Genomic DNA, 144,179 nt, shown 5'->3' on the forward strand with positions numbered 1-144,179 from the left:
ACCTGACCAGTGTTGTACATAGAGCATGAACATGCTACCTGACCAGTGCTTTACATAGAGCATGAACATGCTACCTGACCAGTGCTTTACATAGAGCATGAACATGCTACCTAACCAGTGCTTTACATAGAGCATGAACATGCTACCTGACCAGTGCTTTACATAAAACATGAACATGCTACCTGGCCAGTGCTTTATATAGAGCATTAAAATGCTACCTAACCAGTGCTTTACATAGAGCATGAACATGCTACCTGACCTGTGCTTTATATAGAGCATGAATATGCTACCTTACCTGTGCTTTACAAAGAGCATGAACATGCTACCTAACCAGAGCTTTACATAGAACATGAACAGGCTACCGGGCCAGTGTTTTACATAGAGCATGAACATGCTACCTGACCTGTGCTTTACATAAAGCATGAACATGCTACCTAACCATTGCTTTACATAGTCCATGAATATACCAACTGACCAGTGCTTTACTTAGAGAATGACTATGCCAACACCAACTGACCAGTGCTTTGCATAGAGCATGTATATGCCAACTAACCAGTGCTTTACATAGACCATGAATGTGCCAACTAACCAATGCTTTACATAGACCATAAATATGCCAACTGACCAATGTTTTACATAGCGCATGAATATGCTACCTGACCAGATCTTTACATAGAGCATGAATATGCTACCTAACCAGTGTTTTATATAGACCAGGATTATATGCCAACTGACCAGTTCTTTACATAGAGCATGGATATGCTACCTGACCAGTGCTTTACATAGAGCATGAACATGCTACCTGACCAGAGCTTTACATAGAGCATGAACATGCTACCGAACCAGTGCTTTACATTGAGCATGAACATGATACCTGACCAGTGTTTACATAGAACATGAACATGTTACCTGACCAGTGCTTTACATAGAGCAGGAATATGCTACCTGACCAGTGCTTTACATAGAACACGAACATGCTACCTGGCCAGTGCTTTACAAAGAGCATGAATATGCCAACTGACCAGTGCTTTACATAGTGCATGGACATGCTACCTGACCAGCGCTTTACATAGATCATAAACTTGCTACCTGACCAGTGTTTTACATAGAGCATGAATATGCCAATTGAGCAGTGCTTTACATAGAGCATGAACATGCTAACTGACCAATGCTTTACATAGACCATGAATATCCTAACTGACCAGTGCTTTACATAGAGCTTAAACATGCTACCTGACCAGTGTTGTTCATAGAGCATGAACATGCTACCTGACCAGTGCTTTACATAGAGCATGAACATGCTACCTGACCAGTGCTTTACATAGAGCATGAACATGCTACCTGACCAGTGCTTTACATAGAGCATGAACATGCTACCTGACCAGTGCTTTACATAGAGCATGAACATGCTACCTGACCAGTGCTTTACATAGAGCATGAACATGCTACCTGATCAATGATTTACATAGAGCATGAACATGCTAATTGACCAGTGCTTTACATAGAGCATGAATATGCTACCTGGCCAGTGCTTTACATAGAGCATGAATATGCCAACTGACCAGTGCTTTACATAGCGCATGAACATGCTACCTGATCAATGCTTTACATAGAGCATTAACATGCTACCTGACCAGTGCTTTACATAGAGCATTAACTTGCTACCTGAACAGTGCTTTACATAGAGCATTAATATGCCAACTGACCAGTGCTTTACATAGAGCATGAATATGCTACCTGGCCAGTGCTTTACATAGAGCATGAATATGCCAACTGACCAGTGCTTTACATAGCGCATGAACATGCTACCTGATCAATGCTTTACATGGAGCATTAACATGCTACCTGACCAGTGCTTTACATAGAGCATTAACTTGCTACCTGAACAGTGCTTTACATAGAGCATTAATATGCCAACTGACCAGTGCTTTACATAGAGCATGAACATGCTAACTGACCAGTGCATTACATAGAGCTTGAATATGCTACCTTACCAGTGTTGTACATATAGCATGAACATGCTACCTGACCTGTGCTTTACATAGAGCATAAACATGCTACCTGACTTGTGCTTTACATAGAGCATGAACATGCTACCTGACCAGTGCTTTACATAGAGCATGAACATGCTACCTGACCAGAGCTTTACATAGAGCATGAACATGCTACCGAACCAGTGCTTTACATTGAGCATGAACATGATACCTGACCAGTGTTTACATAGAACATGAACATGTTACCTGACCAGTGCTTTACATAGAGCAGGAATATGCTACCTGACCAGTGCTTTACATAGAACACGAACATGCTACCTGGCCAGTGCTTTACAAAGAGCATGAATATGCCAACTGACCAGTGCTTTACATAGTGCATGGACATGCTACCTGACCAGCGCTTTACATAGATCATAAACTTGCTACCTGACCAGTGTTTTACATAGAGCATGAATATGCCAATTGAGCAGTGCTTTACATAGAGCATGAACATGCTAACTGACCAATGCTTTACATAGACCATGAATATCCTAACTGACCAGTGCTTTACATAGAGCTTAAACATGCTACCTGACCAGTGTTGTTCATAGAGCATGAACATGCTACCTGACCAGTGCTTTACATAGAGCATGAACATGCTACCTGACCAGTGCTTTACATAGAGCATGAACATGCTACCTGACCAGTGCTTTACATAGAGCATGAACATGCTACCTGACCAGTGCTTTACATAGAGCATGAACATGCTACCTGACCAGTGCTTTACATAGAGCATGAACATGCTACCTGATCAATGATTTACATAGAGCATGAACATGCTAATTGACCAGTGTTTTACATAGAGCATGAATATGCTACCTGGCCAGTGCTTTACATAGAGCATGAATATGCCAACTGACCAGTGCTTTACATAGCGCATGAACATGCTACCTGATCAATGCTTTACATAGAGCATTAACATGCTACCTGACCAGTGCTTTACATAGAGCATTAACTTGCTACCTGAACAGTGCTTTACATAGAGCATTAATATGCCAACTGACCAGTGCTTTACATAGAGCATGAATATGCTACCTGGCCAGTGCTTTACATAGAGCATGAATATGCCAACTGACCAGTGCTTTACATAGCGCATGAACATGCTACCTGATCAATGCTTTACATGGAGCATTAACATGCTACCTGACCAGTGCTTTACATAGAGCATTAACTTGCTATCTGAACAGTGCTTTACATAGAGCATTAATATGCCAACTGACCAGTGTTGTACATATAGCATGAACATGCTACCTGACCTGTGCTTTACATAGAGCATAAACATGCTACCTGACTTGTGCTTTACATAGAGCATGAACATGCTACCTGACCTGTGCTTTACATAGAGCATAAACAAGCTACCTCAACAGTGCTTTACATAGAGCATGAACATGCTACCTAAGCAGTGCTTTACATAGAGCATGAACATGCTACCTAACCAGTGCTTTACACAGAGCATGAACATGCTACCTCAACAATGCTTTACATAGAGCATGGATATGCCAACTGAACAGTGCTTTACACAGAGCATGAACATGCTACCTGACCAGAGCTTTACATAGAACATGAACAGGCTACCGGGCCAGTGCTTTACATAGAGCATGAACATGCCACCTGAACAGTGCTTTACACAGAGCATGAACATGCTACCTGACCAGAGCTTTACATAGAACATGAACAGGCTACCGGGCCAGTGCTTTACATAGAGCATGAACATGCCACCTGACCAGTGCTTTACAAAGAGCATGGACATGCTACCTAACCAGTGCTTTACATAGAGCATTAACATGCTACCTAACCAGTGCTTTACATAGAGCATGAACATGCTACCTGACTAGTGTTTACATAGAACATGAACATGCTACCTGACCAGTGCTTTACATAGAACATGAACATGCCAACTGACCAGTGCTTTACATAGAGCATGAATATGCTATCTGGCCAGTGCTTTACATAGAACATGAACATGCTACCTGGCCAGTGCTTTACATAGAGCATGAATATGCTAACTGACCAGTGCTTTACATAGAGCATGAACATGCCAACTGACCAGTGCGTTACATAAAGCATGAACATGCTTCCTAACCATTGCTTTACATAGAGCATGAACATGCTACCTGACCAGTGTTTACATAGAACATGAACATGCTACCTGACCAGTGCTTTACATAGAGCATTAACTTGCTACCTGACCAGTGCTTTACATAGAGCATTAACTTGCTACCTGACCAGTGCTTTACATAGAGCATGCACATGCTACCTGACCAGTGCTTTACATAGAATGTGAACATGCTACCTGACCATTGCTTTACATAGTGCATGGACATGCTACCTGACCAGTGTTGTACATAGAGAATGAACATGCTACCTGACTTGTGTATTACATAGAGCATAAACATGCTACCTGACCAATGCTTTACATAGAACATGAACATGCTACTTAACCCGTGCTTTACATAGAGCATGAACATACTACCTAACCAGTGCTTTACACAGAGCATGAACATGCTACCTGACCAGAGCTTTACATAGAACATGAACAGGCTACCGGGCCAGTGCTTTACATAGAGCATGAACATGCCACCTGACCAGTGCTTTACAAAGAGCATGGACATGCTACCTAACCAGTGCTTTACATAGAGCATTAACATGCTACCTAACCAGTGCTTTACATAGAGCATGAACATGCTACCTGACTAGTGTTTACATAGAACATGAACATGCTACCTGACCAGTGCTTTACATAGAACATGAACATGCCAACTGACCAGTGCTTTACATAGAGCATGAATATGCTATCTGGCCAGTGCTTTACATAGAACATGAACATGCTACCTGGCCAGTGCTTTACATAGAGCATGAATATGCTAACTGACCAGTGCTTTACATAGAGCATGAACATGCCAACTGACCAGTGCGTTACATAAAGCATGAACATGCTTCCTAACCATTGCTTTACATAGAGCATGAACATGCTACCTGACCAGTGTTTACATAGAACATGAACATGCTACCTGACCAGTGCTTTACATAGAGCATTAACTTGCTACCTGACCAGTGCTTTACATAGAGCATTAACTTGCTACCTGACCAGTGCTTTACATAGAGCATGCACATGCTACCTGACCAGTGCTTTACATAGAATGTGAACATGCTACCTGACCATTGCTTTACATAGCGCATGGACATGCTACCTGACCAGTGTTGTACATAGAGAATGAACATGCTACCTGACTTGTGTATTACATAGAGCATAAACATGCTACCTGACCAATGCTTTACATAGAACATGAACATGCTACTTAACCCGTGCTTTACATAGAGCATGAACATACTACCTAACCAGTGCTTTACACAGAGCATGAACATGCTACCTGACCAGTGCTTTACATAGAACATTAACATGCTACCTAACCCGTGCTTTACATAGAGCATGAGCATACTACCTAACCAGTGCTTTACACAAAGCATGAACATGCTACCTGACCAGTGCTTTACATAGAACATGAATATGCCAACTGACCAGTTTTTTAGACAGAGCATGAACATGCTACTTGACCTGAGCTTTACATAGAATATGAACAGACTACCCGGCCAGTGCTTTACATAGAGCATGAACATGCTACCTGACCTGTGCTTTACAAAGAGCATGAACATGCTACCTGACCTGTGCTTTACACAGAGCATGAACATGCTACCTAACCAGTGCTTTACATAGAGAATGAACATGCTACCTGACCAGTGCTTTACATAGAACCAAACATGCTACCTTGCCAGTGCTTTACAAAGAGCATGAATATGCCAACTGACCAGTGCTTTACATAGTGCATGAAGATGCTACCTGATCAATGCTTTACATAGAGCATTAACATGCTACCTGACCAGTGCTTTACATAGAGCATTAACATGCTACTTGATCAATGCTTTACATAGAGCATGAATATGCTACCTGACCCGTGTTTTACATAGAGCATGAATATGCCAACTAACCAGTGCTTTACATAGAGCATGAACATGCTACTTGACCAGTGCTTTACATAGAGCATGAACATACTACCTGACCAGTGCTTTACGTAGAGCATGAACATGCTACCTGACCAGTGCTTTACATAGAGCATGAATATGCCAACTGACCAGTGCTTTACACAGAGCATGAACATGCTACCTGGCCAGTGCTTTTACATAGAACATGAACATGCTACCTGGCCAGTGCTTTACATAGAGCATTAATATGCTACTTTACCTGTTCTTTACAAAGAGCATGAGCATGCTACCTGACTAGTGCTTTACATAGAGCATGAACATGCTACCTGACCAGAGCTTTACATAGAGCATGAACATTCTACCTGACCAGTGCTTTACATAGAGCATGAACATTCTACCTGACCAGTGCTTTACATAGAGCATTAACATGCTACTTGACCAGTGCTTTACATAGAGCATGAATATGCCAACTGACCAGTGTTTTACATAGAGCATGAACATGCTACCTAACCAGTGCTTTACATAGAGCATGAACTTGCTACCTGACCAGTTCTTTACATAGAGCATGAACATACTACCTAACAAGTGCTTTATTTAGAGCATGATCATTCTACCTGACTAGTGCTTTACATAGAACATGAACATGCTACCTGACTAGTGCTTTACATAGAGCATGAATATGCCAACTTACCAGTGCTTTACATAGAGCATGAGCATGCTACCTGATCAATGCTTTACATAGGACATTAACATGCTACTTGACCAGTGCTTTACAAAGAGCATTACCATGCTACCTTACCAGTGCTTTACATAGAGCATGAATATGCTACTGGACCAGTGCTTTACATAGAGCATGAACATGCTACCTGACCAGTGCTTTACATAGAGCATGAATATGCCAATGACCAGTGCTTTACATAGAGCATGAATATGCCAACTGACCTGTGCTTTACATAGAGCATGAATATGCTACCTGACCAGTGCTTTACATAGAGCATGAATATGCCAACTGGCCAGTGCTTTACATAGAGCATGAACATGTTAACTTACAAGTGCTTTACATAATGCATGAACATGCTATCTGACCAGTTCTTTTCATAAAGCATGAACATGCCAACTGACCAGTGCTTTACATAGAGCATAAACATGCCAACTGACCAGAGCTTTACATAAAGTATGAACATGCTTCCTTACAAGTGCTTTACATAATGCATGAACATGCTATCTGACCAGTGCTTTGCCTAGAGCATGAATATGCCAACTGACCAGTGCTTTACATAAAGCATGAACTTGCCAACTGACCAGAGCTTTACATAGAACATGAATATGCCAACTGAACAGTGCTTTACATAGAGCATGAACATGCTACCTGACCAGTGCTTTACATAGAGCATGAATATGCCAACTGACCAGAGCTTTACATAGAGCATGAATATACCAACTGAACAGTTCTTTATATAGAGCGTGATCATGCTACCTGACCAATACTATACATAGAGCATGGGGAGAGGGAATGGGAGCAGATTTTTTTTTTTTTACAAACTGAGAGTAGTACAATGTTGATAAAGTGGACACCCCCAGTTGTAACTCCTGAATATTTGGGGCAAAATTACATATAAGGTGTCGCCCGCAAAAGCCGGAATGCAAGGTACCATTTAAATATGGGGTACCTTGCATTCCTATTGGGTGATTTGGAACTTCAAATTTAAATTAGCCAATAGGATGAGAGCTACTGAAATCCTTTTGACTGTTCAAATAGAAATGAAAAGTACCCCATATTTAAATGCGGACCTTGAATTCAATCCTCAGTGTACGGCGGTGATCATACGAAGAGGATCTCCATGCTCGATGGCTCCGCGGTCGCCGATCTTCTTTGCCGCACTCATCTCATCTCTGGCTTGGTCCTGGATGAAGATAGAAGACATTATCATGATGGAAAAAGATATCGCCGCTTGGAAGAAGACTTCACCTCTTGGAAGAACACTCTTTCCGCCGACCTTAAGGAACGTGAGTACCTATTTGGAGGTTAGATTTAGTTTTTTTTTGTTGTTGTTTTTTTTAGAATAGAGCTTTTGGGCACTGTAAAAGAGCTGAATGACCATACAAATGCCCCTTTAGTGGCAATTGGTAGCTTAGGTTTTTTGGTGTTAGATTTTTTTTTTTTTGGAGGGGGTTTGGTGGGTGGGGGGTTTACTGTTAGGGGGGGACTTTTTTTAATGCAAAAGAGCTGTTTAACTTAGGGCAATACCCTACAAAAAGCCATTTTAATGGCTATTGGTAGTTTAGTATTAGATTGGGGGTGTTTTTATTTTGTTTTGTTTTTTATTTTCATAGGGAATAGGTTTAATTTTTTTTATTTTTGATAATTTGTTTTATTATTTTCTGTAATGTTAGACTTTTATATTTTTTGTAATTTTAGATTATTTTAATTTAATTTTAGGGTTTTTTTTTTTTAAGTACTGTTAGGATTTTTTATTTTAATGGAATTTAGTATTTTATTACTTTATGTAATTTGGGGTTAATTTAGGGGGTGTTAGGTTAGGAAGCTTAGTAATTAAATTAGGTTTATTGCAATGTGGGGGTTTATGGGGTTAATAGATTAATTAGGTTTATTGCGAAATGGGGGTTTGGCGGTTTAGGGGATAATAGATTAATTTGGTTTATTGCAATGTGGGGGTTGGCGGTTTATGGGTTAATAGATTAATTTGGTTTATTGCAATGTGGGGGTTTGGCGGTTTAGGGGTTAATACATTTATTATTAGCTCTGATTTTGAGGTGATGGCCGATATAGGTGATTTTATGTGTCTGCTTTATTTTTGGGAGGCGGGTAAGACTTTTATGGGAGATTTTATGTATTTTTTTATTTTCTTAGGCACCAGACAGTTTCTAAAGTGCCGTAAGTCACTGGCGACTGCAGAAATTTGTATTTACGCACATTTCTGGACTTCGCTAGTTTATCCGACTCGGCACTTTATGAACTGCCGGCGTGGTTTATGTGATTCCCCGATGTGCAAGGTGAAATTATGGACAATGCGGGTTTCAACAGATACGCTGAAGCCTGTGCCTTATATGTAATCTTGCCCTTGAGATTTAGGTTTCTAGGCTACTTTTTGCCACTCCAAAATTTTATGGTCTAGAACCTTCGCGCATGCAGCATTCTGGCCACAAATAGCAACATTTTGTAATATCATCCAGAAACTTAACATTAATTCAACATGACCATTAAAAATATGTATTACACACTAAAAGGGACATTACAGTTATAACATTTCTAAACAATTAAAAAGAAACTGAAAAAGCACAGAAAAGAAATGATGTGAAATAATTTAAACACTCTTTTTTTAACAAGGTTTGTATAAATGTTACTGGCTACCTTTGTTTTGCCAGTTAGGGAGGGATGTCAATGAGCTTTGCTTTAAGCCAATCAATTACTATTTAGCATGTTTCAGGGTCAAGTAAACTTTCCAATGCAGAAGTATGATTAAAGTACTCAGCTTCCCTGGGAAGTAATGTCATAAGCTCGATTTCAGAGGTAATTTATAGCAAAATAAATCATTTAAACATTAGAACGTAATGTCCCTGCAGTAGCCATATCTATGCAAACTTCATACTATCAGTCCAATATCCCTCCAGATCCTCTGTAATTTGCTTTCCCTTCTTCAGGTTACTGGATCTGTCACCTCAACACATGCAATGCACTATCTTTCTTGATAGAATATGCACACATTAAGGGTGAGTTTCTAAAGGCAGTGTAGGGCACAATTGGGCCTGGAGCAAAGCTAAGGGTTAAAGCCGTAGGGAGAGATAGGAGAAGAGGGCTGGCTAGGGAGGTTAGTTGCAACAATGTTGCATGCAAGGGAGGGGCCCACTACTCACCTTAAAAGTGGGGATCATCAGCTTCCTGGCCCTCTTCTTCCTGGAATCCGGTGCAGACCAGTTCTTTCTGTTATTGTTCAGGGTAATTCTTAATTTCTTTGAACAATGCAGCGATCCAGACGATCCAAACTCCCTCCTCAACGCTTCCACGAGTTGGTGTTTGAGAAACCTGGATCTGGAAAACAGAAAAAACAGATAAGTACACTGGATGACATTGAAGAGCTAGATGACATAATTCCACCTACACAATATACTACTGAGACTAGGCCTAGTACTAGTATAGCACAGACAAACATTATGAGTCACACAGTTAGCAGGTTAGATATCCATGCAGCAGGTGAAGGGGTGGAAGGAGACGATTCAGCCTATGCCTCGGTGGCAATGGCTAGGCCGGATGAGCAATCCGCCTGTCTCCAAGCAACTGGCCCTCAGGCTAGGCCTCAGGCTTCCAGTCTCCCTTCGGCAGCTTCACAATTACCGGTTGAGGCCTATGTTGGAACTGAAATTACCCCTGTAGCTAGGCCCAGGTTAGAAAGGGGCTCAACATGCGGGGCAAGTACAGACACTGAGGCAGATTTAACTGTTGCACGGGGCCCCCCTTTAGTGACCCCCGTTTTGCCTACTATGGCAGATGGGCCTGAATCTGTGGCCTCGGCGCTGGCGCAGCATGCCCTCTCAATAGATGGGCCCGCTTCTGTGGTGGTTTCGCTTGCGCAACAAGCCCCTGTTCTGCCACTATTAGCCCCCCAGCCTGTCTCCACACCTCAGCAATGCTTACCTGAAGCAGCGGTATCCTCCCTCATGTCCGCGATTCCTCCATCGGCGGTGTCTTCCATCCTGGCGTCTTTAGTTGCGGCGATGTCCCCGGCGGGTATGCAGGCTCCTCCGTCGGGTCCTCCAGGTTCTCCGGCGGGTCCTCTGGTCCAGCTCCACGCGACGTCGGTGTCCGGTCCTCCAAACCAGGCCGCGGGTCCTCAGGGTCCAATGGTAAGTGCGCAACCGGAAGTTCCGGTCACGCGCCCATCCACTTCCGGTTCCGGTTTCAGCGTCGGGACTTCGAGGGGACGGTCGCATCATCTGCAGCTCCGGGAAGGTGAGCATCATGAGAAGATGTCGGCCGTGGGTGGGTTATGGGGCCGAAGGGGTCCTCAAGTTCGGCAACGGAAGGCGCCATCTCGCATTAATACCAGGTTGCAATTTACTGGCAGCAGGGCTCAGGATTCAATTAGCGGGGTCATGCATAGAGGCCTTAAAAGTAGGAGGGGGGTTTCAACGAGAGCTAATAGGTTGAACCCCTTAGGTAGGGGCATATTAGCGAGAACCAGGGCGATAGATTATCAATCAGAATTCAATCCAGGAGGGCTAATAAGTGCGATTGAACCGCAGGGTCAGCACGCCCAGGCTCAGGGACAAGTTAATGTGGCACGCCAACATAACGCTCAGAGTCAGGTTATTGCGGCGCAGCAACATAACGCGCAGGGGCAAGTTAATGTTGCAGTTCAGCACAATAGGTTAGATTCTCAGCAAATTAGGGCAGATTCTCAGCTAGGTAGTGCGCCATCACACCACATGAATGTACGCGCTGTTGCGCAGTTAGGGATTTCTAGTGTGAATGCACAGGCTGATCCTTTGAGTCACAATATGAATGCACGCGCTGTGGCTCAGTTGGGGAATTCTAGTGTGAATGCACAAGCTGATCCTATGAGTGTTTCGAATGTGAGGGTACGAAGTACTACAAATGATGCTTTGAATGTGTTACCAACATCACGGTCACATGAAATAAGGGACAATCCTGCTTCATTAGTTCAGTTACAAGGTAGCAACGTGAATGTGGGGCATGAAAGGGCAAATGAAATAGGGCAGGCAGGCTTACATGCAAATACTAGGTCAGGCTTGGACTCTATTAACCCCCCCTTTGCAGGTGTCCGTAGTGCTCGCGACCTGTTTTCTTTTTTACAGAACGCATCGCAAGGGGATCTGAGCATGGAAGCAAACCAGGTTGATAGGCCTTCGGCTTCGGCTGTTATTCCACAGGAGCAGGCGGATGCACAGCAGCGTGAGAGCACGGCTAATTCCTTGCAGCGAGACAACGGGGCGGTTCCTGGTCCTTCCACCTCCGGTATGGAGCATCAGGACGGCGCAGTGGCCATTCCTGGTAAGCCCTTTACATTTACACATGACCGACATGACCAGGTTGACTCATCCCTTTCAGAATCTGAGTGTGACAGTGACACTTCACTTGGGCTAAGGGGTAAGGGTCAAAAGCGCATGTTTGCTATGGTAAAGAAAATGTGGCAGGTAATGCAGTCAGGCGCAGTTGGCAGCATGGCGCAGGCGCAGCTTGCGATAGGTTCCCCAGAAGCTTTGCAAAGCACCACTATCGTGGGGGACAAGCGTCCGCCTATTAACTTAATCTCGGAAAGGAAAGTGGCCTTACACGGCGATTCCTTCCCATCTTATACTCCCTCATTGCATGGTCATTTGAAACCAAGGACAATTAGAAAAATACAGCAGGGCAAATATGTGAATATATTTGAATTATCTGCTGAAGCTTGTAGGCAGCGAGAGAAGAGCGCGGACGGTACTGGACCTAAAAGGTTTAAGCGTCCTGAAACTTTTGAGGAGTGGCTAATTTGCTTTAGAGTTTTCTCCTCTTGCTACCTGGAGAAATACCCGAGCCAATGCCACGCTATCCTTAAATACACTGATAATATCCATTGGATTCAGAGGAAGTTTGCTGAGGGGGCTTGGAGAGATTATGATGCTGAGTTTAGGCAAAAGATGGCGGGCAATCCTGTGCTCACCTTTGATACAACTGACTCGCATCTTTGGCAACGCCTCGGCCCGCAGGGGTCACCCTCCTCCTCCATCCCCTCTAGCAATCAGTCCTTTCGTGCTTCCAAAACGAAGCGCAGAGGTGGTACCTGCTGGGCATTTCAAGATAATAAATGCGACAGAGGTAATTCATGTGCGTTCAGGCACGTATGCCGATACTGTGCCGGATCACACTCCGGGAGCGAGTGTGCCAGAAAGAAGGATTCAGCATCCGGTAGAGCACAGAACAAGCTCTCTCTTGTTGCTAAAGGCCCCAACACCGGTGAAGGTGCACGCCCTTGAGCCATGGCTTAGGGTGTACCCAGATTCGCGCGCAGCGTCTTCGATTTTTCAAGGCTTTACGGACGGTTTTCGTATACCTGTGACAAAAGCCATTAAAGGTTCCAGAGGCTATCGTAACCTCAAATCAGCTTACCAACACCCTTCGGTTGTTAGGGACAAGCTGGATAAGGAGATAGAGAGCAAAGAGAGAGAGCGCCTGATGGTGTAATATCGTCAAGATCAAGCAAGGTACAGGTATAAAAAATCTCTGCCAAATGGATACTCACAAAGAGCTTGGCACTCGCAAGTAGTGCATGTAGGCGGGCTGACCTTTATACAGTAGTCAGTACACTGAATCTATGGTGGTCATATCAGAAATCTGTAGTGATAGAAACAGAAAACACAGAAGACCAATAGTGCAATATCGTCTGAAACCGAAATGGACACAGCATAGGATACAGGGTCAGCAAGGTGTATACTCACAATGGAGTTGGCACTCCCAAGTAGTGCATTAAGGCAGGCTGACCTTCATACAGCAGTCAGCGCGCTGATGGTTAATAGCTGTAGTTGGTGGCTGTAGCTGTTATCGGTCTAGGCTTGTCCTCTGCTCACTGGCGTGTGTGTTGAATATTCAGCTATAGCTGGGCTGTTAGCTGTAGAAAGTGGATCCTCAAGGTATGCTGTGAACACACCCAAATAAGCACCTGCGACACGTCACAGGCCTCAGGAAACACGGTGCATATAAAATAGTAAGCCACTAGAAATGAGTGACTGAAAAGTATTTTTAAAAGAAAATAAATTTGAAAAAAGGAAGTCAGCGGACAAACTGTTAAGTAAAAATAATAAAAAGGGTTTTTATTTAAGAGCTATAACAACGCGTTTCTCGGCCGATAAAAGCTCACTGGCCGTTTCATCAGGTAAGTGTATAGGTATAGCGGGAAAACCACATTTAAAAATACATAGGAAGGTCACGATTGGTTAATACATCCACCAATAACTGACCCAACATATCGTTACATTTAAAATACAATATTTCGCTGACTTCCTAACAAAATAATTTCGTTACATATAATAAGAAAAAAGAAAAATAGTGTATACATGGAAACAATGTTAAAAAATGTGATTTAAAAACCACGGACAAAAAACATTTTGTTCTTTAGCTGAATGATGAGCAACTCGTTATTATCCTGTCTTAGAGATGGTCAAAAAATTGTAGGGACAAATGAGGCCACATAAACCATAGAAAATGAACATCCAATTTGTAATTCTACTGCTTTGATAGTATATTAAAAAAATACCAGTTTTGGTAGAGTCTTAAATGTCATGTACTGATGTAAGTCGTTGTATTAAGAATGACCATAATAAGTGTGTTATGTGAGATAGAATTCTTGTACCTCTCATACATGGTACAATACAACTGATTCTATGGGGCCCATTTATCAAAGGGCTTGCGGACCTGATCCGACACTGCGGATCAGGTCCGCAAGACCTCGCTAAATGCGGAGAGCAATACGCTCTCCACATTTAACATTGCACCAGCAGCTCACAAGAGCTGCTGGTGCAACGCCGCCCCCTGCTGACTCGCGGCCAATCGGCCGCCAGCAGGGAGCTGTCAATCAACCCGATCGTATTCGATCGGGTTGATTTCCGGCGGTTCCTGTCCGCCTGCTCAGAGCAGGCGGACAGGGTTATGAAGCAGCGGTCTTTAGACCGCTGCTTCATAACTTGTGTTTCTGGCGAGTCTGAAGACTCGCCAGAAACACGGCCCTTCAAGCTCCATACGGAGCTTGATAAATGGGCCTGCTAGTGTTATTGAAAATAAAAAAATGGTATATATTTATTGTGTTTAATTTGAAAACATCACATTGCAGAGAAAAATATATAATATATTATGCCTGTGTAGAATATGCAGATAATAGTGTAGGTAATTTAATAAAATTATGTTTATTAGTTAAATGCTGCCAAATCCAAGTTAGAATTAAGCCCTGAAGGCCACAGAGTATTCAACTTGTGAATCCAAAAGGTTTCACGTTGTCTTAATTTAATAATTCTGTTGTAATCTGTTGAAGGGGGTATATAGTCTATGGGATAAAATTTGAAAATTTCAGGATTGCCCTGATGATTGTTCAGGCAATGTTCTGGTATACTATGTTTGATTTTTTTCTTTTTGCAATTTTTGCAATTGCATAGATGTTCCCCCCACCTAGTTCTTGCTTTTCTTGAGGTACGACCCACGTACTGGGCCCCACATATACATTCAAGGACATAAATTACAAAGATGGAATTGCAATTTAAGAATTTTTTGATAGGAAAAATTTCCCCAGTTATTTTTGAGGTAAAATTTTTCATACCAGATGGTATGTATTTGCAAGTATTACAGCCTCTTTTTCCACATTTGTAGACTCCTATATGACTAAGAAAATTTGTGTTATTATTGGAATTTTTGTTGCAAAAAATGTGTTTCACTTTTTTACTGGGAGCTAGCTTACTCCTCAGAGTAGGAGCCCTAGTGTATACGATTTTTGGATAACTATCTACTAAATTTTTTAAAATGGGGTCTCTGAGTATTATTGGCCAATGTTTGTTAAGAATATGTCTTATCTGTTTATAATTGTTATTGTATTGGGTGATAAACAATGGTTTTGCTGAAAAATTATCATTCTCTCTTTTTTTGTTATGAGTCTTATTTTTGTTAAGTAAAATATCCCTATCTAGAAATCTAGCCTTGTCTCTACAGGTTGTCAAAAGGTCATTAGGATAACCTTTGTCAAGGAACCTTTGATAGATGATTTCACTCTGCAGATCAAAGGATTCTAGCGATGAACAATTACGTCGAATTCTTTCGAATTGACTGTAGGGGATGTTTGATAACCAGTTTATGTGATGATTACTTTTGAAATTTAAATAACTATTGCTGTCTACTTTCTTGAAAAATGTTTTTGAACAAAGATTTCCTAACTGGTCCCAACTTAGTGTCAAATCTAAAAAGTCTATTGTCTGCTTATTTATATCAGCAGTGAATGACAAACCAAAATCATTTTGGTTAAGGGAAGCAGCAAACAGTGTTGCTGAGGGAAGGTCACCTCGCCATAGGAAAATCAGGTCGTCTATGTAGCGACCATAGAACACCAGACTCGCCCCAGCTGAGGAATTATAGATGTAAATATCCTCAAAAATGCCCATAAAAATGTTGGCAAAGCTAGGGGCGAATCTGGTGCCCATGGCCGTACCCTTGGTTTGTAGGTAAAATAAATCCTGAAACATAAAATAATTATGTTGTAAAATGAATCTAATACATTCAATAATATATTCTTTTTGAAAGTAGGGCATATAGTGATCTTCATTTAGTTTTAGCATGATTGTCTGTAAGCCTAATTCGTGAGATATGTTAGAATAGAGAGAGCTAACGTCACAGGTTATCCATATTAAGTCGCCATTATTTTTGAGGTCCTTAATTTTATTGAGTAGATAGGTGCTGTCTTTAATGTAAGATCTAAGGCCAACAACATGTTTCTGTAAAAAAAGATCAATGTAGTACGATAAATTATATGTTAAGTTATCTATCCCTGCAATAATTGGTCGGCCCGGGGGGTGTTTTTGATCCTTATGGATTTTTGGCAAATGGTAATAATGTGCTACACTTGGGTTGCTAACTTTAAGAAAGTTTCTTTCGTCTTTATTTAGAATATTCAGATTGGAACCTCTTTCAATCAAAGCATGATATTCTTTTAAAAAAATAGGTGTGGGGTCTGTTTTTAGGACTCTATAGTAATTGTTGTCATTCAGAATCCGTTTGGCTTCTGATAAGTAGTCACAAAAATCTTGTATCACTATTCCTCCTCCCTTGTCAGCATCCCGTATGATGATATTGGGGTTGTCTGCAAGGGAGGAGACTGCCTTTCTTTCACCTTGTAATTTGTAAAAATTCTTTTTTGATGACTTTAGAGAAATTTTTTCAAGATCGTCGATTACTAAATTATGGTAAATTTCAACATACTGGCTACATCCCAATGGAGGAGAGAATGATGATTTCATTTTTACGTCGGTATGAATGACACTTTCAAAAAGTTGATCAGTAAGAGAATTTATAGAGCCTTGGGTAGAGATAACTCTTTCTCCCATATTCATATTATCAGTCAGAATGCAGATAGTGTCGTTTTCTAGAAGATTATGTTTTTTTAGATTTTTTTGGGCAAAATATTTTTGCAGGGATAATTTCCTGGTAAATCTATTTAGGTCTACAAAAAGGTTAAAAATATTGTGGGGATTGGGTGGACAAAATGATAAACCCTTATGAAGAATTCTTTTTTCCTCTATGGATAAGGTGTGTGATGATAAATTGAAAATACCCTTATCTAATTTGTTGTGTTTTTCTTTCTTGGTGGCAATACCTCTCCCTCTTGTGCCTCTTGGTCTAAATGAAAGGGTCTTTTTCTGGGATTTGATTCTTCTATTATTACTCTTCGTTGATGTGGGGCATGTTCTAAAAAAGGCGAGGATGCGGAGGTAGTATTGTTTCTAGATATATGTTCTGTGAACACATTGTCCTCTGAAACAGAGGACAAAGGGTGAAAGCGATTCGAGTGAACATATTGATTCTGGTTTGGGTTATAATTAGTCTTGGAATGATTATCTTTGTAAGTGTGAGAATTAGTTTGAATGGGAGAATCATAATTCTGGTAATTGTCAAATCTGCTGTTCTCTCTAAATTGTCTTTTATTACCATAATAGGAATTATCATTATAAGTCCTATGGTTGTCATAATGATTCCTGGGTGGATAGTAAGATTGGTGGGGAGATTGTTGTCTGTGCCAAGTGTCATATTGATTATCATTGTATCTGTTATGGTATTGTGCATTGTGTTGTTCCCTATCCCTGTGTATGTATGTATTGGATTTTCTGTAATAATTGGTTGGTTTAGTATGATAATGGTTATTTGATTTATAATTCTCCTTATAGATCCTATTATTATTTCTATGGTGAACCGTGGTCCAAGTTCCACCTGGTTCAGATCTGTTTATTCTGTGTGGGGCATTTGTCTCTGTCGGTTGATCTATATCATATGATCTATGATCTGTGTTTCTTTGATTCTCAGAGTTCTGTGTTTCTGAGTTAGAAGGTTGTGTACGATTATAACTATATATTCTATCATTGATGTAATCCTCATTGTCCCTTACCAATTTTTTGTTTTTGGATTGGACAAGTTCCTCTTGGAATTTGTCTGTCCTTTCATACATGCTTTTCAAAAAACGATCATAATCAGAACTCTCTACGTGTTTTTCTAAATCTGTTTGTATTCTTTCTATGTTTTCACTGCACTGATCAGCTAAAAAACGTCTGTGTTCTATCAGGGCCTTCATTAATTCAAAAGAACAATCACTAAGTATTTTGTACCATTTTTCCAAAAGTACAGGATTGTCTTTAAAAGAACAATGTTTTAAGATACGTAATCCTCTGGGAATCTGTTTCAGATCAATATATTTTTCTAAAGTGGTAAGATCCCACCAATGTCTATGTTCTTTTAAAATTTCTTCTTCTAAAGTATGGAATAAACTTTTCATAGATTTGGTGGTATCAGAATCTGATTGTGCAACAATAGTAGCTGGTTTCCTTAGTAAATTGTATGCTGCTCTAATCTTGTTTCTATCCTCTTTGGACTGCATGTTGTGACCAAAAAGTGAAAAAAGTGAAAAAAATCAAATATAAATGCCAAACCGAATAATGTAAGTGTAAAAAAAGGGTGTGAATATGTGTGCTGCACTCCTATAAATTACCCAACAATAGACAAGAAAAATATGTACGATATAAAATCATACAATAGGGTGCGCTATATTGATATACAAATATGTGCAAAAAAATATATGTGGAGTGGATGGTGCAAATTGGTATAAAAATCGTTCAAAAAAGTATATAGGATATCCTTTTACAAGAGTGTACCTAAGGAACTGTATAGTTCAGGAAAAATGGATAAGTGACTTTACATAAACAATGACGTGTATTTCACAAAAACTTCAACTCCTAAAAAATATACAATATAAATCAAGTGATACAATGTTATTTCTATTGAAAATAGATGGAATAAAATACGGTGGAATAAAATTTATATTTGATTTTTTTCACTTCCATACTTTAGAAGAAGAAATTTTAAAAGAACATAGACATTGGTGGGATCTTACCACTTTAGAAAAATATATTGATCTGAAACAGATTCCCAGAGGATTACGTATCTTAAAACATTGTTCTTTTAAAGACAATCCTGTACTTTTGGAAAAATGGTACAAAATACTTAGTGATTGTTCTTTTGAATTAATGAAGGCCCTGATAGAACACAGACGTTTTTTAGCTGATCAGTGCAGTGAAAACATAGAAAGAATACAAACAGATTTAGAAAAACACGTAGAGAGTTCTGATTATGATCGTTTTTTGAAAAGCATGTATGAAAGGACAGACAAATTCCAAGAGGAACTTGTCCAATCCAAAAACAAAAAATTGGTAAGGGACAATGAGGATTACATCAATGATAGAATATATAGTTATAATCGCACACAACCTTCTAACTCAGAAACACAGAACTCTGAGAATCAAAGAAACACAGATCATAGATCATATGATATAGATCAACCGACAGAGACAAATGCCCCACACAGAATAAACAGATCTGAACCAGGTGGAACTTGGACCACGGTTCACCATAGAAATAATAATAGGATCTATAAGGAGAATTATAAATCAAATAACCATTATCATACTAAACCAACCAATTATTACAGAAAATCCAATACATACATACACAGGGATAGGGAACAACACAATGCACAATACCATAACAGATACAATGATAATCAATATGACACTTGGCACAGACAACAATCTCCCCACCAATCTTACTATCCACCCAGGAATCATTATGACAACCATAGGACTTATAATGATAATTCCTATTATGGTAATAAAAGACAATTTAGAGAGAACAGCAGATTTGACAATTACCAGAATTATGATTCCCCCATTCAAACTAATTCTCACACTTACAAAGATAATCATTCCAAGACTAATTATAACCCAAACCAGAATCAATATGTTCACTCGAATCGCTTTCACCCTTTGTCCTCTGTTTCAGAGGACAATGTGTTCACAGAACATATATCTAGAAACAATACTACCTCCGCATCCTCGCCTTTTTTAGAACATGCCCCACATCAACGAAGAGTAATAATAGAAGAATCAAATCCCAGAAAAAGACCCTTTCATTTAGACCAAGAGGCACAAGAGGGAGAGGTATTGCCACCAAGAAAGAAAAACACAACAAATTAGATAAGGGTATTTTCAATTTATCATCACACACCTTATCCATAGAGGAAAAAAGAATTCTTCATAAGGGTTTATCATTTTGTCCACCCAATCCCCACAATATTTTTAACCTTTTTGTAGACCTAAATAGATTTACCAGGAAATTATCCCTGCAAAAATATTTTGCCCAAAAAAATCTAAAAAAACATAATCTTCTAGAAAACGACACTATCTGCATTCTGACTGATAATATGAATATGGGAGAAAGAGTTATCTCTACCCAAGGCTCTATAAATTCTCTTACTGATCAACTTTTTGAAAGTGTCATTCATACCGACGTAAAAATGAAATCATCATTCTCTCCTCCATTGGGATGTAGCCAGTATGTTGAAATTTACCATAATTTAGTAATCGACGATCTTGAAAAAATTTCTCTAAAGTCATCAAAAAAGAATTTTTACAAATTACAAGGTGAAAGAAAGGCAGTCTCCTCCCTTGGAGACAACCCCAATATCATCATACGGGATGCTGACAAGGGAGGAGGAATAGTGATACAAGATTTTTGTGACTACTTATCAGAAGCCAAACGGATTCTGAATGACAACAATTACTATAGAGTCCTAAAAACAGACCCCACACCTATTTTTTTAAAAGAATATCATGCTTTGATTGAAAGAGGTTCCAATCTGAATATTCTAAATAAAGACGAAAGAAACTTTCTTAAAGTTAGCAACCCAAGTGTAGCACATTATTACCATTTGCCAAAAATCCATAAGGATCAAAAACACCCCCCGGGCCGACCAATTATTGCAGGGATAGATAACTTAACATATAATTTATCGTACTACATTGATCTTTTTTTACAGAAACATGTTGTTGGCCTTAGATCTTACATTAAAGACAGCACCTATCTACTCAATAAAATTAAGGACCTCAAAAATATTGGCGACTTAATATGGATAACCTGTGACGTTAGTTCTCTCTATTCTAACATATCTCACGAATTAGGCTTACAGACAATCATGCTAAAACTAAATGAAGATCACTATATGCCCTACTTTCAAAAAGAATATATTATTGAATGTATTAGATTCATTTTACAACATAATTATTTTATGTTTCAGGATTTATTTTACCTACAAACCAAGGGTACGGCCATGGGCACCAGATTCGCCCCTAGCTTTGCCAACATTTTTATGGGCATTTTTGATGATATTTACATCTATAATTCCTCAGCTGGGGCGAGTCTGGTGTTCTATGGTCGCTACATAGACGACCTGATTTTCCTATGGCGAGGTGACCTTCCCTCAGCAACACTGTTTGCTGCTTCCCTTAACCAAAATGATTTTGGTTTGTCATTCACTGCTGATATAAATAAGCAGACAATAGACTTTTTAGATTTGACACTAAGTTGGGACCAGTTAGGAAATCTTTGTTCAAAAACATTTTTCAAGAAAGTAGACAGCAATAGTTATTTAAATTTCAAAAGTAATCATCACATAAACTGGTTATCAAACATCCCCTACAGTCAATTCGAAAGAATTCGACGTAATTGTTCATCGCTAGAATCCTTTGATCTGCAGAGTGAAATCATCTATCAAAGGTTCCTTGACAAAGGTTATCCTAATGACCTTTTGACAACCTGTAGAGACAAGGCTAGATTTCTAGATAGGGATATTTTACTTAACAAAAATAAGACTCATAACAAAAAAAGAGAGAATGATAATTTTTCAGCAAAACCATTGTTTATCACCCAATACAATAACAATTATAAACAGATAAGACATATTCTTAACAAACATTGGCCAATAATACTCAGAGACCCCATTTTAAAAAATTTAGTAGATAGTTATCCAAAAATCGTATACACTAGGGCTCCTACTCTGAGGAGTAAGCTAGCTCCCAGTAAAAAAGTGAAACACATTTTTTGCAACAAAAATTCCAATAATAACACAAATTTTCTTAGTCATATAGGAGTCTACAAATGTGGAAAAAGAGGCTGTAATACTTGCAAATACATACCATCTGGTATGAAAAATTTTACCTCAAAAATAACTGGGGAAATTTTTCCTATCAAAAAATTCTTAAATCGCAATTCCATCTTTGTAATTTATGTCTTTGAATGTATATGTGGGGCCCAGTACGTGGGTCGTACCTCAAGAAAAGCAAGAACTAGGTGGGGGGAACATCTACGCAATTGCAAAAATTGCAAAAAGAAAAAAATCAAACATAGTATACCAGAACATTGCCTGAACAATCATCAGGGCAATCCTGAAATTTTCAAATTTTATCCCATAGACTATATACCCCCTTCAACAGATTACAACAGAATTATTAAATTAAGACAACGTGAAACCTTTTGGATTCACAAGTTGAATACTCTGTGGCCTTCAGGGCTTAATTCTAACTTGGATTTGGCAGCATTTAACTAATAAACATAATTTTATTAAATTACCTACACTATTATCTGCATATTCTACACAGGCATAATATATTATATATTTTTCTCTGCAATGTGATGTTTTCAAATTAAACACAATAAATATATACCATTTTTTTATTTTCAATAACACATAGAATCAGTTGTATTGTACCATGTTTGAGAGGTACAAGAATTCTATCTCACATAACACACTTATTATGGTCATTCTTAATACAACGACTTACATCAGTACATGACATTTAAGACTCTACCAAAACTGGTATTTTTTTAATATACTATCAAAGCAGTAGAATTACAAATTGGATGTTCATTTTCTATGGTTTATGTGGCCTCATTTGTCCCTACAATTTTTTGACCATCTCTAAGACAGGATAATAACGAGTTGCTCATCATTCAGCTAAAGAACAAAATGTTTTTTGTCCGTGGTTTTTAAATCACATTTTTTAACATTGTTTCCATGTATACACTATTTTTCTTTTTTCTTATTATATGTAACGAAATTATTTTGTTAGGAAGTCAGCGAAATATTGTATATTAAATGTAACGATATGTTGGGTCAGTTATTGGTGGATGTATTAACCAATCGTGACCTTCCTATGTATTTTTAAATGTGGTTTTCCTGCTATACCTATACACTTACCTGATGAAACGGCCAGTGAGCTTTTATCGGCCGAGAAACGCGTTGTTATAGCTCTTAAATAAAAACCCTTTTTATTATTTTTACTTAACAGTTTGTCCGCTGACTTCCTTTTTTCAAATTTATTTTCTTTTAAAAATACTTTTCAGTCACTCATTTCTAGTGGCTTACTATTTTATATGCACCGTGTTTCCTGAGGCCTGTGACGTGTCGCAGGTGCTTATTTGGGTGTGTTCACAGCATACCTTGAGGATCCACTTTCTACAGCTAACAGCCCAGCTATAGCTGAATATTCAACACACACGCCAGTGAGCAGAGGACAAGCCTAGACCGATAACAGCTACAGCCACCAACTACAGCTATTAACCATCAGCGCGCTGACTGCTGTATGAAGGTCAGCCTGCCTTAATGCACTACTTGGGAGTGCCAACTCCATTGTGAGTATACACCTTGCTGACCCTGTATCCTATGCTGTGTCCATTTCGGTTTCAGACGATATTGCCCTATTGGTCTTCTGTGTTTTCTGTTTCTATCACTACAGATTTATGATATGACCACCATAGATTCAGTGTACTGACTACTGTATAAAGGTCAGCCCGCCTACATGCACTACTTGCGAGTGCCAAGCTCTTTGTGAGTATCCATTTGGCAGAGATTTTTTATACCTGTACCTTGCTTGATCTTGACGATATTACACCATCAGGCGCTCTCTCTCTTTGCTCTCTATTTTTTCAGTTCTACCGACTTACCACCGGTTTGGAGTGGAGCAGCCTTCCAGAATTATTGATTTCAACAATTGCATCTATCTATCAATGACTCTGCACTATATGTGAAATCGTTTGTATTGTTTTTTATATATTTTCTAATTTTATTCCACCGTATTTTATTCCATCTATTTTCAATAGAAATAACATTGTATCACTTGATTTATATTGTATATTTTTTAGGAGTTGAAGTTTTTGTGAAATACACGTCATTGTTTATGTAAAGTCACTTATCCATTTTTCCTGAACTATACAGTTCCTTAGGTACACTCTTGTAAAAGGATATCCTATATACTTTTTTGAACGATTTTTATACCAATTTGCACCATCCACTCCACATATATTTTTTTGCACATATTTGTATATCAATATAGCGCACCCTATTGTATGATTTTATATCGTACATATTTTTCTTGGATAAGGAGATATCTATGGGCCGGGTAGTGGGTCCTTTTTCCTCGCCACCTTTGCCGAATCTGGTCATTTCACCACTTGGTGTAGTACCCAAGAAGGAATTGGGAAAATTCTATCTAATACACCACCTATCCCACCCTAGGGGCTATTCCGTCAATGATGCTATTGATCCGGAACTCAGCTCAGTGCGATATCAATCCTTTGATAGCGCCCTGGACTTGGTGCGGGGGGTAGGTGCGGGCGCCTTGTTGGCAAAGCTGGATATTGAATCCGCCTTTCGCCTACTGCCCTTGCACCCTTCATCATTTTATTTGATGGGTTGCAAATTTCAAAAGGGGTTTTACGTAGATAGGTGCTTGCCTATGGGCTGCGCCATCTCTTGCGCCTTGTTTGAAACCTTTAGTACATTTTTGCACTGGGTTTTGGAGCAACAGGCAGTTAATAACCGCATTGCTCACTATCTGGACGACTTCCTCTTGGTGGGGAGTCCGGGAACTAATGAATGTCAGCAGCTGATGGACTCCATGAGAATCCTTATGTTGCAATTCGGTGTCCCACTGGCTGAAGACAAGACTGAGGGCCCGGGCACTTGTATTACGTTCCTGGGTATCGAAATTGATACTGTCGACAGAATTTGTAGGCTGCCTTATGGCAAAGTACGGGACATGCTTGAGGCGGTTGAAGTGGCTGTTTCCATGGCAACCATTACGCTTAGGCAGCTACAGTCATTACTTGGCCTTCTGAATTTTGCAGGCAGAGTTATCCCCATGGGGAGAGTTTTCAATCGGAGATTGGAAGCTAAGCTGAAGGGCAAACTCAGACCTTCTGAAAAAATTTGGATTTCAGAAGGCATGAGAGCTGACCTGAGAGTCTGGAAGACTTTTCTTCAGGATTTCAATGGGATTCGATTATGGCGATCTGAGCCCATTTCCAGTCAGTTGTTGCATTTATTTACTGACGCCGCGGGGTCAAAGGGTTATGGGGCGTATTTCCGAGGGGAATGGAGTGCAGGCCCTTGGCCGCCAGAATGGTCGGCCAGGGGCTTAACACGTAACCTTACCCTTTTGGAGCTTTTCCCTATCGTTTTGGCGGTTGAACTTTGGGGCAACCAATTTGCAAACAGGACGATTAATTTCTGGACAGATAATCTCAGTGTCGTCCACGCAGTGAACGGTCTTTCGGCCACTTCTGCGGTTGTAGTTTGTTTACTGAGGCATCTGGTGTTACGCTGTCTTGAACTTAATATCCAGTTTCAAGCGCGACACGTCCCGGGGGTTAATAATGTATTGGCAGATGCACTATCCAGGTTTGATTGCGTGACGTTCAGACGTTTGGCCCCTCATGCTGCATTAGAAGGCTTACCTTGTCCTGGTTTCCTTTGGCAGCTTCTCCGTCCTGGATATCCTTGCTCCCTCTAGTGCGGGCGTCCCTTGCCCCTAGGACATGGTGCTCCTATGTCAGGCTGTGGCGGGAATGGGAAGACTTTTGCCGATGTCAGAATGTGGAGGCGATTGAAGCGTCTCAGGACACAGTATGTGATTGGCTGGTGAGTCTTTGGCGAATGGGTTCGCGGCAAGGGGCTGTTCATTCTCGGTTGGCTGCCTTGTCATTCTTTTATCGTACGCTTGCTTTGCCGGATCCGGGCAGTTCAAAATTTGTGCGTCAAGTTGTCAAAGGTTGGGGCAAGCTCCAACCACAACAAAAGGACTCTAGGGAGCCTATCACGCATGACCGGCTCGAGCGGCTGGTGGACGCTTTGCCGGACATCTGCGCAACGCATTATGAGTTTTTGTTATTTAGAGCTGCGTTTTTATTAGCCTATTCGGCTGCGCTTCGTATAAGTGAGCTTGTGGCGCCGTCCAAATCCTGCACTGACAAGGGCCTTCAGTTCGGCCACGTCAGGGCTGGAGCAGATTCACTGTTAATTTATTTGCCTAGATCTAAGACGGATCAAGAGGGCAAAGGGGCATGGATACCTATTCCTCAGTCTAGCGGTCTCTGCTGCCCGGTGATGGCGGTTAACCAGTTTTTAGAACACAGACCAGAGGAACAGGGTCCTTTGTTAATCCATGAGAACCGGACTTCTCTATCTTTGTTCCAGTTCCGTAGGGTGCTAGCGAGGACTGCTGCGCATGCTGGATTGGATGTGTCGAAAATAGCCCCCCATTCTTTCCGCATAGGGGAAGCTACTAATGCCGCGCTGCAGGGTTCTTCCGTTGAAGCCATTTGCCGTTTGGGTAGATGGCGCTCCAATAAGTTTAAGGGTTACATTCGACCGGTTGTTGAATAATATGTTGGTTAGTAGTGTTTGTTTTCAGTACTAATCTCGTGTGTCTTTACAGGACCTGTCAGCGGCGCTAAAAGGATATGGATCGTGGGGCACTCCTACGTTCATTGGGCCTCCATACGTAGTTCGGCCCTTCCGGGGGGGCAGAATTTAGGTTTCCCTTTCACCCAAGTGTCAATTAGATGGTTAGGTGAGAGAGGGATGTGTTGGCCAGCGCTTCCATCGCGCATAACAGAGGCCCTAGTACGCTGGGGTAAACCTCATGTTATAATCCTTCATTTGGGTGGCAATGATATGGGCGCCATTCCTATCTTGGAGCTTATCAAAATCATGCAAGCAGATATTGCATGGATCAGAGCTCGCATCCCGAACGTGTTGGTCGGTTGGTCCAATATAGTTCCCAGGTTGGAATGGCGTCACATGTCTTCCCACAGCGCCGCTTACAAAGTTAGGAAGAAGATAAACTCTTCAGTTGCTAGAACCGTCACAGGTAATGGGGGATTCGTGGTTAAACACGAATCTCTAACAGCCGACAAGGTCCATTATTATAGGAAGGATAGGGTACATTTGGAGACAGTTGCCCTAGATATTTTTATAAAGGATATCCGTAAGGCCATAGTAACCCTCCTTTAAGTCCGGTTGGGTTGTGTTTGTCCTTTATCGGTGGCGGCACAGTTATCATCTTAATGCTATCTGGTGGCGGGAGGTAACGGCCCTGTTGCCTTGGAAAGGGTGAACAGGGGGAGTGATGACCAATCTAAAAGTGTGAGGGGTGGATAGCCTCATGTGCACGTGAGGTGCCCCTCCTTCCCCTTGCGGGTGGGTCACGTGATCTCATTAACCCCTTAGTAGCAATTTTTCTATGAGCAGAGGTTCCGCTCTGCTGCAGTTTCCGTTTGGGCCGTTTACCTTCTGCTGTGCCGGGTTGTCATTATAGCAATTCGTTCAGCCGCCATCTGACCTTGTTGGTTACCATAGTTACTTAGTAGTTAATAAATGTTTAACCTGTGACGGTTAAAATTTTACCCATAAAAAGTTGTTGTGTTTTTATTTCATTATAGTGTAAGTGTTTTTTATATTCTGTTCTACGGCTAGCGACCGGTAGGCATTTAATCCCTTAAGGCAGTGTAGGGCACAATTGGGCCTGGAACAAAGCTAAGGGTTAAAGCCGTAGGGAGAGATAGGAGAAGAGGGCTGGCTAGGGAGGTTAGTTGCAACAATGTTGCATGCAAGGGAGGGGCCCACTACTCACCTTAAAAGTGGGGATCATCAGCTTCCTGGCCCTCTTCTTCCTGGAATCCGGTGCAGACGAGTTCTTTCCCCTCCCTCCCTTCCCTGTTACAAGATGGCTTCCAAATTTAATTTATTGTTCTAGGCACTAAGTATGCCTTCTCAGGCTAATTTAGTAGCCACATTATTGATTGAGCATTTTCAAATTTAAAATTTTGTCCCCTAGTTGGGCGACGTGTATGCCTATTCAGGCTAACTTTGTCAACCTATTTAGTTATTGGTCTACCATATCCGGCATACCTGGCTTCTGGCGGCTGAGTAGCGGATCCCCTTTTAGGGGGTAGTCCTTATTTCCATGCCCGCGCGGCGGGAGGTAATGGCCCTGTTGCCTTGGAAAGGGTGAACAGGGGGAGTGATGACCAATCTAAAAGTGTGAGGGGTGGATAGCCTCATGTGCACGTGAGGTGCCCCTCCTTCCTCTTGCGGGTGGGTCACGTGATCTCATTAACCCCTTAGTAGCAATTTTTCTATGAGCAGAGGTTCCGCTCTGCTGCAGTTTCCGTTTGGGCCGTTTACCTTCTGCTGTGCCGGGTTGTCATTATAGCAATTCGTTCAGCCGCCATCTGACCTTGTTGGTTACCATAGTTACTTAGTAGTTAATAAATGTTTAACCTGTGACGGTTAAAATTTTACCCATAAAAAGTTGTTGTGTTTTTATTTCATTATAGTGTAAGTGTTTTTTATATTCTGTTCTACGGCTAGCGACCGGTAGGCATTTAATCCCTTATGGAGAGTAGATTAGAGGACAAATTGTGAGAACATACCCAGTCAGTAACTTGAGATGTGCAGCAAATGAGTTGGCAACCCATAGCCAGACATGGATCAGGTAAGCCACTTAGGGTCTGTAGCACAAGACATAGTAACCCATAGCCAGACATGGACCAGGTCAGTCATTTGAGACCTGCAGCATAGGACTTAGCAGCCCATAGCCAGACATGGACCAGATCAGTAACTTGAGATCTACAGCACAGGACATAGCAACCTATAACCAGACATCAAAGCCACTTGTAATACAGCACATGAATTAGCAACCCATAGCAATTCATGTGTCAGGTCAGTAACTTGAGATCTGGAGCACAGGCCAGGTCATAGACCTGGTCATCCACTTTGGATTTACAGCAAAATACATAGCAGCCCAAAGCCAGAAATAGACTAGGTCAGCCACTTGGAATTTGCAACCCCATAGCAAGACATGGACAAGGTCACTAACTTGGGATCTGCAGCACAAAACTTAGCAAACTATAGACAGACATGGGCCAGGTCAGTAACTTAGGATCTGCAGCACAGGACTTATCAACCCTTAGCCAGACATGGAGCAAGTCAGCAATTTAGGATCTGAAGCATTCGACTTAACAACTAATAGGCAGACATGGACAAGGTCAGTAACTTGAGATCTGCAGCACAGGACTTAGCAACCACTAGCCATACATGGACAAGGTCAGTAACTTGGGATGTGCAGCACAGAACTTAGCAACCCATTGCCAGACATGGACCATGTCAGTAACCTAGGATCTGCAGCATAGGATTTAGCAACGGATAAATAGACATGGATTACGTCAGTAACTTGAGATCTGCAGCACAGGATTTAACAACACATAGTCAGACATGGAGCAGGTCGGTAACTTGAGATCTGCAGCACAGAGCTTAGCAACTCAAAGCCAGATATGGACCAGGTCAGCAACTTGACATCTACAGCACAGGTCTTAGCAAACCATAACAAAATATGGGCCAGGTCAGTAACTTGAGATCTGCACCACAGGACGTAGTAACCCGTAGCCAGACATGGACCAGGTCACTAACTTCAGATCTGTAGCCCTGAACTTAGCAACTCATATCCAGACAGGTACCAGGTCAGTAACTTGAGATCTGCAGCACAGAACTATGCAACTTATAGCCATACATGAACCAGGTCAGTAACTTGAGAGCTGCAGCACAGAGCTTAGTGTCATGTTCCGGTGTACATGCGCTCAGGACACAGACCCTCGGGGCAGTGGTAGGGATTTGGAGACACACCGACCCCTGACCTGGGGAAGAGTATCCTGGACGTGGATAGATGATATTCTGTGATTCATAGTTGCAATAAGTTATTGTAGAATTCATGGAGAGTGAGTATACAATATATTCTGGCTTCACTGTGACTTATAGTTAGTTCATAGGAGTAGATGCAGGATTCATGAGAGAAACATATAGCAATGTAGGATGTTCAGGCTTTAGAGTAAACTGGTAGAAGATTGACTCAGACGCAAACTAAGATTTGTTGCAGGTTCACAGTACATAATATTATATAGAGCTTTATGTCAGTAATAAGCAGAGCAGCACAGGTGACAGACAAGTTGCAAGTTTTAGGCATGAAATACTGTTTGGAGAATCACATGAAAGCTTTTAACTGAAGACATACACAGATGCAGAGTTCTGAATATATTAACATATTTGGATGAGGATATTTCAGCTATGACAACTTGTAGCAGAGAATAGTTATAAAGTTCTGAGTAAAATGCTGTTGTAGTAATTAGAAAATTATAATAACCAAATGCATACTTGTAATTTAGAATAATGTTCAGAGTTTGTTAAGTAGCAGTGTCCAGGAAACAAAATGGAATTATATGGATACTTGTGATTAGATGATTTAAAGCATAGCTAAAAGGAAAGGCTGTTGCATTGAATATGCTGGTAAAAGCCATGCAGTAACAGTCACAGACCTCTGTTGTTCTGGAACACAACGTTAAAGCTAATGCAATGCACATTAGGTCTTAGATGGTTTAAAAAGAGGCTGAGGGAATCAGGTGCATGAATGATCAATTAAATTGGCAAGTAAGTTGAATGCAGATACTGCCCAAACCAGCATGATTGTCAGTAGCAGGGAAGGCAGTCTTAAAGGGACAGTGATATCAGGCAGGCATATGTTACAGAACCCCCTACTTAAAGGTGACCTCCAGGTGCCAAATGCAATCCAAATGGAGAGAGAATAACAATGACATGGAGAGCCGGTAGTAGCTGCATGGAGGTAGGGAGTCCAATCCAAAATCAAGAAAGGAGGGTTGGAGATCTCTTGAAATAGCAAAATGACAATGTGAAGGCCATGGATTTCAGGTATCAAAAGATCTTGAAAATGATGAGAGCAAAACTTGAAGTCATCTTTCTTGTAGTCATAGTGAGGATGCTTGAACGTAACATACAATAAGCTTCCAACCACGGAATCATCCTGAGGGTTGAAGGGCGAATGTACTTTATGACAGATGAACATGTACACAGCCAATGAAAAGGCACCCAGTCCTAGACATATGAATAGGCTTTCCTCAACTTCAGAAAAAGAAATGCAGCATTCTGGATTGCAAACAAGATTCTCTGGATCAGAGAATTGAGTACCCTTAAGAATTAACATCTTAGCTGGGGATTAGATATACTCCAAAAGAAAAAGCTATAGCCACTTCTAACCCAATAGCATGGCTTTCTTCAAAGTAGGAGATAGGAGTGTAGAGTGCAAGATTTGACCAGTTCTTGCCATCTTCTGGTTCAATATCAAATGCGTCCTTACTGGATTCAGAATCAAGTGTGTCCTCACTAGGATCAGGTATAAGAAACCCACTCCAGGGCAAGGTTCAGGAATAACCTCAGTAGGATCAGGTACAGGAGTGCCCACTCCAGGGCAAAGTTTCAGGACAGAAGAACTGAGGATAGGTGTGCCAACGTCAAGGCTTTGTTCATGGACAAGAAGCTTGAAGACTGGTATGCCCTCATTAGGGTTAGAAACACGAGTGTCCAAATTTGGGACAGTTGCTGAGATACTTGTACTGGGATCAGGTTCAACTATAGAAAAAGAAAAAGAACCCACTTTAGAGCGAGGAACCATACTCTCTTCTGAGCAGAGGGCAAGGGTTTCTTCAGGGTTCACAACCAAAGAATTTACAAGACCCACATTAGAGCCAAGAACCATACTTGCTTCTGAGCAGAGGGCATGGCTATCTTCAGGATTAAGTATTATTACACTCATTTCCTGGTTAAACAAAGGAATACCCATACCAGGGTCCAAAACAGGAGAGTCCACCTTGATGCCAGGTTTAGTAGTATCATCAAGGAAAGCAGGGACAGGAATGGCCACTGGGGAATCTTGTTGAAAAACTTTAGTACAAGTTTCAGGGTCAAGAATGTCCACTTGGGAACTAGGTTCATTGATAACCTCACAGGGTTCACTATCAGGAATTTCTGTACAGTAAACAGATGTAGTAGACAATGTAGGTTGATGCAAAGTATTTCCCAAGGAAAACATTTTCTTAGATGCAGTAACAGAAGAATTTTGAGAAGGTGGAGTGTACTGAAATATGAAACTCTCAGGTAGAGAGGAATTATGACACAGATTCTGACTGAGAAGTTTTCTGGGGTTCAGCAAGCATACTTGTTTGAGTTTGAATTTCACAGCTAAATTCTCCAGGGACTACCTCTTGAAACTATAAGGTTGTATATCTGGAACAAAGTGATCTTTTGCTTCTAGCACAGGGTTTACAGACAATGAGGCAGCATGAGAGGGATGTAAGGAATCAGCAGTGGAAAGTAGTGTTTGTAATTGTAGAGTTTGAGAAGAGATACCATTAAATGCTTCAAAAACAGACTGATGGCGACTAGAGACAACATACAGCTTGGTGTGGAGAACATCATGAGGCAAGAGAGGATCTGGCACAACGGAAATTGAAAGAGGAGATTCAGGCTGAGTTTCCTCTTTACACTTCTGATTTTCTGTAGGCAGAAAGATTTTCTTTTTTTTTCTTTTCTTTTTTTAGAGAGCTTAGATAACTGATATTTCTTCCCAATATGAGGCTTCTTAAAGTGGTGCCACAATGGCCTGGAGTACCTTATATCAGTTTGAGAACAGAGATCCTCTTCATCACTGGATGTATAATTCTGAAGTAATAAATCAGCATAGTTCTTGTGGGGACGATTTCTCCAAACAGCAGTCTGTAAACCAGATGTCTCTTCTTCCAGTTCTGAATCTGTCCAATCTACAGAATCCCTGGGAATATCAGAAATAGGAAGATCAGTATTTCCATGAGAGGTTTCATGATGGGAGCTGTCTGTATCATCTATATTGTAAATATATCTTCCAAGGATCTCATTATAGCCAATAGGTTGAGGTTTAGTCTGAGTTTGTGGTGAATTAAAGTTGCGCTTATACCAGTCTAATGACTGTGAAGTCATCCTCCTTGTTGACATATTCAGACTCAGAGTCAGTATCACCAGGATGGGAATCACAAACAGGAGGAGTAGATGGTATTCTGGAACAGTAGTCCTGTCTCTTTAAATCTTTAAAGATCTGACATTTTTCTGCTGAATCTATGAATACATCCTCTTCAGTTACATAGTCAGACTCAGAATCATTTTCACCAAAATAGAAATCTAGAACATGAGTAGAGGATACTCTAGAAAGGGAGTACTGGGTCTTTAAATTTTTAAAAGTATGAAATTCTTCTCTTTTTCTTTTAGGCATAGTTTGAGTCTGAGATAGTGCATCCACTACCACTGCAGAACCCTTTTTTAGGCATTCGCTTTCTGTCATCTTCCGGTGTACATGCGATCAGGACACAGACCCTCGGGGCAGTGGTAGGGATATAGAGACACCGACCCCTGACCCGGGGAAGAGTATCCTGGACGTGGATAGATGATATTCTGTGATTCATAGTTGCAAGAAGTTATTGTAGAATTCATGGAGAGTGCAACATATGTATACAATATATTCTGGCTTCACTGTGACTTATAGTTAGTTAATAGGAGTAGCTGCAGGATTCATGAGTGAAAATTATAGCAATGTAAGATGTTCAGGATTCAGAGGAAACTGGTAGAGGATTGACTAATAGATGCAAACATACGGCTAGATTACGAGTTGTGCGTTAGGGTAAAAAAGCAGCGTTAAGAGGTCCTAACGCTGCTTTTTCACTACCGCTGCTATTGCGAGTCTTGCAGGTTTAGGGGCACCGCACACTTCTTTGGCCTTGCCGCAAAACGACTTACGTAAACTTTATAAACCCTTTTTTCTATGGGACCTCCATAGCGCTGGTTTTACGAGTCTGTCCTGGGAGGCCTAAAAGTGAGCGGTACAGCCTATACTGACAAGATCCCTAACGAATTCTAATGTCAGTAGTTATGAGTTTTACACTACAACGCTGTAGCATAAAACTCATAACTAAAGTGCTAAAAAGTACACTAACACCCATAAACTACCTATTAACCCCTAAACCGAGGCCCTCCCGCATTGCAAACACTATAATAGAATTTTTAACCACTAACCTGCTGCTCCGGACATCGCCACCACTATAAAAACATATTAACCCCTAAACCGCCGCACTCCTGCCTCGCAAACACTAGTTAAATATTATTAACCAGTAATCTGCCGCCCCTAACATCGCCGCCACCTACATTATACTTATTAATCCCTAATCTGCTGTCCTCAACATTGCTGCCACTATATTAAATGTATTAACCCCTAAATCTAAGTCTAACCCTAACCCTAAAACTCCCTAACAAATATAATTTAAATTAATCTAAAGAAAATTACTATAAATAATTAAATTATTCCTATTTAAAACTAAATACTTTCCTATAAAATAAAACCTAAGCTAGCTACAATATAACTAATAGTTACATTGTATCTATCTTAGGGTTTATTTTTATTTTACAGGCAAGTTTGTATTTATTTTAACTAGGTAGAATAGTTATTAAATAGTTATTAACTATTTAATAACTACCTAGCTAAAATAAATACAAATTGACCTGTAAAATAAAACCTAACCTAAGTTACACTAACACCTAACACCTAACACTACACTAAAATTGAATAAATTAACTAAATTAAAAACAATTAAATACATTAAATTAAATTAGCTAAATCCCAAAAAAAACAAACACCAAATTACAGAAAATAAAAAACAAATTACAGATCTATAAACTAATTACACCTAATCTAATAGCCCTATCAAAAAAAAAAAAAAAAACCTAGCCTAAACTAAACTATCAATAGCCCTTAAAAGGGCCTTTGCGGGGCATTGCCCCAAATTAATCAGCTCTTTTCCTGTAAAAAAAAATACAAACAACCCCCCCAACAGTAAAACCCACCACCAACACAACCAATCTTACAAATAAATACTAATAAAAAACAAAAAAAACCTAAGCTCCCCATTGCCCTAAAAAGGGCATTTGGATGGGCATTGCCCTTAAAAGGGCATTTAGCTCTATTGCAGCCCAAAGCCCTAACCTAAAAAATAAATCCACCCAATACACCCTTAAAAAAACCTAACACTAACCCCTGAAGATCGACTTACTGTTCTGAAGACCAGACATCCATCCTCAAGGAAGCGTCAGAAGTCTTCATCCAACCGGGCCGAAGTCCTCAACGAAGCCGGGAGAAGTCTTCATCCAAGCTGGGTGAAGTGGTCCTCCAGACGGGCAGAAGTCTTCATCCAGACGGCATCTTCTATCTTCATCCATCCTACGCGGAGCGGGTCCATCCTCAAGACATCCGACGCAAAGCATCCTCTTCATCCGGAGTCTTCTTACTGAATGAAGGTTCCTTTTATGGACATCATCCAAGAATTCTATCAGCCAATCGGAATTAAGGTAGAAAAAATCCTATTGGCTGATGCAATCAGCCATTAGGATTAAAGTTCAATCCAATTGGCTGATCCAATCAGCCAATAGGATTGAGCTTGCATTCTATTGGCTGATTGGAATCTAAGAGATGCCATCTTGGATGACGTCATTTAAAGGAACCTTCATTCAGTAAGAAGACTCCGGATGAAGAGGATGCTCTGCGTCGGATGTCTTGAAGATGGACTTCTCCCGGCTTAGTTGAGGACTTCGGCCCGGTTGGTTGAAGACTTCTACCGCTTCCTTGAGGATGGATGTCCGGTCTTCAGAACAGTAAGTCGATCTTCAGGGGGTTAATGTTAGTTTTTTTTTTAAGGGTGTATTGGGTGGGTTTATTTTTTAGGTTAGGGCTTTGGGCTGCAATAGAGCTAAATGCCCTTTTAAGGTCAATGCCCATCCAAATGCCCTTTTCAGGGCAATGGGGAGCTTAGGTTTTTATAGTTAGTATTTTATTTGGAAGGTTGGTTGTGTGGGTGGTGGGTTTTATTGTTGGGGGGGTTGTTTGTATTTTTTTTTTACAGGTAAAAGAGCTGATTACTTTGGGGCAATGTCCCGCAAAAGGCCCTTTTAAGCGCTATCGATAGTTTAGTTTAGTTTTTTTTTATTTTGAGGGGACTTTTTTATTTTGATAGCGCTATTAGATTAGGTGTAATTAGTTTAAAGATCTGTAATTTGTTTTTTATTTTCTGTAATTTAGTGTTTGTTTTTTTTGTGATTTAGCTAATTTAATTTATTTAATTGTTTTTAATTTAGTTAATTTATTTAATTGTAGTGTAGTGTTAGGTTTTAGTGTAACTTAGGTTAGGTTTTATTTTACAGGTCAATTTGTATTTATTTTAGCTAGGTAGTTATTAAATAGTTAATAACTATTTAATAACTATTCTAACTAGTTAAAATAGTATAAGTATTTAGTTTTAAATAGGAATAATTTAGTTAAAGATAGTAATTTTATTTAGAATTTTTAAATTATATTTAAGTTAGGGGGTGTTAGGGTTAGACTTAGGTTTAGGGGTTAATAAATTTAGAATAGTGGCGGCGACGTTGGGAGCGGCAGATTAGGGGTTAATAAGTGTAGGTAGGTTGCGGCAACATTGGGGGTCAGCAGATTAGGGGTTAATAAATATAATTAGGTGGCGGCAATGTTGGGGGCAGCAGATTAGGGGTTAATAAATATAATGTAGGTGGCGGTGGTGTCCGAATCGGCAGATTAGGGGTTAATAAGTATAATGTAGGTGTTGGGGATGTCGGGGGCGGCAGATTAGGGTTAATAAGTGTAAGATTAGGAGTGTTTAGACTCGGGGTTCATGTTAGGGTGTTAGGTGTAAATATAACTTTAGTTTCCCCATAGGAATCAATAGGGCTGCGTTACTGAGATTTACGCTGCTTTTTTGCAGGTGTTAGATTTTTTCTCAGCCGGCTCTCCCCATTGATGTCTATGGGGAAATCGTGCACTAGCACGTACGATCAGCTCACCACTGAATTAAGCAGCGCTGGTATTGGAGTGAAGTATGGAGCAAAATTTTGCTCTACGCTCACTTTTTGTCTTTTAACGCCGGGTTTGTAAAAACCCGTAATACCAGCGCTGTATGTAAGTGAGCGGTGAGATTAAAGTGCTTGTTAGTACCGCACAGCTCCTAACACAAAACTCGTAATCTAGCCGTAAGGTTTGTTGTAGGTTCACAGTATATAATATTATATAGAGCTGTATGTCAGTAATAAGCAGAGCAGCACAGGTTATAGACAAACTGCAAGTTTAAGGCATTTGATACTGTTTGTGCATATATTGGAGAATCACATGAAAGCTTTTAACTGAACACATAGATGCAGAGTTCTGAATATATTAACATATTTGGATGAGGATATTTCAGCTATGGCAACTTATAGCAGATAATAGTTATAAAGTTCTCAGTAAGATGCTGTTGTAGTAATTAGAGAGTGATTATAACTAAATGCATACTTGGGGCCCGATCCGATATGCAGCGTCGCCCACAAATGCCGGCGACGCTGAATTTTGTGCTGGTTTGGTATCCTATATACGTTGTAACCTAGAAGTTATGCTCGTATATTTCTGCCGTCGCCCATAGTTTTTTGGGTCATAGGCAGGTATACCAAACCAGCGCAGTTTAGTATCCTATATACAGCGTAAGGACTTACGTGGCGAAAATGGAGAAATCTTACTCCATTTTCACCTCGCCACAAAAAGCAGCCGTAGTAAGCCTTACGTTGTCTATTGGAGCCCGGTAACTCCCTAAACTAGCTACAAAATAAACCTAACACCTAACGCATGTGCAATGTCTATCTAGCTGTCAACCGCGATCTGCTAAATAAAACCTAACACCTAACGCATGTGCAGTGTCTATCTATCTGTCAACCGCAATCCCCCACTGCAATCCCTAATAAAGTTATTAACCCCTAAACCGCCACTCCCGGACCCCGCCGCCACCTACAATAAAAGTATAACCCCCTAATGTGAGCTCTTACCCCGCCACCAACTACATTAAACTACCCCCCTAAAGTGAGCCCCTTACACCACCGCCATCTATTTTAAAATTATTAACCCCTAATTTAATCCCCCTACACCGCCGCCAGCTATATTAAATTAATTAACCCCTAATTTAATCCCCCTACACTGCCGCCAGCTATATTAAATTATTTAACCCCTAAATTACTAAACTATCCCTACCACTAAACCTAAGTCTAACCCTACAAATAGCCCTGAAAAGGGCTTTTTGCGTGACATTACCCCAAAGTAAACTGCTCTATTGCCAGCCCTTAAAGGGGTTTTTTTCGGGGCATGCCCCAAAGAATTCAGCTCTTTTACCAACCCTTAAAAGGGCTTTTGGTGGGGCTTTGCCACAAAGTAAACCGCTCTTTTGCCTACAATCTAAATCCCCCTACACCGCCGCCACCTATAATAAATGTATTAACCCCTAATCTAATCCCCCTACACCGCCGCCACCTATATTAAAAACATTAACCCCTAATCTAATCCCCCTACACTGCCACCACCTATATTAACCCTAATTATATTAGGGTTAATATAGTTAATATAGTTATTATATATATTAACTATATTAACCCTAATTATATTAGGGTTAATATAGTTATTATATTATATATATATTAAGTATAATAACCCTATCTAACTCTAACATCCCTAATTAAATTCTTATTAAAATAAATCTAATTAATATTAATATTATTAATTAAAATATTCCTATTTAAATCTAAATACTTACCTATAAAATAAACCTTAAGATAGCTACAATGTAATTAATAATTACATTGTAGCTAGTTAAGGGTTTATATTTATTTTACAGGTAACTTTGTATTTATTTTAACTAGGTACAATAGCTATTAAATAGTTAATAACTATTTAATAGCTACCTAGTTAAAATAATTACCAATTTACCTGTAAAATAAATCCTAACCTAAGTTACAAATACACCTACACTATCAATAAATTAAATACTACAAGCTTCAAGCAAGCGGCAGAGAGTCTTCTTCCATCCGGTGATGTCTTCAAGCAAAGCGGCATCTTCAATCTTCTTTCTTCGCTCCTCTGCCGCGGAGCATCCATCCGGCACGACGACTTCCCGACGAATGATGTTCCTTTAAATGACGTCATCCAAGATGGCGTCCGTCGAATTCTGATTGGCTGATAGGATTCTATCAGCCAATCGGAATTAAGGTAGAAAAATCTGATTGGCTGATTCAATCAGTCAATCAGACTTTTCTACCTTAATTCCAATTGGCTGATAGAATCCTATCAGCCAATCGGAATTCGACGGACGTCATCTTGGATGACGTCATTTAAGGGTACCTCACCGGATGGAAGAAGACTCTCTGCTGCTTGCTTGAAGACATCGCCGGATGGAAGAAGACTCTCTGCCGCTTGCTTGAAGACATCGCCCGGATGGAAGAAGACTCTCTGCCTCTTGATTGAAGACATCGCCCGGATCGGTTGAAGAGTTCTGCCCGGCTGGGTGAATACAAGGTAGGGAAATCTTCAGGGGGGTAGTGTTAGGTTTATTTAAGGGGGGTTTGGGTTAGAGTAGGGGTATGTGGGTGGTGGGTTGTAATGTTGGGGGGTAGTATTGTGGGGGGGTTTTTCAGGAAAAAAGAGCAGTTTTCTTTGGGGCATGCCCCGCAAAAGGCCCTTTTAAGGGCTGGTAAGGTAAAAGAGCTAACTTTTTTAATTTAGAATAGGGTAGGGAATTTTTTTTATTTTGGGGGGCTTTATTATTTTATTAGGGGGCTTAGAATATGTGTAATTAGCTTAAAAATCTTGTAATCTTTTTTTTATTTTTTGTAATTTAGTGTTTGTTTTTTTTTGTAATTTAGTTTAGTTATTTAATTGTATTTTAGTTTAGATATTTGTAGTTTATTTAAATTATTGATAGTGTAGGTGTATTTGTAACTTAGGTTAGGATTTATTTTACAGGTAAATTGGTAATTATTTTAACTAGGTAGCTATTAACTATTTAATAGCTATTGTACCTATTTAAAATAAATACCAAGTTACCTGTAAAATAAATATAAACCCTAAAATAGCTACAATGTAATTATTAATTATATTGTAGCTACCTTAGGGTTTATTTTATAGGTAATCATTTAGATTTAAATAGGAATATTTTAATTAATAATATTAATATTAGATTTATTTTAATAAGAGTTTAGTTAGGGATGTTAGAGTTAGATAGGGTTATTATACTTTATATATATATATATATATATATATATATATATATATAAAATAACAATATTAACTATATTAACCCTAATATAATTAGGGTTAATATAGTTAATATATATAATATAATAACTATATTTACCCTAATATAGGGTTAATATAGTTAATATAGCTGGCGGCGGTATAGGGGGATTTGATTAGGGGTTAATGTGTTTAATATAGCTGGCGGCGGTGTAGGGGGATTAGATTAGGGGTTAATACATTTATTATAGGTGGCGGCGGTGTATGGGGATTTAGATTAGATGCAAAAGAGCTGTTTACTTTGTGACAAAGCCCTGCCAAAAGCCCTTTTAAGGGCTGGTAAAAGAGCTGATTTCTTTGGGGCAAAGCCCCGCAAAAAGCCCTTTTAAGGGCTGGCAATAGAGCAGTTTACTTTGGGGTAATGCCACGCAAAAATCCTTTTTCAGGGCTATTTGTAGGGTTATAATTAGGTTTAGTGGTAGGGATAGTTTAGTATTTTAGGGGTTAAATAGTTTAATATAGCTGGTGGCGGGGTAGGGGGATTAGATTAGGGGTTAATTAATTTAATATAGGTGGCCGCGGGGTAGGGGGATTAGATTAGGGGCTAAATAATTTAATATAGATGGCGGCGGGGTAGGGGGATTAGATTAGGGGTTAATTAATTTAATATAGGTGGCGGCGGGGTAGGGGGATTAGATTAGGGGTTAAACAATTTAATATAGGTGGCGGCGGGGTGGGGGGATTAGATTAGGGGTTAAATAATTTAATGGAAGAGCGGCGTTCCTAGCAGCATCTGCGGACCTGGCGAGGTAACCGGAAGTGATACCGGTGTCAATGTAGTCTTTCCATGGTGAGCCAACGGAGTGCCATAGCAGTTGCGAAACCCAGCCACTATTCAGATGCAAAACAAAGAAGGAGTGCAGGCACTGCTGGAGGTTCCTTAAAACAGTAATGCTTTATTTGAACAAAGTTTAAAAAGTAAACAGCTACATCCGCTGTAAAGAGTGCTTGTATAAAAAAGGTACAAAAAGGTAAGCTACAAGGCAGGGGTATTTAGACACAAAAAATGTCTGACTAGTTTCGAGTCGCTGTTTACTTTTTAAACTTTTTTCAAATAAAGCGTTAAATAATTTAATATAGGTGGCGGCAGTGTAGTGGGATTAAATTAGGGGTTAATAATTTTAAAATAGATGGCGGCGGGGTAGGAGCTCACTTTAGGGGGTTATATATTTAATATAGCTAGCGGCGGGGTCAGGAAGCGGCGGTTTAGGGGTTAATAACTTTATTAGGTGGCGGCGGGGTCCGGGAGTGGCGGTTTAGGGGTTAATAACTTTATTAGGTGACGGCGGGGTCCGGGAGAGGAGGTTTAGGGGTTAAAACATTTATTGTTAGGATAGTTAGGGGGGATAGCGGATAGAGGGTTAGACGTGTCGGGCTATGTTTGGGAGGTGTTAGACAGTACGGGTGATTTTATAACTTTAGTCAGGTTCTGTAGGCACCGGCAGTTTCTAAAGAGCCGTAAGTCACTGGCGACTCCAGAAATTTGTACTCACGCAGATTTCTGGACATCGCTGGTTTGTGATACTTACGGCACTTTAGCAATTGCCGGCAGGGTATATTGAGTTGCGAGCTGAAACTGCGGGCGGCAGGGGGTTCCGTCACTTGCGCCGAAAACTACGCTGCATATCGGATCGCGCCCTTGTAATTTAGAATAAAGTTTAGAGTTTGTTAAGTAGCAGTGCCCAGGAAACAAAATGGATTTATATGGATACTTGCGATTAGATGATTTAAAGCATAGCTAAAAGGAAAGGCTGTTGCATTGAATATGCTGGTAAAATCCATGCAGGAACAGTCACAGACCTCTGTTGTTCTGGAACACAACTTTTAAGCTAATGCTATGCACATTAGGCCTGAGATGGTTTAAAAAGAGGCTGAGGGAATCAGGTGCATGAATGATTAATTAGGCAGGTAAGTTGAATGCAGATACTGCCCAAACCAGCATGATTGTCAGTAGCAGGGAAGGCAGTCTTAAAGGGACAGTGATATCAGGCAGGCATATGTTACACTTAGCAGCTTATTGCCAGACATGAACCAGGTTAGTAACTTGAGAGCTGCAGCACAGGACTTAACAACCCATAGCCAGATATGGAGCAGGTCAGTAACTTGAGATCTGCAGCACAGAGCTTAGCAACCCATAGCCAGATATGGACCAGGTCAGCAACTTGACATCTGCAGCACAGGTATTAGCAACCCATCCCCCGGGATCACCCTGAAACCGTGACCTAAGTACTGTGGAGACTCTATGGGACTGTGGCTCCTATGTATTCGCCAGACTGTCTGGAGGGGCGGGAATGGCGGGAGATCTGGTAGTCAGATAAGACCCTTTCTGTGTGTCTATATAACAGAGTGTGTTTCCCAATAAAGTCAGTTCTTGTTTCAACTGAATACTGGTCTTGTCTGGTTATTTGGAGGGGCTCTAGCTATAATCACTTTCCAGCTATACAAATGCAGGCTCTAGGGAGGAAGCAAGACTCTTTGGCATAGCTACCCAGTCGGGGTAGCTGGTATCCGTCACATTGGCTGGCAGCGGTGGGATCTGCTTCTTCCACACGGTTCCTGCTGACAGAGGAGAAGCGCCACAGTAGCCTGCAACTATGGAAGCCAATTTCCTATGGAGAGTAATAGATGTACTGACCCAACTGGACGGTCCTAGTTCTGAAAAGAGGACGAGCAGAAATGGAGGCACATTATTCGCCGGCAACTCTGGTGGTAGGCTCTTCAACAGGAGCAGGACTATTATGGAAAGGTCCTCCCCACCTCCGAGGAAAGGAACTGGCTCCAGCTCACAAGAGCATTTTCTGGGAGAGCAGCCCAGGGGGGAATGGCTATCTGAATTAGATGGATTGGTCCAGACAGAGATGGAGGTAGAGGAAAGGTACCGGGCACTACGGTGGTATGTGGCCCAGGTATGTCCAGATATGGAGATGGGCTATCCTACAGAGGGCTTTGGCTTCATCTGCCCTGAATTAATATTTATAAAGCTGGCAGGGGACCCAGACTTCGGAAGTGAAGCAGAGTGGAGATCGGAGGACATTAGTGGGTACCGAGAGAGACTGCTGAATCTCTTGGGGATGCCCTGGCTGCAAGACGATCTGGATTACCTAGTTACCCACAAATGGACCCTGGAAAAGGTATACAACAGGCTGATAGATCTAATTCAGCAGCATGCCACAGAGTCTGAAGGGAGCCATGGTACAGCGATCGGGAATGTATTGGACTTTTCCTCAGACGAGTGGCCACCAGAAATTAGCTACCAAGAGCTGCTAGATCTTGATCAGTAGCCTGGGCCTGAGCTTATGGTCTTGGACAAGGGAGCCACCCCAGCAGAAGCGCTGGCAACAGGGCAGAGAGACGCTGACTTCTGCCCTACACCTGTGACATCTCTGGAGTCCCAGGGTGAGGAGGTAGTCGACCTCTCTCCCCGGATCCAGGACCCAGAGATTTTGGATCTAATTGAATTTTCCTCAGAGGAGTGGCGACCGGGAATTAACTACCAAGAGCTGCTAGATCTCGATCAGCAGCCTGACCCCAAGCTTATGGTCTTGAATAAGGGAGCCACCACAGCAGAAGCGCTGGCAACAGGGCAGAGAGCCGCTGACTTCTGCCCTACACCTGTGACATCTCTAAAATCCCAGGGATAGGAGGTAGTTGTCCTCTCTCCCCAGACCCAGGACCCAGAGATTGTGGATTTAATTGACTTTTCCTCTGAGGAGGGACAGACGGGGGAGCCTCCAGTTGAAGAGATGGCAACAAGGCAGAGCACCGCTTGCCTCTGACCAGCACCTGCTGCAGCCCCAGGAAACAAGGGAGAGTATGGGCTCTAACTCCCTCTACATGCAGCTACAGAAGAAGAGTTCCTATGGCATAGACAGCCAATACTGGAACATCTCGGTGAACCTGATTCTACACAGGTCTAGATTGGATGAAGGGATGCATCTACCCGGAAGCTGGTTGAGGATTCAAGGGATGGAGAAATCGTCTCATCCCCCAAGCAGCAGAGCCAGTTCCATAGAGAGGTGACAGCCGGTCTCTCTCCCCAGCAGCAGAGCCATCCCCAGGGAGTGGAGGAAGTAGCTGAACTCTCTCCCCAGCGACAGAACCCCTTCCCAGGAGAGGAGACAGCTGGTCTCTCTCCCCAGCGGCTTGGTGTGATCCAGGAAAAAAGTGTTAGCATTCTGACCCCCCAGTGGCAGTGGCCAACAACCAAAGTGGAAGGGAATTTGGGGCTGGGCAATCCAGCTAACTCAAAGCCATACTAGTGGGGGAGATGTTACAGAAGTCTCTGTTATTTTCAGAGAGAAACGCAGGCCAGTCTCCTCCCCACCGACTATGAACCCTGGAACTTGAAAGAATTCTGTCTTTTGTGAGGCGGGTGCCTCCCGGGAATCTGTGGAAGGATTTTGCCCTGGAGGCTGAGTTGCCTCTTTCCCCAAGTTCCCAGGGACTCCTGAAGGTGGAGGACCCTGGGGCAGAATTAGAGTTCCGGTGGCTGGGGAGGCGAACAAGGGTGCCCTGACATCCTCACAGCAGAAGGGCCAGAGCTGAGCCCTGAGAAGGAGATTGATCACTGCCCTCCACCACCACCACTGGATTATCCTGGAGGAGCGGTGAATACTGCAGGGCCGGAGTTTGTCCCTGTGGTCTTGGAAGAGGCTAAGGTGGTCCCCTGTGTTCACCCAGCAGTGGAGCTGGCAACTGGGCAGGTGGGTGCTAATCACTGCCCTCTCCCCATCCAGGAGGATTTTCCACCTGTGAACCCCAGGAATGCAGGGCAGTCTGGCCTGGTCCCCAACCTTGGGCTGCAGCAGCCCCGACTACCCTGCCTTCTCTCCAGCAGCCGATGCCTTTCATGGGAAAGTCAGGAGTCCACTCTGTTAGTGATGCTTGTGGGTGGACACCTGTTCTGGGGCACAAGCAGGAACCCTGTTTTGGGGAACTGAGTGACAAAACTAGGATTTATATGGATATCCCTGCGCCCCAGAGTGCAGTGGATAAATACCAGCAGGGAGCGACAGTGATGCTAGGAACCCAGGGAGGGGTAAAGTACTGTAAGGTTTATGTGTTTTGTTGTTTTCTGGTGGGAGATATTGTAAGGGGATAGGATGACCTCTCCCGGCAACATACAATTGGAGGGCCATCACCGGATAGCCCCAAGCCTAGGGGCTAGCTTGTTCTGCCGGACTAGAAGGAGGGAGCACTGTCACGGATGCCAGATTGCCAAGGCTACCCCCTACTGTCCAGCTGACTCCCTTTTACAATGGATTTGGTCTTCTTAGGACTTGCGGGATTCCCCAGACTCTTAATATTGCTACTTGATTGTTTGTACCTCCTCACAAAAGAGATGATCCCTGCCCGGGAAAACCCTTCTCGGCTGGCCAGGCTCCAGGAACTGCCAGTCGGCTGCATCACCCCGGACACACCCACCTAACCCCTCTCCGGCTTGGCGGGCTCCTGGAACTGCCAGTGGGCTGCATCATGCCGGACACCCACTAACTTTACCCCAGGTCGCTCCAGCAGCCCTTTGCCCCAGAACTTTTTTGGGTATTGGTACCCCCTAGGGAGGACAAGAGTTGGGATGATTGCCGGATGGGAGCTCTATTGGGAACTGGTGTTTTTTTTACACCCAACCTCCATATCTTTACTAGGCTGTAACTCTGGTCCCCAGTAACCGATCATGCTGCTTTCTGGACTGTGGCATCTTTGGACCGAGACACCCTGGAAGTCCCACCACTCCCCTAGGATCACTCCGAAACCGCAACCTAAGAACAGTGGGGACTCTATAAGACTGTGGCTCCTATGGAGGCGCCAGACTGTCTGGAGGGGCGGGAATGGCGGGAGATCTGGGAGTCAGATAAGACCCTTTCTGTGTGTATATAAGCAGAGACACTGATAGACAGACATGAACCAGGTCACTAACTTCAGATCTGCAGCACAGGGATTAGCAACTGATAGGCAGACATGGACCAGGTGGGTAACTTGAGATCTGCACCACAGGACTTAGCAACCCATAGCCAGACATGGACCAGGTCAGTGTCTTGAGATCTACAGCACAGGACTTAGCAACTGATAGACATTGACCAGGTCATTAACTTGAGATCTGCAGCACAGGACATAGAAACCCATAGCCTGAAATGGACCAGATCATTAACTTGAGATTTACAGCACAGGACTGAGCAACCCATAACTAGACTTGTACCAGGTCAGTACAGGACTTAGCAACTGATAGACAGACATGGACCAGGTCAGTGACTTGAGATCTGCAGCACAGGACTTAACAACCCATAGCTATACAGGTACCAGGTCAGTATCTTGAGATCTGCTGCACAGGACTTAGCAACCCATAGACAGACAGACATGGACCAGGTCAGTAATGTGAGATCTGCAGCACAGGACTTAGCTATACATGAACCAGATCAGTAAATTGAGATCTGCAGCACAGGACTTAGCAACTGATAGACAGACATGGACCAGGTCAGTAATGTGAAATCTGCAGCACAGGACTTAGCAACTGATAGACAGACATGGAAAAGGTCAGTAACATGAGATCTGTAGCACAGGACTTAGCAACCCATAGCCAGACATGGACCAGGTCAGTAATGTGAGATCTGCAGCACAGGACTTAGCAACTGATAGACAGACATGGAAAAGGTAAAGACAGTGGAGGGACCAGCATGGGACTGAAACAAGCTAAGGGTTAATGCTGAAAGGAGTGAGATAGGAGAAGAGGCAGTGTGGGGTTAGTTGCAACAATGTTGCTAGTGTAGGGAGGAGCTCCCCTTCTTACCTTAAAAGTGTGCAACACTGATCACTGGCCCTCTTCTTCCGTCGAAAAGAATTAGAGTCACTGAAGGCATGAAAGCTGATTTGCAAGTCTGGGAAGACTTCTTAAGGAATTTTAATGGCATCTGTCTTTGGCGCTCTCCCCCTACTTCTAGCCAATCGTTGCATTTGTTTACAGACGCAGCGGGGTCTAAAGGATATGGGGCCTATTTTCAGGGGCAATGGTCCGCAGGCCCCTGGCCTTCAGACTGGAATGCAAAGGGTCTGACGCGAAACCTTACATTGTTAGAACTGTTCCCGATAGTGCTAGCAGTTGAATTATGGGGAACATGCTTTGAAAATCAAGCGGTCATTTTCTGGACGGACAACCTTAGTGTTGTCCACGCAGTCAATAACCTATCAGCAACTTCGGCTGCGGTAGTCTGTTTGCTCAGACGCTTGGTGTTGCGTTGTTTGGAGCTTAATATTCAATTTCAAGCTCAGCATGTCCCCGGTGTTAATAATGTGCTTGCGGATGCTCTATCGAGATTCGATTGGGCGAGTTTTAGACGTCTTGCTCCTAATGCTGCTCCAGAAGGTTTACCCTGTCCCGGTTTTCTTTGGCAGCTTCTAAGTCGTGGATATCCCTGCTCCCTTTAGTATGGGCTTCACTAGCCCCGTCTACTTGGCGCTCTTACACGAGCTTGTGGGACGAATGGGAAAGATTCTGTCATCATCAAGATTTGGAAGCTGTGGAGGCATCTCAAGCTACATTGTGTGATTGGCTGGTGAGTCTCAGGCAGGCTGGGGTTCGGCATGGAGGTATTCACTCGCGGCTTGCGGCATTGTCATTTTTCTTTCGCACCATGGGCATGCCTGACCCAACTAGCGCTTTCTTTGTGCGGCAGGTAGTTAAAGGGTGGGGAAGATCGCAGCCCCAGCATAAAGACCCTAGGGAGCCCATTACCCTCGCTCGGCTTGAGCGGCTGGTGGAGGCGTTAGGGCAGGTTTGCGCTACGCCATACGAGTTTTCCCTGTTTCGTGCAGCCTTTGTCCTGGCTTATTCTGCAGCCCTTAGGGTTGGTGAATTAGTATCCCCCTCCAAGACACAACTTGACAGGGGCCTGTTGGCCGAACATTTACGGTTTGCAACAGATTCCCTGTTGCTATATCTACCACGGTCAAAGACAGATCAGCAGGGAAAAGGGGTGTGGATTTCTATGCCCAAAACATCGGGATCGTGCTGCCCGGTATTAGCTCTTTCACACTTTTGGGAAGTGAGACCAGGCAACCCGGGGTCCCTGTTAATACATGCTGATGGTTGTGCGTTGTCCATCTACCAGTTTTGCAAAGTTTTAGCAAAGGCAGTGGCAGCTGCCGGTTTAGACGGAACCAGGATTGCCTCCCATTCTTTCCGTATAGGGGCTGCGACTAACGCTGCAATGACAGGTTCCTCAGCAGATGCCATTCGACATGTGGGTAGATGGCGGTCCAACAGATATCGGGGTTATGTTCGGCCAGTTGTTTAATGTTTCCCTTCAATTTCTGTGTTGTTTACACTGTTTGTCATTGCAGGAACCGCACAGGGAGCCAGGAGAGTGTGGATTGTCGGGCACTCGTATGTCCATTGGGCATGCATCCGCTGTTTATCCCTCCCCGGGGGTCAGTCACTGGGTTTCCCTGCAAATAAAGCATTGATTAGATGGTTAGGGGAGAGGGGCATGTGTTGGCCTAGGTTAGCCCCCCTTATTTCCGAGGCCCTAGTTCGCTGGGGTAAGCCCCACATATTGATTATTCACCTGGGCGGGTAACGATGTGGGCGCCATTCCAGTGTTGGAATTGACAAAAATCATGCAGGCCGGGATTGCATGGATTAAGATCAGAATCCCGAACGTTGTAATCGGGTGGTCTAATATTATTCCCAGACTGGAATGGCGGCACATGGTCAGTCATAGCGCAGCCTATCGAGTTAGGAAAAAGATCAATGCCTCGATTGGTAGGACCGTCACGGGAGTGGGGGGTTTCGTGGTTAAACACGACTCCATCACGTCCGACAAGCAGCATTTCTATAGAAGGGATAGGGTTCACCTGCAGAATGTAGCCCTAGATATCTTTATTGAGGATATTAAAAATTCTATAGGAACCCGCCTGTAAGCAGGTTGTGGTTGTTAGGTGGTGGCAAGGGTAGCATTATTTTATGCTATCTTGTGGCGGGAGGTAGCGGCCCTGTTGCGTAGGGAATGGCGAAAAGGGGTGAGCGATGACCAGTCTAAAAGTGGGAGGGGCGGATGTCCCCAAGTGCACGTGGGGTGCCCCTCCTTCCCCTTGTGGGTGGGTCACAAGAGCTCGACACCCCTCAGTAGCGTTTCCTTGAGCAGAGAGCCTCTCTGCTGCAGATTCCGTTTTGGGCCGCTTACCTCCTGCAGTGCTGGGTTATGTTTTAGGATAAGCGCTTGCCGCCATCTTGCCTGTTGTGCAGTTTTTTCTGATGCGTTCAGTTTAATAAATATTTTGCCCTGTGACGGTCAAATAGTTTACCCATAACCAGTTTCTGTGTCGTTATTTATTAGGTTAAGTTAAATAAAGTGTTAAGTTATATTTGTGTTAAGTTATGTAAGCCTCTCTGCTGGTAACAACTGATAGGCATTTAATCCCTTAAGACAGTGGAGGGACCAGCATGGGACTGAAACAAGCTAAGGGTTAATGCTGAAAGGAGTGAGATAGGAGAAGAGGCAGTGTGGGGTTAGTTGCAACAATGTTGCTAGTGTAGGGAGGAGCTCCCCTTCTTACCTTAAAAGTGTGCAACACTGATCACTGGCCCTCTTCTTCCTGGATCCTGAGCAGAGACGTTTTCCCGCCCTCCCTCCCCTTTTTGGCAAGATGGCTACTCTAGCTAGTTAATTTACAGGACCTGGGCATGCCTAGTCAGGCTAGCCTTTGAAGTCCATAGCAGGATAGTTCTAGCTTTCCTCTCTGGATTTCTCAGTTCGAGCGGCTGGGATACAGAGACCTTCTCTGACACCCTCACGGCGGGAGGTAGCGGCCCTGTTGCGTAGGGAATGGCGAAAAGGGGTGAGCGATGACCAGTCTAAAAGTGGGAGGGGCGGATGTCCCCAAGTGCACGTGGGGTGCCCCTCCTTCCCCTTGCGGGTGGGTCACAAGAGCTTGACACCCCTCAGTAGCGTTTCCTTGAGCAGAGAGCCTCTCTGTTGCAGATTCCGTTTTGGGCCGCTTACCTCCTGCAGTGCTGGGTTATGTTTTAGGATAAGCGCTTGCCGCCATCTTGCCTGTTGTGCAGTTTTTTCTGATGCGTTCAGTTTAATAAATATTTTGCCCTGTGACGGTCAAATAGTTTACCCATAACCAGTTTCTGTGTCGTTATTTATTAGGTTAAGTTAAATAAAGTGTTAAGTTATATTTGTGTTAAGTTATGTAAGCCTCTCTGCTGGTAACAACTGATAGGCATTTAATCCCTTAGTAACGTGAGATCTGCAGCACAGGACTTAGCAACCCATAGCCAGATATGTACCAGGTCAGTAACTTGAAATCTACAGCACAGGACTTAGCAACTGATAAACAGACATAGAACAGGTCAATAACTTGACATCTGCTGCACTGGACTTAGCAATCCATAACCAGACATGGAGTAGGTCAGTAACTTGGAATCTGCAGCACAGGACTTAGCAGCCCAAAGCCAGATATAGACCAGGTCAGGTACTTGACATCTGCAGCACAGGACTTAACAGCCCATAGCCAGACATTGAGCAGGTCCGCAATGTCACATCTCTCAGGAAAGACTTTGCATTAGTGTCTGACATTGCACTGGACCCATTTAACACAACCCGTATAAATAAAATATATAGATACAACTACAATTCAACTCAAAGACAAAGACACTCACATTTTGACATTCTCATTAGATATACAGTATATATAAATAAATAAATAAATAAATAAATAAATAAATAAATAAAATAAAGCTGGTGCAGTTAGTGTCTGATAACATATCCAGTGCTAATGGGATAAGTAGATTATTATGTACCTGTCCTTGGTCCTGAGAAGACTGCCCAAAACATGAGGGAAATTCTACAAAAGTCTAGGCATGGTCTTTGCTACAATAAATTTCAAGGTAGGATGATAGCTACTGAAATCTTATTGGCTGATTTAAACAGCCAATAGGATTTTAGTAGCTCTCATCCTATTGGCTGATTTGAATTTAAGAATCAAATCAGCCATTAGGAATTCAAGTGATGCCATTTTTAATTGCGTACCTTAAATTTATTATTCAGTGTACGGCGGCGATCATACAAAGAGGATCCTCCACGCTCCATGGCTCCGCGGTCGCCGGACTTCAGTTCCGTGGTCAATGGTCTTCAGTTCCGCGGTCCTGGATGAAGATAGAAGAGGTCGTCGCTTGGAAGAAGACTTCACCGCTGGACTTCAGGAACCGATCGCCACTTGTAAGAAGACTTCACCGCCGGACTTCAGGAACCGTGAGTACCTATGTGGGGGTTAGAGTTAGGCTTTTTAAAAATTTTAAGTTTTTTTTATTTTTTAGATTAGGGTTATGTGCACTCTTAAAAGAGCTGAATGCCCTTTTAAGGGCAGTAAAATAACTGAAGGCCCTTTTAAGGGCAAAGCCCATACAAATGCCCCTTTAGGGGAAATGGCTAGTTTCATTTTTTTAGTGTTAGGTTTTTTTATTTTTGTGGGGGGGTTTACTGTTAGAGGTTGGGCAGCATTCTTTTTTTAAGGAAAAGAGCTGTTTAATTTAGGGCACTGCCCTACAAAAGGCCGTTTTAAGGGCTATTGGTAGTTTAGTATTAGATTAGGGGGTGTTTTTATTTTAGGGGGGCTTTATTATTTTCATAGGGATTAGGTATATTTTTTTATTTTTGATAATTTTGTTTTTTATTTTCTGCAATGTTAGACTTTTTTTTATTTTCTGTAATTTTAGCTTTTTTATTTTCTGTAATTTTAGCTTTTTTATTTTCTGTAATTTTAGCTTTTTTATTTTCTGTAATTTTAGCTTTATTTAAACTTAGTATTTTTTATTTTTAAAGTAATGTTAGGTTTTTTATTTTAATTGTAATTTAGTTTTATTTGAATTTATGTAATAGGGTTTATTTAGGGGGTGTTAGGTTAGGGGGATTACGAGTTGTGCGTTTGTGTTTTAACCCTGAAAAAATGTTAATTTCAGCGTTAAAACAGCAATGCAGCCATTACAAGTCTTGTCGGTATAGCTGTACAACAAACCTTTGAGCTTGTAACGCAACGTCAGTCCCGCACTCGTAAAAATTATGTTTTTTTCATGGGACTTCCATAGCGTAGCCATTACGAGTTTGGCGGTGAGGCTAAAAATCTTGTGTTCCAGCCTACCGACAAGATCCGTTACGCCACAAAACTGTTACATAAAACTCATAACTAAAGTGTTACAAAGCACACCCAACATAAACTACCTATTAACCCCTAAACCGAGTCCCTCCCGCATCACAAACACTATATTAAAGTTATTAACCCCTAATCTGCCACTCCCGACATCGCCGCCACTAAAAAATGTATTCACCCCTATTCCGCCGCTCCCCGACATTGCCGCCACTATACTAAAGTTATTAACCTCTATTCCCCTGCACCCCAACATCGCCAACACTATAATAAATATATTAACCCCTATTCTGCCACTCCCCGACACCGCCGCCACTATAATAAACCTATTAACCCCTAAATCACAAGCCCACCACAAGGAAATATACTAAATTATACTATTAACCCCTAAACCGCAAGTCCTCCACAACAAAATATACTAAAATAAACTATTAACCCCTAAAACTAACAATTAAACTAATATAACTATTAAACTAAAATTACACTAACTACAAATTAAAGAAAACTAAAATACACATTAAAAAAATTCCCAACACTACTATAAAAATTACAAGGTATCTAATTACAAAAATAAAAAATACTAAATTACAAAAACTAATAAACACTAAAATAACAAACGAAATGATCAAAAACAAAAAAGAATTACACCTAATCTAATAGCCCTATAAAAATAAAAAAGCACACCCAAAATAAAGAACCCCCCAGCCTACAATAAACTACCAATAGCCCATAAAAAGGCCTTTTGTAGGGCACTGCCCTAAAGAAATCAGCTCTTTTACCTGTAAAAAAAATACAGACACCCCCAACAGTAAAACCCACCACCCAACCAACCCCCCAAAATAAAAAAACCTAACTTTAACAAAAACCTAAGCTACCCATTTTAGTTATAAAACATATAACTAAAGTGTTACAAAGCACACTAAACACCCATAAACTAAACTACCTATAAACCCCTAAACCGAGGCCCTCCCGCATCGCAAACACTATATTAAAGTTATTAACCCCTAATCTCCCACTCCCGGACATCGCCGCCACTAATAAAATTTATCAACCCCTATTCCGCCGCTCCCCGATATTTACGCCACTATACTAAAGTTATCAACCCCTATTCCCCTGTACCCCAATATCACCCACACTATAATAAAATATATTTAACTCCTATTTTTCCGCTCACCAACACCGCCGCCACTATAATAAACCTATTAACCCATAAACCACAAGCCCCCAACAATGAAATATACTAAATTAAACTATTAACCCCTAAACCGCAAGCCCCCACAACAAAATATATTAAATTAAACTATTAACCCCTAATCCGAAAGCTCCCCACAACAAAATATACTAAATTAAACTATTAACCCCTAAACCGCAAGGCCCCCACAACAAAATATACTAAATTAAACTATTAACCCCTAAACCTAACGCCCCCTAACTTTATATTAAAATTACAATTTCCCTATCTTAAATTAAATTAAAACTTACCTATCAAATTAAAAAAAACTAAGTTTAAACTAACAATTAAACTAATATAACTATTATGCTAAAATTACACTAACTACAAATTAAAGAAAACTAAAATACACATTAAAAAAATCCCAACACTACTATAAAAATTACAAAGTATCTAATTACAAAAAATAAAAATACTAAATTGCAAAAACTAACTAACACTAAATTACGAAAAATAACAAACGAAATTATCAAAAATAAAAAGAATTACACCTAATCTAATAGCCTATATAAAGTAAAAAAGCCCACCCAAAATAAAGAACCCCCCAGCCCTACAATAAAAGGTCCTTTTGTAGGGCATTGCCCTAAAGAAATCAGCTCTTTTACCTGTAAAAAAAAAATACAAAAGACACCCCCAACAGTAAAACCCACCACCCAACCAAACCCCCAAAATAAAAAAAAAATAACTTTAACAAAAACCTAAGCTTCCCATTGCCCTGAAAAGGGCATTTTTATGGGCATTGCCCTTAAAGGGCATTTAGTTCTTTTGATATGCCCTGAAAAGGGCATTTAGCTCTTTTAAGAAAAGCCCAAACCCTAAACTAAAAAAAAAAAAACACCCAAAAAAGTTTTAAAAATCCTAACACTAACCCCCAAAGATCCACTTACAGTTTCTGAAGTCCGGACATCCAGGCGGCGAGAAGTTTTCATCCAGGCGGCTCCATCTTCATCCATCATGGGACCAGCATCTTCTTCATCCCTGCAGAGGCAGAGCAGTCGATGCGCTTAGGCGGAGGTCCAGGCGAAGGTCCAAGGCGGAGGTCCAAGGCGGAGGTCCAAGACAGAGGTCTAGGTGGAGGTCCATCGATCCAACATGGAGGTCCTCTTCATGCGATCGTCTGCCGCACACTGAGGATTGAAATTCAAGGTACCCCTTTTATACTGGGGGTACAATTGCATTCCTATTGGCTGAAAATGTTTAATCTGCCAATAGGAATTAGGGTTGCTAAAATCCTATTGGCTTTTCAAATCAGCCAATAGGATTTAAACAGATCTAATTTTATTGGCTGATTAGTGGGTCTTTGTATTTTTTTAGAAAAAGAGCTGATATCTTTAGGGCAATGCCCCACAAAAGGCCCTTTTAAGGTCTATTGGTAGTTTATTCTAAATTCAGTTTCTTTTATTTTGGGGTGTTTTTTTTTTAAAAAAATGGGTATTAGAATAGGAATAGTTTTTATTATTTTGGATAATTTGTTTGTTATTTTGTGTAACGTTTTTTTTTTTTTCGTTTTGAGGGGTTTTTTTATTTTTAGATTAGGGGTTGGGCATTTTATAAAAGTGCTGAATGCCCTTTAAGGGCAGGAAAAAGAGTTGAATGCCCTTTAAAGGGCAATGCCCATACAAATGCCCTTTTCAGGGCAATGGGTAGATTAGGTTTTACTTTATTTTTATTTTGTGGGTTTGGGGGCTGGGGGTTTGTATACTGTTAGGGGGTGTTTGATTTGCTTTGTAGAAAAAGAGCTGTTAACTTTAGGGCAATACCCTACAAAAGGCCCTTTTAAGGGCCCTTGGTAGTTTATTATAGATTAGGCTTTTTTATTTTGTGGTGTTTTTTTCTTTTTAAAACAGGGTATTAGAATAGGAATAATTTTTATTGTTTTGGATAATTTTGTTTATTATTTTTTGTAATGGTAGTTTTTTAATTTTTTATAATTTTTTATTTTTTTTTATGTTAGGTTTTAGTGTAAGGCATCTTAGGTTTTATTTCACAGGTAAGTTTGTATTTATTTTAACTAGGTAGTTAGTAAATAGTTAATAACTATTTACTAACTAGTCTACCTAGTTAAAATAAATACAAACTTACCTTTGAAATAAAAATAAAACCTTAGCTAGCTACAATATAACTAGTTATTTCACAGGTATGTATTTAGTTTTAAATAGGTATGTGTTAGTTATGTGTAGGCATGTAATTTTAATGTTGCTCTATTTTAATTATGTTAAAGTTAGGGGGTGTTAATATTAGGTTTAGGGTTAGGTCTAGGGGTTAATAGTTTAATTTATGTTGTTGCAATGTGGGGGCTTTCGGTTTAGGGGTTAAAAGGTTTATTTAGTGGTAGTGATGTGGGAGGCCAGAGGTTTAGGGGTTAATAGCTTTATTTAGTGGTGGCGATGTTGGGGAGTGGTGGAATAGGTGTTAATAGATTTATTATAGTGTTGGCAATGTTGGGGTGCAGGGGAATAGGGGTTAATAACTATATTTAGTGGAGGTGATGTCGGGAGCGATGGAATAGGGGTTAATAGATTTATTATAGTGTGGGCAATGTTGGGGTGCAGGGTAATAGGGGTTAATAACTTTAGTATAGTGGTGGTGATATCGGGAGCGGCAGATTAGGGGTTAAGAGATTTATTTTCTGGTGGCGGTGATCTCGGGAGTGGCAGATTAGGGGTTAATAACTTTATGTGGTTTCTGTTAGGGTATTAGGTTTAAACGTTACTTTTTTTCCCCATAGACATCAATGGGGCTGCGTTACGGAGCTTTTCATTCCGCGATCGCAGGTGTTAGTTTTTTTTCTTATCCGCTCTCCCCATTGATGTTTATGGGGAAAGCGTGCATGAGCACTTCAAAACAGCGCTTGTATTTTGTGCGGTATGGAGCTCAATGCGACCATATCGCATGCACAAGCCAGCTGTTTCAAAACTTGTACTGGCAGTGCTATGGAGGGTGAAATAACGCAAAAAACCTCTAACGTGCATAACTCGTAATCTTCCTTTTAGTGATTATTTATTTGTGTTGTGGGATTTGGCAGATTAGGGGTTGTTAGTTTAATAGGTTTATTGCGTTGTAGGTTAATGACGGATTAGGGGTTAATAGATTTATTAGCATTATTGTGTTGTGTGGGTTTGGCGGATTAGGGGTTAATAGTTTAATAGGTTTATTGCGTTGTGGGTTAATGGTGGATTAGGGGTTAATAGTTTTAATAGGTAGTTTGCGATGTTGGGGTTGGCGGATTTAGGGTTTAATAGTTTTATTAGGTAGATTGCAATGTGGGTGAATTGCGGATTATAGGTTAATAGTTTAATTAGCCATATTGCGTTGTGGGGGGTTGTCAGTTTAGGGGTTAATAAATTTATTATTTGTTCCAATGTGGGTTTGATGGCGGATATAGGGGTTTTACGTTTCGGGTTTATTTTCGGGAGGCGTGTTAGACTTTTACAGGAGATTTTACATTTTTTTTATTTTCTTAGGCGCCGGCAGTTTCAAAAGTGCCGTAAGTCATTGGCGACTCCAGAAATTTGTATTAACGCTCATTTCTGGACAACGCTAGTTTATCCAACTTACAGCACTTTATGAACTGGGGATATTCTGCTATATTTATTTGCATCTATTATTGGGTTTGACAAACCCTGAGCGCCACAATTTCACGGCCAAATTTACCATTTATTTATTCCCAGGCCAATTAAAAGGGATGAGATCTTCCCTAACGCTATGTATGTATATATATATATTATGATTATTAAATGACTTTACAGTGATCAGCATGTCAAACTCATTCAGCACTGAAGAGGTTAACATTATCTGCTCAGAACCTTTGCCCATGAGACAGATAATTCCACTGTCTCTCTGATATGACCAGCTCACGGCTTACTTTTTTTCTTACCATTTCCTTATCTCTGATGTGAAGTAATTTTAGCTCCTTCCCATGTCAGGTGTAAGTGAGGCGCGTGCCAGCTGCTCTGTACGTGTTGAACATCACACAGGTTGGTTTTTGAAGTCCCTAAAGGCATTTGGTGTCAGCTCTATGTAGAGCACGTGTCAAGGACTTGCTTGTATTATTTTATCATAATTACAGGACTTTTTATTAGCTGGATAAGAATCCCTTTTACTTTAGTAGTCTTTACTTCCTTCTCACACGTAGCAGCTGATCATTATCATTCGGATTCTTAACCTTTTTACAACTCATCACTATTCGTTGTACTTTAAAGTCATATACAAGTTTGGCTAAGAAAGTCATTCAGAACCTTACAATATAGTTTTAAACATATATAGTAAATGTAACAGGAATTATTCTTTCTCAGTGACTGAGCTCCACAAAATGACCGGCTGTGTTACTGGCCAAACACAAGTACTCATAACCTGCAGACTGACCAGCTACGTTACTGGCCAGACACAAGTACCCATAACCTGCAGAATAACCGGCTATGTTACTGGCCAGACACAAGTACCCATAACCTGCAGAATAACCGGCTATGTTACTGGCCAGACACAAGTACCCATAACCTGCAGAATAACCGGCTATGTTACTGGCCAGACACAAGTACCCATAACCTGCAGAATGACCGGCTACGTTACTGGCCAGACACAACTACCTATAAACTGCAGAATGACCAGCTACATTACTGGTCAGATACAACTACCTATAAACTGCAGAATGACCGGCTATGTTACTGGTAAAACACAACTACCTATAAACTGTAGAATGACCAGCTACATTACTGGTCAGACACAACTACCTATAAACTGCAGAATGACCAGCTACATTACTGGTCAGACACAACTACCTATAAACTGCAGAATGACCATCTACATTACTGGTCAGACACAACTACCTATAAACTGCAGAATGACCAGCTACATTACTGGCCAGACACAAGTACCTATAACCTGCAGAATGACCAGCTACATTACTGGCCATGGCCAGACACAAGTACTCATAACCTGCAGACTGATCAGCTACATTACTGGCCAGACACAAGTACCCATAACCTGCAGAATAACCGGCTATGTTACTGGTCAGACACAACTACCTATAAACTGCAGATTGACCAGCTACATTACTGAAAATTAGAATAGAGTCCAGCATACAGCATAAATCCTCAAAGAGGTGAGTGTAATCCTTTTAAAGTGACTGCCACGCTCCAACGTAATAGTACAAAAGTAAAAATAGAAGGATGACTCCTCAAAAGTTGTAGTCCAATGATTTTTGCTGTCTGAAACTGTACCTATTAAAGTATTTTGGACTACAACTTTTGAGGAGTCATCCTTCTATTTTTACGTTTGCAGCTAAATTACTGGCCAGACACAAGTACCTATAAACTGCAGAATGACCAGCTACATTAATGGCCAGACACAACTACCTATAAACTGCAGAATGACCAGCTACATTACTGGCCAGACACAAGTACCTATAAACTGCAGAATGACCAGCTACATTACTGGCCAGACACAAGTACCTATAAACTGCAGAATGACCAGCTACATTACTGGCCAGACACAACTACCTATAAACTGCAGAATGACCAGCTACATTACTGGCCAGACACAAGTACCTATAACCTGCAGAATGACCAGCTACATTACTGGCCAGACACAACTACCTATAAACTGCAGAATGACCAGCTACATTACTGGCCATACACAAGTACCTATAAACTGCAGAATGACCAGCTACATTACTGGCCAGACACAAGTACCTATAAACTGCAGAATGACCAGCTACATTACTGGCCTGACACAACTACCTATAAACTGCAGAATGACCAGCTACATTACTGGCCAGACACAACTACCTATAAACTGCAGAATGACCAGCTACATTACTGGCCAGACACAACTACCTATAAACTGCAGAATGACCAGCTACATTACTGGCCAGACACAAGTACCTATAAACTGCAGAATGACCAGCTACATTACTGGCCAGACACAAGCACCTATAAACTGCAGAATGACCAGCTACATTACTGGCCAGACAAAAGTACCTATAAACTGCAGAATGACCAGCTACATTACTGGCCAGACACAACTACCTATAAACTGCAGAATGACCAGCTACATTACTGGCCAGACACAACTACCTATAAACTGCAGAATGACCAGCTACATTACTGGCCAGACACAAGTACCTATAAACTGCAGAATGACCAGCTTCATTACTGGCCAGACACAAGTACCTATAAACTGCAGAATGACCAGCTACATTACTGGCCAGACACAAGTACCTATAAACTGCAGAATGACCAGCTACATTACTGGCCAGACACAAGTACCTATAAACTGCAGAATGACCAGCTACATTACTGGCCAGACACAACTACCTATAAACTGCAGAATGACCAGCTACATTACTGGCCAGACACAATTACCTATAACCTGCAGAATGACCGATTATGTTACTGGCCAGACAAAAGTTTTCATAACCTGCAGAATGACTGGCATAACCTGCAGAATGACCTATAAACTGCAAAATGACCGGCTATGTTGCTAACCGGACACAAGTACCAATAACCTGCAGAATGACCAGCTACATTACTGGCAAGACAAAACTACCTATAAACTGCAGAATGACCAGCTACATTACTGGCCAGACACAACTACCTATAAACTGCAGAATGACCAGCTACATTACTGGCCAGACACAAGTACCTATAACCTGCAGAATGACCAGCTACATTACTGGCCAGGCACAACTACCTATAAACTGCAGAATGACCAGCTACATTACTGGCCAGACACAAGTACCTATAACCTGCAGAATGACCAGCTACATTACTGGCCAGGTACAACTACCTATAAACTGCAGAATGACCAGCTACATTACTGGTCAGACACAACTACCTATAAACTGTAGAATGACCAGCTTATTACTGGCCAGACACAACTACCTATAACCTGCAGAATGAACAGCTACATTACTGGCCAGACACAACTGCCTGTAACCTGCAGAATGACCAGCTACATTACTGGCCAGACACAAGTACCTATAACCTGCAGACTGACCAGCTACATTACTGGCCAGACACAACTACCTATAAACTGCAGAATGACCAGCTACATTACTGGCCAGACACAACTGCCTGTAACCTGCAGAATGTCCAGCTACATTACTGGCCAGACACAAGTACCTATAACCTGCAGACTGACCAGCTACATTACTGGCCAGACACAACTACCTATAACCTGCAGAATGACCAGCTACATTACTGGCCAGACACAAGTACCTATAACCTGCAGAATGACCAGCTACATTACTGGCCAGGCACAGCTACGTATAAACTGCAGAATGACCAGCTACATTACTGGCCAGACACAACTACCTATAAACTGCAGAATGACCAGCTACATTACTGGACAGACACAACTACCTATAAACTGCAGAATGACCAGCTACATTACTGGACAGACACAATTACCTATAACCTGCAGAATGACCGATTATGTTACTGGCCAGACAAAAGTTTTCATAACCTGCAGAATGACTGGCTATGTTAATGGCCAGACACAAGTACCTATAAACTGCAAAATGACCGGCTATGTTGCTAACCGGACACAAGTACCAATAACCTGCAGAATGACCAGCTACATTACTGGCCAGGCACAAGTACCTATAACCTGCAGAATGACCAGATACATTACTGGCCAGACACAAGTACCTATAACCTGCAGAATGACCAGCTACATTACTGGCCAGACACAAGTACCTATAACCTGCAGAATGACCAGATACATTACTGGCCAGACACAAGTACCTATAACCTGCAGAATGACCAGATACATTACTGGCCAGACACAACTACCTATAAACTGCAGAATGACCAGCTACATTACTGGCCAGACACAAGTACCTATAACCTGCAGAATGACCAGATACATTACTGGCCAGACACAACTACCTATAAACTGCAGAATGACCAGCTACATTACTGGCCTGACACAACTACCTATAAACTGCAGAATGACCAGCTACATTACTGGCCTGACACAACTACCTATAAACTGCAGAATGACCAGCTACATTACTGGCCTGACACACCTACCTATAAACTGTCACTATACACAGTATACAGGGAAGAGAGTACAGAGGGGGCACTGTGTATAACACCAGTCACACAGCTGTCACTATACACAGTATACAGGGAAGAGAGTACAGAGGGCACTGTGTATAACACCAGTCACACAGCTGTCACTATACACAGTATACAGGGAAGAGAGTACAGAGGGGGCACTGTGTATAACACCAGTCACACAGCTGTCACTATACACAGTATACAGGGAAGAGAGTACAGAGGGGGGCACTGTGTATAACACCAGTCACACAGCTGTCACTATACACAGTATACAGGGAAGAGAGTACAGAGGAGGGCACTGTGTATAACACCAGTCACACAGCTGTCACTATACACAGTATACAGGGAAGAGGGTACAGAGGGGGCACTGTGTATAACACCAGTCACACAGCTGTCACTATACTCAGTATACAGGGAAGAGAGTATAGAGGGGGCACTTTATATAACACCAGTCACACAGCTGTCACTATACACAGTATACAGGGAAGAGAGTACAGAGGGGGGCACTGTGTATAACACCAGTAACACAGCTGTCACTATACACAGTATACAGGGAAGAGAGTACAGAGGAGGGCACTGTGTATAACACCAGTCACACAGCTGTCACTATACACAGTATACAGGGAAGAGAGTACAGAGGGGGCACTGTGTATAACACCAGTCACACAGCTGTCACTATACACAGTATACAGGGAAGAGAGTACAGAGGGGGGCACTGTGTATAACACCAGTCACACAGCTGTCACTATACACAGTATACAGGGAAGAGAGTACAGAGGGGGCACTGTGTATAACACCAGTCACACAGCTGTCACTATACACAGTATACAGGGAAGAGAGTACAGAGGGGGCACTGTGTATAACACCAGTCACACAGCTGTCACTATACACAGTATACAGGGGAAGAGAGTACAGAGGGGGGGCACTGTGTATAACACCAGTCACACAGCTGTCACTATACACAGTATACAGGGAAGAGAGTACAGAGAGGGCACTGTGTATAACACCAGTCACACAGCTGTCACTATACACAGTATACAGGGAAGAGAGTACAGAGGGAGCACTGTGTATAACACCAGTCACACAGCTGTCACTATACACAGTATACAGGGAAGAGAGTACAGAGGAGGGCACTGTGTATAACACCAGTCACACAGCTGTCACTATACACAGTATACAGGGAAGAGAGTACAGAGGGGGGCACTGTGTATAACACCAGTCACACAGCTGTCACTATACACAGTATACAGGGAAGAGAGTACAGAGGGGGTACTGTGTATAACACCAGTCACACAGCTGTCACTATACACAGTATACAGGGAAGAGAGTACAGAGGGGGTACTGTGTATAACACCAGTCACACAGCTGTCACTATACACAGTATACAGGGAAGAGAGTACAGAGGGGGCACTGTGTATAACACCAGTCACACAGCTGTCACTATACACAGTATACAGGGAAGAGAGTACAGAGGAGGGCACTGTGTATAACACCAGTCACACAGCTGTCACTATACACAGTATACAGGGAAGAGAGTACAGAGGGGGTACTGTGTATAACACCAGTCACACAGCTGTCACTATACACAGTATACAGGGAAGAGAGTACAGAGGGCACTGTGTATAACACCAGTCACACAGCTGTCACTATACACAGTATACAGGGAAGAGAGTACAGAGGGCACTGTGTATAACAGCAGTCACACAGCTGTCACTATACACAGTATACAGGGAAGAGAGTACAGAGGGAGGCACTGTGTATAACACCAGTCACACAGCTGTCACTATACACAGTATACAGGGAAGAGAGTACAGAGGAGTTACTGTGTATAACACCAGTCACACAGCTGTCACTATACACAGTATACAGGGAAGAGAGTACAGAGGGCACTGTGTATAACACCAGTCACACAGCTGTCACTATACACAGTATACAGGGAAGAGAGTACAGAGAGGGCACTGTGTATAACACCAGTCACACAGCTGTCACTATACACAGTATACAGGGAAGAGAGTACAGAGGGGGCACTGTGTATAACACCAGTCACACAGCTGTCACTATACACAGTATACAGGGAAGAGAGTACAGAGGGCACTGTATATAACACCAGTCACACAGCTGTCACTATACACAGTATACAGGGAAGAGAGTACAGAGGGAGGCACTGTGTATAACACCAGTCACACAGCTGTCACTATACACAGTATACAGGGAAGAGAGTACAGAGGGGGCACTGTGTATAACACCAGTCACACAGCTGTCACTATACACAGTATACAGGGAAGAGAGTACAGAGGGCACTGTGTATAACACCAGTCACACAGCTGTCACTATACACAGTATACAGGGAAGAGAGTACAGAGGGGGCACTGTGTATAACACCAGTCACACAGCTGTCACTATACACAGTATACAGGGAAGAGAGTACAGAGGGGGGCACTGTGTATAACACCAGTCACACACAGCTGTCACTATACACAGTTATACAGGGAAGAGAGTACAGAGGGGCACTGTGTATAACACCAGTCACACAGCTGTCACTATTACACAGTATACAGGGAAGAGAGTACAGAGGGGGCACTGTGGTATAACACCAGTCACACAGCTGTCACTATTCACAGTAAACAGGGAAGAGAGTACAGAGGGGGCACTGTGTATAACACCAGTCACACAGCTGTCACTATACACAGTATACAGGAAGAGAGTACAGAGGAGGGCACTGTGTATAACACCAGTCACACAGCTTCACTATACACAGTATACAGGGAAGAGAGTACAGAGGGGGCACTGTGTATAACACAGTCACACAGCTTGATCACTATACACCAGTATACAGGGAATAGAGTACAAGAGGGGGGCACTGTGATATAACACCAGTCACACAGCTGTCACTATACACAGTATACAGGGAAGAGAGTACAGAGGGCACTGTATATAACACCAGTCACACAGCTGTCACTATACACAGTATACAGGGAAGAGAGTACAGAGGGGGCACTGTGTATAACACCAGTCACACAGCTGTCACTATACACAGTATACAGGGAAGAGAGTACAGAGGGCACTGTGTATAACACCAGTCACACAGCTGTCACTATACACAGTATACAGGGAAGAGAGTACAGAGGGGGTACTGTGTATAACACCAGTCACACAGCTGTCACTATACACAGTATACAGGGAAGAGAGTACAGAGGGCACTGTGTATAACACCAGTCACACAGCTGTCACTATACACAGTATACAGGGAAGAGAGTACAGAGAGGGCACTGTGTATAACACCAGTCACACAGCTGTCACTATACACAGTATACAGGGAAGAGAGTACAGAGGAGGGCACTGTGTATAACACCAGTCACACAGCTGTCACTATACACAGTATACAGGGAAGAGAGTACAGAGGGGGGGCACTGTGTATAACACCAGTCACACAGCTGTCACTATACACAGTATACAGGGAAGAGAGTACAGAGGGGGCACTGTGTATAACACCAGTCACACAGCTGTCACTATACACAGTATACAGGGAAGAGAGTACAGAGGGGGGCACTGTGTATAACACCAGTCACACAGCTGTCACTATACACAGTATACAGGGAAGAGAGTACAGAGGGCGGTACTGTGTATAACACCAGTCACACAGCTGTCCACTATACACAGTATAACAGGGAAGAGAGTACAGAGGGAGGCACTGTGTATAACACCAGTCACACAGCTGTCACTATACACAGTATACAGGGAAGAGAGTACAGAGGAGGGCACTGTGTATAACCACCAGTCACACAGCTGTCACTATACACAGTATACAGGGAAGAGAGTACAGAGGAGGGCACTGTGTATAACACCAGTCACACAGCTGTCACTATACACAGTATACAGGGAAGAGAGTACAGAGGGGGCACTGTGTATAACACCAGTCACACAGCTGTCACTATACACAGTATACAGGGAAGAGAGTACAGAGGGGGCACTGTGTATAACACCAGTCACACAGCTGTCACTATACACAGTATACAGGGAAGAGAGTACAGAGGAGGCACTGTGTATAACACCAGTCACACAGCTGTCACTATACACAGTATACAGGGAAGAGAGTACAGAGGGCACTGTGTATAACACCAGTCACACAGCTGTCACTATACACAGTATACAGGGAAGAGAGTACAGAGGGGGTACTGTGTATAACACCAGTCACACAGCTGTCACTATACACAGTATACAGGGAAGAGAGTACAGAGGGGGGCACTGTGTATAACACCAGTCACACAGCTGTCACTATACACAGTATACAGGGAAGAGAGTACAGAGGGGGCACTGTGTATAACACCAGTCACACAGCTGTCACTATACACAGTATACAGGGAAGAGAGTACAGAGGGGGCACTGTGTATAACACCAGTCACACAGCTGTCACTATACACAGTATACAGGGAAGAGAGTACAGAGGGGGCACTGTGTATAACACCAATCATACAGCTGTCACTATACACAGTATACAGGGAAGAGAGTACAGAGGGGGGCACTGTGTATAAACACCAGTCACACAGCTGTCACTATACACAGTATACAGGGAAGAGAGTTACAGAGGGGGCACTGTGTATAACACCAGTCACACAGCTGTCACTATACACAGTATACAGGGAAGAGAGTACAGAGGGGGCACTGTGTATAAACACCAGTCACACAGCTGTCACTATACACAGTATACAGGGAAGAGAGTACAGAGGGGGCACTGTGTATAACACCAGTCACACAGCTGTCATCTATACACAGTATACAGGGAAGAGAGTACAGAGGAGGTTCTGTGTATAAACACCAGTCACACAGCTGTCAACTATACACAGTTATACAGGGAAGAGAGTACAGAGGGGGCACTGTGTATAACACCAGTCACACAGCTGTCACTATACACAGTATACAGGGAAGAGAGTACAGAGGGAGGCACTGTGTATAACACCAGTCACACAGCTGTCACTATACACAGTATACAGGGAAGAGAGTACAGAGGGGGCACTGTGTATAACACCAGTCACACAGCTGTCACTATACACAGTATACAGGGAAGAGAGTACTGAGGGGGCACTGTGTATAACACCAGTCACACAGCTGTCACTATACACAGTATACAGGGAAGAGAGTACAGAGGGAGGTACTGTGTATAACACCAATCACACAGCTGTCACTATACACAGTATACAGGGAAGAGAGTACAGAGGGGGCACTGTGTATAACACCGGTCACACAGCTGTCACTATACACAGTATACAGGGAAGAGAGTACAGAGGGGGTACTGTGTATAACACCAGTCACACAGCTGTCACTATACACAGTATACAGGGAAGAGAGTACAGAGGGGGCACTGTGTATAACACCAGTCACACAGCTGTCACTATACACAGTATACAGGGAAGAGAGTACAGAGGGGGGCACTGTGTAATAACACCCAGGTCCACACAGCTGTCACTATACACCAGTATACAGGGAAGAGAGTACAGAGGGGGCACTGTGTATAACACCAGTCACACAGCTGTCACTATACACAGTATACAGGGAAGAGAGTACAGTAGGGGGCACATGTGTATAACACCAGTCCCACAGCTGTCACTATACACAGTATACAGGGAAGAGAGTACAGAGGGGGGCACTGTGTATAACACCAGTCACACAGCTGTCACTATACACAGTATACAGGGAAGAGAGTACAGAGGGGGCCACTGTGTAATAACACCAATCACACAGCTGTCACTATACACAGTATACAGGGAAGAGAGTAACAGAGAGGGGCACTGTGTATAACACCAGTCACACAGCTGTCACTATACACAGTATACAGGGAAGAGAGTACAGAGGGGGGCACTGTGTATAACACCAGTCACACAGCTGTCACTATACACAGTATACAGGGAAGAGAGAGTACAGAGGAGGCACTGTGTATAACACCAGTCACACAGCTGTCACTATACACAGTAACAGGGAAGAGGTACAGAGGGGGGCACTGTGTATCACCAGTCACACAGCTTGTCACTATACACAGTAATACAGGGAAGAGAGTACAGAGGGGGGCACTGTGTATAACACCAGTCCACACAGCTGTCACTATACACAGTATACAGGGTAAGAGAGTACAGGGGGTACTGTGTATAACACCAGTCAACACAGCTGTCACTATACACAGTATCAAGGGAAGAGAGTACTAGAGGGGGCACTGTGTATAAACACCAGTCACACAGCTGTCACCTATACACATAGTATACAGGGAAGAGAGTACCGAGGGGGGAGCCCTGTGCGTATAACACCAGTCACATCAGCTGTCCACTGATACACAGTATACAGGGAAGAGAAGTACAAGTGGAGGCACTGTGTATAACACCAGTCACACCGCTGTCACTATACACAAGTTACTACAGGGAAGAAGAGTACAGAGGGGGGCTCTGTGTATAACACCAGTCACACAGCTGTCACTATACACAGTATACAGGGAAGAGAGTACAGGGGAGTGGCACTGTGTATAACACCAGTCACACAGCTGTCACTATACACAGTATACAGGGAAGAGAGTACAGAGAGGGGCACTGTGTATAAACACCCAGTCACACAGCTGCTCACTATACACAGTATACAGGGAAGAGAGTACAGAGGGGGTACTGTGTATAACACCAGTCACACAGCTGTCACTATACACAGTATACAGGGAAGAGAGTACAGAGCGGGCACTGTGTATAACACCAGTCACACAGCTGTCCCACATACACAGTATACAGGGAAGAAGAGTACAGAGGAGGGCACTGATGTATAACACACCAGTCACACAGCTGTCACTATACACAGTATACAGGGAAGAGGAGTACAGAGGGGGCACCTGGTGTATAACACCAGTCACACAGCTGTCACTGATACACAGTATACAGGGAAGAGAGTACAGAGGGGGCACTGTGTATAACACCAGTCACACCAGCTGTACTATACACAGTATACAGGGAAGAGAGTACAGAGGGGGCACTGTGTAATAACACCAGTCACACAGCTGTCACTATACACAGTATACAGGGAAGAGAGTACAGAGGGGGCACTGTGTATAACACCAGTCACACAGCTGTCACTATACACAGTATACAGGGAAGAGAGGTACTGAGGGGGGCACTGTGTATAACACCAAGTCACACAGCTGTCACTAAACACAGTATACAGGGAAGAGAGACGTACAGAGGGGGCACTGTGTATAACACACCAGTCACACAGCTGTCACTATACACAGTATACAGGGAAGAGAGTACAGAGGGGGCACTGTGTATAACACCAGTCACACAGCTGTCACTATACACAGTATACAGGGAAGAGAGTACAGAGGGGGCACTGTGTATAACACCAGTCACACAGCTGTCACTATACACAGTATACAGGGAAGAGAGTACAGAGGGGGCACTGTGTATAACACCAGTCACACAGCTGTCACTATACACAGGTATACAGGGAAGAGAGTACAGAGGGGGAGGCACTGTGTATAACACCAGTCACACAGCTGTCACTATACACAGTATACAGGGAAGGAGAGTACAGAGGGGGCACTGTGTAAACCACCCAGTCACTCAGCTGTCACTATACACAGTATACAGGGAAGAGAGTACAGAGGGGGTACTGTGTATAACACCAGTCACACAGCTGTCACTATACACGAGTATACAGGGGAAGAGAGTACAGAGGGGGCACTGTGTATAACACCAGTCACACAGCTGTCACTATACACAGTATACAGGGAATGAGAGTACAGAGGGAGGCACTGTGTATAACACCAGTCACACAGCTGTCACTATACACAGTATACAGGGAAGAGAGTACAGAGGAGGCACTGTGTATAACACCAGTCACACAAGCTGTCACTATACAACAGTATACAGGGAAGAGAGTACAGAGGGGGGCACTGTGTATAACACCAGTCACACAGCTGTCACTATACACAGTATACAGGGGAAGAGAGTACAGCGGGGGCCTACTGTGTATAGAACACCAAGTCACACAGCTGTCACTATACACAGTATACTGGGAAGAGAGTACAGAGGGAGGCACCTGTGTATAAACACCAGTCACCTACAGCTGTCCACTTACACAGTATACCAAGGGAAGAGAGTACAGAGGGGGGTCTACTGGTAATAACACCAGTCACACAGCTGTCACTATATCACAGTAATACAGGGAAGAGAGTACAGAGGAGGGCACTGTGTATAACACCAATTCCACATGCTGTCCACTCTAACACAGTTATACAGGGAAGCGAGTACAGACAGGAAGGGTCCACTGTGTATAACACCAGTCACACAGCTGTCCACTATACACAGATACAGGGAACGAGAGTACAGAGGTGCGGCACTCTGTGGTATAACACAGTCACACAGCTGTCATCTATACACAGTATACAGGGAAGAGAGTACAGAGGGAGGCACTGTGTATAACACCAGTCACACAGCTGTCACTCTACCACAGTATACAGGGAAGAGAGTAAGATGGGGCACTGCAATGGTATAACCCCCAGTTCACCCCCCCCTCACACGCTCGTCACTATACACAGTATACAGGGAAGAGAGTACAGAGGGTGGCACTGTGTATAACACCAGTCACACAGCTGTCACTCATTAACCCAGTATACAGGCGAAGAGAGTACAGAGGGGGGCACTGTGTATAACACCATTCACACCAGCCTGTCACTAGACACAGTATACAGGGAAGAGAGTACAGAGGAGGGCACTGTGTATAACACCAGTCACACAGCTGTCACTATACACAGTATACAGGGAAGAGAGTACAGAGGGCACTGTGTATAACACCAGTCACACAGCTGTCACTATACACAGTATACAGGGAAGAGAGTACAGAGGGGGCACTGTGTATAACACCAGTCACACAGCTGTCACTATACACAGTATACAGGGAAGAGAGTACAGAGGGGGTACTGTGTATAACACCAGTCACACAGCTGTCACTATACACAGTATACAGGGAAGAGAGTACAGAGGAGGGCACTGTGTATAACACCAGTCACACAGCTGTCACTATACACAGTATACAGGGAAGAGAGTACAGAGGGGGCACTGTGTATAACACCAGTCACACAGCTGTCACTATACACAGTATACAGGGAAGAGAGTACAGAGGGGGCACTGTGTATAACACCAGTCACACAGCTGTCACTATACACAGTATACAGGGAAGAGAGTACAGAGGGGGCACTGTGTATAACACCAGTCACACAGCTGTCACTATACTCAGTATACAGGGAAGAGAGTACAGAGGGAGGCACTGTGTATAACACCAGTCACACAGCTGTCACTATACACAGTATACAGGGAAGAGAGTACAGAGGAGGCACTGTGTATAACACCAGTCACACAGCTGTCACTATACACAGTATACAGGGAAGAGAGTACAGAGGGGGCACTCGTGTATAACACCAGTCACACAGCTGTCACTATACACAGTATACAGGGAAGAGAGTACAGAGGGGCACTGTGTATAACACCAGTCGACACAGCTGTCACTATACACAGTATACAGGGAAGAGAGTACAGAGGGGGCAGCTGTGTATAACACCAGTCACACAGCTGTTCACTATACACAGTATACAGGGAAGAGAGTACAGAGGGGCACTGTGTATAACACCAGTCACACAGCTGTCACTATACACAGTATACAGGGAAGAGAAGTACAGAGGGGGGCACTGTGTATAACACCAGTCACACAGCTGTCACTATACACAGTATACAGGGAAGAGAGTACAGAGGGCACTGTGTATAAACACCAGTCACACAGCTGTCACTATACACAGTATACAGGGAAGAGAGTACAGAGGGGGGCACTGTGTATAACACCAGTCACACAGCTGTCACTATACACAGTATACAGGGAAGAGAGTACAGAGGGGGGCACTGTGTATAACACCAGTCACACAGCTGTCACTATACACAGTATACAGGGGAAGAGAGTACAGAGGGGGCACTGTGTATTAACACCAGTCACACAGCTGTCACTATACACAGTATACAGGGAAGAGAGTACAGAGGGGGAACTGTGTATAACACCAGTCACACAGCTGTCACTATACACAGTATACAGGGAAGAGAGTACAGAGGGGCACTGTGTATAACACCAGTCACACAGCTGTCACTATACACAGTATACAGGGAAGAGAGTACAGAGGGGGCACTGTGTATAACACCAGTCACACAGCTGTCACTATACACAGTATACAGGGAAGAGAGTACAGGGGGCACTGTGTATAACACCAGTCACACAGCTGTCACTATACACAGTATACAGGGAAGAGAGTACAGAGGGGGCACTTTATATAACACCAGTCACACAGCTGTCACTATACACAGTATACAGGGAAGAGAGTACAGAGGGGGTACTGTGTATAACACCAGTCACACAGCTGTCACTATACACAGTATACAGGGAAGAGAGTACAGAGGGGGCACTGTGTATAACACCAGTCACACAGCTGTCACTATACACAGTATACAGGGAAGAGAGTACGGAGGAGGGCACTGTGTATAACACCAGTCACACAGCTGTCACTATACAAAGTATACAGGGAAGAGAGTACAGAGGGAGGCACTGTGTATAACACCAGTCACACAGCTGTCACTATACACAGTATACAGGGAAGAGAGTACAGAGGGGGCACTGTGTATAACACCAGTAACACAGCTGTCACTATACACAGTATACAGGGAAGAGAGTACAGAGGAGGGCACTGTGTATAACACCAGTCACACAGCTGTCACTATACACAGTATACAGGGAAGAGAGTACAGAGAGGGCACTGTGTATAACACCAGTCACACAGCTGTCACTATACACAGTATACAGGGAAGAGAGTACAGAGGGGGCACTGTGTATAACACCAGTCACACAGCTGTCACTATACACAGTATACAGGGAAGAGAGTACAGAGGGGGCACTGTGTATAACACCAGTCACACAGCTGTCACTATACACAGTATACAGGGAAGAGAGTACAGAGGGGGCACTGTGTATAACACCAGTCACACAGCTGTCACTATACACAGTATACAGGGAAGAGAGTACAGAGGGAGGCACTGTGTATAACACCAGTCACACAGCTGTCACTATACACAGTATACAGGGAAGAGAGTACAGAGGAGGCACTGTGTATAACACCAGTCACACAGCTGTCACTATACACAGTATACAGGGAAGAGAGTACAGAGGGGGCACTGTGTATAACACCAGTCACACAGCTGTCACTATACACAGTATACAGGGAAGAGAGTACAGAGGGGGCACTGTGTATAACACCAGTCACACAGCTGTCACTATACACAGTATACAGGGAAGAGAGTACAGAGGGGCACTGTGTATAACACCAGTCACACAGCTGTCACTATACACAGTATACAGGGAAGAGAGTACAGAGGGGGCACTGTGTATAACACCAGTCACACAGCTGTCACTATACACAGTATACAGGGAAGAGAGTACAGAGGGGGTACTGTGTATAACACCAGTCACACAGCTGTCACTATACACAGTATACAGGGAAGAGAGTACAGAGAGGGCACTGTGTATAACACCAGTCACACAGCTGTCATTATACACAGTATACAGGGAAGAGAGTACAGAGAGGGCACTGTGTATAACACCAGTCACACAGCTGTCACTATACACAGTATACAGGGAAGAGAGTACAGAGGAGTTACTGTGTATAACACCAGTCACACAGCTGTCACTATACACAGTATACAGGGAAGAGAGTACAGAGGAGGGCACTGTGTATAACACCAGTCACACAGCTGTCACTATACACAGTATACAGGGAAGAGAGTACAGAGGGGGTACTGTGTATAACACCAGTCACACAGCTGTCACTATACACAGTATACAGGGAAGAGAGTACAGGGGGGCACTGTGTATAACACCAGTCACACAGCTGTCACTATACACAGTATACAGGGAAGAGAGTACAGAGGGGGCACTGTGTATAACACCAGTCACACAGCTGTCACTATACACAGTATACAGGGAAGAGAGTACAGAGGGGGCACTTTATATAACACCAGTCACACAGCTGTCACTATACACAGTATACAGGGAAGAGAGTACAGAGGGGGCACTGTGTATAACACCAGTCACACAGCTGTCACTATACACAGTATACAGGGAAGAGAGTACAGAGGGGGCACTGTGTATAACACCAGTCACACAGCTGTCACTATACACAGTATACAGGGAAGAGAGTACAGAGGGGGTACTGTGTATAACACCAGTCACACAGCTGTCACTATACACAGTATACAGGGAAGAGAGTACAGAGGGGGCACTGTGTATAACACCAGTCACACAGCTGTCACTATACACAGTATACAGGGAAGAGAGTACGGAGGAGGGCACTGTGTATAACACCAGTCACACAGCTGTCACTATACAAAGTATACAGGGAAGAGAGTACAGAGGGAGGCACTGTGTATAACACCAGTCACACAGCTGTCACTATACACAGTATACAGGGAAGAGAGTACAGAGGGGGCACTGTGTATAACACCAGTAACACAGCTGTCACTATACACAGTATACAGGGAAGAGAGTACAGAGGAGGGCACTGTGTATAACACCAGTCACACAGCTGTCACTATACACAGTATACAGGGAAGAGAGTACAGAGGAGGGCACTGTGTATAACACCAGTCACACAGCTGTCACTATACACAGTATACAGGGAAGAGAGTACAGAGGGGGCACTGTGTATAACACCAGTCACACAGCTGTCACTATACACAGTATACAGGGAAGAGAGTACTGAGGGGGCACTGTGTATAACACCAGTCACACAGCTGTCACTATACACAGTATACAGGGAAGAGAGTACAGAGGGGGGCACTGTGTATAACACCAGTCACACAGCTGTCACTATACACAGTATACAGGGAAGAGAGTACAGAGAGGGCACTGTGTATAACACCAGTCACACAGCTGTCACTATACACAGTATACAGGGAAGAGAGTACAGAGGGGGCACTGTGTATAACACCAGTCACACAGCTGTCACTATACACAGTATACAGGGAAGAGAGTACAGAGGGGGCACTGTGTATAACACCAGTCACACAGCTGTCACTATACACAGTATACAGGGAAGAGAGTACAGAGGGAGGCACTGTGTATAACACCAGTCACACAGCTGTCACTATACACAGTATACAGGGAAGAGAGTACAGAGGGGGCACTGTGTATAACACCAGTCACACAGCTGTCACTATACACAGTATACAGGGAAGAGAGTACAGAGGGGGTACTGTGTATAACACCAGTCACACAGCTGTCACTATACACAGTATACAGGGAAGAGAGTACAGAGGGCACTGTGTATAATACCAGTCACACAGCTGTCACTATACACAGTATACAGGGAAGAGAGTACAGAGGGGGCACTGTGTATAACACCAGTCACACAGCTGTCACTATACACAGTATACAGGGAAGAGAGTACCGAGGGGGCACTGTGTATAACACCAGTCACACAGCTGTCACTATACACAGTATACAGGGAAGAGAGTACAGAGGGGGTACTGTGTATAACACCAGTCACACAGCTGTCACTATACACAGTATACAGGGAAGAGAGTACAGAGGGGGGCACTGTGTATAACACCAGTCACACAGCTGTCACTATACACAGTATACAGGGAAGAGAGTACAGAGGGGCACTGTGTATAACACCAGTCACACAGCTGTCACTATACACAGTATACAGGGAAGAGAGTACAGAGGGGGCACTGTGTATAACACCAGTCACACAGCTGTCACTATACACAGTATACAGGGAAGAGAGTACAGAGGAGGGCACTGTGTATAACACCAGTCACACAGCTGTCACTATACACAGTATACAGGGAAGAGAGTACAGAGGGGGCACTGTGTATAACACCAGTCACACAGCTGTCACTATACACAGTATACAGGGAAGAGAGTACAGAGGGGGCACTGTGTATAACACCAGTCACACAGCTGTCACTATACACAGTATACAGGGAAGAGAGTACAGAGGGAGGCACTGTGTATAACACCAGTCACACAGCTGTCACTATACACAGTATACAGGGAAGAGAGTACAGAGGAGGGCACTGTGTATAACACCAGTCACACAGCTGTCACTATACACAGTATACAGGGAAGAGAGTACAGAGGGGGTACTGTGTATAACACCAATCACACAGCTGTCACTATACACAGTATACAGGGAAGAGAGTACAGAGGAGGGCACTGTGTATAACACCAGTCACACAGCTGTCACTATACACAGTATACAGGGAAGAGAGTACAGAGGGCACTGTGTATAACACCAGTCACACAGCTGTCACTATACACAGTATACAGGGAAGAGAGTACAGAGGGGGCACTGTGTATAACACCAGTCACACAGCTGTCACTATACACAGTATACAGGGAAGAGAGTACAGAGGGGGCACTGTGTATAACACCAGTCACACAACTGTCACTATACACAGTATACAGGGAAGAGAGTACAGAGGGGGCACTGTGTATAACACCAGTCACACAGCTGTCACTATACACAGTATACAGGGAAGAGAGTACAGAGGGGGGCACTGTGTATAACACCAGTCACACAGCTGTCACTATACACAGTATACAGGGAAGAGAGTACAGAGGAGGCACTGTGTATAACACCAGTCCCACAGCTGTCACTATACACAGTATACAGGGAAGAGAGTACAGAGGGGGAACTGTGTATAACACCTGTCACACAGCTGTCACTATACACAGTATACAGGGAAGAGGGTACAGAGGGGGCACTGTGTATAACACCAGTCACACAGCTGTCACTATACACAGTATACAGGGAAGAGAGTACAGAGGGGGGCACTGTGTATAACACCAGTCACACAGCTGTCACTATACACAGTATACAGGGAAGAGAGTACAGAGGAGTTACTGTGTATAACACCAGTCACACAGCTTTCACTATACACAGTATACAGGGAAGAGAGTACAGAGGGGGCACTGTGTATAACACCAGTCACACAGCTGTCACTATACACAGTATACAGGGAAGAGAGTACAGGGGGCACTGTGTATAACACCAGTCACACAGCTGTCACTATACACAGTATACAGGGAAGAGAGTACAGAGGGCACTGTGTATAACACCAGTCACACAGCTGTCACTATACACAGTATACAGGGAAGAGAGTACAGAGGGGGCACTGTGTATAACACCAGTCACACAGCTGTCACTATACACAGTATACAGGGAAGAGAGTACAGAGGGGGCACTGTGTATAACACCAGTCACACAGCTGTCACTATACACAGTATACAGGGAAGAGAGTACAGAGGGGGCACTGTGTATAACACCAGTCACACAGCTGTCACTATACACAGTATACAGGGAAGAGGGTACAGAGGGGGCACTGTGTATAACACCAGTCACACAGCTGTCACTATACACAGTATACAGGGAAGAGAGTACAGAGGGCACTGTGTATAACACCAGTCACACAGCTGTCACTATACACAGTATACAGGGAAGAGAGTACAGAGGAGTTACTGTGTATAACACCAGTCACACAGCTGTCACTATACACAGTATACAGGGAAGAGAGTACAGAGGGCACTGTGTATAACACCAGTCACACAGCTGTCACTATACACAGTATACAGGGAAGAGAGTACAGAGGGGACACTGTATATAACACCAGTCACACAGCTGTCACTATACACAGTATACAGGGAAGAGAGTACAGAGGGCACTGTGTATAACACCAGTCACACAGCTGTCACTATACACAGTATACAGGGAAGAGAGTACAGAGGAGGCACTGTGTATAACACCAGTCACACAGCTGTCACTATACACAGTATACAGGGAAGAGAGTACAGAGGGAGGCACTGTGTATAACACCAGTCACACAGCTGTCACTATACACAGTATACAGGGAAGAGAGTACAGAGGGAGGCACTGTGTATAACACCAGTCACACAGCTGTCACTATACACAGTATACAGGGAAGAGAGTACAGAGGGGGCACTGTGTATAACACCAGTCACACAGCTGTCACTATACACAGTATACAGGGAAGAGAGTACAGAGGGGGCACTGTGTATAACACCAGTCACACAGCTGTCACTATACACAGTATACAGGGAAGAGAGTACAGAGGGGGCACTGTGTATAACACCAGTCACACAGCTGTCACTATACACAGTATACAGGGAAGAGAGTACAGAGGGGGTACTGTGTATAACACCAGTCACACAGCTGTCACTATACACAGTATACAGGGAAGAGAGTACAGAGGGGGCACTGTGTATAACACCAGTCCCACAGCTGTCACTATACACAGTATACAGGGAAGAGAGTACAGAGGGGGCACTGTGTATAACACCAGTCACACAGCTGTCACTATACACAGTATACAGGGAAGAGAGTACAGAGGGGGCACTGTGTATAACACCAGTCACACAGCTGTCACTATACACAGTATACAGGGAAGAGAGTACAGAGGGGGCACTGTGTATAACACCAGTCACACAGCTGTCACTATACACAGTATACAGGGAAGAGAGTACAGAGAGGGCACTGTGTATAACACCAGTCACACAGCTGTCACTATACACAGTATACAGGGAAGAGAGTACAGAGAGGGCACTGTGTATAACACCAGTCACACAGCTGTCACTATACACAGTATACAGGGAAGAGAGTACAGAGGGGGGCACTGTGTATAACACCAGTCACACAGCTGTCACTATACACAGTATACAGGGAAGAGAGTACAGAGGGCACTGTGTATAACACCAGTCACACAGCTGTCACTATACACAGTATACAGGGAAGAGAGTACAGAGGAGGCACTGTGTATAACACCAGTCACACAGCTGTCACTATACACAGTATACAGGGAAGAGAGTACAGAGGAGGGCACTGTGTATAACACCAGTCACACAGCTGTCACTATACACAGTATACAGGGAAGAGAGTACAGAGGGGGCACTGTGTATAACACCAGTCACACAGCTGTCACTATACACAGTATACAGGGAAGAGAGTACAGAGGAGGTACTGTGTATAACACCAGTCACACAGCTGTCACTATACACAGTATACAGGGAAGAGAGTACAGAGGGGGCACTGTGTATAACACCAGTCACACAGCTGTCACTATACACAGTATACAGGGAAGAGAGTACAGAGGGCACTGTGTATAACACCAGTCACACAGCTGTCACTATACACAGTATACAGGGAAGAGAGTACAGAGGGCACTGTGTATAACAGCAGTCACACAGCTGTCACTATACACAGTATACAGGGAAGAGAGTACAGAGGGGGCACTGTGTATAACACCAGTCACACAGCTGTCACTATACACAGTATACAGGGAAGAGAGTACAGAGGGCACTGTGTATAACACCAGTCACACAGCTGTCACTATACACAGTATACAGGGAAGAGAGTACAGAGGGGGCACTGTGTATAACACCAGTCACACAGCTGTCACTATACACAGTATACAGGGAAGAGAGTACAGAGGGGGGCACTGTGTATAACACCAGTCACACAGCTGTCACTATACACAGTATACAGGGAATAGAGTACAGAGGGGGTACTGTGTATAACACCAGTCACACAGCTGTCACTATACACAGTATACAGGGAAGAGAGTACAGAGGGGGCACTGTGTATAACACCAGTCACACAGCTGTCACTATACACAGTATACAGGGAAGAGAGTACAGAGGGGGCACTGTGTATAACACCAGTCACACAGCTGTCACTATACACAGTATACAGGGAAGAGGGTACAGAGGGGGCACTGTGTATAACACCAGTCACACAGCTGTCACTATACACAGTATACAGGGAAGAGAGTACAGAGGGGGCACTGTGTATAACACCAGTCACACAGCTGTCACTATACACAGTATACAGGGAAGAGAGTACAGAGGGGGCACTGTGTATAACACCAGTCCCACAGCTGTCACTATACACAGTATACAGGGAAGAGAGTACAGAGGGGGCACTGTGTATAACACCGGTCACACAGCTGTCACTATACACAGTATACAGGGAAGAGAGTACAGAGGAGGGCACTGTGTATAACCCCAGTCACACAGCTGTCACTATACACAGTATACAGGGAAGAGAGTACAGAGGGGGCACTGTGTATAACACCAGTCACACAGCTGTCACTATACACAGTATACAGGGAAGAGAGTACAGAGGAGGGCACTGTGTATAACAGCAGTCACACAGCTGTCACTATACACAGTATACAGGGAAGAGAGTACAGAGGGGGCACTGTGTATAACAGCAGTCACACAGCTGTCACTATACACAGTATACAGGGAAGAGAGTACAGAGGGCACTGTGTATAACACCAGTCACACAGCTGTCACTATACACAGTATACAGGGAAGAGAGTACAGAGGGGGTACTGTGTATAACACCAGTCACACAGCTGTCACTATACACAGTATACAGGGAAGAGAGTACAGAGGGCACTGTGTATAACACCAGTCACACAGCTGTCACTATACACAGTATACAGGGAAGAGAGTACAGAGGAGGGCACTGTGTATAACAGCAGTCACACAGCTGTCACTATACACAGTATACAGGGAAGAGAGTACAGAGGGGGTACTGTGTATAACACCAGTCACACAGCTGTCACTATACACAGTATACAGGGAAGAGAGTAAAGAGGGGGCACTGTGTATAACACCAGTCACACAGCTGTCACTATACAGAGTATACAGGGAAGAGAGTACAGAGGGGGTACTGTGTATAACACCAGTCACACAGCTGTCACTATACAGAGTATACAGGGAAGAGAGTACAGAGGGGGCACTGTGTATAACACCAGTCACACAGCTGTCACTATACACAGTATACAGGGAAGAGAGTACAGAGGGCACTGTGTATAACACCAGTCACACAGCTGTCACTATACACAGTATACAGGGAAGAGAGTACAGAGAGCACTGTGTATAACACCAGTCACACAGCTGTCACTATACACAGTATACAGGGAAGAGAGTACAGAGGGGGCACTGTGTATAACACCAGTCACACAGCTGTCACTATACACAGTATACAGGGAAGAGAGTACAGAGGGAGGTACTGTGTATAACACCAGTCACACAGCTGTCACTATACACAGTATACAGGGAAGAGAGTACAGAGGAGGCACTGTGTATAACACCAGTCACACAGCTGTCACTATACACAGTATACAGGGAAGAGAGTACTGAGGGGGCACTGTGTATAACACCAGTCACACAGCTGTCACTATACACAGTATACAGGGAAGAGAGTACAGAGGGGGCACTGTATATAACACCAGTCACACAGCTGTCACTATACACAGTATACAGGGAAGAGAGTACAGAGGGGGCACTGTGTATAACACCAGTCACACAGCTGTCACTATACACAGTATACAGGGAAGAGAGTACAGAGAGGGCACTGTGTATAACACCAGTCACACAGCTGTCACTATACACAGTATACAGGGAAGAGAGTACAGAGGGGGCACTGTGTATAACACCAGTCACACAGCTGTCACTATATGGAAGGCAGATCCAGTATACCTCAGTGCTGTACTATAGGTTTATACTGTTACTGCAGTATACCTCAGTGCTGTATTATAGGTTTATACTGTTACTGCAGTATACCTCAGTGCTGTACTATATGTTTATACCGTTACTGCAGTATACCTCAGTACTGTACTATAGGTTTATACTGTTACTGCAGTATACCTCAGTGCTGTACTATAGGTTTATACCGTTACTGCAGTATACCTCAGTGCTGTACTATAGGTTTATACCGTTACTGCAGTATACCTCAGTGCTGTACTATAGGTTTATACTGTTACTGCAGTATACCTCAGTGCTGTACTATAGGTTTATACCGTTACTGCTGTATACCTCAGTGCTGTACTATATGTTTATACCGTTACTGCAGTATACCTCAGTGCTGTACTATAGGTTTATACTGTTACTGCAGTATACCTCAGTGCTGTACTATATGTTTATACCGTTACTGCAGTATACCTCAGTGCTGTACTATAGGTTTATACTGTTACTGCAGTATACCTCAGTGCTGTTCTATAGGTTTTTACTATTACTGCAGTATACCTCAGTGCTGTACTATAGGTTTTTACAATTACTGCAGTATACCTCAGTGCTGTACTATAGGTTTTTAGTGTTACTGAAGTATACCTCAGTGCTGTACTATAGTTTTATAACGTTACTGCAGTATACCTCAGTACTGTACTGTAGGTTTATACCATTACTGCAGTATACCTCAGTGCGGTACTATAGGTTTATACTGTTACTGCTTTATACCTCAGTACTGAACTATAGGTTTATACAGTTACTGCAGTATACCTCAGTGCTGTACTATAGGTTTATACTGTTACTGCAGTATATCTCAGTGCTGTACTATTGGTTTTTAGTGTTACTGCAGTATACCTCAGTGCGGTACTATAGGTTTTTAGTGTTACTGCAGTATACCTCAGTACTGTACTGTAGGTTTATACCATTACTGCAGTATACCTTAGTGCGGTACTATAGGTTTATACTGTTACTGCAGTATATCTCAGTGCTGTACTATAGGTTTATACTGTTACTGCAGTATACCTCAGTGCTGTACTATAGGTTTATACTGTTACTGCAGTATATCTCAGTGCTGTACTATAGGTTTTTACAATTACTGCAGTATACCTCAGTGCTGTACTATAGGTTTATACTGTTACTGCAGTATATCTCAGTGCTGTATTATAGGTTTATACTGTTACTGCTTTATACCTCAGTACTGTACTATAGGTTTATACTGTTACTGCAGTATATCTCAGTGCTGTATTATAGGTTTATACTGTTACTGCTTTATACCTCAGTACTGTACTATAGGTTTATACTGTTACTGCAGTATATCTCAGTACTGTACTATAGGTTTATACTGTTACTGCAGTATATCTCAGTACTGTACTATAGGTTTATACTGTTACTGCAGTATATCTCAGTACTGTACTATAGGTTTATACTGTTACTGCTTTATACCTCAGTACTGTACTATAGGTTTATACTGTTACTGCAGTATACCTCAGTGCTGTTCTATAGGTTTTTACTATTACTGCAGTATACCTCAGTGCTGTACTATAGGTTTATACTGTTACTGCAGTATACCTCAGTGCTGTACTATAGGTTTATACCGTTACTGCAGTATACCTCAGTGCTGTACTATAGGTTTATACTGTTACTGCAGTATACCTCAGTGCTGTTCTATAGGTTTATACAGTTACTGCAGTATACCTCAGTGCTGTACTATAGGTTTATACTGTTACTGCAGTATACCGCAGTGCTGTACTATAGGTTTATACTGTTACTGCAGTATACCTCAGTGCTGTTCTATAGTTTTATACTGTTACTGCAGTATACCTCAGTGCTGTACTATAGGTTTATACTGTTACTGCAGTATACCTCAGTGCTGTTCTATAGTTTTATACTGTTACTGCAGTATACCTCAGTGCTGTTCTATAGGTTTATACTGTTACTGCAGTATACCTCAGTGCTGTACTATAGGTTTATACTGTTACTGCAGTATACCTCAGTGCTGTACTATAGGTTTATACTGTTACTGCAGTATACCTCAGTGCTGTTCTATAGGTTTTTACTATTACTGCAGTATACCTCAGTGCTGTACTATAGGTTTATACTGTTACTGCAGTATACCTCAGTGCTGTTCTATAGGTTTTTACTATTACTGCAGTATACCTCAGTGCTGTACTATAGGTTTTTACAATTACTGCAGTATACTGCAGTGCTGTACTATAGTTTTATAACGTTACTGCAGTATACCTCAGTGCTGTACTATAGGTTTATAACGTTACTGCAGTATACCTCAGTGCTGTACTATAGGTTTATAACGTTACTGCAGTATACCTCAGTGCTGTACTATAGGTTTATACCGTTACTGCAGTATACCTCAGTGCTGTTCTATAGTTTTATAACGTTACTGCAGTATACCTCAGTGCTGTACTATAGGTTTATAACGTTACTGCAGTATACCTCAGTGCTGTACTATAGGTTTATAACGTTACTGCAGTATACCTCAGTGCTGTACTATAGGTTTATACCGTTACTGCAGTATACCTCTGTACTGTACTATAGTTTTATAACGTTACTGCAGTATACCTCTGTACTGTACTATAGTTTTATAACGTTACTGCAGTATACCTCTGTACTGTACTATAGTTTTATAACGTTACTGCAGTATACCTCAGTACTGTACTGTAGGTTTATACCGTTACTGCAGTATACCTCAGTGCTGTACTATAGGTTTATAACGTTACTGCAGTATACCTCAGTACTGTACTGTAGGTTTATACCGTTACTGCAGTATACCTCAGTGCTGTACTATAGGTTTATACTGTTACTGCAGTATACCTCAGTAATGTACTATATGTTTATACCGTTACTGCTGTATACCTCAGTACTGTACTATATGTTTATACCGTTACTGCTATATACCTCAGTACTGTACTATAGGTTTATACTGTTACTGCTTTATACCTCAGTACTGTACTATAGGTTTATACAGTTACTGCAGTATACCTCAGTGCTGTACTATAGGTTTATACAGTTACTGCAGTATACCTCAGTGCTGTACTATAGGTTTATACAGTTACTGAAGAATACCTCAGTACTGTACTATAGGTTTATACCGTTACTGCAGTATACCTCAGTGCTGTACTAAAGGTTTATAACGTTACTGCAGTATACCTCAGTACTGTACTGTAGGTTTATACCGTTACTGCAGTATACCTCAGTGCTGTACTATAGGTTTATACTGTTACTGCAGTATACCTCAGTGCGGTACTATAGGTTTATACTGTTACTGCTTTATACCTCAGTACTGTACTATAGGTTTATACAGTTACTGCAGTATACCTCAGTACTGTACTATAGGTTTATACAGTTACTGCAGTATACCTCAGTGCTGTACTATAGGTTTATACAGTTACTGCAGTATACCTCAGTACTGTACCATAGGTTTATACAGTTACTGAAGAATACCTCAGTACTGTACTATAGGTTTATACCGTTACTGCAGTATACCTCAGTACTGTACTATAGGTTTATACCGTTAATGCAGTATACCTCAGTACTGTACTATAGGTTTATACCGTTAATGCAGTATACCTCAGTGCTGTACTATAGGTTTATACCGTTACTGCAGTATACCTCAGTACTGTACTGTAGATTTATACCGTTACTGCAGTATACCTCAGTGCTGTACTATAGGTTTATACTGTTACTGCAGTATACCTCAGTGCGGTGCTATAGGTTTATACCGTTACTGCAGTTTACCTCAGTACTGTACTATAGGTTTATACCGTTACTGCTGTATACCTCAGTGCTGTACTATATGTTTATACCGTTACTGCAGTATACCTCAGTACTGTACTATAGGCTTATACCGTTACTGCAGTATACCTCAGTACTGTACTATAGGTTTATACCGTTACTGCAGTTTACCTCATTACTGTACTATAGGTTTATACAGTTAGTGCAGTATACCTCAGTACTGTACTATAGGTTTATACCGTTACTGCAGTATACCTCAGTGCTGTACTATATGTTTATACCGTTACTGCAGTATACCTCAGTGCTGTACTATATGTTTATACCGTTACTGCAGTATACCTCAGTACTATAATATAGGTTTATACCATTACTGCAGTATACCTCAGTACTGTACTATAGGCTTATACTGCTACTGCAGTATACCTCAGTGCTGTACTATATGTTTATACCGTTACTGCAGTATACCTCAGTACTGTACTATAGGCTTATACCGTTACTGCAGTATGCCTCAGTAATGTACTAAAGGTTTATACCGTTACTGCAGTATGCCTCAGTAATGTACTAAAGGTTTGTACTGTTACTGCAGTATACCTCAGTACTGTACTATAGGCTTATACCGTTACTGCAGTATGCCTCAGTAATGTACTAAAGGTTTATACCGTTACTGCAGTATGCCTCAGTAATGTACTAAAGGTTTGTACTGTTACTGCAGTACAGGAAATGTAAGGCAAATTGCCTGGAATGCACATAAGGGTTAAGGCCAGTTCAGAGGACTGGGAATGTTCTTGTGTGCGTGTTAAACAATGTTGCAGTTAGAGAGGAGGGGTTTCACTTACCTTTTTAAGACCTGTACAGGAAGCCCAAATCCTCTTTCTGCTTGTTCCTTTGAAGTTTTCACATGAAAATGTTCCCAGAGAATAAAAGTACCTCCAAAACGATTCATTGAGGACCCGGAAGAAATCTGCAGAAAGAGAAGTTGTGGAGGAAAGTGAAGCAGAAGCAGAGGAATGGATTGCACCTTCGCCTGATGCTGTGGGTCATACTCCTTTATTTAACCCCCATGTCCCTTCCCAGAATGGGTCTGATGAGGATAGCAGCTCCACGATGGTCCCGGAAATTTCGGATCAGGCCTTATTGGAGGCCGTTGATCCAGAGGTTGGTTGGGGGGCACAGAAAGATTTAGACCTCTCAGATGCGGCATCCGAGTTTATGGGCCCTAGCAGACTGCGCCTTCACAAGTTATGGGTGATGCGGTTGCCGGTCCCCCTGTGACTTTCTAATTTCCCCTTGGCCCTTACAATTCACTTTGTTCGGTGATGGGCATAGTAGAAGCACCGGGGCCTTACCTGGGCCTTCAACGGCTTTGACCAGCGAATATATCTCGGTGGTAGTGTCACTTTTTCACATGCTGGCGGTGGCAATGTTTGGGGCTCAGGGCGGGTCCTCCGCAGTCCAGTCTCCATCCACCGGTGGTCCACGTGGTCCTCTGTTGGCTCCAGCCTTCTCCGTGTCGACTTCCGGTCTTGGGTCCTCCAGTGGCGGTACTTCCGGTGACGTCACTTTCGGGGACATCACTTCAGATATCGCCATTCAACGCCCTTCAGTGAAGAGGAGTGCATCGAGTTCCTGTCATGTGCCAGGAATCAGACTGAGACATTAGATTCAAAAATAATCACACTGTTATTAATAACAGAAATAATAAAAAGTCCACAAGCCAAATAACAAGCCAGGAGTCAAAACCAGAGCTGGTAGTCAGACGAGCCGAATCAGGAGCCAAAGCGAGTAGTCAGACGAGCCGGAATCAGGAACAAGGAGAACAGCAAAGCATAGAACAAGCCAGGGATCAGGAACCAGAAGAGACGTCAGACTAGCCAGATAAAACACAGGAACTCACAAACAGGTCTGAGACAACGCAAGGGCAAAGCATACTGAACAGAGGCCCTTTACATAATAGTGATGACATCACAATTCTGAGATTGCACCTGTCTCACACGGATGATGTACAACAGTCTGGCCATAAGAGGGTGTAGAGGAAATAAGCAGCATCAACCGCTCTGAACCAGATTCAGCAAGAAAGGTGAGTAAAATGGCTGCCAGCAGCACAAGGCAAACAAAGCAGGGAAAAAAACCTCTCAATGACCCCTTCCCCACGGGAGGACAAAAGGCTTATTGGGGAAATGGGCATGGAGGAACCAACAAATATAGGACAGGGACGAGGCAACACAGTGGTAAACTGATTACAAACCAATGGTTTCAAGAGGGAGACATGAAAAACATTGGAGATGCGCATTGCAGGAGGAAGGTCAAGAGTGTAGGCCACAGGATAGACCCTTCGAAGAATCTGGAAAGGACCAACATAACGGGGAACCAGTTTATTGGAAGGCACACGAAGGTTCAAGTTGTGGGAGGACAGCCAAACCCTTTTACCAACCTGGTAGGAAGGCGCGGGCAGACGCCTACGATCAGCCTGGAACTTTTGGCGCTGCATAGAACGATGAAGGCAATCCTGAATCTGCACCCATGTGGAACGGAGTTGCTGGAGATGCTCCTCCAAAGCCGGAATTCCCTGAGACATGAATGAATCGGACAACAAGGATGGTTGAATACCATAATTTGCCATTAAAGGGGATAACTGGGAGGAAGCATTAATAGCACTATTACGAGCAAACTCTGCCCAAGGTAACAGTTCAGACCAATTATTGTGGTGATCTGAGACATAGCAACGGAGGAACTGTTCCAAAGCTGCTTGATTAGACTGTTCCACAGCCCTATTGGATTGAGGGTGATATGCCGAGGAGAAGGAAAGCTGGATCCCAATTTGAGCACAAAAGGACCACCAAAATCTGTAGACAAACTGGATACCCCGGTCCAAAACTATCTCCTTGGGTAACCCATGTAAATGGAAGACCTCCCGGGCAAAAAATTGAAGCAAGCTCCTGAGCAGTAGGCAACTTCTTCAAGGGAATGAAATGTGACATTTTAGAAAAACGGTCAACCACCATTAGGATAACAGTATTACCATTGGAAACAGGGAGTTCAACAATGAATTCCATTGAAAGATGTGTCCAAGGCCACTCACCATTAGCAATAGGTTGAAGAAGCCCCACAGGTAGACGTCGAGGAGTCTTATTCTGTGCACAGATTGAACAAGAAGCAACATATGCAGCAACATCAGAACGAAGACCTGGCCACCAGAATTGTCAAGTGACAGACAAAATCATTTGGTTCTTGCCCGGGTGACCTGCGGTTTTAGTATAGTGGTAAGTGTGCAATAGTTTAGTTCGAAGATTCTCAGGTACAAAGCACTTACCACTAGGTTTCTCAGGAGATGCATTGGTTTGTGCCAAGATCTCCTCCCCTAAGGGAGAAGTCAAATTAGTACGTATGGTGGCCAAAATATGGTCAGGAGGTATATCCAGAATTGGTACAGACTCCTCCTTGGACAGAGGCGAAAATTGACGAGAGAGGGCATCAGCCCTAACATTCTTACTACCAGGCAGGTAGGAGACCACATGATTAAACCGAGACAAAAATAGCGCCTATCTGGCCTGTCAGGGTGACAAACGTTTTGCTTCGGCTAGATAAGTCAAATTCTTGTGGTCAGTAAGAATGAGCAATGGTATGCTAGTACCCTCGAGAAGGTGCCTCCATTCCATGAGTGCCAAAATTATGGTCAGTAATTCCCTGTCGCCAATTTCATAATTGCACTCCCCCGGAGAAAATCTCTTAGAGAAGAAACCGCACAGATGCAAGATACTGTCAGGCATAGGACGTTGAGACAAGAGGGCACCTAATCCAGTCTCAGACGCATCAACCTCAAGAACAAAAGGCAGGACAGGGTTAGGATGAGTCAGAACTGGAGCGGCAGCAAAGGCAGTATTAAGACTATCAAAAGCCTTATTGGCAGTAGGTGACCAATGGAGTGGAGCATTCTCCTTACGGGTCATGTCAGTGATAGGTTTGACCAAGGAAGAAAAGCTTGTAAAAAAAACTTCCTATAGTATTTGGCAAAGCCCAAAAAACATTGAATAGAGCGAAGACCAACTGGGTGAGGCCACTGCAGGACTGCAGACAACTTGTCAGGATCCATGGAGAACCCTGCAATGGAGATTACATAACCTAGAAAGGTTACTTGAGTAAGATGGAACTCACATTTCTTGAGATTACAAAACAGGCCATTCTCACGTTGTCTCTAAAGTACCCGTCTAACATCAGAACGATGAGCCTCAAGAGTAGGTGAGTGTATGAGGATATCATCTAAGTACACCACAACACACTGTTGCAACATATCTCATAGAACATCATTAATAAATTACTGGAAAACAGCTGGAGCATTACATAGGCCAAAGAGCATTACAAGATACTCATAATGCCCGCTCCTGGTGATAAATGCTGTTTTCCATTTGTGGCCCTCCTTAATCCTAAAGAGATTGTATGCTCCTCTCAAATCAAGTTTAGAAAAGACCGTAGCTCCCTTGAGGCAGTCAAAGAGTTCCGTAATGAGCGGAATTGGGTAAGCACTCTTAATGGTAAGACAATTAAGACCCCTATAATCAAGGCATGGTCTTAACTGGCCACCCTTTTTGCTTCACGAAGAAGAAGCCAGCCCCTGCAAGAGAGCAGGATTTGCAGATGATCCCCCGTGACAGAGCATCAGCAATATACTCCTCCATAGCACAATTCTCTGCAACCGAGAGAGGCTAATCCCGGCCCCAAGGAGGAATAGCTCCAGGTTGCAGGTCTATGGCATAATCGTAAAACCGGTGAGGAGGCAACGTACTGGCAAACACCTTGTCAAAAAAGTCTTGGAACTCTCGGTACTCCTCAGGCAATTGAGATACCGAAGAAGTGCACAGGACTTTGACTTGTTTCCTAAGACAAGTGGAAATACATTGCGGAGATCACAACAAAATTTCAGACCTACGCCAGTCGAGACTGGGATTGTGCTTTTGGAGCCAGGGATAATCCAGAACAACCGGAAAATGCAGAGAGCTAATCACCTGGAACTGGAGGGTTTAAACCACCCAATGTCTGCCCCCGACAGGACCCTAGGTGCGAGCATTTAACCGGCCGTGTAGGACAAAACTTTAAAAGGTGGCCCTGTAACCTGCAATAAAGACAGAGCCCCTCCCTCCTCCTAAAGGCCCTCTCCGCCATGAAGAGAGGCATAAATCCCAACTGCATCAGCACAGCAGTACCTGGTGACTTGGGACCAGGAGACATAGGAGGAGAGGGAGGCATGGGTGGGAACGACAATGTAGTAGACAACGGTACAGGAGGCTTCCGCAAGCGCTCCTTGAAGGAGGGCCTCTCTCTGAGTCTGATTTCAATTAGGATTAAAAAATACACCAAAGCCTTGAGATTCTCTGGTAAATCTCTGGCAGCAACTTCGTCTTTAAACACATCAGAAAGCCCATGAAAGAAGGCGGCAACATGGGCTTCATTGTTCCAACCAACCTCTGCGGCAAGTGTACGGAACTCAATGGCATACTGAGCAACAGATCTCGTACCTTGCTGAATGGACATGAGTCGTTTGGCAGCAGAGGAGGAGCAATCCAGAACATCAAATACCCTTCAAAAGGAGGCCGCAAATTCATGGTAATTAGAAATCACAGGTTTATTAGTCTCCCACAAGAGATTAGCCCAGGCAAGGGCTGTGTCAGAGAGTAAAGAGATGAGAAATCCCACCTTAGCTCTGTCAGAGGGAAACGCCTGAGGTAACATCTCAAAGTAAATGCCCACCTGGTGCAAAAACCCTCTGCACTGATTAGGATTGCCTCCATAATGCTGAGGTAGAGGTGCAGAACTGGACATGCTCCTGGAAGGACTAGCGGAAACAGGAGCAGCCATAACTTGTGGGACACTCTGGTCCAAATGTGCAGGGCGAGTCAGCAGGGTTTGCAGGGCTAGTGCAAATTGATCCAAGCGGTGATCCTGTTCATTAATCCTGGAAATGATTGTAGGTAAAGATGGATTATTAGCACCATCAGGATTCATTACCTTTGCGTAATGTCAGGGGGCCAGAAATCAGACTGAGATAAGAAGTGCAAAAATAATCACACCTTTATTAATAACAAAAATAATAAAAAGTCCACAAGTCAAATAACAAGCCAGGAGTCAAAACCAGAGCTGGTAGTCAGACGAGCCGGGTCAGGAGCCAAAGCGAGTAGTCAGACAAGCTGGAATCAGGAACAAGGAGAACAGCAAAGTCAGGAACAAGACAGGGATCAGGAACCAGAAGAGATGTCAGACTAGCCAGGTAATACACAGGAACTCACAAACAGGTCTGAAACAACGCAAGGGCAAAGCATACTGAACAGAGGCCCTTTAAATAATAAGTGATGACATCAAAATTCTGAGACTGCAACCTGTCTCACACGGATGATGTACAACAGTCTGGCCATAAGAGGGCGTGCAGGAAATGAGCAGCATCACACACTCTGAACCAAATTCAGCAAGAAAGGTGAGTAAAATGGCTGCCAGCAGCACATGGCAAACAAAGCAGGGAAAAAACCCTGACAGTACCCTCCCCTCAACGACCCCTCCCCCGCGGGAGGACAAAAGGCTTATTGGGGAAATGGGCATGGAAGGCATGGAGGAGGGCGGGAGCATGAACATCAGAGGAGGGAACCCATGAACGCTCCTCTGGACCGTAACCCCTCCAGTGAACCAAAATACTGTACATGACCCCTGGACATTCGAGAGTCAATAATGCTGCTGACCTCATATTCTTCATGGTTGTCAACAAAGATAGGATGGTGACGAGGCAACACAGTGGTAAACTGACTACAAACCAATGGTTTCAAGAGGGAGACATCAAAAACATTGGAGATGCGCATTGCAGGAGGAAGGTCAAGAGCATAGGCCACAGGATTGACCCGTCGGAGTATCTGAAAAGGACAAAACATAACGGGGAGCCAATTTATTGGAAGGCACACGAAGGTTCAAGTTGCGGGAGGACAGCCAAACCCTCTCACCAACCTGGTAGGAAGGCGCGGGCAGACGCCTACAATCAGCCTGGAACTTTTGGCGCTGCATGGAACGAGGAAGGCAATCCTGAATCTGCACCCATGTGGAATGGAGTTGCTGGAGATGCTCCTCCAAAGCCAGAATTCCCTGAGAAATGAATGAATCGGGCAACAAGGATGGTTGAAAACCATAATTCGCCATTAAAGGGGATAACTGGGAGGAAGCATTAATAGCACTATTATGAGCAAACTCTGCCCAAGGTAACAGTTCAGACCTATTATTGTGGTGATCTGAAACATAGCAACGGAGGAACTGTTCCAAAGCTTGATTAGACCGTTCCACAGCCCCATTAGATTGAGGGTGATATGCCGAGGAGAAGGAAAGCTGGATCCCCATTTGAGCACAAAAGGAACGCCAAAATCTGGAGACAAACTGGCTACCCCTTTCCGAGACTATCTCCTTGGGTAACCAATGTAAACGGAAGACCTTCCGGCAAAAGTTGAAGCAAGTTCCTGAGCAGCAGGCAACTTCTTCAAGGGAATGAAATGTGACATTTTAGAAAAACGGTCAACCACCATTAGGATAACAGTATTGCCATTGGAAACAGGGAGCTCGTCAATGAAGTCCATAGAAAGATATGTCCAAGGATGCTCACCATTAGCAATAGGTTGAAGAAGACCCACAGGTAGACGTTGAGGAGTCTTATTCTGTGTACAGACTGAGCAGGAGGCAACATATGCAGCAACATCACAACAAAGACCTGGCCACCAGAAATGTCGAATGACAAACCAAATCATTTGGTTCTTACCCGGGTGACCTGCGGCTTTAGTATAGTGGTAAGTGTGCAATTGTTTAGTTTGAAGATTCTCAGGTACAAAGCACTTACCACTAGGTTTCTCAGGAGGTGCATTGGTTTGTGCAGCCAGGATCTCCTCCCCTAAGGGAGAAGTCAAATAAGTACGTATGGTGGCCAAATTATGGTCAGGAGGTATAACAGGAGTAGGTACAGATTCCTCCTTGGACAGAGGCAAAAATTGATGAGAGAGGGCATCAGCCCTAACATTCTTACTACCAGGCAGGTAGGAGACCACATAATTAAACCAAAACAAAAATAGCGCCCATCTGGCCTGTCGGGGCAAAAAACATTTTGCTTTGGATAGATAAGTCAAATTCTTGCGGTCAGTAAGAATGAGCACTGGTACGTTAGTTCCCTCGAGAAGGTGCCTACATTGTTTGAGTGCCAAAATTATAGCCAGTAATTCCCTGTCACCAATTTCATAATTTCAACAATTTCTTAGAGATGAAACCGCACAGATTCAAGGAGCCGTCAGGCATAGGACATTGAGACAAGAGGGCACCTACTTCAGTCTCAAACGCATTGACCTCAAGAACAAAAGGCAGGACAGGGTTAGGATGAGCCAGAACTGGAGTGGCAGCAAAGGCAGTCTTAAGACTCCCAAAAGCCTTATTGGCAGTAGGTGACCAATGGAGTGGATCATTCTCCTTACGGGTCATGTCAGTGATAGGTTTGACCAAGGAAGAAAAGTTTTTGTTAAACTTTCTATAGTAATATGAGGATATCATCTAAGTACACCACAATACACTGTTACAACATATCTTGTAGGTAAAATATTCATAGGTAAGAAAGGAATGCTGCATGGGGGAACTTTAGCTCCAGAGGGTAGGCCTCAAGGGACGGTAGGCACGCAGCTATTACATAAGTGTAGTGCTTATAATAAAGGGAGCAGCGGAGCTATGGTGGGGCAATCTGGAACTGGAATGGTTTCAGGAAGCAGGCAAACAGTGGCCAATAAAAGCGCAAATGCGTGATCGGCAGCAAAGGCCGCTGCAGGCCGCAATATAGGTGCGGGGGCACCTCAGAGGCCTAGTATGATTATGAATGTGGCTGATGGCAAGGCTTTTGGTACAGATGATGGCAGTATGGATGGGGTTGAGAACGCGGCGTTATGACGGTATTGCCATTCGACCTCCGGCCGTGAAGAGGAGTGCATCGAGTTCCTGTCAGGGTGCCAGGAATCAGACTGAGAGAAGAAGTACAAAAATAATAACAACTTTATTAATAACAAAAATAATAAGAAGTCCACAAGTCAAATAACAAGCCAGGAGTCAAAACCAGAGCTGGTAGTCAGACGAACCGAGTCAGGAACCAAAGCGAGTAGTCAGATGAGCCGGAATCCGGAAACAAGGAGAACAACATAGTCAGGGACAAGCCAGGGATCAGGAACCAGAAGAGACGTCTGACTAGTCAGGTAATACACAGGAACTCACAAACAGGTCTGAGACAACGCAAGGGCAAAACATACTGAACAGAGGCCCTTTAAATAATAAGTGATGACATCACAATTCTGAGACTGCAACCTGTCTCACAACAGTCTGGATATAAGAGGGCTTGAGCATCATCACACACTCTGAACCAGAGTCAGCAAGAAAGGTGAGTAAAATGGCTGCCAGCAGCACATGCCAAACAAAGCAGGGAAAAAACCCTGACAATTCCCCACACGGCTCCATAGGTAAGAAAGGAGTGCTGCATGGGGGAACTTTAGCTTCGGAGGGTTGGCCTCAAGGGATGGTGGTCACGCAGCTATCACAGAGGCGTAGTGCTTATAATAAAGGGGGCAGCGGAGCTATGGTGGGGCAATCTGGAACTGGAATGGGTTCAGGAAGCAGGCAAACAGTGGCCAATAAAAGCGCAAATGCATGATCGGCAGCAAATGCCGCTGCAGGCCGCAATATAGGTGCGGGGGCACCTCAAAGGCCTAGTATGATTATGAATGTGGCTGATAATGTGGACTCGAATTTCACGGGCATGACTTTTGGTACAGATGATGGCAGTATGGATGGGGTTGAGAACACGGCATTATGACAGCACAGGCTAGCACTAGGAAGGTGGTCACTAGATCAGCAGTAAGCAGGGTCACCCATCACAATTTCAGAATTTAGATATGGAAATTGCCCCAACTAGAAGTCGTAGGAAACCTTCACCCCAGGCCCCTAAGACAGTAAACTTTAGTGAAAAAATTGAGGAATTCTCTGAGGATGAACAGAATATGCAAGCGAGAGAAGGGCGAGGCAAGCGCCCATGTGTGCCCAGAGTGCTTGAAGGGAGGGGTGATCAGAGTGTGAATAGGGGAAGGGGGAGAGCTGAACTTCCCCTGCGTGGTACTCCTCTCTTGCATTCTGTTTTTCAAGATAGCGATATGGCAACAACTGGAGACTTAGGGAGTGGCATGGAGAAAGGTATGGAGAGCGGTGCTGATTCCATTGTATCAGAGGATGAGAGTCCATCGACGTTGGGTGTGGTGGCTATACCAACAAGGATGGGGTCAAAAGCCAGTGAGTCCTCAGTTTCAGTGGGGTTTCACATCATCTTCGGATGACTCTGAATCTGAGAATGATAAGGCTTTGGGTTTCGATGCCAAAGGGCATAAACGTAGGTACAGGATGCTTAGGTGGTTGACAGAGGATAAAGAGGCTGCTAGGAAAGGGTTACAACGGTCATCAGAGCATGTTACCTCTGATTTGTCAGCTAGGGCATCCCAAGCCCGAACCAGACACACTGACATACGTGGACCTGCCAACCGCAAGGTGGCACTCCACGGTGACACGCACTCCTGGTTCTCATATGATCTGCATGAGCATCTTAAAACTAAAATGAAGGAAGTACGTTAACATCTTCAAACTCTCTGTGGAAGCCTAAAGGCAAAAGGAGAGAGCCGAGGATGGGACTGGGCCTAAAATATTCCAGTGCCCGGATACGTTCCAAGAGTGGAGAAGATGTTTCAGGGTCTGCTCTTCTTGCTATTTGGAGAAGAGACCTGATCAGAATTTGGCCATATTAAAATACATGGAAAACATGGAGATTATTGAGGAGAACTTTCGTGAAGGAGCCTGGTGTGATTACGAATAGGCCTTTCGCATGAAAATGGTAGGTAACCCTCTCTTGGACTTGGATGTGTGGAGATGCAGATCTGGGCCCGGCTGGGTCCAGAAATGGTCCCTGGGACTTCCGCTCCTCCAACAGTCAGCAGATTTCGGAGGCGTCCCACTGGAGTCTGTTGGAAATTCCAGGACAAGCATTGCACAGTGGGAACTTTGTGTTTCTTTCGGCATGTATGCCGCAACTGCAGGGGGCCTCACCCAGCCACAGATTGCAATAAAAAATTTGAGAAACAGGAGAGGGCAGGACCAAGAGGCGCTGCTGCTGGTAAGGGCGGCCACCCCACTGAAAATGGCTGCAATTAGACCATAGCTCGCTTTGCACCCTGATAAGGGTGCGGCAGCCTTGTTGAGGCAAGGCCTGCAGGAGGGCTTCAGGGTAAGGTTACAGGCTCCACAACGCACAGGAATTTGGACACTACCTTTTACAGCATGTACAGCACCTGGTAAAGCCATAATGATAAGGTTATATATATAGAGGACGTGATGTATAAATAGCAATAGAATGGGAACTCTGTGCTATAGGGCAGTGATTTTTAACCTTTTTTTTGCCGTGGCACACTTTTTTACATTACAAAATCCTGTGGCACACCACCATCCCAAAATTTTTAAAAAATCACACATTGTAGCCTAATACAGCATATATATATATACACATACACACAAACACACACATACTGTATGTATTGTGCTGTTATGCCATGCCTCCTACAAACTACCCCTGCACTGGGAGTAAATAACAAGCAAAGTTTAAAAAATATGTCACACTGTTGTCAGTCTGCCGTGGCACACCTGAGGATCTCTCACGGCACACTAGTGTGCCACGGCACAGTGGTTGAAAAACACTGCTATAGGGGGTGTATGGCACTTGGTATACCAATAAGGTTATACAGGGAGCAGCGTGGTATATTGATAGGACATATTATAACAAGGAAAGGTCCTATTCTGTATTTAAATAAAGAAACAGCACATGATACAGCAAGAATGTCACTATAAACCTAAGGTGACCTGTTGAGTTATATGAGGTGGCTTCTTTAAACACAATAAATATGTTGCAAAGGGAGGAGGGCAAAGCCCAGTGAAACGGTTAGCATTACACATTGTACAAGTTAGATGGCATTCTGTATAAAGCATTACATAATCAAAGGAGGAGTTCATTTGGGCATTGATCATTCTGAGAGAAAGTTGGCATTGATGCTGTGGTCAGAGTTGGCAGTGCTCTTACAAGACGTGATGTGATCACTGTCTCTGGCTTTCATTTTCACTATGATGCCAGAGTTATTATTCTGCTTAGCACTTGCCAACACAGGCAATGAGATGGTTGCAGTTAATAGTCAGTGACCCAGCTGGTAGTCAGTGGGGGCTGGCTAAGTAACATGGCAGTGGGCACGTGGCAGACAACAGAAGAACTCACAGAGCCCAGCACTCCCTGGCCCAGCCAGCTGCAGCTCTGTCCCCTACGTGCTCATCTGTGTGTGCATGAGCAGCTGGAGGGGATGCCAGCAGTGCCAAGCAGGTCTCCTCATGCCAACCTTGTGTTGTGTGGGAAACAGCCATTTTATGAGATCACTGCAGCTTTATATCATTTGTGTCTATGTGTAATGGCAGCGGATCTATGTACAGCTAGAGAGGCTGGTACTGATTACTGTATGATAATGCTGAACAGAAGAGAAGGTCAGTGACCATATAGAATTATAGGTTTCCCATAAGCCAAGTGAAGGCCAGACAGGGAGTGTGACTGATTGAGGTGACCTCAGGTTCTAGGAGTTTGCTATAGCACCAGGTTGGGTAAACAACAACATTTGCCATGAGATACAAATATCATAGTCCAGCCTAGCTGCCCTCATGAACACCAGAAGAGGAGTGTGTATGTCTTATAGGGCAGTAATTCTCTAGGGGTCACACGATGGGGCTGGGGTCTAAAAAGGAGTGAGAGGTGCTGCATGAATATGTGATGAGTGGCAGAAAAGATTTATTAAGATCAAAGGGACATTAGGCTCAATATCGGATCCCTCTTAAATTAATCATTCACTGTGAAAAAATGTAACACTCTCTTATGATTTAGTTTGCCTGCTTTTCTTGTAATTTAAATCTGAAAATTATACACTATAAGATACTAGTTACACTGTACAAAGGAATCAGGAATGTCCGAGCAGAGAAAGATTAGTGTGTTTAATAAAGAGGATGTATTGTTACGTAAAGCCTAGAAGGGATAGGAACAGACCCTAACAAGTGTCACAAAGACTTATGCAGTTGGAACACATGGGACCCAGGAAATGAGAGGCTACAAGTATCTGCCTCATGTTTTTAGGATTTTAATAACAGTATTAGAAATTCTCTTGACGATTAAAAGAACGCTTTATTTATCTTTAACGCTAAAACAAAACGTTTGTAGGTCCCATGCTTGCTAGCCCCCCTCACCAAGCAAGGGGGCAATGTTTACTACTGGTGTTTGTGTTGAGTTTTAAGGAGACTGTGTTTTTAGGTTTGGGGCTCAGTGGGTGGATTTTACATTTCAGAAGCTGCAGTAATGGGTAAGACAGTGTACGGAGGGTGTGGGCCCTAAACCTATTCCCCCTTTCTTGTCCCTTCTTTTGGCTCTCCTGGAGACAGCAACCCTTATGTGTGTAATCATATACGCTGAGGTCAGTTGTATAAAATGTCATTATTAATGTACTCTAAGTACCTTTATGCAGCTCTGTATATATCCTGAGCACCGCACCCTCATGTCAGACATGTGTGCTCCTTTATAAAGCCCTTTCCCAGGCTCATATAAAATTCTAAAGCACAAACTGTTTTGAGCAAAATACTTGGTATGGAATGAGGTAGAGATTCTAGTTCCAAATGGAGTAAGAATATAATGGGGAAATGCTTTCTGGCTTTAACAGGTAGAGAGAATGCAAGCAGGGACATAGTCTGATGTGTGAGCAGGTGGGGGACAAGATTGCTAAAGCCTCTTTGTTTGTAATAGATATAACCCTATGTACAAGTGGCAATTATATAGTTATAAATTAGTAACAATAATACACTGAGATTCACAAACATGATCATGCACTGACTCACTCATAGTGTTACATCAGACCTAACATATCATATGCTAGTGTAAAGCATAATTATGCATGGAACATTTTAAGGGTTATCCTGCCTTACTGCAATGTGAATCCGGTATTTGAGTGTTTGTGCAACATTGTTGCCGATGTTGGATGGGGATTTCTTAACTTATAAAAGGCTTGTGCTGATATCCCCACTTCCTCTTTGTTCCTGGCTTCTGAAGAGAACATTTTCTGTTTTTCTGCTGTGATTGATCGTCTAAGGAGGCAGCTGGTTCCACCAAAGTGCCTGAGGGATGGAGAGGACATGTGTGAAAATGGAGAGGAGGTTGTCCCTCCTTATCAGCCTAGCTCTTCTTCATTGCCTGGTTTTTCTTCCCCTTCATTTGTGCCCCTTCTCCAAAGGGCAGGTGGCGGGAGGGGGTGATGTTGTGGAAGAGGTATTGGTATAAGATGGGGATGTACAGGTAGTGAGTGGGCCCTCTGCAAGATCTGATGTAGGGCCTAGTGCTGGGCCAGGTGAAGGGGAGATGATGTTGGTAGGTGGTTCAACTGTTGAGCCTAGTTGACGGCCTGCCAGTGGTCCGGGAGTGGCTGGGGGAAATGGGTCATTTCCTGGGGTTAGTTTGGGAAGTCCTTTTGTGGGTGCTGATTTCCTTCACATGTATTGCATTCTGGGCATTGTGATCTAGTGGTTCCCCCACTCCCCTTTTATTTGTCTTCTGAGTCTGATGGTCGAGTGGTTCCCCCTACCTCTCCCTTCAACCTACTTCTTTCCAAGGCAGTGATGTTGGTGGTTAGGGCCCTGGTGCAGGTCATTGCATCGTCCGTTTCTGGTCCTGGTATCGGGTCATCGGGGGGCGCCGCATTGGTCATCTCCGGTGGCCTCCTCCAGCAGGACCTGGGCCTTCCATCACTTCCAGTGGGTGCAGCAGGACTCTTAGTGGGGTGGTGATCCTGTGGAGGGCTCCGGACATGGATGGTGAGTCAGGTTTGTTAGAAGAGACGGGTATCAACGGCACTGCTAGCCTAATGTAGCTTAGATACTTAGGATTCCCTACTAATCCCTTGTCGCCCTTAGTGTATGTGAGAATTATTCCCTTACAAATATTTGGGCTTGTAAAGGTGCTATGTAGTTTTCAACATATGAAACTTAAAGTAGAGAGAAACTCTAACTCAACAGACTACATATATAGCACTCAAAGGGGTTGATGTAGGGTACATCTGTAAAAAGTACACAAGATTCTATTCCTTAAGGCAAATCAGAGTTACTGATAGTCTAGTGAGCTTGCGTGTTCAACGTTAAAACATAACTTTTATTATGTCAAATTTAAAATAAAATCCTGGAAAATAATTTAAAAACACTCTCAGATGCTGGAGAAGCAGTGAATAACCTGTTAACGTTTGATAGATTCTAGTAAAGTAGGTCATATATTGTGCTGGTTGACTACTGTGGTGTAGTTGTATCAAGTGTGTTTAAACAAATACACACTTGTAACAAGAGGTCGTATTGAATTATTGGGTATATATATACAAAGAAAGATACTCTGTAATCTCCACTTATAGTAATGTTAGTAAAGTATCGATTTATATATTATTTTGTACACAAGTGTCCCTGCATATTGCAGAATAACCATATATCAGTACAACTCTAACATTATGGTTTAGCCCAATACTATCTGCTTAAGGGTAGCATACTCTATCTATTGGAGTACAATATATCCTATCTAAGAGATTAATACTGTTGTAGCTGGGGGATTGACCCCCTGTGTTGATCTATGTGTACCACTTGGTACTTCACCTAAAGGGAAGTCGCCACTGGATCTATTCAGTAGTTATTATTTATGTTACCCTCACTTAATGGGTGGCTTCTACGTATCTACGTGGAATGTTCAGTGTTGTGATTCACATACAATACTTGGAAGCTCTTAACATTCTGTTTGAACCCGTAAGTTGGGTGTGCTAAAGTAGCTTATTAGGTTTAATGTAGGCTCATATGTTTGGTATGACACTTATGTACTATGAATTGAGACAGTGCTAAAGTTATTTCATAGGTTTGTTTTAAGGTCATATGTTTGGCGCTGTACTTGTGTGCCGTGTATTAGGGCAATGTTCACTCCGCTAAGTCTGAATTCAGCGCATTGGTTACCAGCTCTTATGTTTGGCGCTTAGGGAATTGGTGAGGAGTCCTGGAGCTCCTGTATTTTTAGATTAGCCTTAGAATGCTGCATCACTAAACCTGTTCTAACTTATTAACTTACTAGTTAAAGTAGGCATATCGTCACTGTCATATTCCAATAATATTGGACTATATATGCTTAATAACCAATAGATAGGCTCATTTGGTAAACGATACGAGAGTAATATACTCAGGAGTGGGGCTCAATCTGGAGCAATCATTTGACACAGATTGTCGATTTTAGACTTTATCTTACAAAACCAGTAGTGTAAACATGCATGTACTGCACCGGCTAAAAACTGGGCAGGGAGATTTATATCAGCGGTAGCCTGCAATCTGTATGTGTGCGGAAACTTGACAGCGTATGTGACTGAATCAGCTGCGTCTAACCCTTAACCCAACTAATGAATATCTCTCTTATACATCTGAAAAACAAATGTAACGCTACAGATATAAGTTTATAACTAGCTTGTGGTACTACTACTAATATTTTATACTATACAAAAATCCATTAGCTGCAGATGAACTGTTATAGCTTGCTATCTGTATGTGTGTGAATTCAGACTTAGCGGAGTGAACATTGCCCTAATACACGGCACACAAGGACAGCGCCAAACATATGACCTTAAAACAAACCTATGAAATAACTTTAGCACTGTCTCAATTCATAGTACATAAGTGTCATACCAAACATATGAGCCTACATTAAACCTAATAAGCTACTTTAGCACACCCAACTTACGGGTTCAAACAGAATGTTAAGAGCTTACAAGTATTGTATGTGAATCACAACACTGAACATTCCACGTAGATACGTAGAAGCCACCCATTAAGTGAGGGTAACATAAATTATAACTACTGAATAGATCCAGTGGCGACTTCCCTTTAGGTGAAGTACCAAGTGGTACACATAGATCAACACAGGGGGTCAATCCCCCAGCTACAACAGTATTAATCTCTTAGATAGGATATATTGTACTCCAATTTCACTACTCCAATAGATAGAGTATGCTACCCTTAAGCAGATAGTATTGGGCTAAACCATAATGTTAGAGTTGTACTGATTTATGGTTATTCTTCAATATGCAGGGACACTTGTGTACAAAATAATATATAAATCGATACTTTACTAACATTACTATAAGTGGAGATTACAGAGTATCTTTCTTTGTATATATATACCCAATAATTCAATAAGACCTCTTGTTACAAGTGTGTATTTGTTTAAACACACTTGATACAACTACACCACAGTAGTCAACCAGCACACTATATGACCTACTTTACAAGAATCTATCTGAGAGTGTTTTTAAATTATTTTCCAGGATTTTATTTTAAATTTGATATAATAAAAGTTATGTTTTAACGTTGAACACGCAAGCTCACTAGACTATCAGTAACTCTGATTTGCCTTAAGGAATAGAATCTTGTGTACTTTTTACAGATGTACCCTACATCAACCCCTTTGAGTGCTATATATGTAGTCTGTTGAGTTAGAGTTTCTCTCTACTTTAAGTTTCATATGGTGAGTCAGGTGTCCGTAGTCTGGGTGGGCAGGTTAAAAGGGGAAGGGGAGGCCCTCTGCAGAGGCGGCAACAGGCAGGAGTTTGTCAAGTTCCTGCAGGCAGGCAGGGACCAGTTGGTGTATTGAGTGGGGAGCAGGAATGTGGAGTTGCAGGGTTTCTGAGTGCGGAGTGTTGTGACTGAAGTGATGAATGAATCCCAGGCAGGGGGACAAGGTGCAACAGTGGCTGAAATTTTGAGGCTGGCTTTGATGCTGGCAAAGGGTGGTGGGTGCTTTAATCACGATCAAGGCGTTGGTACAGCAGGGGAAAGTAGATTGCAAGAGGTGAGTGCTCTTCCTAGGAATAGGTCTGATGAGCGCACATCTGGGGTTTCAGGTTAGCACCTACTGGAATGAGTGGTTATATGGGACATAAACTAGATGGTTTGAATATGTCACCTTTGCTGAGTCCAGAAAATGCTAACCCAGCTTTGGGGAGCGGAGGGATTAGGCCCTTAGGGTCAACCGTAGTTTGAATGAGTGTGGGTCAGTCTGGAGGCAAGGCCTGTTTAAGCACTGGCAGTTTTTACACATTCATAGGTGGGAGGGTGCTTAGAGATTGATCAATGTAGATTTACAGTGAAAGATGACTGGGAACCAATTGCACTCTTTTGGTGTCACTGATATGCACCTGTGGTAGCTCTTGGGTGCCGAAAGGTCACCTTCCTCTCCTCCTTTTCATAAGTTGGGTCCATTTGGAGTAAAAAGGAAGGTCAGGGAATGCTGGAAGTATAATTATGGGAAATGCGATAAAGGAGCAAATTGTTTCTTTCCTCATTCCTGCTTGTACGGTGGGGCTCCCCATCCAGTTTCTGAGTGTGCCAGGAAAAGAGATAACACTGTGGGAAGGGTCCAGTTATAGGATTTGCTAATCAGAAGAGCACCAACACCCCTGACACTGGCCACGCTTGAGCACGGACTCAGGGCCTACCCAGGCAAGGATACAACGGACTTGTTAATTATAGGTATTCGAGAGGGTTTCAGCATCCCTGTGGTGGGTAAAGCAGAGGTAGCTTGGCAGCATAAGAATTTGAGGTCTGCTTATGATTACCCTTATACAGTCAAAGATAAGATAGAAAATGAGCTACCCTTGGGCCGTATGGTAGGTCCCTTTCATCATTACCCCCTTCTCCTTGATTTGGTTATTTCACCTTTGGAGGTGGTTCCCAAGAAGGAAACAGGGAAATTCAGTCTAATTCAGCACTTGTCCTATCCAAACTGTTGTTCGGTTAATGACGCAATTGACCCTGCGGTCAGTTCTGTTCATTACCAGTATTTTGACCAGGCTCTATCTTTGGTTTGTGTGGCAGGTCAAGGGGAGCTAATGGCGAATTAGATATAGGGGCTGATTTATCAAGCCCCGTTTGCTGCCTTATGCAGCTGTTACCGCGTGAGCCGTCAGGCTTGCTGGAAACATAAATTAAGAAGAATGCTGCTCCTTATCACGTCCGCCACCTCTGAGGGGGCGAACAGCAATTAGCCCAATCGGCTACGATCGGGTTGATTGACACCACCTGTTAGCGTCTGATTGGCCGCAAATGTGCAGGGGGTGGCATTGCACATGTGCAATGATAAATGCTGACAGCGTATGCTGTCAGCATTTATCGATATGTGGCAGACATTGTTAGATCGGCTCCATAGAATCAGGTTTTCACTTACTTCTCATTCATCTGGTATCCTTTCATTTGAAGGGTTGCTTGTTTGAGGGTTTCTATTATGTATGATCATTGCCTGGGCTGTTCAGTTTCTGAACGCGTTATTTGAGACGTTCAGTGCATTTTTACACTGGGCTGTTTCATCGGTTGCGGGTGGAGGGCTTATTGCTAATTATTTAGTTGACTTTGTACTAGTGGGCCAAGCAAGATCAAGTGAGTGTTTGAGATTGTTGTCTGTCATGAGAGACTCACTGTCCCATTTCTGGGTTACCTTGGCACAGGATAAAACCCAGGGTCCATACTTACGCGGCTGACATTTTAGGGTATTGAAATTGATTTTTAAGGATAATTATGTCGCTTGTCCTTTGAGAAGGTGCAGCATATGCTTGTCAGCATTCGTGCGGCTATAGCGGATCATGTCCGCCAGACATATGATAAATCGCCCCATGTGTGAAATAGGATCCAGTTTCTCAGCACTAGGTGGGAGTGAGAATGTCTGTGGGATACACTAGGTACTATGTGTGAAATAGGATCCAGTTTCTCAGCACTAGGTGGGAGTGAGAATGTCTGTGGGATACACTAAGTGGCTCCTGTAAGCGGTGCAAAGCGTAGCTGGAGGGAGCTTTGACCGTGGAGCAAATGAAGGCTGGGCTAGGTGGGGAGGAAGTGGAGGAGGAGCCGCGAGGTGTTATAGCCTGGTGGCTGAGCGGGAAAGCCAGCAGTTGTTATTCAGAAAAGTGAAGGAAGTATCTCTGTGCAGCTGGTGGCTTTCTCGCTCAGCCTGCGTCATGGCTGATGTAGAGGAGCTTTTGCATCGCTTGAAGGAGGCTGCAAAGGAACGGGGACCTACCTGGCTGGAAGAACAGGTCCGATCGTTGCTGGGTGTTCCGGTTCCTTCTGGAGTGGCGACGGAGCGTTCGGCTCCCCGGAAGAAGTCCACCAGGCAATCCAGGCCTCCGACGAGACTCAGCCCTGAAGTCAGCAAGAGGGCGGTGAGCGGCAGAAGATCCGGTCCGGTGTCCGGTAAGCGAGGGGCGGATGCAGCGGTGAGCGTGGCTACGGGGGCTGAGGCGGGCCCGGCGGTGACGTCATCCCAGCGTGTGAGCGGCAAAGAGCCGGAGGTGAAGGCCTCCCCTGCCCAGGCCATTAAAGTTAGAGGTATGGGTAAGGTGGCCCACGGCCTTGTCGGGCCTGATCAGAGGGGGGAGGGGATTGCTGAAAGGGACCCATATGCTGGGCGGAGTAGTCCGCTTGTTTCTTTTGGTGGGGTAGTGGGTAATAGCGAGAGTGATGAGGAGGGATGTGCCGCAGTGGGAGATTTAGTTGGTGCCCCCTTTGTAGAGCAGGATTGTGGGTCCGGTGGTAGGCAGCCTGTTCCCATTAGTTTTAACAAGTCTGGTGGGGGTGAACCCAGTGTTTTTAGTGCTTCCCACGGGCTTGTGGATTTGGACTATGGGTCTGGGGAGGATTATGAGGAGTTGGAGCTTGGCCCTGGGGAAGTTGAATTATTTTTGGATTCCTCAGAGGAAGATTTTGTTCCTCAATCTCCTGGGGTTTTTAGTGAGAAGGTTAGCCGTTTTGGGGGGTCAGCTGAGGTTCCATCTGTTGGGCGGGGGGTGGTTTTTGCCCGCCAGTCTCCCGTGGGTTTGGTTTCTTCCAGGGCTAGGGAGGTGGTTGGGTCAGGTGTCTCACATGTTAGTTTTTCTATTTCAGAGCCTAGCACCTCTGGACAACGGCCAGGGCCTCAGCCTGGTCCATCTACAAGGGCAGATGTATCTGACGGCCGGGAAGTGGATTTCTCTGGCTTGCACGGCTCCTGGACGGAGTCTATTCGTCTGGAGCCTGATGATGGTACGCAACAGGAGTTGCAGCCTGTTGGCAGTAGACAGGTGAGGAGTGGGGTCCAGGGCGGGGTATCAACTGTGGTCAGTGAACGGAGTGGAGCCAGGGTGTATACGGCAGCCACTCAGGGTGGGAGGGGGGTTAGGGGTCGGCCGAATAGGCCTGTAGGATACGGACCTGTCCCTAGAGAGGGGTCTAGACGACGGCCTGTGGTGGAGGTAGCTTGGCCTGGGGGTGAGGGTGGGGGAGCTCCCAAGAGGGGTAGGGGAGCAAGTACGGCTAGGAGTACCAGCCGGCAGAGAGGGGGACGGGGTGGTAGAGTTTTTCCTCCCCTGGTTTTAGGCTCACAGTCTACTATTTTTCAGGAGCAAACACGGCAGCTGGAACGGCACGGACGGCCGGCTGCCACGTCCCCGGGAGGTCGGCGAGAAGCTACGGAGCATCGCACCGGCGGGCTCCAGCCAACTATCAACAGTCCTGAGGACAGGCCGGATACAGAGAGTACTTCAGCAGGTGAGACAAGATTGTTGAATGTGAGGGGGAGTGAATTGTTGAGTGGTGGCAGGAGTATGGAAGGTGACTCGATGGCAGGGAGAGTAGTGGCGGGTTTGAAGGATCTGTTAGCGCAACTAGAAGGAGGTGGTCCTGATCGGGGGGGTGCTGTGGAGAGAGCGTGGGTTGCGGTTGACAGCGGGGCGAGCGTGACGGGTTTTGGGGGGAGCGAGGTCCGCATTGTGGCGGACCCTGTTGTTAAGGATGATAGCGTCCCGGTTGTGGCGCAGATCCCTGGGCCTTCGGTGGGGGCTACTGGTGCAGGTGCTAAACAGAGTGAAGGGGCTGAGTTGAGGGTGGCTGATACAGCAATGTCTCGGTCGTGTCTCTGCTCCATTGGGCCTTTAGGAATGCATTTGACTTCCGAAGTGAGGGACAAGGTTTGTAAGAGGGAGTTTATTGAATTGTTCTCACTCCTTCCGCTGGAACAGTCTTTTGAGATCCCTGAGGACTCAAAGAAAGACGTGGCCAAGAAAGAGGAAGAGGAGAGAAAGAAGCGTTATCGGAAGTTGCCGAAAACTTTTTCTAATTGGTTTCAGGCATTTCTGATATATGCTAATGTGTTTAGTGCTAAGTTCCCTGATCAGGGTTCGGCGCTTTTTTGTTACCTTGATGAGGTGTCTTCTGCTCAGCGGACGTATGGTGGAATGGCCTGGTGGTCATACGATGAACAGTTCAGGCAGCGTTTGTCGGTTAAGCCGGATATGCGGTGGGACGACCGTGATATGGGGTTGTGGCTCAAGATCATGACGCCTTTAAGAGCTTCCCAGTCCTTTCGATCAGGAGCCGGTGGCTCCTCCATCGGTGGATCCCCTGTCACGGTCAGAAAAGGCTGTTGTTTTGCCTATAATGAGAAGTTTTGCAAGTGGGGAGCTGCGTGCAAGTTCAAGCACGAGTGTTCGGGGTGCGGGGGAGCACATCCCTACGCTAAGTGTTTCCGTAAAAATAGACCAAGTGGGGTTGGGGAGGCGCCTGAAAAAGGGGGCGACACCGGTGAGACTCGCCGCGATGGAGCCTTGGCTCGTTCGGTACGCTAGGCGTCGGGGTTGTTTTGATAAGGCGGCCCTGCTATTTCACGGTTTTCAGTTTGGCTTTGTGATTCCGTCTCGAGGTGGTTGTCGGTTTTTTAGGGGGAATTTGAAGTCGGCTCGGGTGTGGCCAGGGGTAGTCCTTGACAAACTGATGAAGGAGGTCGAGTTGGGTAGAATGGCGGGCCCGTTTGACCGCCCTCCCATTGATGATTTGCGGATATCACCTCTTGGGGTGGTTCCAAAAAAGGAGCCTGGTAAATTCAGGCTCATACATCATTTATCTTTTCCTAAAGGCGGTTCTGTTAACGATGGCATTCCTCAGGAATTGTCGTCGGTTAAGTACGCCTCTTTTGACCAGGCGGTTAACTTGGTGAGAGGGGCTGGTGTTGGGGCTTTATTGGCGAAAGTCGATATTGAGGCGGCATTCAGATTGCTACCGGTACACCCAACGTCACATCATCTGTTGGGTTGTTGCGTGGATGGTTCGTACTACGTGGACTTGTGTTTGCCAATGGGGTGTTCCATCTCATGCTCGTTTTTCGAACAGTTTAGTACGTTTCTTGAGTGGGTGGTTGTTGAGCGGTCAGGCCTTTCGTCATTGGTGCATTACCTTGACGATTTTCTGTTTGTGGGCCCGGCTGGTAAAGGTGATTGTACACTCTTGAGGGATATCTGTTGTCAGGTGACGTCTGATTTTGGTGTGCCCATTGCGGTAGAGAAATCGGAGGGACCGGTTACATCTCTTGAATTTTTAGGCATTACCATTGATTCAGTGAATATGGAATGCAGATTGCCTAGGGATAAAGTTTCGGATTTGTTGGGGATTATTGACCGTTTGTTGTTGTTGAAGAAAGTCACTCTTCGGGAGGTTCAATCCCTGGTAGGCAAGCTGAATTTCGCGTGCAGAATTATGCCGATGGGGAGGGTTTTCTGCAGGAGATTGTCACTGGCGACTGCCGGTGTGGTGAAGCCACATCATTTTGTACGGCTTTCCAAAGAACTAAAGGATGATTTGAGGGTTTGGAGACAATTTTTGTTGGGTTTTAATGGCTCAGCGTTGATTCAGGCGGTGCGGGTCTCTAATGAGGAGTTGGGTTTGGTGACTGATTCGGCGGGCAGTTGCGGTTTTGGGGCCTATTTCATGGGTAGATGGTGTGCAGCACAGTGGCCTGAGGACTGGTTTTCATTGGGTTTGGTGAAGAACTTGGTGTTTCTGGAGTTGTTCCCTATTGTGGTGGCCCTGTTTGTCTGGGAGGAAGATTTGAGGAATCAGGCAGTTGTCTTTTCTTCAGATAATATGGGGGTTGTGTACGCGTTAAATACGTTGACGGCTACATCATTGCCTGTGCTGAGATTGTTGCGTTTGCTTGTCCTGAAATGTTTGCGAATGAATGTTTGCATTAAGGCCAAGCATATTCCTGGAGTCAGTAATTCTTTAGCCGATTCCCTTTCTCGCTTTCAGTGGCAGCGGTTCAGGGAATTGGCTCCCCATGCGGAAGAGGAGGGTTGCCATGTCCGAGTTTCTTGTGGCAGCTTGGCGTGGAGGACTGGCTGGACTGGTAAGAAATTCATTAGCACCAGGTACCTGGATGGCTTATTCTAGAGTGTGGTGGGACTGGGAGTGTAGATTGCGGTCCCTAGGCCTTAATGAAGGGGTAATTGACAGTACGGGTGTATTACTGGAATGGATGTGGGAGTGGGGTGTTTCTCACTTGTCTCCTTCCGCGATGGATAGACGTTTGGCTGCCTTGGCTTTCCGTTTTAAACTGTTGGGCTTGCGGGATGTTACCAAAGGTTTTTGTGTTCGGCAGGTGCTGAAAGGATTGAAGAAGGGTTTAGGTAAGCCCTCTCCGGACCGAAGGCGTCCTATTACCTTCTCGCTACTGCAGGAGGTGTATAAGGTTTTATCGTTGGTGTGTTTGTCTGATTTTGAAGTATGCCTGTTTAGGGTGGCGTTTGTTTTAGCTTTCTTTGGAGCCTTTCGGATTTCCGAGTTGGTTAGTAAAACTTTGATGTCTATGGGGGGTTTGGCCTTTTCGGATATGGCCTTCTTTGACTCCAAGGTGGAGATATTCCTAAGAAGGAGTAAGACAGATCAGTTAGGAAAAGGTAGGATGGTGGTTCTTTTTCCCAATGGTTTGGAAGTTTGTCCTTGGCGTTGCTTGAAGGAGTATTTGCGGGTTCGTCCGGTTATGGGGGGTTCGCTGTTGGTTCATGTTGATGGTAGGCCGTTGTCACAATTCCAATTTAGGGCGGTTCTTAAAAAATCACTATGCCGGTTGGGTTTTAACAGCGATGACTTTGGGTCACATTCCTTCCGCATAGGGGCAGCGACTGAGGCTTCAGTGAGGGGTTTATCAGATTCAGTGGTTAAAGGTATTGGCCGGTGGGGATCCGGTCGGTATCGTTTGTATGTTCGCCCTGAGTTGGGTGTTTAGGCTGGTGCGGTTGTTATTCTCCTTTTGTGTTTTTTAGGTGTCGACCGTTTGTGGCTTGTCGGCCACTCTTTCATTTATTGGGCTCGAAGGGCGGCTACACTGAGAGTTGACGGATTGCAGTTGGGTATCCCGAGGTCGAGCTGTGAAGTAAAATGGTTTGGGGTCAGAGGACTCCGTTGGGACAGGTTGTTGCCTTTGGTGGTGGACTATTGCCGGCGTTTTCAGCCTCCAACAGTTTTGTTGATCCACGCTGGGGGCAATGATCTTGGTTTTATGCCTCAGAGGGAATTAGTAAGAAGCATGAAGAGAGACATAGGGAGGCTGGTGGATTTGTTCCCTAAGATGAGGATTGTTTGGTCGGATATTTTGCCCAGGATGGTTTGGAGGGCTGCATGGGATCCGGTGCGCCTGGATAAAAGCAGGCGCAAGGTTAATAAGTTGATGGGGTCGTTTGTTAGGAGGCTTGGGGGTTCAGTGGTTCATCACCCAGACTTAGCTGAGGTTGGTCAGGGCGAATTTTATATGGCAGATGGAGTGCACCTTAATGATTTTGGCTTGCAGTTGTTCATACTTGATTTTAAGGAGGCGGTAGGACATTTGGTGGGGTTGGCGGGACTGGGCTGAGGTGTCAGGCCAGTCGGTGGCGGGGGTGCTAGCCCTTACACTTGAAGTAAATTATGGCCAAAGTGTTTGTGTGGTATTTACATCCCCTTGGGGAGAAGTTAAGATGGGGTCTCTAAGGGCAAGGGGTTCCTTAGAGAATTATGTTGATTACGGGCTCAATCAATTTGCACGGTTGAGTCCAGTGGATGGAGTAACGGCCAGATTTTATATTTAGGTCTAGCACCGCTGTTATATGTAATGTGTTTTTGGAATTATTTGCACTGTTATTTATTGAAGTTATTAAAGTTTATAAAGTTATTTATTAATAAAGGAGCTGCAGCCAATTTATACCAAAGCTAAGTCTGATGTCTTTATTGTGGGGGGGTTTAGGTCTTGTTAAGGAAATGTGATTAAGATATTTGTGTTAAGAGCCGAAAATTAGTGACATAAAAGGTCAAGTGGCTCCTGTAAGCGGTGCAAAGCGTAGCTGGAGGGAGCTTTGACCGCGGAGCAAATGAAGGCTGGGCTAGGTGGGGAGGAAGTGGAGGAGGAGCCGCGAGGTGTTATAGCCTGGTGGCTGAGCGGGAAAGCCAGCAGTTGTTATTCAGAAAAGTGAAGGAAGTATCTCCCTCCCACCCGTCCCTGTTGTTTTTCTGTTTGCTAAGAATTTGTTTTGTTTTAATTTTGATTGTCGCAGTTGGTAGGCGGGGGTGCTAGCCCTTACACTTGAAGTAAATTATGGCCAAAGTGTTCGTGTGGTATTTACATCCCCTTGGGGAGAAGTTAAGATGGGGTCTCTAAGGGCAAGGGGTTCCTTAGAGAATTATGTTGATTACGGGCTCAATCAATTTGCACGGTTGAGTCCAGTGGATGGAGTAACGGCCAGATTTTATATTTAGGTCTAGCACCGCTGTTATATGTAATGTGTTTTTGGAATTATTTGCACTGTTATTTATTGAAGTTATTAAAGTTTATAAAGTTATTTATTAATAAAGGAGCTGCGGCCAATTTATACCAAAGCTAAGTCTGATGTCTTTATTGTGGGGGGGTTTAGGTCTTGTTAAGGAAATGTGATTAAGATATTTGTGTTAAGAGCCGAAAATTAGTGACATAAAAGGTCAGGTACTAGGTGTGAAATAGGAACCAGTGTCTCAGCACTAGGTGGGAGTGAGAATGTCTGTGGGATACACTAGGTACTATGTGTGAAATAGGAACCAGTGTCTCAGCACTAGGTGGGAGTGAGAATGTCTGTGGGATACACTAGGTACTATGTGTGAAATAGGAACCAGTGTCTCAGCACTAGGTGGGAGTGAGAATGTCTGTGGGATACACTAGGTACTATGTGTGAAATAGGATCCAGTGTCTCAGCACTAGGTGGGAGTGAGAATGTCTGTGGGATACACTAGGTACTATGTGTGAAATAGGAACCAGTGTCTCAGCACTAGGTGGGAGTGAGAATGTCTGTGGGATACACTAGGTACTATGTGTGAAATAGGATCCAGTTTCTCAGCACTAGGTGGGAGTGAGAATGTCTGTGGGATACACTAAGTACTATGTGTGAAATAGGAACCAGTGTCTCAGCACTAGGTGGGAGTCAGAATGTCTGTGGGATACACTAGGTACTATGTGTGAAATAGGATCCAGTGTCTCAGCACTAGGTGCGAGTGAGAATGTCTGTGGGATACACTAGGTACTATGTGTGAAATAGGATCCAGTTTCTCAGCACTAGGTGGGAGTGAGAATGTATGTGGGATACACTAGGTACTATGTGTGAAATAGGAACCAGTGTCTCAGCACTAGGTGGGAGTGAGAATGTCTGTGGGATACACTAGGTACTATGTGTGAAATAGGAACCAGTGTCTCAGCACTAGGTGGGAGTGAGAATGTCTGTGGGATACACTAGGTACTATGTGTGAAATAGGAACCAGTTTCTCAGCACTAGGTGGGAGTGAGGATGTCTGTGGGATACACTAGGTACTATGTGTGAAATAGGAACCAGTGTCTCAGCACTAGGTGGGAGTGAGAATGTCTGTGGGATACACTAGGTACTATGTGTGAAATAGGATCCAGTGTCTCAGCACTAGGTGGGAGTGAGAATGTCTGTGGGATACACTAGGTACTATGTGTGAAATAGGAACCAGTGTCTCAGCACTAGGTGGGAGTGAGAATGTCTGTGGGATACACTAGGTACTATGTGTGAAATAGGATCCAGTTTCTCAGCACTAGGTGGGAGTGAGAATGTCTGTGGGATACACTAAGTACTATGTGTGAAATAGGAACCAGTGTCTCAGCACTAGGTGGGAGTCAGAATGTCTGTGGGATACACTAGGTACTATGTGTGAAATAGGATCCAGTGTCTCAGCACTAGGTGCGAGTGAGAATGTCTGTGGGATACACTAGGTACTATGTGTGAAATAGGATCCAGTTTCTCAGCACTAGGTGGGAGTGAGAATGTATGTGGGATACACTAGGTACTATGTGTGAAATAGGAACCAGTGTCTCAGCACTAGGTGGGAGTGAGAATGTCTGTGGGATACACTAGGTACTATGTGTGAAATAGGAACCAGTGTCTCAGCACTAGGTGGGAGTGAGAATGTCTGTGGGATACACTAGGTACTATGTGTGAAATAGGAACCAGTTTCTCAGCACTAGGTGGGAGTGAGGATGTCTGTGGGATACACTAGGTACTATGTGTGAAATAGGAACCAGTGTCTCAGCACTAGGTGGGAGTGAGAATGTCTGTGGGATACACTAGGTACTATGTGTGAAATAGGATCCAGTGTCTCAGCACTAGGTGGTGTCATGAGATGCAGGACATATGCAGGACACAGCAATGATGGTACAACTCTATTTTATTACAGAGCATAGCAATACACATGCAGACAGGTTGATTGTACTAAACTAACTGCGACACAGACACCGGACCTAAGCCCCGCCCACATACTAGTGACATCACATCCTGCTCTCATCACATCTTCCCCTTTTTCAAAGGCAAAGCATACATTTGCATATAATAAATAACAAGGTACACCAACAGGGTATACAACAACATTTTTGTTTTTGAACATTATAAAAACAGATAGATTAGAAAACATAAACAAATAAATTACATCCTGACTTGGACATCGGGGTAGACTACCCTAGTCCACAGTGACCATGGGATTATTCTGCCCATACTTCCGGTCACTGTTCTAGCTAAAGTCAGTCCCTGTATCGGGCCGGAAGTTTCACCACTCTTCCGCTTGATGTAACTTTGCTTGAACTGTCCTCTGATACAGAAGATGGTGAACAAGAGTCTGCTGGAGGCAAAGATATATCCCCGCTGTGATCTTGCTGAGGGGAAGGCACCTCTCTTAGAACAGGGGATCCCACCGGCGGTGGTACTGAGGTATCCGGTTCCAGACTCTCAGGTACAGGCTGAAGATGTCTTCGGTTACGGCGTGTAACCGTCCCTCCCTCTGTAAGGACTGTGTAAGACCTTGGTTCTGGAGAGCGGCCCACTACCGTAGCAGGCGTCTTCCATTTCTTCTCATCATCCAGTTTAATTCTGACACTTTGGCCCGCTTTCAGTTCCTGTAAAGGCCTGACAGAATGTCTCCTGTCGTAGAAGAAACGATAACCCTTTTTGGCCTCTTCATCCCTCCTAAGGACTTCGTCCCGAGGAACAGGGCCAGGCGGCTTGAAGACACCCACTGAGGGTAAAGTGGTGCGAATCTGGCGTCCTAGCATCAGCTGTGCCGGGCTAAACCCGGTGGCTTGAATGGGCGTCGCCCTGTATGACAAGAGGGCTAGGTACGGCTCAGATTGCTTTAGAATGAATTTTGTTGTTTGAACTGCCCTTTCAGCCATTCCGTTGGCCTGTGGATAATGTGGACTTGACGTGGAATGTACAAAATCATATTCCCTGCTGAAAGCACTGAACTCTGTAGAAGCGAACTGCATACCATTATCACTCACCAGCTCCATTGGAATGCCCCAGCGGGCGAACAAGCTCTTCAGGCGAATGATAACGGCCTGACTTGTGATATCATTCAGGGGTGCAATTTCCAAATACCTGGAATAGTAGTCGATCACAACAAGAAACTTTTTCCCGTGCAGTTCACACAAATCAGCAGCTATTTTCTGCCATGGCCCCGCAGGCAGCGGAGTAGACATCAAGGGCTCCCTTCTCTGAGTAGGCCGGCGTTCCCGGCAAAAGGCACATTTAGACACGTGATTTGCAATGTTGGAGCTGATCCCAGGCCACCACACAGCTGTAGCTGCCCTTTCTCTGCACTTTGTAATGCCTAGGTGGCCATCATGAATCCTGTTTAACATCTCCTTCCTCATGCTGACAGGAATTACAATGCGGTCTTGGAACAGCACCAACCCCTCCAGCTCCATGAGCTGCGACCTCTCTGGCTGGTAAGCATTTAAAGACATCCAGGCTGCCCGGCTCTCGGGCCAGCCATCTTTTATGTACCTTATAACTTCTTGCAGATCTGTGTCCAAATATGTCTCTTTCTTTATCTCTTCCAGTTTCCTTGAAGAAATGGACTTAGAGGCCAGAACTGAATCAACATACACTTTCACATCCGATTCCGTGGAGGATTCTTCAGCAGCAGCCAACGGGAGCCTGGATAGTGTATCTGCCACAACCAGTTGTTTCCCCGGCACATGCACTGCCTGAACATTGAACCTGAGCAGTCTCATTAAAAGTCTCTGGCATCTCAAGGGTGTTTTGTCAATGTCATAAGAATTGATTAGAGGGACTAGCGGTTTGTGGTCAGTTTCCAGACTAAATTTCTCCAAACCCACTAGATAACGCTGAAAGCGCTCACAGGCCCAAACTGCAGCCAGGCACTCTTTCTCAATTTGAGCGTATTTTGACTCCGCAGCCGTCAGTGTGCGGGAACAGTAGGCGATGGGCTGTAGTTTGTTGTCATTCAACTGCAGGAGTGCAGCCCCCAACCCATAACTGCTTGCATCAGCACTAACCACAGTCTTTTTTGAAGGGTCGTAGAACCCCAGCACTGGGGCAGACCCCAGCAGTGACTTGGCATGCAGGAACGCTTTTTCCTGTGAGGGTCCCCAGACCCAGGCAACATCTTTCTTAAGCAACTCTGTGATAGGGTGTAAAACTGTAGATAAATCGGGAAGAAACTTGCCCACGTAATTTACAAGGCCCAATATCTGTCTCAGCTCATGTACATCAGAAGGGCTTTTCATCTGTTCAATAGCCCGAATTTTCTCGGGGTCCGGCTTGATGCCATCCCCGTTGATGATATGCCCAAAGTAGCATAATTCAGTTTTCCTAAAATTACATTTTTCTTTATTCAGCTTCAGCCCAGACTCTTTGATAGCCTGCAGCACACAACTCAAACGCTGATCATGCTCCTCCACCGTAGACCCATACACTAGAATGTCGTCCATGACGACCGCTGTGCCCACGTGGCCACTCAGGAGAGAACTCATTTCCCTTTGAAAGATTTCAGGAGCGGAGGATATCCCAAAGGGGAGTCTGCAGAAGCAGAACCGACCTACCGGTGTGATAAAGGTAGTCAGTTTGCGGCACTTTGGATCCAGGGGGATCTGCCAAAAGCCGCTAGAAGCGTCTAAAGTGGAAAAGAACTTCGCCCCAGCCAACTTCGGGGCTATATCTTCCAATGTCAGCAGCACAAATCTCTCCCTCTTCACTGCCTCATTCAACCTTTTCAGGTCCACACAGATGCGCACCTTTCCGTTTTTCTTTGCAACTGGAACAATGGGGGCACACCAATCAGTTGCTTCAACAACCTCTTCAATAACCCCCATAGACTTCATGCGCATGAGCTCTTTCTCCACTTGAGGCATGAGCGGGAACGGAATTCTACGAGGAGTAGAAATACTGTATGGGACTGCGTCACTTTTAAGTGCTATACGGACAGGTTTGCAGTTCAGTAGGCCCAACTCGCCAAACATATCTTCAGAGATCTCATTCACTCTGGCCACGAGGCCCAAGTCACAGGCTGCTTTTCTGCTCAATAAACTGTTAACACACTGACCTCGGATCACATGCACCCACATGGTGAACTTCCTCTGTTTGTACTCACAGCTGGCAAGAAATTTCCCCACACAATCAATGCGGCCACCAGGACTATGGACATTTGTAGTAACCTTCGCCAGCTGGGGCTGTCGAGGCAGTTTCATAAATTCAGCAAAAGACATTACAGTGATATCTGCTCCTGTGTCAATCTTAAAATCAACTTTGGCTCCCATTACAGTAAAAGTAACTTTCCAATCTTCCTCTGAGCTTGTCCGTTCCACAACAGACCCCACAAAAGACACTTCCTGACCCTCCTGGTCACTGTCCACCTGCATCTCCTTAATGTATTAAGTTTTACACACCACTTCAAAATGGCCTATTCTGTTACATTTTCTGCATCTTTTATCTCTGGCTGGGCATATAGCACTCTGATCATGAGCCCGGTAGCACCGTGTGCATCGGCCATGTTGCGCCCATCCACTTCTAGGCCTTTCCAGTACTTTAAATCTACCGCTCACACTGTGCCTTTCACTAGTAATTTTCCTAGACTGTTGCACTTCATCTACAATACTCTCAGACCTCAGATCAGCACTTTGCTTTTTCACCAGTTCACTCTGGTGGGCCATCCTAATAGCCCCGTCTAACGTTAAATCGGGCTCTAACTGCAGCTTCAGGGAGACTTCAGCATCTGCAATTCCAATGACTATTCTGCCTCTGATTTGCTCTTCTTTAGCAACACCAAACTCACAGAATTCAGCTAATTCATACAAGCTGCGCACAAATGACTCCACAGATTCTCCCACACGCTGATTACGTTTGTGAAAACAAGCTCTCTCATGAATCACATTTCTTTTGGGCACAAAGTGGGCACTGAGTTTATCCATAACTATATCAAAGTTAACTTCTTCCCCTTCTTGGAAAGTAAAAGCATTGAACACTGGCTCCACATCTTTCCCCATAGAGTATAAAAGAGAATTAACTTGTACTTCACCACTCTCCTTGTTCAGTTTGGATGCAATCCTGAAGCGCTGAAACCGCTGACGCCATGTGGGCCAAGCTGCAGGCTGAGAAAAGTCAAAAGGCTCAGGTGGGGTAAACTTTGACATTGCAATCGATCAGGAACAGAAGCGCAGTCCAGAACTTCTGACACCATGTCATGAGATGCAGGACATATGCAGGACACAGCAATGATGGTACAACTCTATTTTATTACAGAGCACAGCAATACACATCCAGACAGGTTGATTGTACTAAACTACTGCGACACAGACACCGGACCTAAGCCCCGCCCACATACTAGTGACATCACATCCTGCTCTCATCACAGGTGGGAGTGAGAATGTCTGTGGGATACACTAGGTACTATGTGTGAAATAGGAACCAGTTTCTCAGCACTAGGTGGGAGTGAGAATGTCTGTGGGATACACTAGGTACTATGTGTGAAATAGGATCCAGTTTCTCAGCACTAGGTGGGAGTGAGAATGTCTGTGGGATACACTAGGTACTATGTGTGAAATAGGATCCAGTGTCTCAGCACTAGGTGGGAGTGAGAATGTCTGTGGGATACACTAGGTACTATGTGTGAAATAGGATCCAGTTTCTCAGCACTAGGTGGGAGTGAGAATGTCTGTGGGATACACTAGGTACTATGTGTGAAATAGGATCCAGTGTCTCAGCACTAGGTGGGAGTGAGAATGTCTGTGGGATATACTAGGTACTATGTGTGAAATAGGAACCAGTGTCTCAGCACTAGGTGGGAGTGAGGATGTCTGTGGGATACACTAGGTACTATGTGTGAAATAGGATCCAGTTTCTCAGCACTAGGTGGGAGTGAGGATGTCTGTGGGATACACTAGGTACTATGTGTGAAATAGGATCCAGTGTCTCAGCACTAGGTGGGAGTGAGAATGTCTGTGGGATACACTAGGTACTATGTGTGAAATAGGAACCAGTGTCTCAGCACTAGGTGGCAGTGAGAATGTCTGTGGGATACACTAGGTACTATGTGTGAAATAGGATCCAGTGTCTCAGCACTAGGTGGCAGTGAGAATGTCTGTGGGATACACTAGGTACGATGTGTGAAATAGGATCCAGTTTATCAGCACTAGGTGGGAGTGAGGATGTCTGTGGGATACACTAGGTACTATGTGTGAAATAGGAACCAGTGTCTCAGCACTAGGTGGGAGTGAGAATGTCTGTGGGATACACTAGGTACTATGTGTGAAATAGGATCCAGTGTCTCAGCACTAGGTGGCAGTGAGAATGTCTGTGGGATACACTAGGTACGATGTGTGAAATAGGATCCAGTTTATCAGCACTAGGTGGGAGTGAGGATGTCTGTGGGATACACTAGGTACTATGTGTGAAATAGGAACCAGTTTCTCAGCACTAGGTGGGAGTGAGAATGTCTGTGGGATACACTAGGTACTATGTGTGAAATAGGATCCAGTGTCTCAGCACTAGGTGGCAGTGAGAATGTCTGTGGGATACACTAGGTACGATGTGTGAAATAGGATCCAGTTTATCAGCACTAGGTGGGAGTGAGGATGTCTGTGGGATACACTAGGTACGATGTGTGAAATAGGAACCAGTGTCTCAGCACTAGGTGGCAGTGAGAATGTCTGTGGGATACACTAGGTACTATGTGTGAAATAGGATCCAGTGTCTCAGCACTAGGTGGGAGTGAGAATGTCTGTGGGATACACTAGGTACTATGTGTGAAATAGGATCCAGTTTCTCAGCACTAGGTGGGAGTGAGAATGTCTGTGGGATACACTAGGTACTATGTGTGAAATAGGAACCAGTGTCTCAGCACTAGGTGGCAGTGAGAATGTCTGTGGGATACACTAGGTACTATGTGTGAAATAGGATCCAGTGTCTCAGCACTAGGTGGGAGTGAGAATGTCTGTGGGATACACTAGGTACTATGTGTGAAATAGGATCCAGTGTCTCAGCACTAGGTGGGAGTGAGAATGTCTGTGGGATACACTAGGTACGATGTGTGAAATAGGAACCAGTGTCTCAGCACTAGGTGGGAGTGAGAATGTCTGTGGGATACACTAGGTACTATGTGTGAAATAGGATCCAGTGTCTCAGCACTAGGTGGGAGTGAGAATGTCTGTGGGATACACTAGGTACTATGTGTGAAATAGGATCCAGTTTCTCAGCACTAGGTGGGAGTGAGAATGTCTGTGGGATACAATAGGTACTATGTGTGAAATAGGATCCAGTGTCTCAGCACTAGGTGGGAGTGAGAATGTCTGTGGGATACACTAGGTACTATGTGTGAAATAGGAACCAGTGTCTCAGCACTAGGTGGGAGTGAGAATGTCTGTGGGATACACTAGGTACTATGTGTGAAATAGGATCCAGTTTCTCAGCACTAGGTGGGAGTGAGAATGTCTGTGGGATACACTAGGTACTTAAGGGATTAAATGCCTACCGGTCGCTAGCCGTAGAATAGAATATAAAACACTTATACTATAATAAATAAAAACACTTATACTATAATAAATAAAAACACAACAACTTTTTGTGGGTAAAATTTTAACCGTCACAGGTTAAACATTTATTAACTAAACTAAGTAACTGTGGTAACCAACAAGGTCAGATGGCGGCTGAACGAATTACTATAATGACAACCCGGCACAGCAGAAGGTAAACGGCCCAAACGGAAACTGCAGCAGAGCGGAACCTCTGCTCATAGAAAAAATTGCTACTAAGGGGTTAATGAGATCACGTGACCCACCCGCAAGGGGAAGGAGGGGCACCTCACGTGCACATGAGGCTATCCACCCTCACACTTTTAGATTGGTCATCACTCCCCCTGTTCACCCCCTTTCCAAGGCAACAGGGCCGTTACCTCCCGCCGCACGGGCATGGAAATAAGGACTACCCCCTACAAAGGGATCCGCTACTCAGCCGCCAGAAGCCAGGTATGCCAGATATGGTAGACCAATAACTAAATAGGTTGACAAAGTTAGCCTGAATAGGCATACCCGTCGCCCAACTAGGGGACAAAATTTAAAATTTGAAAATGCTCAATCAATAATGTGGCTACTAAATTAGCCTGAGAAGGCAGACTTAGCGCCTAGAACATAAATTTGGAAGCCATCTCATAACAGGGAAGGGAGGGAGGGGAAAGAACTCGTCTGCACCGGATTCCAGGAAGAAGAGGGCCAGGAAGCTGATGATCCCCACTTTTAAGGTGAGTAGTGGGCCCCTCCCTTGCATGCAACATTGTTGCAACTAACTTCCCTAGCCAGCCCTCTTCTCCTATCTCTCCCTACGGCTTTAACCCTTAGCTTTGCTCCAGGCCCAATTGTGCCCTACACTGCCTTAAGGGATTAAATGCCTACCGGTCGCTAGCCGTAGAATAGAATATAAAACACTTATACTATAATAAATAAAAACACTTATACTATAATAAATAAAAACACAACAACTTTTTGTGGGTAAAATTTTAACCGTCACAGGTTAAACATTTATTAACTAAACTAAGTAACTGTGGTAACCAACAAGGTCAGATGGCGGCTGAACGAATTACTATAATGACAACCCGGCACAGCAGAAGGTAAACGGCCCAAACGGAAACTGCAGCAGAGCGGAACCTCTGCTCATAGAAAAAATTGCTACTAAGGGGTTAATGAGATCACGTGACCCACCCGCAAGGGGAAGGAGGGGCACCTCACGTGCACATGAGGCTATCCACCCTCACACTTTTAGATTGGTCATCACTCCCCCTGTTCACCCCCTTTCCAAGGCAACAGGGCCGTTACCTCCCGCCACCAGATAGCATTAAGATGATAACTGTGCCGCCACCGATAAAGGACAAACACAACCCAACCAGACTTAAAGGAGGGTTACTATGGCCTTACGGATATCTTTTATAAAAATATCTAGGGCAACTGTCTCCAAATGTACCCTATCCTTCCTATAATAATGGACCTTGTCGGCTGTTAGAGATTCGTGTTTAACCACAAATCCCCCAGTACCTGTGACGGTTCTACCAACTGAAGAGTTTATCTTCTTCCTAACCTTGTAAGCGGCGCTGTGGGAAGACATGTGACGCCATTCCAACCTGGGAACTATATTGGACCAACCGACCAACACGTTCGGGATGCGAGCTCTGATCCATGCAATATCCGCTTGCATGATTTTAATAAGCTCCAAGACAGGAATGGCGCCCATATCATTGCCACCCAAATGAAGGATTATGACATGAGGTTTACCCCAGCGTACTAGGGCCTCTGAGATGCGCGATGGAAGCGCTGGCCAACACATCCCTCTCTCACCTACCCATCTAATTGACACTTGGGATAGAGGGAAACCTAAATTCTGCCCCCCCGGAAGGGCCGAACTACGAATGGAGGCCCAATGAACGTAGGAGTGCCCCACGATCCATATCCTTTTAGCGCCGCTGACGGGTCCTGTAAAGACACACGAGATTAGTACTGAAAACAAAACACACTAACCAACATATTATTCAACAACCGGTCGAATGTAACCTTTAAACTTATTAGAGCGCCATCTACCCAAACGGCAAATGGCTTCAGCGGAGGAACCCTGCAGCGCGGCATTAGTAGCTGCCCCTATGCGGAAAGAATGGGGGGCTATTTTTGACACATCCAAACCAGCGTGCGCAGCAGTCCTCGCTAGCACCCTACGGAACTGGAACAAAGATAGAGAAGTCCGGTTCGCATGTATTAACAAAGGACCCTGTTCCTCTGGTCTGTGTACTAAAAACTGGTTAACCGCCATCACCGGGCAGCAGAGACCGTTAGACTGAGGAATAGGGATCCATGCCCCTTTGCCCTCTTGATCCGTCTTAGATCTGGGCAAATAAATTAACAGTGAATCTTCTCCCGCTCTGACGTGGCCGAACTGAAGGCCTTTGTCAGTGCATGATTTGGACGGTGCCACGAGCTCGCTTATACGAAGCGCAGCCGAATAGGCTAATAAAAACGCAGCTCTAAATAACAAAAACTCATAATGCGTTGCGCAGATGTCCGGCAAAGCGACCACCAGCCGCTCAAGCCGGTCATGCGTGATGGGCTCCCTAGAGTCCTTTTGTTGTGGTTGGAGCTTGCCCCAACCTTTGACAACTTGCCGCACAAATTTAGAACTGCCCGGATCCGGCAAAGCAAGCGTACGATAAAAGAATGACAAGGCGGCCAACCGAGAATGAACCGCCCCCTGCCGCGAACCCTTTCGCCAAAGACTCACCAGCCAATCACATACTGTGTCCTGAGACGCTTCAATCGCCTCCACATTCTGACACCGGCAAAAGTCTTCCCATTCCCGCCATAGCCTGACATAGGAGCACCATGTCCTAGGTGCAAGGGACGCCCGCACTAGAGGGAGCAAGGATATCCAGGACGGAGAAGCTGCCAAAGGAAACCAGGACAAGGTAAGCCTTCTAATGCAGCATGAGGGGCCAAACGTCTGAACGTCACCCAATCAAACCTGGATAGTGAATCTGCCAATACATTATTAACCCCCGGGACGTGTCGCGCTTGAAACTGGATATTAAGTTCAAGACAGCGTAAGACCAGATGCCTCAGTAAACAAACTACAACCGCGGAAGTGGCCGAAAGACCGTTCACTGCGTGGACAACACTGAGATTATCTGTCCAGAAATTAATCGTCCTGTTTGCAAATTGATTGCCCCAAAGTTCAACCGCCAAAACGATAGGGAAAAGCTCCAAAAGGGTAAGGTTACGTGTTAAGCCCCTGGCCGACCATTCTGGCGGCCAAGGGCCTGCACTCCATTCCCCCCGGAAATACGCCCCATAACCCTTCGACCCCGCGGCGTCAGTAAATAAATGCAACAACTGACTGGAAATGGGCTCAGATCGCCATAATCGGATCCCATTGAAGTCCTGAAGAAAAGTCTTCCAGACTCTCAGGTCAGCTCTCATGCCTTCTGAAACCCAAATTTTTTCAGAAGGCCTGAGTTTGCCCTTCAGCTTAGCTTCCAATCTCCGATTGAAAACTCTCCCCATGGGGATAACTCTGCCTGCAAAATTCAAAAGGCCAAGTAATGACTGTAGCTGCCTAAGCGTGATGGTCGCCATGGAAACAGCCGCTTCAACCGCCTCAAGCATATCCCGTACTTTGCCATCAGGCAGCCTACAAATTCTGTCGACAGTATCAATTTCGATACCCAGGAATGTAATACAAGTGCCCGGGCCCTCAGTCTTGTCTTCAGCCAGTGGGACACCGAATTGCAGCATAAGGATTCTCATGGAGTCCATCAGCTGCTGACATTCAGTAGTTCCCGGACTCCCCACCAAGAGGAAGTCGTCCAGATAATGAGCAATGCGGTTATTAACTGCCTGTTGCTCCAAAACCCAGTGCAAAAATGTACTAAAGGTTTCAAACAAGGCGCAAGAGATGGCGCAGCCCATAGGCAAGCACCTATCTACGTAAAATTCTTTTTGGAATTTGCAACCCATCAAATAAAAGGATGAAGGGTGCAAGGGCAGCAGGCGAAAGGCTGATTCAATGTCCAGCTTCGCCAACAAGGCTCCTGCGCCCACCCCCCGCACCAAATCCAGGGCGCTATAAAAGGATTGATAACGCACTGAGCTGAGTTCCGGATCAATAGCATCATTGACGGAATAGCCCCTAGGGTGAGATAGGTGGTGTATTAGACGGAATTTTCCCAATTCCTTCTTGGGTACTACACCAAGTGGTGAAATGACCAGATTCGGCAAAGGTGGCGAGGAAAAAGGACCCACTACCCGGCCCATAGATATCTCCTTGTCCAGCTTGACCCTAACAACTGAAGGGTGCTGGTAAGCTGATTTGAGGTTACGATAGCCTCTGGAACCCTTAATGGCTTTCGTCACAGGTATACGAAAACCGTCCTTAAACCCTTGAAATAACAAAGACGCTGCGCGCGAATCTGGGTACACCCTAAGCCATGGCTCAAGGGCGTGCACCTTCACCGGTGTTGGGGCCTTTAGGAACAAGAGAGATCTTGTTCTGAGCTCTACCGGGTGCTGAATCCTTTTTTCTGGCACACTCGCTCCCGGGGTGTGATCCAGCACAGTATCGGCATACGTGCCTGAACGCACATGAATTACCTCTGTCGCATTTATTATCTTGAAATGCCCAGCAGGTACCACCTCTGCGCTTCGTTTTGGAAGCACGAAAGGACTGATTGCTAGAGGAAATGGAGGAGGAGGGTGACCCCTGCGGGCCTAGGCGTTGCCAAAGATGTGAGTCAGTTGTATCGAAGGTGAGCACAGGATTACCCGCCATCTTTTGCCTAAACTCAGCATCATAATCTCTCCAGGCCCCCTCAGCAAACTTCCTCTGAATCCAATGGATATTATCAGTATATTTAAGGATAGCGTGGCATTGGATCGGGTATTTCTCCAAGTAGCAAGAGGAGAAAACTCTAAAGCAGATTAGCCACTCCTCAAAAGTTTCAGGACGCTTAAACCGTTTAGGTCCAGTACCGTCCGCGCTCTTCTCTCGCTGCCTACAAGCCTCAGCAGATAATTCAAATATATTCACATATTTGCCCTGCTGTATTTTTTTAATTGTCCTTGGTTTCAAATGACCGTGCAATGATGGAGTATAAGATGGGAAGGAATCGCCGTGTAAGGCCACTTTCCTTTCTGGGATTAAGTTAATAGGTGGACGCTTGTCCCCCACTATAGTGGTGCTCTGCACAGCTTCTGGGGAACCTACCGCAAGCTGCGCCTGCGCCATGCTGCCGACTGCGCCTGACTGCATTACCTGCCACATTTTCTTTACCATGGCAAACATGCGCTTCTGACCCTTACCCCTTAGCCCAAGTGAAGTGTCACTGTCACATTCAGATTCAGACAGGGATGAGTCAACCTGGTCATGTCGGTCATGTGTAAATGTAAAGGGCTTACCAGGAATGGCCATTGCGCCGTCCTGATGCTCCATACCGGAGGTGGAAGGACCAGGAACCGCCCCGCTGTCCTGCTGCAAGGAATCAGCCGTGCTCTCACGCTGCTGTGCATCCGCCTGCTCCTGTGGAATAACCGCCGAAGCCGAAGGCCTATCAACCTGGTTTGCTTCCATGCTCAGATCCCCTTGAGATGCGTTCTGTAAAAAAGAAAACAGGTCGCGAGCACTACGGACACCGGCAAAGGGGGGGTTAATAGGACCCAAGCCTGACCTATTATTTGCATGTAAGCCTGCCTGTCCTATTTCATTTGCCCTTTCATGCCCCACATTCACATTCCTACCCTGTAACTGAACTAATGAAGCAGGATTGTCCCTTAACTCATGTGACCGTGATGTTGGTAACACATTCAAAGCATCATTTGCAATTCTACTTACCCTCACATTCGAAACACTCATAGGTTCAGCTTGTGCATTCACACTAGAATTCCCCAACTGCGCCACAGCGCGTGCATTCATATTGAGACTCAAAGGATCAGCCTGTGCATTCATACCAGACATCCCTAACTGCGCCACAGCGCGTACATTCATGTGGGGTGATGTCGCACTACTTGGCTGAGAATCTGCCCTAATTTGCTGAGAATGTAACCTATTGTGCTGAACTGCGCCATTAGCTTGCCCCTGTGCGGTATGCTGCTGCGCCGCAATAAGCTGACCCTGAGCACTATGCTGGCGCGCCAACTTAACTTGTCCCTGAGCCTGGGCGTGCTGACCCTGCGGTTCAATCACACTTATTAGCCCTCCTGGATTGAAATCTGATTGAGAATCTATCGCCCTGGTTCTCGCTAACATGCCCCTACCTAAGGGGTTCAACCTGTTAGCTCTCGTTGAAGCCCCCCTTCTACTTTTAAGGCCTTTATGCGTGACCCCGCTAATTGGATCCTGAGCCCTGCTGCCAGTAAATTGCAACCTGGTATTAATGCGAGATGGCGCCTTCCGTTGCCGAACTTGAGGACCCCTTCGGCCCCATAACCCACCCCCGGCCGCCATCCTCTCATGGTGCTCACCTTCCTGGAGCTGCAGAGGATGCGACCGTTCCCGCGAAGTCCCGACGCTGAAACCGGAACCGGAAGTGGATGGGCGCGTGACCGGAACTTCCGGTTGCGCACTTACCATTGGACCCTGAGGACCCGCGGCCTGGTTTGGAGGACCGGACACCGACGCCGCGTGAAGCTGGAGCAGAGGACCCGCCGGAGAACCTGGAGGACCCGACGGAGGAGCCTGCATACCCGCCGGGGACATCGCCGCAACTAAAGACGCCAGGATGGAAGACACCGCCGAGACCGCCGACGGAGGAATCGCGGACATGAGGGAGGATACCGCTACTTCAGGTAAGCCTTGTTGCGGTGTAGAGACGGGCTGGGGGTCTAATGATGGCAGAACAGGGGCTTGTTGCGCAGGCGAAAGCACCACAGAAGCGGGCCCAGCTCTTGAGAGGGCATGCTGCGCCGGCGCCGAGGCCAAATTTTCAGGGGCATCTGCGGGGGTTAATAGAGAGGGGCCCCGTGTAATGGCTAAATCTGCCTCAGTGCCTGCACTTGCACCACGTGTTGAGCCCCTATCTAACCTGGGCCTAGCTAAAGGGGTAATTGAGGTTTCAACATAGGCCTCAACCGGTACATGTGAAGCTGCCGAAGGTGGACTGGAAGCCTGAGGCCTAGCCTGAGGGCCAGTTGCTTGGAGACAGGCTGATTGCTCATCCGGCCTAGCCATTGCCACTGAGGCATAGGCTGAATCGTCTCCTTCCACCCCCTCACCTGCTGCATGTATATCTGACCTGCTAACAGTGTGACTCATAATGTTTGTCTGTGCTATACTAGTACTAGGCCTAGTCTCAGTAGTATATTGTGTAGGTGGAATTATGTCATCTAGCTCTTCAATGTCATCCAGTGTACTTATCTGTTTTTTCTGTTTTCCAGATCCAGGTTTCTCAAACACCAACTCGTGGAAGCGCTGAGGAGGGAGTTTAGATCGTCTGGATCGCTGCATTGTTCACAGAAATGAAGAATTACCCTGAACAATAACAGAAAGAACTCGTCTGCACCGGATTCCAGGAAGAAGAGGGCCAGGAAGCTGATGATCCCCACTTTTAAGGTGAGTAGTGGGCCCCTCCCTTGCATGCAACATTGTTGCAACTAACTTCCCTAGCCAGCCCTCTTCTCCTATCTCTCCCTACGGCTTTAACCCTTAGCTTTGCTCCAGGCCCAATTGTGCCCTACACTGCCTATGTGTGAAATAGGATCCAGTGTCTCAGCACTAGGTGGGAGTGAGAATGTCTGTGGGATACACTAGGTACTATGTGTGAAATAGGAACCAGTGTCTCAGCACTAGGTGGGAGTGAGAATGTCTGTGGGATACACTAGGTACTATGTGTGAAATAGGATCCAGTGTCTCAGCACTAGGTGGGAGTGAGAATGTCTGTGGGATACACTAGGTACTATGTGTGAAATAGGATCCAGTTTCTCAGCACTAGGTGGGAGTGAGAATGTCTGTGGGATACACTAGGTACTATGTGTGAAATAGGATCCAGTGTCTCAGCACTAGGTGGGAGTGAGAATGTCTGTGGGATACACTAGGTACTATGTGTGAAATAGGATCCAGTGTCTCAGCACTAGGTGGGAGTGAGAATGTCTGTGGGATACACTAGGTACTATGTGTGAAATAGGAACCAGTGTCTCAGCACTAGGTGGGAGTGAGAATGTCTGTGGGATACACTAGGTACTATGTGTGAAATAGGAACCAGTGTCTCAGCACTAGGTGGGAGTGAGAATGTCTGTGGGATACACTAGGTACTATGTGTGAAATAGGATCCAGTGTCTCAGCACTAGGTGGGAGTGAGAATGTCTATGGGATACCCTAGGTACTATGTGTGAAATAGGATCCAGTGTCTCAGCACTAGGTGGGAGTGAGAATGTCTATGGGATACACTAGGTACTATGTGTGAAATAGGAACCAGTTTCTCAGCACTAGGTGGGAGTGAGGATGTCTGTGGGATACACTAGGTACTATGTGTGAAATAGGATCCAGTTTCTCAGCACTAGGTGGGAGTGAGGATGTCTGTGGGATACACTACTACTAGGTACTATGTGTGAAATAGGAACCAGTGTCTCAGCACTAGGTGGGAGTGAGGATGTCTGTGGGATACACTAGGTACTATGTGTGAAATAGGAACCAGTGTCTCAGCACTAGGTGGGAGTGAGAATGTCTGTGGGATATACTAGGTACTATGTGTGAAATAGGATCCAGTGTCTCAGCACTAGGTGGGAGTGAGAATGTCTGTGGGATACACTAGGTACTATGTGTGAAATAGGATCCAGTGTCTCAGCACTAGGTGGGAGTGAGAATGTCTGTGGGATACACTAGGTACTATGTGTGAAATAGGATCCAGTTTATCAGCACTAGGTGGGAGTGAGAATGTCTGTGGGATACACTAGGTACTATGTGTGAAATAGGATCCAGTTTATCAGCACTAGGTGGGAGTGAGAATGTCTGTGGGATACACTAGGTTCTATGTGTGAAATAGGATCCAGTGTCTCAGCACTAGGTGGCAGTGAGAATGTCTTTGGGATACACTAGGTACTATGTGTGAAATAGGATCCAGTTTCTCAGCACTAGGTGGGAGTGAGAATGTCTGTGGGATACACTAGGTACTATGTGTGAAATAGGAACCAGTGTCTCAGCACTAGGTTGGAGTGAGAATGTCTGTGGGATACACTAGGTACTATGTGTGAAATAGGAACCAGTGTCTCAGCACTAGGTGGCAGTGAGAATGTCTGTGGGATACACTAGGTACTATGTGTGAAATAGGAACCAGTGTCTCAGCACTAGGTGGGAGTGAGAATGTCTGTGGGATACACTAGGTACTATGTGTGAAATAGGATCCAGTTTCTCAGCACTAGGTGGGAGTGAGAATGTCTGTGGGATACACTAGGTACTATGTGTGAAATAGGAACCAGTGTCTCAGCACTAGGTGGCAGTGAGAATGTCTGTGGGATACACTAGGTACTATGTGTGAAATAGGATCCAGTTTCTCAGCACTAGGTAGGAGTGAGAATGTCTGTGGGATACACTAGGTACTATGTGTGAAATAGGATCCAGTTTCTCAGCACTAGGTGGGAGTGAGAATGTCTGTGGGATACACTAAGTACTATGTGTGAAATAGGAACCAGTGTCTCAGCACTAGGTGGGAGTCAGAATGTCTGTGGGATACACTAGGTACTATGTGTGAAATAGGAACCAGTGTCTCTTCACTAGATGGCAGTGAGAATGTCTGAGGGATACACTAGGTACTATGTGTGAAATAGGATCCAGTTTCTCAGCACTAGGTGGGAGTGAGAATGTCTGTGGGATACACTAGGTACTATGTGTGAAATAGGATCCAGTGTCTCAGCACTAGGTAGGAGTGAGAATGTCTGTGGGATACACTAGGTACTATGTGTGAAATAGGAACCAGTGCATAGTTGCCAACATTTTAAAAAAATTTCCAGGGACACTTTGCAGCTATCAATTACCTGCATGAAAATGTACCACACCCCCTGCCCTAAAGTTCCGCCCACTTTGCCAAATCCACATAATTAGCATAATTTAACTCCACCTATTTATTATGGTGCAGATTATATATATATATAATATAAAACTAAAAGGTACAGAAGGAAAATGTACGGAATGGAATTAATGAAAGAAATGGAAGCAAAAGGAAAATGTATGCACATACCACATATGCCATTACTTTTCACTACAATAAAATCCCCTATTGTCATTTAGATGTGGTTACAAAAAACAACATTTCTGTCCCTTTAACTGCTTGGCTGCTAGCAAGGGCTGCAGTACATGACAATGCAATGTGCTGCAGCCTTCTCTCTGGCAGCCAAATGGTTAATAACTGCTTTTACAGATTGAGCAAAAGCTATTTAAAGCTAACTTCATTAAAAGTTTAATAGTATTTCAAGGAAATTGGCATTGACTTAAATCAATTGATTGCTGATTGCCTACCTAATCTGTAGATGGACTGTGAAGTGATCCTTAGTGCTGCTTCTGTGGGGCACAACATACAGCACACTGCTAAAAACTGTTTTTAAAATTCCTGAAAACAGAACATATATGTTACCTAATAATATTTACTTGTTGTATTTAGGGATTATTAGGGCAACAATGTATGCCTTTGTGTACTTGTAACAAAAAGGTTAGGCATTTAGTAGTTTAACACAATAACTGAATAGAAATATGGATTTTTTTTTATCACAAGCCTTTTATTACAAACCCCCTAAAAGCAAATACCCCCTAATCAGCAGCCAGCTGCAATGTAAAGGAAAACTCTAACTCCATTCAAAAGCCAGGTTTCAACTTCTATACCAAATTAGCACCCTCAGTAAACATGGATCAAGGATAACTAAACAGAGACTATTGGAGTAACTGATGATGAACTATAGAATATAGCACCACTTAGTCATCGTGGCCATTGTTTTTATTGCATACAGGGAACCCCATGTCTTAGGATTCCTTAAATCACACTGTCATCGCCACCCAAAACTTACGGCTCCGTTGCATGCCCCCAACCAGTTAGGGAACCCCCTCAAAATGCGCTAGATTTTGGTCCTGCCAGCTCACTCATACAGAACCTCCACCGTTGTTAGACACCACCCATTTCCGTATACGTCATGACTGTACAGTAATTTCCTAGTACAGCAGCGCGTCTCTCACAGTTTAATTGTGACTACTTTTATGTACCGGCGTACAGTACCGCACGTAGTGGGGATGCACAAAGGATATTCTATGACAGTAAATGGGTGATTGATGTAATGGAAATACATCTGTCCCCATGTAGTTGCCACGACAAAGAAAGCAATCACTGCAACATAGCATAGCTGTGGGCTAGCACATTCTGTTTAGCAACAAAGTAGGCACGCTGTAACTGTGCCGGGACAGTCCGGGACAATAAAATGGCCGGGACTGGGTCTCAAATTCCGGGACTGTCCCGGCAAAAACGGGACAGTTGGCAACTATGCCAGTGTCTCAGCACTAGGTGGCAGTGAGAATGTCTGAGGGATACACTAGGTACTATGTGTGAAATAGGATCCAGTGTCTCAGCACTAGGTGGGAGTGAGAATGTCTGTGGGATACACTAGGTACTATGTGTGAAATAGGATCCAGTGTCTCAGCACTAGGTGGCAGTGAGAATGTCTGAGGGATACACTAGGTACTATGTGTGAAATAGGATCCAGTGTCTCAGCACTAGGTGGGAGTGAGGATGTCTGTGGGATACACTAGGTACTATGTGTGAAATAGGATCCAGTGTCTCAGCACTAGGTGGGAGTGAGAATGTCTGAGGGATACACTAGGTACTATGTGTGAAATAGGATCCAGTTTCTCAGCACTAGGTGGCAGTGAGAATGTCTGTGGGATACACTAGGTACTATGTGTGAAATAGGATCCAGTTTCTCAGCACTAGGTGGGAGTGAGAATGTCTGTGGGATACACTAGGTACTATGTGTGAAATAGGAACCAGTGTCTCAGCACTAGGTGGGAGTAAGAATGTCTGTGGGATACACTAGGTACTATGTGTGAAATAGGATCCAGTGTCTCAGCACTAGGTGGGAGTGAGAATGTCTGTGGGATACACTAGGTACTATGTGTGAAATAGGATCCAGTTTCTCAGCACTAGGTGGCAGTGAGAATGTCTGTGGGATACACTAGGTACTATGTGTGAAATAGGAACCAGTTTCTCAGCACTAGGTGGGAGTGAGAATGTCTGAGGGATACACTAGGTACTATGTGTGAAATAGGATCCAGTTTCTCAGCACTAGGTGGCAGTGAGAATGTCTGTGGGATACACTAGGTACTATGTGTGAAATAGGATCCAGTTTCTCAGCACTAGGTGGGAGTGAGAATGTCTGTGGGATACACTAGGTACTATGTGTGAAATAGGATCCAGTTTCTCAGCACTAGGTGGCAGTGAGAATGTCTGTGGGATACACTAGGTACTATGTGTGAAATAGGATCCAGTTTCTCAGCACTAGGTGCGAGTGAGAATGTCTGTGGGATACACTAGGTACTATGTGTGAAATAGGAACCAGTGTCTCAGCACTAGGTGGCAGTGAGAATGTCTGTGGGATACACTAGGTACTATGTGTGAAATAAGAACCAGTGTCTCAGCACTAGGTGGGAGTGAGAATGTCTGTGGGATACACTAGGTACTATGTGTGAAATAGGAACCAGTGTCTCAGCACTAGGTGGGAGTGAGAATGTCTGTGGGATACACTAGGTACTATGTGTGAAATAGGATCCAGTTTCTCAGCACTAGGTGGGAGTGAGAATGTCTGTGGGATACACTAGGTACTATGTGTGAAATAGGAACCAGTGTCTCAGCACTAGGTGGCAGTGAGAATGTCTGTGGGATACACTAGGTACTATGTGTGAAATAGGAACCAGTGTCTCAGCACTAGGTGGGAGTGAGAATGTCTGTGGGATACACTAGGTACTATGTGTGAAATAGGATCCAGTTTCTCAGCACTAGGTGGGAGTGAGAATGTCTGTGGGATACACTAGGTACTATGTGTGAAATAGGAACCAGTGTCTCAGCACTAGGTGGCAGTGAGAATGTCTGTGGGATACACTAGGTACTATGTGTGAAATAGGATCCAGTTTCTCAGCACTAGGTGGGAGTGAGAATGTCTGTGGGATACACTAGGTACTATGTGTGAAATAGGATCCAGTTTCTCAGCACTAGGTGGGAGTGAGAATGTCTGTGGGATACACTAGGTACTATGTGTGAAATAGGAACCAGTGTCTCAGCACTAGGTGGCAGTGAGAATGTCTGTGGGATACACTAGGTACTATGTGTGAAATAGGAACCAGTGTCTCAGCACTAGGTGGGAGTGAGGATGTCTGTGGGATACACTAGGTACTATATGTGAAATAGGATTCAGTGTCTCAGCACTAGGTGGGAGTGAGAATGTCTGAGGGATACACTAGGTACTATGTGTGAAATAGGATCCAGTGTCTCAGCACTAGGTGGGAGTGAGAATGTCTGTGGGATACACTAGGTACTATGTGTGAAATAGGATCCAGTGTCTCAGCACTAGGTGGGAGTGAGAATGTCTGTGGGATACACTAGGTACTATGTGTGAAATAGGATCCAGTTTCTCAGCACTAGGTGGGAGTAAGAATGTCTGTGGGATACACTAGGTACTATGTGTGAAATAGGATCCAGTGTCTCAGCACTAGGTGGGAGTGAGAATGTCTGTGGGATACACTAGGTACTATGTGTGAAATAGGATCCAGTGTCTCAGCACTAGGTGGGAGTGAGGATGTCTGTGGGATACACTAGGTACTATGTGTGAAATAGGATCCAGTGTCTCAGCACTAGGTGGGAGTGAGGATGTCTGTGGGATACACTAGGTACTATGTGTGATATAGGATTCAGTGTCTCAGCACTAGGTGGGAGTGAGAATGTCTGTGGGATACACTAGGTACGATGTGTGAAATAGGATCCAGTTTATCAGCACTAGGTGGGAGTGAGGATGTCTGTGGGATACACTAGGTACGATGTGTGAAATAGGAACCAGTGTCTCAGCACTAGGTGGCAGTGAGAATGTCTGTGGGATACACTAGGTACTATGTGTGAAATAGGAACCAGTGTCTCAGCACTAGGTGGCAGTGAGAATGTCTGTGGGATACACTAGGTACTATGTGTGAAATAGGATCCAGTTTATCAGCACTAGGTGGGAGTGAGGATGTCTGTGGGATACACTAGGTACTATGTGTGAAATAGGATCCAGTTTCTCAGCACTAGGTGGGAGTGAGAATGTCTGTGGGATACACTAGGTACTATGTGTGAAATAGGAACCAGTGTCTCAGCACTAGGTGGGAGTGAGAATGTCTGTGGGATACACTAGGTACTATGTGTGAAATAGGATCCAGTGTCTCAGCACTAGGTGGGAGTGAGAATGTCTGTGGGATACACTAGGTACTATGTGTGAAATAGGAACCAGTGTCTCAGCACTAGGTGGCAGTAAGAATGTCTGTGGGATACACTAGGTACTATGTGTGAAATAGGATCCAGTGTCTCAGCACTAGGTGGGAGTGAGAATGTCTGTGGGATACACTAGGTACTATGTGTGAAATAGGATCCAGTTTCTCAGCACTAGGTGGGAGTGAGAATGTCTGTGGGATACACTAGGTACTATGTGTGAAATAGGATCCAGTTTCTCAGCACTAGGTGGGAATGAGAATGTCTGTGGGATACACTAGGTACTATGTGTGAAAAAGGATCCAGTTTCTCAGCACTAGGTGGGAGTGAGAATGTCTGTGGGATACACTAGGTACTATGTGTGAAATAGGAACCAGTGTCTCAGCACTAGGTGGGAGTGAGGATGTCTGTGGGATACACTAGGTACTATGTGTGAAATAGGATCCAGTGTCTCAGCACTAGGTGGGAGTGAGAATGTCTGTGGGATACACTAGGTACTATGTGTGAAATAGGATCAAGTGTCTCAGCACTAGGTGGGAGTGAGAATGTCTGTGGGATACACTAGGTACTATGTGTGAAATAGGATCCAGTTTCTCAGCACTAGGTGGGAGTGAGAATGTCTGTGGGATACACTAGGTACTATGTGTGAAATAGGATCCAGTTTCTCAGCACTAGGTGGGAGTGAGAAAGGCAGTGTAGGGCACAATTGGGCCTGGAGCAAAGCTAAGGGTTAAAGCCGTAGGGAGAGATAGGAGAAGAGGGCTGGCTAGGGAAGTTAGTTGCAACAATGTTGCATGCAAGGGAGGGGCCCACTACTCACCTTAAAAGTGGGGATCATCAGCTTCCTGGCCCTCTTCTTCCTGGAATCCGGTGCAGACGAGTTCTTTCTGTTATTGTTCAGGGTAATTCTTCATTTCTGTGAACAATGCAGCGATCCAGACGATCTAAACTCCCTCCTCAGCGCTTCCACGAGTTGGTGTTTGAGAAACCTGGATCTGGAAAACAGAAAAAACAGATAAGTACACAGGATGACATTGAAGAGCTAGATGACATAATTCCACCTACACAGTACACTACTGAGACTAGGCCTAGTACTAGTATAGCACAGACAAACATTATGAGTCACACAGTTAGCAGGTTAGATATCCATGCAGCAGGTGAGGGGGTGGAAGGAGACGATTCAGCCTATGCCTCAGTGGCAATGGCTAGGCCGGATGAGCAATCAGCCTGTCTCCAAGCAACTGGCCCTCAGGCTAGGCCTCAGGCTTCCAGTCCACCTTCGGTAGCTTCACATGTACCGGTTGAGGCCTATGTTGAAACCTCAATTACCCCTTTAGCTAGGCCCAGGTTAGATAGGGGCTCAACACGTGGTGCAAGTGCAGGCACTGAGGCAGATTTAGCCATTACACGGGGCCCCTCTCTATTAACCCCCGCAGATGCCCCTGAAAATTTGGCCTCGGCGCCGGCGCAGCATGCCCTCTCAAGAGCTGGGCCCGCTTCTGTGGTGCTTTCGCCTGCGCAACAAGCCCCTGTTCTGCCATCATTAGACCCCCAGCCCGTCTCCACACCGCAACAAGGCTTACCTGAAGTAGCGGTATCCTCCCTCATGTCCGCGATTCCTCCGTCGGCGGTCTCGGCGGTGTCTTCCATCCTGGCGTCTTTAGTTGCGGCGATGTCCCCGGCGGGTATGCAGGCTCCTCCGTCGGGTCCTCCAGGTTCTCCGGCGGGTCCTCTGCTCCAGCTCCACGCGGCGTCGGTGTCCGGTCCTCCAAACCAGGCCGCGGGTCCTCAGGGTCCAATGGTAAGTGCGCAACCGGAAGTTCCGGTCACGCGCCCATCCACTTCCGGTTCCGGTTTCAGCGTCGGGACTTCGCGGGAACGGTCGCATCCTCTGCAGCTCCAGGAAGGTGAGCACCATGAGAGGATGGCGGCCGGGGGTGGGTTATGGGGCCGAAGGGGTCCTCAAGTTCGGCAACGGAAGGCGCCATCTCGCATTAATACCAGGTTGCAATTTACTGGCAGCAGGGCTCAGGATCCAATTAGCGGGGTCACGCATAAAGGCCTTAAAAGTAGAAGGGGGGCTTCAACGAGAGCTAACAGGTTGAACCCCTTAGGTAGGGGCATGTTAGCGAGAACCAGGGCGATAGATTCTCAATCAGATTTCAATCCAGGAGGGCTAATAAGTGCGATTGAACCGCAGGGTCAGCACGCCCAGGCTCAGGGACAAGTTAATTTGGCGCGCCAGCATAGCGCTCAGGGTCAGCTTATTGCGGCGCAGCAGCATACCGCACAGGGGCAAGCTAATGGCGCAGTTCAGCACAATAGGTTACATTATCAGCAAATTAGGGCAGATTCTCAGCCAAGTAGTGCGACATCACCCCACATGAATGTACGCGCTGTGGCGCAGTTAGGGATGTCTGGTATGACTGCACAGGCTGATCCTTTGAGTCTCAATATGAATGCACGCGCTGTGGCGCAGTTGGGGAATTCTAGTGTGAATGCACAAGCTGAACCTATGAGTGTTTCGAATGTGAGGGTAAGTAGAATTGCAAATGATGCTTTGAATGTGTTACCAACATCACGGTCACATGAGTTAAGGGACAATCCTGCTTCATTAGTTCAGTTACAGGGTAGGAATGTGAATGTGGGGCATGAAAGGGCAAATGAAATAGGACAGGCAGGCTTACATGCAAATAATAGGTCAGGCTTGGGTCCTATTAACCCCCCCTTTGCCGGTGTCCGTAGTGCTCGCGACCTGTTTTCTTTTTTACAGAACGCATCTCAAGGGGATCTGAGCATGGAAGCAAACCAGGTTGATAGGCCTTCGGCTTCGGCGGTTATTCCACAGGAGCAGGCGGATGCACAGCAGCGTGAGAGCACGGCTGATTCCTTGCAGCAGGACAGCGGGGCGGTTCCTGGTCCTTCCACCTCCGGTATGGAGCATCAGGACGGCGCAATGGCCATTCCTGGTAAGCCCTTTACATTTACACATGACCGACATGACCAGGTTGACTCATCCCTGTCTGAATCTGAATGTGACAGTGACACTTCACTTGGGCTAAGGGGTAAGGGTCAGAAGCGCATGTTTGCCATGGTAAAGAAAATGTGGCAGGTAATGCAGTCAGGCGCAGTCGGCAGCATGGCGCAGGCGCAGCTTGCGGTAGGTTCCCCAGAAGCTGTGCAGAGCACCACTATAGTGGGGGACAAGCGTCCACCTATTAACTTAATCCCAGAAAGGAAAGTGGCCTTACACGGCGATTCTTTCCCATCTTATACTCCATCATTGCACGGTCATTTGAAACCAAGGACAATTAAAAAAATACAGCAGGGCAAATATGTGAATATATTTGAATTATCTGCTGAGGCTTGTAGGCAGCGAGAGAAGAGCGCGGACGGTACTGGACCTAAACGGTTTAAGCGTCCTGAAACTTTTGAGGAGTGGCTAATCTGCTTTAGAGTTTTCTCCTCTTGCTACTTGGAGAAATACCCGAGCCAATGCCACGCTATCCTTAAATATACTGATAATATCCATTGGATTCAGAGGAAGTTTGCTGAGGGGGCCTGGAGAGATTATGATGCTGAGTTTAGGCAAAAGATGGCGGGTAATCCTGTGCTCACCTTCGATACAACTGACTCACATCTTTGGCAACGCCTAGGCCCGCAGGGGTCACCCTCCTCCTCCATTTCCTCTAGCAATCAGTCCTTTCGTGCTTCCAAAACGAAGCGCAGAGGTGGTACCTGCTGGGCATTTCAAGATAATAAATGCGACAGAGGTAATTCATGTGCGTTCAGGCACGTATGCCGATACTGTGCTGGATCACACCCCGGGAGCGAGTGTGCCAGAAAAAAGGATTCAGCACCCGGTAGAGCTCAGAACAAGCTCTCTCTTGTTCCTAAAGGCCCCAACACCGGTGAAGGTGCACGCCCTTGAGCCATGGCTTAGGTTGTACCCAGATTCGCGCGCAGCGTCTTTGTTATTTCAAGGGTTTAAGGACGGTTTTCGTATACCTGTGACGAAAGCCATTAAGGGTTCCAGAGGCTATCGTAACCTCAAATCAGCTTACCAGCACCCTTCGGTTGTTAGGGTCAAGCTGGACAAGGAGATATCTATGGGCCGGGTAGTGGGTCCTTTTTCCTCGCCACCTTTGCCGAATCTGGTCATTTCACCACTTGGTGTAGTACCCAAGAAGGAATTGGGAAAATTCCGTCTAATACACCACCTATCTCACCCTAGGGGCTATTCCGTCAATGATGCTATTGATCCGGAACTCAGCTCAGTGCGTTATCAATCCTTTGATAGCGCCCTGGATTTGGTGCGGGGGGTGGGCGCAGGAGCCTTGTTGGCAAAGCTGGACATTGAATCAGCCTTTCGCCTGCTGCCCTTGCACCCTTCTTCCTTTTATTTGATGGGTTGCAAATTCCAAAAAGAATTTTACGTAGATAGGTGCTTGCCTATGGGCTGCGCCATCTCTTGCGCCTTGTTTGAAACCTTTAGTACATTTTTGCACTGGGTTTTGGAGCAACAGGCAGTTAATAACCGCATTGCTCATTATCTGGACGACTTCCTCTTGGTGGGGAGTCCGGGAACTACTGAATGTCAGCAGCTGATGGACTCCATGAGAATCCTTATGCTGCAATTCGGTGTCCCACTGGCTGAAGACAAGACTGAGGGCCCGGGCACTTGTATTACATTCCTGGGTATCGAAATTGATACTGTCGACAGAATTTGTAGGCTGCCTGATGGCAAAGTACGGGATATGCTTGAGGCGGTTGAAGCGGCTGTTTCCATGGCGACCATCACGCTTAGGCAGCTACAGTCATTACTTGGCCTTTTGAATTTTGCAGGCAGAGTTATCCCCATGGGGAGAGTTTTCAATCGGAGATTGGAAGCTAAGCTGAAGGGCAAACTCAGGCCTTCTGAAAAAATTTGGGTTTCAGAAGGCATGAGAGCTGACCTGAGAGTCTGGAAGACTTTTCTTCAGGACTTCAATGGGATCCGATTATGGCGATCTGAGCCCATTTCCAGTCAGTTGTTGCATTTATTTACTGACGCCGCGGGGTCGAAGGGTTATGGGGCGTATTTCCGGGGGGAATGGAGTGCAGGCCCTTGGCCGCCAGAATGGTCGGCCAGGGGCTTAACACGTAACCTTACCCTTTTGGAGTTTTTCCCTATCGTTTTGGCGGTTGAACTTTGGGGCAATCAATTTGCAAACAGGACGATTAATTTCTGGACAGATAATCTCAGTGTCGTCCACGCGGTGAACAGTCTTTCGGCCACTTCCGCAGTTGTAGTTTGTTTACTGAGGCATCTGGTCTTACGCTGTCTTGAACTTAATATCCAGTTTCAAGCGCGTCACGTCCCGGGGGTTAATAATGTATTGGCAGATGCACTATCCAGGTTTGATTGGGTGACGTTCAGACGTTTGGCCCCTCATGCTGCATTAGAAGGCTTACCTTGTCCTGGTTTCCTTTGGCAGCTTCTCCGTCCTGGATATCCTTGCTCCCTCTAGTGCGGGCGTCCCTTGCACCTAGGACATGGTGCTCCTATGTCAGGCTATGGCGGGAATGGGAAGACTTTTGCCGGTGTCAGAATGTGGAGGCGATTGAAGCGTCTCAGGACACAGTATGTGATTGGCTGGTGAGTCTTTGGCGAAAGGGTTCGCGGCAGGGGGCGGTTCATTCTCGGTTGGCCGCCTTGTCATTCTTTTATCGTACGCTTGCTTTGCCGGATCCGGGCAGTTCTAAATTTGTGCGGCAAGTTGTCAAAGGTTGGGGCAAGCTCCAACCACAACAAAAGGACTCTAGGGAGCCCATCACGCATGACCGGCTTGAGCGGCTGGTGGTCGCTTTGCCGGACATCTGCGCAACGCATTATGAGTTTTTGTTATTTAGAGCTGCGTTTTTATTAGCCTATTCGGCTGCGCTTCGTATAAGCGAGCTCGTGGCACCGTCCAAATCATGCACTGACAAAGGCCTTCAGTTCGGCCACGTCAGAGCGGGAGAAGATTCACTGTTCATTTATTTGCCCAGATCTAAGACGGATCAAGAGGGCAAAGGGGCATGGATCCCTATTCCTCAGTCTAACGGTCTCTGCTGCCCGGTGATGGCGGTTAACCAGTTTTTAGTACACAGACCAGAGGAACAGGGTCCTTTGTTAATACATGCGAACCGGACTTCTCTATCTTTGTTCCAGTTCCGTAGGGTGCTAGCGAGGACTGCTGCGCACGCTGGTTTGGATGTGTCAAAAATAGCCCCCCATTCTTTCCGCATAGGGGCAGCTACTAATGCCGCGCTGCAGGGTTCCTCCGCTGAAGCCATTTGCCGTTTGGGTAGATGGCGCTCTAATAAGTTTAAAGGTTACATTCGACCGGTTGTTGAATAATATGTTGGTTAGTGTGTTTTGTTTTCAGTACTAATCTCGTGTGTCTTTACAGGACCCGTCAGCGGCGCTAAAAGGATATGGATCGTGGGGCACTCCTACGTTCATTGGGCCTCCATTCGTAGTTCGGCCCTTCCGGGGGGGCAGAATTTAGGTTTCCCTCTATCCCAAGTGTCAATTAGATGGGTAGGTGAGAGAGGGATGTGTTGGCCAGCGCTTCCATCGCGCATCTCAGAGGCCCTAGTACGCTGGGGTAAACCTCATGTCATAATCCTTCATTTGGGTGGCAATGATATGGGCGCCATTCCTGTCTTGGAGCTTATTAAAATCATGCAAGCGGATATTGCATGGATCAGAGCTCGCATCCCGAACGTGTTGGTCGGTTGGTCCAATATAGTTCCCAGGTTGGAATGGCGTCACATGTCTTCCCACAGCGCCGCTTACAAGGTTAGGAAGAAGATAAACTCTTCAGTTGGTAGAACCGTCACAGGTACTGGGGGATTTGTGGTTAAACACGAATCTCTAACAGCCGACAAGGTCCATTATTATAGGAAGGATAGGGTACATTTGGAGACAGTTGCCCTAGATATTTTTATAAAAGATATCCGTAAGGCCATAGTAACCCTCCTTTAAGTCTGGTTGGGTTGTGTTTGTCCTTTATCGGTGGCGGCACAGTTATCATCTTAATGCTATCTGGTGGCGGGAGGTAACGGCCCTGTTGCCTTGGAAAGGGGGTGAACAGGGGGAGTGATGACCAATCTAAAAGTGTGAGGGGTGGATAGCCTCATGTGCACGTGAGGTGCCCCTCCTTCCCCTTGCGGGTGGGTCACGTGATCTCATTAACCCCTTAGTAGCAATTTTTTCTATGAGCAGAGGTTCCGCTCTGCTGCAGTTTCCGTTTGGGCCGTTTACCTTCTGCTGTGCCGGGTTGTCATTATAGTAATTCGTTCAGCCGCCATCTGACCTTGTTGGTTACCACAGTTACTTAGTTTAGTTAATAAATGTTTAACCTGTGACGGTTAAAATTTTACCCACAAAAAGTTGTTGTGTTTTTATTTATTATAGTATAAGTGTTTTTATTTATTATAGTATAAGTGTTTTATATTCTATTCTACGGCTAGCGACCGGTAGGCATTTAATCCCTTAAGGCAGTGTAGGGCACAATTGGGCCTGGAGCAAAGCTAAGGGTTAAAGCCGTAGGGAGAGATAGGAGAAGAGGGCTGGCTAGGGAGGTTAGTTGCAACAATGTTGCATGCAAGGGAGGGGCCCACTACTCACCTTAAAAGTGGGGATCATCAGCTTCCTGGCCCTCTTCTTCCTGGAATCCGGTGCAGACGAGTTCTTTCCCCTCCCTCCCTTCCCTGTTATGAGATGGCTTCCAAATTTATGTTCTAGGCGCTAAGTCTGCCTTCTCAGGCTAATTTAGTAGCCACATTATTGATTGAGCATTTTCAAATTTTAAATTTTGTCCCCTAGTTGGGCGACGGGTATGCCTATTCAGGCTAACTTTGTCAACCTATTTAGTTATTGGTCTACCATATCTGGCATACCTGGCTTCTGGCGGCTGAGTAGCGGATCCCTTTGTAGGGGGTAGTCCTTATTTCCATGCCCGTGCGGCGGGAGGTAACGGCCCTGTTGCCTTGGAAAGGGGGTGAACAGGGGGAGTGATGACCAATCTAAAAGTGTGAGGGGTGGATAGCCTCATGTGCACGTGAGGTGCCCCTCCTTCCCCTTGCGGGTGGGTCACGTGATCTCATTAACCCCTTAGTAGCAATTTTTTCTATGAGCAGAGGTTCCGCTCTGCTGCAGTTTCCGTTTGGGCCGTTTACCTTCTGCTGTGCCGGGTTGTCATTATAGTAATTCGTTCAGCCGCCATCTGACCTTGTTGGTTACCACAGTTACTTAGTTTAGTTAATAAATGTTTAACCTGTGACGGTTAAAATTTTACCCACAAAAAGTTGTTGTGTTTTTATTTATTATAGTATAAGTGTTTTTATTTATTATAGTATAAGTGTTTTATATTCTATTCTACGGCTAGCGACCGGTAGGCATTTAATCCCTTATGTCTGTGGGATACACTAGGTACTATGTGTGAAATAGGATCCAGTTTCTAAGCACTAGGTGGGAGTGAGGATGTCTGTGGGATACACTAGGTACTATGTGTGAAATAGGAACCAGTGTCTCAGCACTAGGTGGGAGTGAGAATGTCTGTGGGATACACTAGGTACTATGTGTGAAATAGGATCCAGTGTCTCAGCACTAGGTGGGAGTGAGAATGTCTGTGGGATACACTAGGTACTATGTGTGAAATAGGATCCAGTTTCTCAGCACTAGGTGGGAGTGAGAATGTCTGTGGGATACACTAGGTACTATGTGTGAAATAGGAACCAGTGTCTCAGCACTAGGTGGGAGTGAGAATGTCTGTGGGATACACTAGGTACTATGTGTGAAATAGGATCCAGTGTCTCAGCACTAGGTGGGAGTGAGAATGTCTGTGGGATACACTAGGTACGATGTGTGAAATAGGAACCAGTGTCTCAGCACTAGGTGGCAGTGAGAATGTCTGTGGGATACACTAGGTACTATGTGTGAAATAGGAACCAGTGTCTCAGCACTAGGTGGGAGTGAGGATGTCTGTGGGATACACTAGGTACTATGTGTGAAATAGGATCCAGTGTCTC

The sequence above is a fragment of the Bombina bombina genome, chromosome 4 (genome assembly GCF_027579735.1).
Source record: "Bombina bombina isolate aBomBom1 chromosome 4, aBomBom1.pri, whole genome shotgun sequence".
Lineage (NCBI taxonomy): Eukaryota > Metazoa > Chordata > Amphibia > Anura > Bombinatoridae > Bombina > Bombina bombina.